Source organism: Ambystoma mexicanum, chromosome 5q (genome assembly GCF_040938575.1).
Source record: "Ambystoma mexicanum isolate Mex_15411 chromosome 5q, UKY_AmexF1_1, whole genome shotgun sequence".
Taxonomy (NCBI): Eukaryota; Metazoa; Chordata; class Amphibia; order Caudata; family Ambystomatidae; genus Ambystoma; species Ambystoma mexicanum.
In genome coordinates, this window is record NC_090933.1 from 997053732 (window position 1) to 997197910 (window position 144179).

A 144179-nucleotide genomic window follows, 5' to 3' on the forward strand; every position below is an offset into this window, starting at 1 on the left:
GTTGTGAAAGATAGACCCCCCACCCAGAATACTGAAGCAAGGAATAGGAGATTTAGTTTCATACAAAATGGCATTTTTTTCGAACTTCTTTAAATTTCAAGAACAGTACATACCATGTCCAATCAATACAGGTAGTCTTGTTGATCTAAACAATATTACGAGCACAACAACATATCCTCCAATGACATACACATGTATACAATCCTCCCTTCACCCACCCATTCCACAACCTCCGCCTCCCTCCTTTCCAAATGAACCCCTACAGTAGTCACATTCTGAATATCTCCCATCAATGGTTTATGTCCAAAATTACATTTTTAACACAAAATGTTATGTTTTTTTGCATTGTTGCAGCACATTTTAATTGAGTTGAGAGTGCAAGGGAGTGCTAGGGCTGTAAGTGCTGCATCAGGAGGCAGACAGTGCTGGTTGAGGGGTTTGTGGCCTCCTGGTATCGCTCCTGGTGGGGCATGCCCCTGTACATCATTGTCTGGTGCATGCTGTTTACGGTGGTCAGTCAAAAAACCGAAAACAAAATATCGAATCACAAAAATATTGAAACCAAAATCTCGAAAAAAAAAAATCTCGAATTATTTATTTATATGTATTTGTGGGTTCAGGTAAGTATAAAAAAAGGGTAAAATAAAAAAAGAAAAGAAAAAAGGGGGGTTGGGGGGGAACCCCCCCATTCCGAAATAAAAACGTATAAAAAAAAAAATTCGAGATTTTTGTTTTCGAGATTTTGGACTCGAGATTTTTTTTTTCGAGATTTTGTAATTCGGTTTTTTCACTATAAACCGCTGTTTACATACTGGTTAAAATATGCAGTTGTCCATGATGACTCTTTGATGTGTTTACTTTGATTTACTATTGAATGACACAATTGTGTTCAATAGATGTGACCTGGATATTTTCAAAGTTAGATGTGTGCGTGTGTCCTAATCCCTGTGCTGCCCATCTATTAAACCATGAGTGAGGATTTCTGGAATACCTTATTATGTGAACTGAATAACTTCTAGGGGCACCTAATTTTAACAGTTAAGGCATAGTGAAGTTAAAAAATATGACAGGCTCACACACTTTGGTCAAGTGGTAAAGCCATAATTTGAGCCTAGCCTGGAATGTATATACTGGACCACACATCTTACGAGCTCAAGTTGGTACAAGTATGTGTTGAAGTTTGGTCTTGTATACCTAAAATAATACTAAATTGTATACAGAATACTTTAAAAATGCACAAGTCACATGAGAAACCAATCTGACAAAGTATTCATCATTGTAGAAACATGTTGATGAAAACATTAAGAGGGGCATTTTGTTTTGAATCCTAAATTGCACAGATCGGAATTCTCCTGTTTGCACTTTTTTGCAAAAGGGGCCATTCATTAATTTTAATTTGTTTCCACCAAGTACCGGAAAAGTAAAGAGTAAAACACAGGTGAAAATCCCCTTTGCTCTTTACTTTACCACTATGTGTCTGGAAAAGTGTAAATCACTTCCATAACTAACGATTGTGGGAACCATCCACAATGGATTCCTTTGGACTCTGCCCGCTTTTTCCAGGTGTAAAAGTCAGGCAGGTCCCATAGGAATCTATTAGTTTTCCGCCAACATAAAAATACATGCTGGTGGAATACCAATCGGATTTAGCAGGGGGACCAACTTCACCTGTCAAATCATACAAAATCCTGCAGCTCATAAAAAGTGGATGTAAGTGCATTTAGTGCCACTTATTTCACTCTGCTTGACCTGGAAAATGAACCACTATGACATTAGCTTTATTTTCCCCATCCTGAATGGAAGCCTACAAGCTCCAGCAAAGCAATTAGAACTTACAAAAAATCTCATACAGACACAAAGATAAATGAAATGCATGAATATTGATTTTAATATTTTATTTGTATCACACCCGTACACAAGTGTTTCACAGCGTGACAAGGCAATGGAGGGGAACAAGGGAGAACAAAAACTATCTTACAAGGCCAAGTGACATTGAGAACGCGCAAGTGCATGATAAGTGCATGACAAGGTTTATTATTTTACGGGTGTTCATGTTTCATTTCCAGCACTGCCTAAACACCCAGCACCCAGGATTTACATCATACTTTCAACCAAATCCCACAACACACATGACATATTCTGTTTGCATGCAAACTCTGTAAAGTTACTCAAACAGAATGAGGTTATCAAGTCAGTACTCATCAGTTTGAATCATGAAACATTCTGTCAGTCGACGAGGCTTCCAAACAAAGATATTCTATTTAGGTCGGAGCCCCACTGGTAAGTAGGCATGACAAGATCTGAAACTGGTCAATACTTGCCAACCTAGACTTATCATTTTCAGCTAGGGCCTTGTTGGACCAGCTCAGTGAGGTGCAGCTTGATTCCCTAGGAGTAGCAAGCAAGATGCCCACATCTGGGCATATACACATTCACTTAGGGAGACAAATGGAGGCCAACATGCATTGGCAAAGCTAACAGCTTGGGCTTTTCATTAGGCGTGAATAGGCATTTGCCAGGCACTGCCATAAGGGTACCACCTGGTCATAAAATGGTAACAGCTGGAAAATGGTGCCAGTAACTGGGCATATGATGGCATTGCCTGGCAAATGTCTGTTAATACCTATACGCAAGCCAAAACTGCTGGCTTTGTGATTGCTTGTTTAAGACATGACTTCAGTGCAAGTCACAGAGGCATTGACAAATATGATATAATCAACTGGCTGAAGACACACATTAAGAGAAGTGAACTACACTAGGAGCTCATTTACAGAGGCAATTAAGTAATTAAACACTCACTGGTGTTACTTTGTGATAGAGCTTGCTCAAAGAATTATTGAAAGGTTAGGTTTTGGTGGTGAGGCATTGACATAGCCATGGCTAGTCATTAGGTGGGTAAATGACCAGACACACCCATTGGATGTGTGTTTCTCCTCACATTTTATTGCCATCCTATCTGTGTTCCACAGCATGCGTTTTGGTTGTACCTAATGGGTAAAAGGTCTCTGAATCAATTAGAACCACCGGCATTGCTCTGCCCAGCCTTCCATACCATTGTTTGCATATCAGCCTTGGCCCTGTCACTAAAGTCAGAATCCCTTCCCAAACTGCTAGACCCCAGGGCCTAAACATTCATATGGTTGCTTGTGTTCCAGTGCAGATGGAACACGGCATAGCAATTGAGAATGAACTGCACCTTTTGGTGGCAGCACCAAATGTCATTTGCTAATAGCTTGGCCCCTTCTCTAATCATTCAGACATACTACAGAATGATGACATGGAATGTTGCGCAGAGCAACGGTAGTGGTAATGTTTAATTCAAAGTCTTGCATTTATCACTTTTTGATTTTACTACACTCTCCCCTCCAGAATTTCATTTTTGTTGACACCAACCTTATCTTTTCACTTATACTCAAGTTGTTAATGCAGCACAATATATAATTTGAATGTAATTTGTAAGAGCCCCCAGTCAGTTGACGCACCTTCTGCAGAAATCTGTGTTCAAGCAACTTTACCTGTCATTTATTGTTTGAAATAGGTAACCATTTTATTAAACATTATTTATAACATAGTTTAAATTACAGAAACCAGAATTGTGATTTTAGGTTTGATAAAATAGTTGTAGGCAGCCTGCCTGAATAAGTGCTACCTCACAAGGAGGTGTGAATGGTCCTCCATTTCCCTGGTCATTTGTACTTTTATGGCTGTGTGGCATAAATCATTGTCTAGGGCACGAAAAGAAATCCTGGCCAGACCTCATGCAATTCAGCCTCTCAGAATGATGTCTCTGAGGTTGCTGCACAATGTTTACAGTGACATCCACCCCCACTCCCTCGGTTACCAGTGGTGTATAACAACACTGACATGGCCTCCTTTCTAGGGGGGCCCAGGGTCCATCTCTGGGGGGGGTCTGGCCTGCCTGACCCCCTGCTGGAGCCGGGCCTGCTCCAGACTCCAGAGCCAGGCCAGTGGTAGCTGATCCTATCCAGGCAGAACCTCCTATCCAGGCAGAACCTCCTATCCAGCCAGAAACACTATCCAGAATTAAACCCTACAAAACTCCCAATAATTCAGGGAGAAAGGGGGAAAGGCTGCTGACCCCTTTTTGGGATTATCCAGTGACCAGACCTGCCTTTGCCCAGCTGATGCACCCCGCTGTCCACCATGAGCCGACTCCAGTTGCCCCGCTGTTTCTCTAGAGGAGACGCCAGCTGCTGTGCAGCAACCAGATCTTTGTCCTGTTGTCCAGAGGCCAGGCTGGCTGTCCAAACTACCCAATTCAATTGCATTCTGTAAGTATCACCCTGCCAGTAACCAAAAAGCTGCATACACTGTTCAGATACCTTTCCTTTAGCCCAACCCTATAAAATCCCTATAAGTATCCTAGTAACTCTTAAATTGTCAGAATTATATGTATATCTTGTCCATAAAAGAACCCATGTTAGTCTCCATATGTTAGCGCAATTCTTTCCAAATCATTTCAATCCGTTGTTTAAGTCCTTAGTAATATTTGGAATAAATTAACTTCCCATAGAGATGAACGCTGTGTGAATAGGCTGATCTTGCAAATTAACCTCCTCGCGTAACGTGCCTTTCTTTAAATATCTAGTCACTAAAATATAGTTACAGTAGAACATACCATTTTGCTAACAAAACAGAGTTTGCCCGTTAAAGTGTTTCCATTTTAAAATCCGATTTTCCTTCCCTATCAAAAATCACATACTGTCATCCATCAAGAGTCACCCTTTCACTTTAGTATCATACCTGCTATGTACCTGGTACCTCTTCAGTAAAACCGATTTCCAATTTTGACTATTTAGCTCAATTCCTAAGTTGTTTGCTTATTTTAAACCTGTGAAAACTGAAAAAATTGCAATTCTGCCACGTGTGATTTGGCTGCACTGTTCTAATTCCCCAAGTCGATTTTCGAACCTGTATGCCAGTTGTTTAGTACCTTGCCTTGTAGCTTTTAAGTTTTCTTGCCTCTTTAGTTCAGCCACACAAATTCCTGTCTTATCCATTCAACTGCACATGCAAAATAGCCATTCAGTAATTACAAGTACCATTTTGCTCATTTTTCAAGGGTTCTCAATCCGATTTTGGCCTCACATTCAGGTATGGTAGGTCGGATTTTTAATCCGATTTTTCATATTATACCTGACTTCTTGCTACTCCTCTCCACCCACGCAAGACTTGGTTAACAGGGGTTTGAGGGAGTGGTGCAGATGGAATGCCTAACAGTTGGGCCATTTGAAAGGATTACCTAAAAGTAATCCTGCTTTCATTCATTTTTGCATTGATATGTCTGATGTTAGAAAGTTAAATTTAGGGTATCCTATCATTTTGCTGTGTAATTATCACCACACTGGTGATAGCTGCCCTATATTGAATCTGTTTGATTTCATTTGAATTTTTAAAATAAATAAATATTTCATAATTACACACCGGCCTGGTTCATGGTCCATTGCGACACGTGGTGTTTGATAAGGGGCGTGTGAGACGGGTTGGCTGCCTTCTCAAAATAGAATCAGGTTAATAAATTTAAAACCGTTTTTACTGTGCACCACATCCCTCACCAGTGGAATGAGTCCTTGTCTGAAGTGTACACTGCCTTTAAAACCATGACATAAAACTTACCTAAATCCGATTTTTAAAAATGGGGACACAACACAGTGAAATGCAGGAGGTTCACAGGTGGACTAAAACACAGCTAAATCCGATTTTTTGATAATGCGCGCACAACACAGTCAAATGCAGGAGGTGGTGCAGGAAAGAAGATACCACATCTAACAAATAATTAGGAATGAGGCAAACAGAGTATGATGAGACGAACAGTCGGAGGAGAGGCAAGAGAAAGCAACTGTTAGAGGAAAGGTAGACAATGGAAGTCCGGTCATCACTCAGATGAGGGATGAACGGAGTGTGATGATCAGGTCTGTGCTGCCTAGCATTATGGCTTGATGGGGGACAGGGGAACTTCAGAGCCCTAGCATGCCCAGTCAGGCACAGATAGGGGTCTTTGCCATGGTCCTTTGTTCAGGGGCTTGCTATCATCTACCGGCACCCTAGTGGCCTTGATGAGGACTGGGGGACCAATCATGGGGTGGCAGGATAGGCATTTCAGCACTTCAGTGCTCGTAGAAGAAGGAGACCATGTTGCAAGGTGCACACAGCAAAGCACCTCGTTGCCAGGTAGTGCAAAAAAGTACAATGAGCCATCAAACGTGGAGGGGTGGAGGCATTCCTGCTGAAAAGTGGGCCCAGTCAGTGCAGATGATGCAAAAAAGCAGCACTGTTCGCTGTGATTTACAAAATAATGAAACAATTGCTCCACAGCTCAACAGAGCTTACCTTATGTCTGCCATGCCTGCAGAGATGTAATTCAGCCTCCTGGTGCCCTGTGCAGGCAGCTGAGATGGTTCCATTGCTTTCAAGGAGGAAACAGTGTAGCTAAAATGAGCAGTGTATTATTGGTGGCCATGAGGGGTGGGCAGGGATATCAAAATAATCGTTCCCTTCTTGAAACTAGCACCAGGGTCATATAAGACAACAGTTTATTGAATCTGTAGATTCTATTTATCACAAATGCATGGAAATGCAGGACATCTGGGCACACATTACAGTGAACATGATGAGAAACCACAACATTACACCCCCTGGAAGGTTGCCAGAAGTTGAACACATGTAAAAAGTGGAGGATTGGCCTGCGGGTCACTCTGGAGAATGCCCTCTACACCATGTGCCTTTTTTGTGTCGGTACGCAGGGTTACTGCCACCACTCACCCAGTCATGTGACTTCTTTCCATCTCTTCTCATCCCCCACATCCCTTTCAAACATAATCTGTTAAAATGCTTTCAGGGTGTTATTCATCATTCTTAACAACATTTGTATGTCCGTTTTTTTTGCTATTTTGTTATGTTAAATACTTTTTTAATATCTACACAAGTACAAATGAGCTTTTAAATTCAGTATTTGGACTCATTTTTCAAAATGTTCCTGGGATGAGCTCCCCCGCCACCCCCAAACCATAGCGGGGTTCGGCTTGATCAAGACATTCATTCAGAACTTGCAATATGGGGCCACTTTGAAAACTTTCCCAGGGCCACTTTTGGTTCCGGCTCCACCCTTATTTGAGATTCTCAGTTATCTTCAAGTTCGACATTTAATAACATAGGCTCATGGTTTGACTCGTACAGTATGCGCTGGTTACTGCATTGCCAATAAGTTCTCAGTTTACAACATTCCAGTTTGTTGAAATACAAACAAAATCACAATCAGCTCCAAATATCACGGGGAGTGAGATGTCCTCGAATAACCTCTGCCTCAGAATGGAGGTAGTCAACACATCATTCATGCCCAATAACACACAACTGCATTCATTGAACAGGATTGTTAGCCATCACATTTAGACATTTTCCCAAACACTGAGCAAAGAAATGAAGCACCTGCGATCAATAAAAGTAGAATTTGTTTTCATTCTGAGTAAGCTCTCAGTTTCACGCTCCCAATAACCTCCCAGTATGGCACTCCCAGGAATGTCTAATTCTGATGTTTCCAGTAAACCTGACATGCCCAGTAAGATTACCTGTTGCAGTGAAGTAGCTATTCCAGTAAGCTCCCAATTTGACATTACCAGAAAATTTGACATTTCAAGTAAGCTGCCAGCTGTACCTTCTCTCAGTTTGACGTTCCCAGTAAGTTTGGCATTCCCAGTAACTCCTTTTTGGCATTTCCAGTGAAGTTAATCTTCACATTTTGTTTTTTCCAGTAAACGTCCAGTTTGATATTGACAATAAAACCGACCCTCCCAGTATGCTTCAGATTTAACATTCCCTGTAAACTCCCTATTTGACACTACTGACTGATATTATCAGCACCGTGAGTCCTAAACCTTTAACCACAAAGAGCACAGTTTCCAACTGCACGTATCAAACGGAGCCTCTATTTAGCATATTGTTTTATTTCCGTTGTTTCTGCATTGGAGTGTGTGTTGGACCACATGCGGATTCACCGCGTGGAAACAACCCAGCTCATAAATGCACGGCACTAGGATGTACAAGGGGGTGGGGCTGGAGGTTGCGAGCATGCCCGTCCCACCGAGGGCACTGCGGGGTGATTTCAATTAACAGGCGAGGGAGATCAGAAGTCATCCCCGGTCGGGCTGCTGAGGGCAGCGGGCGCCTGTGAACGATGTGCTCTCGTGGGAAGATGGCAGCTCTATTACAGGTGTCCTGCTCAGTAATAGGCGGGTGGCGAGAGGTGGGAGGGAGGGCTGTGAGTTGGCCTGCAGGCAGCAGGGATGCACGCTAGAGGTGTGATAAGAGCCCTGCGCTATCAGCTCCGCTCTCATTCGGATGCTGGGAGCTGGGCAGCGTGAGGCTTTGCGTGCAGTCTTCAGTGCTGGGCTGTGGCCGCTCCACAGACTTCTCACTTCGCGCAGGTGTAGCTCACGGGTGAAGAAACAGTGCTGGGTCGTGTGTACCCTGTCAGACACAACTAAACACGCTCTTGGCGGATAAGTCTTGGGCATTGATGGGTTGACTGCACGGCACGTATCGCCACTGGTTATTTGCTCCCGTGAAAACGCCTGGAGCCCGAGTTCTTTCCTCTGTTACAGAAGTTGGAGCATCGAGCGCTCGCTTTCCTTTCAACACCGCCGCGCTCCTCCTTTTCTCTGCATTCCTTTCTGGCACCAGCGAGTTCGCTCACCGTGGACGGGAAACCCCCTCTGAAGGCTAAGACCCCCAAAGGACAGGCCATGCACGCGGGATGAGTGTCCCCCGTCGCCCCGTGGGGACGAGGGAGGAGCAGGTGGAGACCTGCTCCCTCTACTCCCTGGACTCCAGCGTCTTCTGCAGCGAGCAGCCCCCGCGGTCCCGTCAAGACCTCCCGCCGGACTCCCTGCTCGTCAACGTGGGCGGGCGGCGGTTCGTGCTGTCCCAGCAGAGCCTGGCCGGGCACCCGGAGACTCGCCTCGGGCGGCTGCTGGCGGCGGCGGGCCGCGGCCCGGAGGCGGCGGAGCTCTGCGACGATGCCAGCCCGGGAGAGGGCGAGTTCTTCTTTGACCGCAGCGCGCAGATGTTCGAGTACATTGTGCACTACTACCGCACGGGCAGGCTGCACCTGATGGAGCAGCTGTGCGCCGCCTCCTTCCTGCAGGAGATTGAATACTGGGGACTGGGCGAGCTTTGCCTGGACGGCTGCTGCCGAGACAAGTACTTCAGGCGCAAGGAGTTGAGCGAGGCCCTGGACCTGGGTCCCGCTGCCCAGGAGGAGGACTCCCGGGATGAGGACTTCTCTGGGGCGCTCTGCGCCGCCGCCCGCCAGAGGCTCTGGGACATCATGGAGAAGCCAGGCTCGTCCGCCGCCGCCCGTGCCTTTGGCGCGCTTTCTATGGGGTTTGTTTTGCTCTCCATTGCCAACATGGCCCTCATCTCCCTGGAGTTGGGCTCCGTGGATGCGCCCCTCTCCAGCCTCCTGGAGTACGTGTGCATGGCCTGGTTCACGGCCGAGTTCCTGTTGCGGCTCCTGTGTGTGCGGGACAAGCTCCGCTTCCTGCGCTCCGTGGTCAATCTCATCGACGTGCTCTCCATCCTGCCCTTCTACATCACGCTGGTCGTGGAGCTGGCCTACGGCGGGAGCAGTGAGCTGGAGAACGTGGGCAAGATCGTGCAGATCCTGCGGCTCATGCGCGCCCTCAGGATGCTCAAGCTGGGCCGCCACTCAACAGGTACCGAAGGGGGTGAGCTGGGAACCAAAGCGGGCCCTGGAAGTAATCCTCAAAGTGCACACATTCTCAGCAGCATTTCCTATGAGAAAATGTGGATATTCAATAGTTTACCACACACACGAGGCCCACCAGGAAATCTTCAGAGTTCCCTGGGTACCAACGCAGCTGCTGAATTGTCCCTCCCAATCATGGGGGACATGAGGCCGGTCACATCAGCTGCGCATAGAGTGGTCAGCTTTGGTTATTATACAGCATAGAATCGGTCATGCAGGAGCCAGCGCGTTTTTGTAACTGGGTTGCTTTCTTTGCAAGTCAATGTAGTTTGGTTAAAACTTCTTTTATTGTATATGACATGCGAATTAAGATCACGTAGTATTTGAACAAGATCACAACAGTACCCTGCACTGCAATTGGTGCACCTGCTGCCATAGGTTTATATATTGCCGTCCAGGGATACGGTAAGGATAGAGTCGCATTCTGTGGGGTAGTGGACAGCAAAGAAGCAGAATCTCACGGTGCTCACGCACTTCTTGGACAGGCTCAGTCAGCACACTTCTTAACCCGTTTTGCCCAACCCGCTGTGTCCCACTTTGGGGACAGAGCTTAACGAATGCCCATAACAGGGTGGGGGGCGGGGCGCACATCCCCACTGCCCATGCCCGCTATTACACTAGCTCACGCGCATGGCATCTCCGGTCCTCCAAAGACAACTCATTACAGGCAGTGTTCTCATTTCAGGGAGTAACGCCATGTCAGTATTTGGTACATAACTCGAGGCCATTCCCCGCCTATCGATGCCCGGTAACCAGTCTCATCAGCAGCACTGCAGCTCACTGTTGTGCGACATCCAATAGGTATTTGGACAGAGACTACTATTGGGTTTGAATCATCTTCCAAGTGCTGACAATTAAGACTTAAGTGGTCAAATCACAGGGAGAGCGTCACAAAGTTACTGGTAGTAGGTCTGAGTTCACCTAATTTACAAAGAAAACAGGACGTCAGAGCAGCTACTCTTAACTTTCTTGTGTATCACACACCTTCTCTCTAGGAGTAACATAATGTTACTAGGAATTAGTGAGTGATGAAAGACACACGATTTGTGCCCTTCTGCTGAGCTAACCCCCCACACACCCCACAGCCCTCCATACCCCCCCACCCTCACACACACACCTTTCAAGGCGCCGAACATCGCATACTTAAGCATCATCCTGCATTCTGGGACAATTGGACTTTAGAAGAGGACGTGTGTTAGTGATCTTTTTCTAAAGGAGGGGATCTTGTTGCCAAGTCTTAATTCAGGTAAAAGTTATTCCAGAGGTGATTCCTGAACTCAAAACCCGCTGGCACTGTGGCCAGATCTTGGCCAATGGAGGGTGGCAGAGGGAGGGAAAGGAGCGCAACTGGGCACGTAAGATGTCTTTATTTATTTAAAACTGAATAGACGGGGCCTTTTTAGATACCCACATGTGCATCATACAGTCACAATTACATTTTATACTGACCTGTGTGGTGATCCAGTGCAGTGCCTTTTTAAGTACGCCCACGTGATCTATACTTCTGAGTCCAGCTATTAGTCTGAGTAATGCATTCTGAGCAATTCGTAACTAACGCGAAATACCCTCTCCCAAAGGCGGCATAGAGTGCATTACAGTGGTCCAATTATAAGTCAGCAAAAACATGCATTACCTGGGCGCAGCGGCCTCCAGGGATAAAGGACATCGTGTGTTTGAGTCCCCGCAGTTGGAAACAGCTCCCCTTCTAGTAATTTGAACCTCGGGGGCCAGGGTCCCCCTGCATTCATGATGGTAACTGGTAATTTCTTTGTAAATTGCCACCATAGTAATATGCCCATGATCACACAATGTTGTCACCGAGGAAGCCAGGTTTTAAAATCAGCAACTTACCCGATATGCCAAGTCTCCCTATTAAAGTGCACTGAAGGAACGTGATTTCCGAAATGTACTTTCTGAAAGCGGGCCTCGTGCAGTTCTGCACATGCCAGCGCGTGTGCCATCCCGTGCTTGTGTTCCTCTGTGATTAGGATAGTCAGCTTCCAACCACAGCCTGGTTTCCCTCATTCTGTATTGGGCATGTCTTTTCCACTGAAGAAGGCATGGGACTTTAACTCCCCGTAGGTCTCTCTTACAGTAGACGGCTAGTAATCCAAAAATGGTTCCAAAAGGAAATCAATCAATTCAATTCTCCTCTCTGTGGTTGTCAATTCTTCTTTTGTCACTCTGTCAGGCAAACCATACCAGTCAGTGATTGGTCATTGCTTGTCATAGCCCCTCCGTCTGCACACCTCCTGACAACACGTGCCACTTAACCAACACACACATGCTGCAAATGTAAACGTCTCATAACCGCACTGGACACATACATGGATAGGCATCAACACCTGTGTTGCATTAGAGTCTGTCCACGATCCGAGGTAGATGTTGTGCACAGTAACCATGGCTACACTGAGCGAGGGTGTGGGGGGGGGGGGCTACTTGTGTTTCACCTTTTACCACTCAGCTGCATTATATATATATATAGGACTGGGGAACTGTGAGCCTTGTACCATCTTTTTTATGATCTTTTGGAGGAAAGTTGTGTGTATTGTGGAGGATTGCAACTTGAACTGAATTATTGAAGGGTGTGGATTGGATGCCACAAGGATCGGGATTTTTGGTTTTGGAGCGAGTATGTTGTTGTGATTTGTCAACTTTATTGATTATGAAGCATATTTTTTGTGTTTTTTTTTTCTAATTGCTTGCTTTATTAAGATTGTGTTGGAAACGTGTCATTGTATAGCTGTGAACCGGGAAATATAGGACGCAGTTAACTTATTTCCTGCAGACGATTTTATGCATTGCTGCTTGGTTCCCCACGAACCTTCAGACTAAGGGCTCAGGGGGGCAGCATCAGGTCTCGGGCAACCCTACTGCTGCTTTCCATAAGTGGGTGCGCATTATGCAAGCATACACAATCGAGTTGGATTGGTGTGAAAACGCCCTTACATGTTGACGCTTTTATAAGCAGGGAGTTTGCCTAGTGCAGTTTTCTGAGGTCCGAGATGGCGATGTACAGCTCTTAAACATTTCACATGTGAAAGTTGACTCTTCCACCTTGGCTGTTACTTGTTAAGAATGAAGCTTCATCCCATCCACCATTATTGCAGATCATACTTCTTCTGAGTAAGGAAGGCAGTACGTATACATGTGCCTGACTTTTTAACCCTTTCCCTTTCATGGTGTTTGTGCAGGTAAAAGGGATCAATTACAAATACACCGTTTTTGGACATGAGGTAGGGTAGTTCCCTCATCTGATCATAATACATGCATGACATATATTGTAAGGTAAACCTAAATCACAAAAAGTCCTGTGACAGAAACCCATCTCTCTATAAGGGGTACTCTCTGCACTTTTTTTCAAATTGGTACGAACAGGCAAAGGTGATACGATAATGATATGATAGGTTATTTATAACGCGCTTAATACCCAGAGGTTTCTAAGCGCGGACGCGGGGATCGAACCTATGCTGTTCCGTGTCGTCTTGCTTCCAAGGCAAGCACATTGCCCGGGAGCTACCCTCCCGTGGGTTCCGCATGAATGTGTTTATTGCCAATCACTCGTTCTCCATATGCTATACCGTTAAATAAATTGGTGCGAGTTCTTACACATGGGTTGGATTCTGGTCAGATGAGCGAGTGACTTAATCAATGATATTCATCGAGTGGTCACATGTGTAATTAGGTTGTGCAAAGTGTACAGACACACCAGAAGCTGGGAGGTGAAATGGGCACCTCCTAGGAACAGTGACATACAACCTGAACATGTAATGAGTGTTAGGAAGAATTTTAATGTCTGTGCTAATTCCATTCAACCTTAGAGACCACAGCTCTTTTGCTTGACTTAGGACTTTTTAATTATTCTAACCCTGGAGTGAGTTAGACCCTTTTCTCACCACCTCATGTGTTTTTACCTGATTTGGATTTTGTGTTTTCACTATTTTTGCAGACTGACATACTCCATAGGCATCTGCTTTTTTATGCTGACACACAGCACATTCAGTGCAGTGTCACTGAGAAATCCTTCAGATTTCTCTTAAAGTTTGGATACCTTTACTTGGGTAAACTACAGTTGCCAAGAACAGTAAAGTGAAATTGACTTCACTTACCTTTTCTCTTTGTGAGTCCAACACACACTGTCTTATGTGGAGTGCTGTGGGGTTACTTAGTAGCCCTTATCCTAGATTCTCATGTAACATTTTTTGTTACCCCCATCACTTTAAATGGCTGGTCGCAGTGGTTTACTTTTTTTTACCATTGTGCTTTTCTGCCGCAGGCTGAACACTCAGCTGCAGTACAGAACCCATGGGTGACAATTTTATTAAATGGGCCCCTGTCTTCTTTTTTCGCCAATTTCCATTTGTGAGGTCTGTCTTGGGTTTTCCTCTGTGCGTTGAAACAGGATTGAGCCCTTTGTCTTGCCTTTGGTGGGCTTCAGGGCTCCAGTGTGTCTGTAATGATAGGATGTGAGGCAGGGTCCCGAAACTCCCCTGTCCTTTGTCTGTTGGAATGCCTGAATGCAACAAGTCCTGGTTTTTTCGCTGTTTATTACACAGTCACACTCAACTCAGGGAGTTCCTTTCCCCCCAATGAATGTGGTGCACAATAATCACTATGATTTTTATTCGGTTCAGTTTGGTAAGGCTTCCAACCCGTCTCGCATCCAACCCCAACAAATACCCGATGCCACAATGGACTAGGAACCAGGCCGGTATGTATTAAGAATATAGATATTTATTAATTTATTTAAACCAGATTTGATAAACAGACTAACATCAGCCACCAGTGCTGTGGCAACACAAGAACAAAAATGACTTCCGTAAAGACACACACACACAGATAATGCTGAGATATGCAGTCGCAATGTATTTTTAAAACACTGACCAATACAGAAAAAGAACAATTCAACACAAACAGTGATTGCTGATTTGGTTATAATACGTTTCTCCCAGAAACCCCCACCCTCCAAACATCAATAAGATTTGACCCCTCTGAATTGAAGGCCAGTGGCAGAGAGTGGGAACACAATGGGAACATTGTTTTAGGATTCTAATAAAATGCACTCTATGGAAAAAGGGATTCAAGGGGGGAAATCGTTTGTTCTATGTCTTGCCACAGATGCAATATGAGGGACAGAAAAAGCAATGGGAAAATTCGTTTTGCCACACCTAAAGGAACAGGCATGGCTTTGTGGTTTTGGTCAGAGTGCAATAGGAACAAAGGGGCAATTTTGTTTTGCACCCTGCACATGCAAAGGCACTACCAGGCTTCAAACTTCTGATTTAAAATGAAGGGGCTCAATGGAGAATTTTGTTTTGCACCCTGGACACTCGCGTGAAAATAGGGTTTGGGGATTCATTCTTTTGTCAAATCTTTGTCTATACCAGCTCAAAACAAACTGGGATGATCTTGTTTGTTTCAAATACCAATACAATTCATATTGTGATTTCTAGAGGGAAATTAATTGATTTACTTTAATTAAATACACTAAGTATCTACGCAGAAAAACAGGATATTTTTCTATGGGGATATAACTAAAACAGTACTTGAAAAATGCAAGGCCTACACAATCTATGGCTTTGGGGATAATTCCTGTCTATAGGCTACTGGTTCCTGTCTCCAATGCAAGATTTAGGCCTCTCTGCTGGGATGTTTCTTGCAAGAGTTCAGCAGCAGGTTACCTCCCGGAATCAGTGAAAAAGCCCAGTTCTAATGCAAACTGGTTTACTTATAGGGCAAATGATATCACAAATTTGTCATGATTCCCACAAAAGGGATTGGTTGGTTTTCTCTAACCACCTGCCACCTGTGTGCTAATAGGACAAGGAGATCAGGGTTGTGATTTCGGACATGTGTGGGAGGAGAAAGCTTCATCATCCCAAACTGACAGTGGACTCGGCATGTTTAAAACTAAAAATAATCTAATCAACACGGCAAGCACTCTAATTTTTTAAATCTTTACAGCATGAATATATTTTTAAGAACTACATTTAAAGGCAAATCAGATGATGTTAATCTGATGTTGGCACACCCTTCCTATGCAGAGATACAGTTTTTCTTCATTTACTCAGGAGATGTATCAGTGGAAAAAATGCCACTTCATAGTTCTCATGTTACTTATTTCCTTCACCCTCACACCAACTTTCAAATCTCTCGGAATCAAGGGGCGGCCCAAATAAAATTTTCATTAATAACTTTAGTTATGTTTATCACAAAAAAATCGATGGTTGTGACTTTCCTTTATTCTCTTAAGTTGCATTACCCTTAGCATGTGACCAAGCAGAGGCTGGCTCATGTTTATTTTCACCTCCCCCTTCCAGGCCTGTGAGGCCCTGATAGCAACTCTAATAGACATTATATGGGAATTGTGACCTCAAGGTCACTTCTGCTACAAGAACAGGCATGGCCTTATCAGTCCTTACCGTAGTTTATATCTAAGCAATGTATTTCATTCTATATTGTTAAGTGTTGACCTTGATTGATGGTTGACACCCATTCCCCTCTCCCCAGGATAACAGAGGAAAGGTCTTGGAGGTTAAGTTTCATATTTGGAGAAATGACCGGCTCATATACCCTGCAAGCAATGGCCTTTTAAACTCACACACAGTGCAATTATACATGACATCTTATAAGGCACCTGGACCTTGTCCATATGTATTATGTTTCTTTAATTTCACAGTATCAAAATACATGAGTATCGCTTCTGGATTGTCCATACGTATAGGGCAGTTGTATGAGAAAACCATGCTCAAACTTTGAAAGTCTAGCAAGCATGTTTCTCTGCATACTGTCATTTTGATGAGGGAAAAACAAAAAGGAAATTATTTTATTTCTTGTAAATGCAAGGAGCTTGATTTCACTTTAGATGGCTGGAGCACAATCTGGTATTAGATTGAAGATAATTTACGCACTGCTGTCTCTTTTTTAGTAAAAGTGCAGCTCACCATGGATGGAGTAAAATGGCATTATCAGCCACATGTCTCTTTCTTTTCCTTCCTGAAATGCATTGTGCATGTCTTTGCACTTTTGATTCAAACCCACTTTCTTTCTTTTAGATTTTAGGCCTGTTTTTGGTCCAATAGGCCTCATGTCTGACACCACCATTTCTGTGCTGGCCTTACATTTCAATGGGCATTTACAAATCACTCTGACCTCTTTATTTCTCACCCTCACAGGCTATTTTTCACCCAACAATTGGCTGGCTGGCTGTCCCTTCAGGACATCCACCCTGCTGTGTGATTGACAGCCTAGGTTGCGCATGAATGGGAGAACCCTGCTTAAAAGGTGAGGGCTTTGGTACTACAGGCAGAGTCCACGACTGGGAGTAACACCCGATGAAGAAACCATGAACTAAGCTTGCTGCAACCTCCTGGACCTTTGCATTTCCAAGTGAAGCCCTGCTGCTGTGCTGATTTCCCTTTTCACTTAGAGGAGCTCTGGATGGAATGACTTAACCTTGGGTTAGTGAGACCAACTAACCCTGAGACAAACTCCACTTCACCACCATCCCCAACTTGCTGTGCTTCTTCGTTGCTGCGAAATCCCAATCTCAGGGGCCGAGTGACCGTAGTTGAGTTCAATGCCTGCCGTGGAACGGATGTGGCTAGAAGCTCCAGTAGTCTCCTAAGAACCCTTCAGAAGCAGGACCTCCAGATCCGTGGTCCCCTCACCAGAGTGCAGGACCAAAGGAGTGATGGAAATCCAACTGGTGTCCAAGATCCGCATCAGTGCTGTTTGCTAAGCGCTGAAACCGTAACGTGCCGCTGAACCAAAAAAAATTTCTTAGCTGCCGATGACCTTCTGAGTACTGCTGCAGGAGCGCTCCAGACATCCTCCCTCTTGTCCCCATGGCTGAGGCTCAGGAACCAGGGTCGGCAATGCTGTAGCAAGACAGAATCCAGCTTTACCACTCTTCTTCTAACCAGAGGTACTCTTTAGGCTTGGGGTACATACCTTATTGCCTTTAGCCGCGCTTTCCACACTGGGGAATTGCCTTGGCCTACCTTTTTTGAGTTGATTTCAACTCTCTTCTCACAGGCTTAACAGCTTGTGACCCTACACGTGATTTTTCTGAACTCTCTAACTTTGTACAAGACTTTTTTCCAAGAAGTGCATCAGATCCATAGACTGTGTTAAATTACGTTGGCTGTCCTGGTTGCCCAAATGCACTCTTCTTAATCCACTGACTTTGATACTGTTTGTCCCTCATAGGTGGTAGCTTGTTGTATACTGGTAGTGCTAGGAAAGGCTTTCTAGTCTTTTGCCTCCCTAATCCTTTCCTTTCTGCACCTCAGAGTCTACAAAAGTGTATTGGTGTGATATATAAATGCAAATACTATCCTTGTGTTTGAAATCACCTCAGGGTGTAGGAGTAGTGTATGAAGTATATCCAAATATTATCCACTGGCTTTATTTGACTCTGAAAAGTAATTTTAAACAGTATTTGAATTGTTACAACAAATCGCATTTTTAAAGAAAGCTTATGTAAAACTGACATTATATAAATAAATAACTATTTATAAATGAAACCTTGAGTGTGTCACTTGGCTACTTGTATTAACGGATTTCATTTGCACAGATCTACAGCTCACAATTACCCCTCTTGAGATACACCTGGCTGCTCAGTCACACTACCAACTTGTGTAGTACAGATGTACACCAAAAGGTGGATTACCTAATATCTAGCAGATAAGTGTTGTGTAGTCTCACACAGTGTGACTGCACCAATTCTTACCTAACAATGAGCACTCAGGGAAATTGTGTAGCAGTTTCACAAGTTATCTTCCTTTAGCACACCACTGGCCTTAGGATATTTCATTATTATACAGAGGTCTGTTGGCACCTAGGACCTCAACAGTATGGAATGGTACTGGTCACAGAAAGTAAGATGCTAATCAGGAAAGACTTCCAGGCCAAAATCCACCTGACACAAGTCAGTTTATGTAATTGAAAGTGTGACAACACAACAGATCTTAAACACAAGTCAACTACATGAGTTCACCAGCTCATCAGTCAGGTTTTATTGCAATTAATACAGCCTCTTGTTAAAACTCATTGGTATTACTAATGTTCTATCATACCTGATTGGCTTGCCATAACATCCTATACTCTAGATGCCAGGTGCACTTCCATATAATGCAATATATTGACAAAGGAAAAGCTTGCGCTATTATCAGAAAACTAAGTTATAGCCATATATGCTTTAAGAGAAATAAATGTGCTAAATTTTCTTTTCACTGCTTGGTCCAAACATTAACGAGCAAAACGTGAGAAAATAGCCAGTTTTTCAGATCTGGCACAAGATAGCTTAGCCCATTGCAGAAAAGCCTCTTCTCACAGATGGCATTTTTACGCTTGATCTGTGTTGTAAGGGGGGGGGCTTTTTAAATACTGGTCTGAACCCAGAACAAAATTTGGAGCCTGAAAATAGTTGGGGAAAGGTATAGTTAATTTGTATCACGGCCTCTGTCCTACAGATGCTCTTGTTATGAAAATTACAAAGGGCAATTGCCCAACCATGTCACCAGGAAGATGCCCTCCAAAATATGTCACACTATATTTTATTTAATGTCTTTTATTTTTTATAGTGCAACCCTATCTTGAGAACAGTGGAATGCATTACAGCATGTGGAAACCAGTGCTGGCTATGGGATTTCTGGACAGTAGTACGGCACTGTTGGTACAAGGGTGGAAACATGTGGATTAAGTGATTCAGGCAGTATTGATGGAAGAGCCCCATTTTTAGTTTTTTTCTGCAAGTTTAGGATGGTGGCAGCATTCCAACTCTGGGGGATAAAGCTTCTGTGTGTCAGAGCAAAGCAAAAGATAAACAGTTGGCTGTTCTTCTATTTGCGGGCTAACTTTGATTCCAAACGTTTGATAGATTTGCTACATGAGGCAGGAGATCCTCGAGAGATGTCTAATTTAGATGACAGTTATGTTAGCGTGCCATTGAAGACTGCTTTATAGATGATACAAGAAGTTTTGAATAGGACCCTCGCAAGGAGGGGGAGCCAGTGAAGCCCACGCAGTGAGGGAGAGATATGGTTGAATTTTCCAGTGCCTGTAATGAAGCATGGGGGGGCCTGCAGTGTGATGGACCGGCTTCATGGGAGGCAGATGCTTGTCTGGGAGCCCACTAAAGAGGGTGTTTCCCCCTTTACTTTGGGAGATCATGATAGCTTAACCACAGTGTGTCAGATGTACGGGGGATGAAGGGTTTGATTTGCAGAGTGTGGAGTTTTGTAGCTCGACCATTTGGGCTTTCTTGGCCATTTGCCAAGGAGTGGCTGCTGTTGATAATGAAGCAAAGGCATTTGGCTGAGTCCAACTGCTGCAGGGAATCCCTTGAGTTGCAAATCATCAAGCCACTTTTGGAAGTGCTGTTGTTTGGCAGGGGTACCAATGAGGACAAATTCAATCCCGGTGGGGTTAAGCTGAAGGTAGGCATTCGACATCCAGGTTTGGAATGTGGGTAGACACTGAACGAGGCAGGTGCTATCCTAGGGGACTTCGGACATGAGGTACAGCTAGGTGTTGTCAGTTTACAGATAAATTACTATGTTGGGAGCTTTTTGTAAAATTCCCAAAAGTTCAATTTAGAGATTAAAAATTATTGGGGAGAGAATGATACCTTGGGGGACCCCACCTGTGACTGGGGTTTGTTTAGAGCGTATGTTGAGCGGACGACTGTATGTAGCGGATGAATGTATGTAGAGCAGACGAGAATATGTAGTGCGGAAGGGGGTGTAGAGCAGACGAAGGTGTGGAGCATACAAGTGTGTGGAGCGGATGCCTGTGTGAGTGGATGCCTGTGGGGAGCGGATTCGTGTGTGGAGCGGATGAGTGTATGTTGAGCGGTTGAGTGTGTGGACCGGATGAGTGTGTAGACCGGATGAGTATGTGGACCGGATGAGAGTGCGGACCGGATGAGTGTGTAGATCGGATGAGCGTACAGAGCAGATGAGCGAACACAACGGATGAGTATACAGAGCGGAAGAGTATACAGAGCGGATGAGTGCATAGGCAGACAGGAGTACATGCGCGGGGTAGACTGGAGTGCATGCACGGGGAGGGCGGGAGTGCATGAGTGTGGAATACATGAGAGCATGCGTGAAGCACACTGGAAAATGAGGGATAGACTAGAGCACGCAAGGTGAACTAGAATGCGCGAGTGTGTCGAGCAGGCAGGAGTGTGTAGGACAATCTTGAACGCCTGAAATGAATAAAATGCATAGAACGGACCTGATCGCATAAATTTCGTGACGTACATAATATGCATTGGTATGCGGGAACATTTGAAAGAACGTACATCATACCACACCCCACGCCTACTCTCTTCTTTACACCACCACTCAAATAGAACACAGGGATACTATGACACCATTCGGTATAACTGTTCTCATATCAACATCTCCCGCTCACTCCCCATCACTCTAAGTAAACACTGCTGGTTTAACACCCCCAGCCAGGCCTAACGCAGCCACACTCGAGCTGGATAAATTCTGCCAGAGCGAACACATTCTCCTGACCTCTCAACCACCACACCTACCGCTAAGAAGCAGCTACCACATGATCTCCGCACCAGCTGCACACATACCTGGTGCGCACACGCACCTTTTGACTCTCTTCACTCTCTATACTGACCCGAACTTCGGTTCCCAAGGGCGTTCAACCTACCAGCACCTTCAGACCATACCAATGGTATATAAGGCGCTATATAAATGCAAAATAACAATAACAATAACAAAGATCTGAACATTCACATCTGTACGGCTTGGTTTCTGCTGAATGGGTATGAATGTAACGTTTTTGGGATGGTACTTGAGGAGCCCTGATGGGCGACAGAGTTGAATGTAGCTGAGGGCTCTAAGAGGACTAGGAAGCATGAGTCACCCTTGTCAATGAACTACAATGCATCATCCACCACTTGAATGGTGGCAGTCTTGGTACTGCACCTGGGGCAGAAACCAGACTACTAGTCATGGAGGAGGCATATTTGTTCAGTTTTACAGTGTAGGCCAGCTCTGAACATACGATCCACGCACTGTGGCTGAGAAGTTAACCTTGAAGGGCTTCTCTGTCGTTGGAGTTTCAGGCAATTCGGGCAGGGCTTCAACAGTCGTCCAGGAGTTGCAGCAGCCCTCTTCTTTCAGCTCATCTTCGGTTCTTTCGTTCCAGTGGTCGACTCTGCTTTCTAAGTCCCAGAGACCTGCTTTTAAACAGTTTTCCCCCCATTCATTCAGCCTGGCTGTCACTCAGCCAGCAGGGAGGCCAGCATTCCTTGACGGACAGTCAGCCAGCCAATAACATCAGAGTGCATTGCGGTCTCCTAGGAGACTAAGCACAGGGAGTTTTGGGCACCTCCCTCACATCCTGTCCACCCCAGACACTCTGGCAACAGAGGAGGGCTTCAGCACAGAAGCCCGCCTAAGGGCACGAACAAAGGGACCAAACCTGGTTTGGTACGCAGAGTTACACACAAGAAGGACTTTTCCTAAAAGAAATGGCAAAAAGAGATGACGAAGTCTGTTTTTACAGATAGGTCTGGGGTGCCATATTGAAAAACATGGCTGCCCCTGATTTTCAGCTACCGTTGTCAGCGGTCGCGAGTTGATCTAAACCATTGCCACCAGCCATTTAAAATAGGAAAAGGTAACATTTTACTGTTTCGTGAGTGTTCTGACTCAGGGGAAGCTAAGCAACCCCTCCAGCACTCTGTAGTAAGATAGGGTGTGCCGGGTCAGTAACTTCAAAGAGACTAGTAAAGTCAATTTAACTTTACATTCCCTGGGAGACAGTAGTCAGTCTCAGGGAAGGTATTTTCACCTTGGGGAGTCTGAAAGACACGTCTATGCCACTGCACTGAAGGTGCTGTGTGACACATAGAAAAAGATGATGCCACTGGAGTTGCTTTAAAAACTCCATAACCAAAGAGCACAAAAGTAAAACATACTGAAAATGAAAAGTTCAAAGCCCCAAAATATAGCAAAAGAGCTGGAGGGCTCTAAGGTAGAGGGATTTTAGCACTTGTGTGAGAAATCTCCCTAACACAGGACAACATCACTGCTGGCCCCCTGGGACTCTCCCCCCTTCCGGGCTTCCACAAAAACTGTGGGAATCTTTAACCGTTTGGCTTTCTTAATCATTTTGCATTGAGGGAGTGCCCTCTTCTGACATAGCTCAGACAGATGGCTTGCTTTTAATCTTGCTGCAGCGATGATGTCCAGGTCATTGTAGCAAAAATGCCTGTCAGTGTTCAGCTGTTAACTGCACAAACATTTATTTTAGAAGATTATGCTGTAAGCACAGTCTCTGTGAAATCCTATTCAGCTGTCACCAGTGTGATGAAATGACTTCTACTTGGCAGTATAAGGATGAGTAGTGGCTAAACTGCTTTCTCAGCCACCACACTTCTATAAACCAATAGTCATTCCAATCATAAAGTTAAAAAAGCTAACACATATACCTTCTTGGCCTTTTGTGGTAACCTGGGCTGAAGGAAGGCTATACTTTCTGTAGGGGTGTGAATGAGAAACTGTAGCAACCCAAACATCAATAGTACACAGTTCCAATATAAAAGAATATCCAATCAAGTTTCTATAAAAATATATATTTTTATAACACAAATTAATTGTACACTAAACTTTCAAAATACTATAAAAACACTGCCCTTGTAAAAATAAGACAAAGACATGCAGAATGTAATGATGCAGCACCCTGGATACTTAACAGGGAGGAAAAACAGGCAAGAATTTCCAATCATGGTGCTGTAAAAATATATCTTTTAATTACCGTTCATTCTTTGGGGCCCCATGGGCAGGGACACTTTAATGAACATGAATCCAAGTTTAGAGTTCAAGCTGCATTAGATGGAGTTTGAACCGGGTTTGGGTGCTGCGAGCCCTATTGGTCCAAGTGACGAGCAGGCATCAAGTGTGCTCAAAGCTGGTGCTCGGTCATTTATTACAAATGTTAAACTTATCATCTTATATGATCTTGCACTTCTGGACGTAACTGAAATGTGGCTTAACAATCTCTCACAAGAGCCTATTTCTTTTTTCCCTCCAACTACTCGCTTCTTCCGATAAAGCAGAGTAACAGGAAGAGGGGTGTTACTGACGTACAATGCATTTGTATCTGTGTCAGAAACTTACAACCCCTTCAAAGTAACTGATGAGAATGACTTTCTGCCACTGAAATACAAGATTTGCTCATAAAATAGTTTACTTGCATTGTAGCCTATATACTATCCTTTAATAACATTGCCCACTATCTGCCTTTTCCTCTCCTCCGTCCACTTTTCTAAAATCAAAGGGAGAAGGGAAAGGGAGAAGGGACTACTTGTAGTCCCTTCTCCCTTTCATGGCATCTAATCGTGCAGTGGAGATGCCGGTTCCAGAAAGGGACAACGCTGCAGCAGGTAAGTGGGGAGGGGAGGCCTAAATATGTGGAAAAGTGGGGTGGGAGTGGGGGAAATGGGCGCAGGGAATGGGGAGTACACTTACCTGATTCCTGGTGAGAAAATATGGTGGCCTCCCACTCAAAGGAGGTTTTCGAGCAGTGTCTTAACCTGAGTGGTAAGGATGATGTTCCGAACCTCCTAATTGGCTGGGAGGCCAACACCACCCCCCGCCGGGTACAAATGGCAAATATCTTTGATACACTTGGCCTCGAACAAGGACCACAAAATGAAAATCTTCAATTTCCCCTGGTTCATGGATGAAGTCAAAAACACATATCTAGAAACAGATCTTTGGAATTTAAATGTGAAGCAAATACAATCAAGAAGATTGAGACCCCTTCAAAAACAGTCATACTCTATATCACAAATACGTTTCCACCAGACAAAAATGTTTTTTCCCAAAAACTCAACACCAAAACCTTTAACAAAAAATTCCTATTTAACCAGCAGAACACCTGATCACCTCACCTGTATCCAGAAGCAGCCCCCTGTAGGATGTTTTAATTGGGTGACAGGTAGTTCAGGGGAATTTTCTACCCACCCCAAATCAAAGGTGAACAATTTGTATTAATTGAATACAACTATTTTTATGAACCTGTGAGCCACAATTCAACAATATTGTTTCCCTTCAGGTTCCCTCCCCCATTGGGACAAGAAACATGCAGGGTTGCACAGCAAGTCTTTTTATTGATAAAATAGAAATAAATAAATCACTTTAAATATAAAAACATTATGCATCTATGAAATTCCAAGGTCAGTGGTGACTACAATGAAGAATGGTCAATAAACGGCTTGCATCACTTTTCTATGCTATATTTACATGAATGTGGACATTTGTAAACACACACATCACCATCTGCACCTTTAGTTTACCCTAAGAGCATCCATCATGAGTTGAAATATGTATGTGGATCTAGGATGACGTTTCATTTGACAACAATGAAATAAATGAGAGCATCCCTGTCTATCTAAATCTCTCTTATTATTATTCATTGAAAATAAACACATCTTCTCTACCCAAATAGACATGTGAGCATCTCAAACAGTATTGCAGTACATTAAATATAAAAGAAAAGCTTTCTTCTCAATTTCCCACAGCCATGGGGACATACTCTTAAGGACTGGTTCAATTCTCCCCCTCAAGGACTGAGTGGGCATCAGTCAGCAAGATCGGGTCAGCTATCAACCACAGCCTGGTTTCCCTCATTCTGTATTGGGCCTGTCTTCCGTCTTTTCCACTGAAGAATGCACCAGACTTTAACTCCCGGTAGGCCTCTCTTTCAGTATACTGCTAGCAATCCAAAAATGGTTCCAAAAGGAAATCATTCAATTCAATTCTCCTCTCTGTTTTTGTCAATTCTTCTTTTGTAGTCTGCCAGCCAAACCATACCAGTCAGTGAGAGAGCAAATGAGTTCCAGAACCTATGGGATTGGACTTGTCATACATTAGAAACTCCTCTCTTTAGAGATGGGTATAATTTATCTAGTCTAATTGGTCAGTGTATAGAATTGGATAATGTTCCAAAGTGACATCACACTCAACCATCCCCTTCATACTCATTGGGCATATTAATGAAGATGGCAGTCTAATAGGAGTAATTCAGCATGCAGTGTCCCTCCCACTTGATGCAATGTTATATTGGAGATTTCTACATTAAACAATTGTAGTTTTCTAAAACATCAAGTTCCACACATGTGATCATGTTACTATTCGGTTCATTACATTACTCCCAGGTGAATGCAATCATGCTCTTCTCATCTTGGCACAAACTGTGATTGGTATGTTATAGAATTTTACATTTTCCCCTCTGATACTTTTATACAAAAATAATGTTTCCATCTCAGAATAGCGTCCTATCCGGCACGGATGCTAGGATATATAAATCAATGATGCACATTGTTTCTGTGCAAAAATATCCACTTTAACAAAATCTTTATTATAACTTAATTTCCTGGCCCGGTGGTAATAGACAAGTGGTATCCATTCCTTTTGAAACTCAGTTCTGGGCCATTTATGACTCCTGATAATGTGGTTGCCAGAGAGCCAGTATCAAAAACTGTTTGAAGTCCAAAGCTCACCAGACCATTTATTGGCCCAGTCCTCCCTCTTGAGTGAGTCCAGCATTTGTCTGTCTTTTTTGTAAGACACTAGGCATCTGAAGGTGTGGATTGCATCCTTCTAGCAAAAACTGGCTGATTGGAAGATCAGATTAATTACAGCGCACCTCACTACAGGCCACTTCCCAGATCATATTGTATTTTTAAGGGTCTTCAGCCTAGGCCCAGATGGATGCTGTAAATGGGAAATATTTGTTTTTAGTGCCCAGGCCTGTTTGTGAGAACAAAGCAAACAAGTAGCATCATAGTATTTATGGTCGAGATTCAAAGCCTAGACTTTGCTGCTCCGAAGCAAGCCATCCCTCTTTTGTTGCTTTGTTGCTGTGGATGGGAGTGAAGGAATGCAATGTGTTTCCTTCTAGGCCCAACACTGCTGTGGTAGTCACAAATGCACTTAAAGGTAATTTGTTTTTTCCAATGTTGCAAAAGAGCAACATTTTATTTGCAAGCAAAATCCTGTCAAAGGTTTACCTTTTTAATATCTCTGTATGTTTCTCCATATAAAGCTGAATCTCAATCCTGTAAAGGAAAACATACACAGCGAGGCTTTAAATTAATTTTTTTACTTTTCCGTAATGTGCTGTGTTTCTTATTCCAGGTTGGACTGTTCTCCCTTTAATAAAAAGTTTGCTGGACATTTTCAAGTGACTGGACGGCTGTATTTTCTTGGCTTTGTCGGTTACTTTGCCCAAATAGTCTTGTTGTAGATGGGCTGCTAACACCAGACATTTCCTTGCATCTGTCTTTTTCAGATGTTGTGCACAGGGTTCAGCTCACATGTTTTTATTTTTTTTTAGTTGCATTCTTGTATATATTCTATCACACCCTGCTATTGCAGGAACTCTAGAATCCTACTTTTAGGACAATATCCTTACCATAAATACAGACACTTCTACTACTGATGAACAGGAGGACTCATCCATAATCCTCAATTTGCAACTCATATCAATCACCCTTTTTTTATTCACATCTCTTCACCTAGAACTTGTGCAAGCCATGAAGTCTATAACACCCTCAGCATTCCTGGCTGATCCTACTCCCTCTTCTGTAATTAGAACACATGCCAATCTTATTGCTGGCTATCCTCTGTACATCTTCAATATCTCCTTTAAAGAAGGCAATCTGGGGGGCGCTGTTGAGCAGCCATCAAGATGGCTGCCTAGCTTGTTAGCTCTGTGTATTGCCGCTGCATATCCGACGACATCTGCGGTCTGCTGCTTCCCTGTGTCCAGATTCTTGATCCCCTGTCCCCTCCACAACTGGGGCTACATGCCGCTGCAATTTGGGCACGAATCGGACCCCTGGAGCTGGAGATCGGCATGTGTGACACCCTCGGGGCTGCGGTGGCGCACGCCCCCGCCGCAACATTTTCCTCAGCCCGGCTGTCTCACTGCTGCCGCCTGAACACCCGCCCACTAAATCCGCCAGCTGGGCCCTCGGGCTCGCGGCCTCGGGTCCTGTGAGGCGCGGGACTCGCGCTGCCCATGACCCGCACTGGAGACGCTGTGGGTCGGGCCGCGCTCCCGCTGGCTTGACACTTGCGGTCTGGGCTGTGCCCTTCATTGCTCTGTTCTGGCCTGCCCCTGAGCACCGCCGCCCGTATCATACCCGGACCTGCCATCTGGAGCGCCTGGGGTTCCGTGCCCGCTCCGCTCGACAGCACCACCCAACCATCCACCGGAGGAGCTGCGCCTGCCCCCGAGACCGCCTCGCTGCACCACACACGGATCTGCCAGCGGGTGCGCCCAGGGCGGGCTGTCCCGGCGCCTGTGGCCTGGACGGCGCCCTGCACTGCTCCGCTCTGGCCTGCCACTGGCGCCGCGGCCGGGGCCGCCTCCAGCCCCATACCTGGACCTGCCTTGCTCGACTGTGAGCTTTCCGGAGAACTGCAGATTTGTCCCTTCGCTGACTGGGCTGCAGGTGAGGGGCTGCTTTGGCTGCTGCGCGCCGGAAACGGCATTATCCCCTCACCCAACTGCCATTTGCCACCCCCAGCTGGAGCCGCTCTCCGTACTGTTCACTGCTGACTCAGTCTCCAGCCTATATCCTCCACTGTTGCCCTGCATCCGGGCGGGCCTCCGTTTGTCTCCCTGGCGTTGATCACCCACTGCTCCCCCGCTGGCCCCTTGCACAGGACTGCATGTGCCCTTCCTCAAGAGGGCTTTGACCCACGCCCGGACATTGGATATAGAGGCTGCCCTCTTCCTGGCGCTACACCGCCTGCCAACTCGCCATAACTGCTCTGGTTCGGCTCTGGTTCGGCTCTGCAATCTTACTGAACATTGCCTCTACTGCATCGCGCTCTATTTGTCTGCACACCAGTACCCACGCTCTCGCCACCTGTCCTTCTTGCCGTACCTACTCGGATGCTGGCTCAGATACTGGCCTTGTCCATCAGGGTGACAGGATTGCATAATCATTGCAGCTGCTCCGCACCTCCCTGATGCTGTGGACCCCGCCGCCTTCACCCACGTACCATATGCGCAATTGTGGTCTGGCCTTCTGCTTTACTGACCCGTGCTTCCCCGATTGCGGGGCTTGAGGCGTGCCTTCTCAACACGCTCACCCTGGTCCCCACTCTGAGCACTCAGCGCCCTAATATCATTTGCTACGATGTCCAACAGATCTAGGAATACTAACAAAGCCGGGGCCATGGACAAATTCGCCAAACCCATCCCGAGGTCCGACTCGGCCCACACGTCAGGCGATCAGGTGAACGACACGCTCTCGGCCGAGGCACCCACCACAGACCTCACATCAATCATGGAATCCATGGCTAGAAACTTTGCAGCCTTTCATGAAAAGCTCGATGACATTAATGCCAATGTAGCATCGTTCAGAGCCAAATTGGACCAGCAGGAAACGAGAATCACGGAGGCGGAGAACAGAATCGGAACCAACGAAGACAACATAGCCACGCTCCAGGGCACTGTGTCCACCCTGGTCGCGGACATGAAGGCGGTCAGGGCCAAATGTGATGACCTCGAATCTAGTTCGCGCAGAAATAATATACGCATCGTTGGTGTCCCGGAGAATGCGCTGAAGGGCAGACTTGAACCGGCAGTCGAAAATCTTTTGAAGGAACTACTGGGTAATCCAGACATGTCGCCCTTCTTCACCATTGAAAGGGCCCACAGGGCGCTCTCACTGCGGCCTAAACCTGGCGACTTCCCGAGGCCCATCATTGCGAAGGTTTTGAGCTTCAAAGATCGCAACCTAATTCTCCACCTCGCACGGGAAAAGGGCGAGCTACGTATGGACTCGCAGGTGATCAGAATTTTCCCCGACTTTTCAACCGGAGTTCAACAAGAGCGCCGCCAGTTCCTCGGAGTGAAGAAGCTCCTTAGAGAAAGAAATGTCCCCTATGCCATACTTTTCCCTGTACGCTTGAAGTTCACGTTCAATAACAAATTATATTTCTTCACTGTGCCATCTGAAGCGGTGAAATTCATTGAGGCGCATGTTCCCCTGCAACCTCCTGAGGATGACTTTATGAACAATGTCTGAACTCCATGCTTGGTCTGTGCTGTTTCTTCGTTACGACCATATACTGTTCAATTCATACCACTGTTTGCTCGTACCCATGGTTGGTTGCACTTCTGTATCCACTCCGGTATAACGCTCTTCTACGCATGTCTAATTTTTGCTTCGCTCACACACTTGCCATGGAGCAAATGCTTTCCGCTTTGCTTAATTGATCGCATTTACTCTTGTTGCCATCTGAACCATCTCACTGTCAGACCTGGTTGCTAGGCTGCTGAACCACTATGCTCCTTGTGTTGACCCCTGCACCCGATTGAGCAAAACAGGGACATTCACAATATGACCGCTAACACTGTATGTTTTGTAACGGAACTAGCTGGTTCCTAGCGTGCTCCTACACGGCAATAGCGCACCCCACTGCGATTGCACTGTTCTTGGATACGCCCTTGTTGTGGGCTAGCCCCAGTTGGGCTTCTGGGCAGACTGTGCTAAGTTGGGGTCAGCCCAGCACTGCACTGTTGAGGGTGGGTTTTGTTCACACTGCTGATTTTGGGTTGGTGGTGAGGGTGGAGGGTGGGAATGGGGTGTTACATAAAAAAGGCAATCGAGGTCCCTCGGCACGCACGGAGGTAAACCACGTGCGCACTCCCGTCTTCAACCTTGGGAACACACACTACTGCTGGACCTGGGATGTTCACTGACATGTGTATTGTGAGATTGTGTATCTGCCATTGAAATGTCCACCATCATAATGTCCTGGAATGTCCGCGAATTAAGCAATCACACTAAGGCTCGTAAGATCATGGCCTTCGCTAGTAGGCATAGCTGCAAGGTACTACTTCTACAGAAGACACACTCCAACGCCCATACTCCGGGCACCATGGCTCCATCATGGGGCCCCGCTAGATTCTTCACTTCCTATTCCTCCCAATCCAGGGGCGTCCTCACAATGATTTATAAATCGATTAAATTTATACTGCATAAGAGCTACATAGACCCTGAGGTTCCCTACGTTATACTGCACTGCACCCTGGTGAACAAAGAATACTTACTTGTCAATACATATTGCCCCAATGTCGACTCTCCTGAGTTCTTTGATGTGGTGATCACTATACTGCTGGGCTATGTAGGAATCCAGACTATATGGGGGGGAGATTTGAACCTCATTCTGGACACTGTCCTGGACAGAACTGGCACGGCATCTTGTACCCTATCCAGTGCTGCACGTAGGCTCCACGGCCACATGCGGACACTTAATATCCGCGATGTCTGGAGGACACTACACCCTCAGGGCCAGGAGTACACTTATTATTCATCTGTGCACGACAGTTCGTCCAGAATAGACCTGTTCTTCGTGTCCTGTGAAACCATGGGCAGGGTGGAGGGGTCCCAGATCCTCCCCCGCACATTATCAGACCACGCTCCAGTTACTCTATCGGTGAGACTAGGTATGCCCGTCCCAACACTCAGTACCTGGCGATTCAAATCCGAGGCTCTCAGGGATATTGTGTTCAGAGCCGAAATCCTGGCTGACATTGAATCCTTCTTTGAGCACAACTCTCCTCAGGGCACTTCAGCTGCGGTTTGGTGGGATGCCTTTAAAGTGTATATTAGGGGAATGTCCATCTCACGGGAGGCTGGTGCACTAAAAGCAATTCGTGCGGCCCTCGGTCGCTCCGAAGCCAAATTGAAGCAACTGGAGCTGCAATGCTCCACAGGGGCTGACCCCGCCATACTTGCCCAAATTAGCAAGGAATTGCAAGCATTTAATGCACTCGCCACCAGCGAAATCCAATACTTCAGCCGGCCACAGGCCGCTAGGAAATACGGCAAGGGGGATAGACCGGGGAAAACACTAGCAATGTTGGTGAGAGGGGAATTTGGCTGAACCCAGATCACCTCCATCAAAGATCATTTCGACAATGTACAATGGGCGGATCAACAGATCTTGGGTGTATTCACCGAGTTTTATAGGTCCCTGTACTCCCAACCTGCCGAACACACCCAACAACACATACGTGAGTTGCTTGCCCAGATTCCCACCACTGAAATATCCTCTGCCACCCGCGACCAGCTGGACTCCCCGATCATACTTGATGAGATAGTGACGGCCATCTCAAATCTGCCCAAGGGCAAGGCGCCGGGGCCCGGCGGCCTTACTGCCGAGTTCTATCAAGAGCACGTGGCCATATTAGCCCCCAGACTACTCGGGGTCTGGGACGAAGCACTCTGTGTCTCTATCCTTCCTCCTTCCATGCGTGAAGCTGTCATCACGGTCTTGCTCAAGTCTGGCAAACCGGAAGACGAGTGCGGGTCCTATAGACCTCTTTCCCTTATGAACCTCGACACCAAAATCTTTGCAAAGATCATAGCGAACCGCTTTCTGCCTATCATGCCATACTTAGTCCATGAGGATCAGGCAGGCTTCGTTCCCGGTAGGTCCACCTCCCATAACATCAGGAGACTGTTCAATGTTATGTCCCGTATAGATCAAGATGTCCAGGCTGTGGCAGTCACCTTGGACGCTCAGAAGGCCTTTGACGTGGTCTCGTGGAACTACATGTGGTTGGTGCTGGAGACAATGGGCGTTGGCCCAAACATGATCGGGTTTATCAAATTACTATATGCCTCCCCTGTGGCACGGGTAAGGGCTAATTCTTTGACATCTGACCCTTTCACACTTTTTAGGGGCACCCGACAGGGCTGCCCCTTCTCCCCGATTCTCTTCGCACTCGCAATAGAGCCAATGGCGGACTATGTGCGTGCACGCCACGCCCACAAGGGAATAAGGCTGAAAGATGACCCCGAAATAATTTCCTTATATGCGGATGATGTGCTATTGTACATCAGAGAGCCCACAACCCACATGGATCCCATACTGAGGGATATCACACGCATCGGCACGTACTCCGGCTTCATGATCAATTATTCAAAGTCAGAGATCTTCCCGCTTTCTAAATCTACCCACCAACCCACCACCGAGTACCCCCTCTGCTGGTCCCCGAACGGCATGAGATATCTAGGTGTGCAGATATCCTTGACTAAACCCACTCTACTCGCCGACAATTATTCTGCCGTAGCACAGACGGTTGAGGCCAAAATGTTAAGGTGGCGCTCTCTTCCATTGTCCATGGCGGGTCGACTCACTCTCATTAAAATGATTTTGCTCCCCAAGCTTCTTTACACTTTCGGTAATGTTCCTATATGGCCTGGGAAGGGATACTTTACTAAACTACACACACTATGCGCGTAGTTCCTATGGCAATCCTGCGCAGTGCGCAAGAAGTGGACGGAAATGGCACTCCCATATAAACAGGGGTGTCTCACGGCTCCAGACTTGATACTCTACTGGTCCGCGGCCCAAGCCCAACATGCCACCCACTGGTACCCTGGCTCCCCGACACGGCCGCATGTCAAGTTGGAGCGACTTGCGACTATCGACACCAACATGATGTCCCTTATACTACATCATCATTATACACCTGACTCTCCTACTGACCCTGTCGGTGCGACCATTAATGCCTGGAAACGTCTGCTGTATCCAACATACGAATCCTCCCCTTACTATAAATGGCTCCCGGTGTGGGACTTCCCCGGCCTGGAACCCACACATGACACTGCCTTAGCCCAACACTGGGGGGCCTTGGGATATCAAGCATTTTCCGACTTCTACCCCGAAGGCAGGTTTATCGACCCCCAAACATGGAAACATGGTCACACCAGATCCGCCTTAGAGACCCTCCAATACTATAGACTACGGGCAGCGTTCCGTACTGCATGGCCCTCATTCCCAGATGAGCCCCCGGATAATCCGGCAATTGCTTACATTGCCAACTCTGGCGGCGCCTGCGGCGTCGTCTCCTCACTATATAAGATCCTTCAGGAGAATGCCTCTATCCCAGCTCTCCGAGCGTGGGACGATTGGGCAAACGAACTGGGCCTAGAGATATCCGATGTTGCCTGGGGTGAAATGTGTCTACACACCAAAAAAGTCTCCCTCAACTTCCGCTACCGCGCCATGCAGTACAAACTTCTCAACAGGCTCTACTAAACCCCATGTAGGACCACGAGGTTCATCCGCACCGCAGCTGCCTTGTGCCCTCGGTGTGGTGCGGAGGAAGCTGACCATTTGCATATGTTTGGGCCTGCAGGGAGCTGTCTGGGTTTTGGGAAAGCATATTGGAAACACTTTCTGCAATAACTGAAACCGTGGTTGACCCTGACCCTCTGGCGGTTCTGTTCGGGGCCTGGAAAACTGATGGCTCCAGACGTCTGGCCAAATTTCTAAACATAAGTTGTATGATCGCCAAAAAGTGTATACTCCAGAGTTGGAAATGCCCCTCTCGCCCGACCTTCCACAAGTGGCTCCGTTTACTCACCTGGTCACGGAATTGTGAGGAAAATTATCTGACTACGCTCCCCTCCCAATCTCGCCCCAAGAATATTTGGGGTGAATTCAACACTTATCTTAACAACCTAAGCGAGGACACTCCAGTGTCCGGTTTGTCCCCTGCCCCACCGGGCTCTGACCCCACTGTATGAAGCCCTACTGTTGCTCCTCCTCAGGTACTGCTATGATGTACATGCTGTGATTGCTGTATCTTAATTGTTGTGCTGCTCTACGATGTACCTGCTGTATACATTTGTTGCCCTGTGTGTGTGCCTTGTGTACCTCTGCCGTCAAAAATAAAAACTTAAAAAAAAAAAAGAAGGCAATTTTCACTGCCTGTTTTATGCATGTCATGGTTTGCCCCTTTATCACTGCAACCCAAATTCCTGGATAGTTACCACTCAATCACCACCCCGTTGCAAGCTTCCGAAACTCTTGAAACATTTGCTACACATCAACTACAAAAACATACCCTGACAAAGCCCGTCCATGACAAATTCCATTCCAGCTTTAGGCCTGGGTCTGGCACAGAAATAGTGCTCCTCTTAATTTGGAATTATATCCTTGGGGCTTCATACAAAGCACTGATATCTCATCTTTTTCTGTTAGACTTGCTTATGGCATTGCATACCATGGACTAGGAGTACAAATGTCAAGTTGCAAGCTACTAGCCAGGCATAAAAAGTAACTTGCCCAACATTTACACAAAGACAACACACCATTTCTTACTAGTCAGGAGTCAGTTACAGCTAGCCAATTGCAAGTGGCAAGTGCAAATGTTGAGATCTTCCTTGGATCATTATATTTTCTTTCCATTCTACTTCACCCCTTTCTATCAATCCTTGGAATTGGTTTTACTTTTTTCTTTAAGAAAGAAAGATATCACCAATTCCATCTGGGGTTGTTTTCCTCAGAACTCTCTAAAATCACCTGCAGAGTTCTACACGGATCCCTCCACTCACCCCCCCCACGATTTAATCTATCTCTTAGTGCCATCAAACATTTTGAAGTCTATTATGTATGCTGATGAATCCCAAATCTACCCACAGCGTTCAAAATGTCCACAACAATCCTTCATCCTCTAAAACTGTTTATTACTCTAAAAATCTGGATGGCAAACTAGTAGCACCAACTAAGTCACGACAAAACCATGATCTGCTTCTTTGGTCCATCTAAAATCCTCTGTGATATTTATACTTTCCAACCATTACATTCCTTTCTTCAGTTGATGCTCCAATTAGAAGACCCTATTGGACATCTTGTCTTCGGGATGAAGCCTAGTATATCACCTTTGGTCCCAGATTTTAAAAGCCATACAATCTTCCTTCTTCCAGATGAAAAAATTAAATAGCTCTCCCTTTCATCCTCCAATCTCTTAAACCAATAATCATGGGGCCATTATTAACTCTCACATGAACAATGCCAACTCACTCTCTGACAGCCTTTGAGCCATGTAAGGAAATGTGTGGAGCAGGCAGCACCATTGTTATTTAAACATGTGTTAATGCTGCTATCTTGTGCTTATTTAGATCATCACTGGTACTCCTTTACAGCTCTAGTAGTCCGTTGCACTTTCCGCCTCACTCTGCCCTGCACTTGCGTGTTCTCAATGTCACTGGGCCTAGTAAGATTGCTGTTTATGTCCCCCTTGTTCACCTCCCTTGCCTTGTCACACTCTGAAACACTTGTGTATGAGCGCGATACAAATAAAATATCATATCATAATACTGCCACAAACTGCTCTAGCAAATTTCTTGCCAAAACCAAGTTGATCCGATGTTTACAGGCCACTGAAAGTTTATGTTAAATCTTCTTAATAATTCCTATGAAACATCATGTCAAATCAACAAATCAGTCCATCCAAAGCTAAATGTATCATTAAGTCCTTTAATGGTGGACACGGGCATTAAGGATGCAATTCCAAAGCATTTCGGAGTCTTCTCCTTCATCAGGGAATTGCATCTGCAGTAAATCATATATTGAAATTAAAAATAGGGATGATTCACTAAATACTCAAACTCAGTATTTCCTACCTACCTGAAGTTCCTTTCTTCAACTAATCAAAATACTGGAAATAAAAAATGTTTTTAATCTCTGTAAATAACCCTGTTGATATCAAAGTATCATGTCAACATGTTACCTCATTAATACACATTGTGAAGACATTTCCAATTGTGTGATGTAGCTTGTATTTGGAGCGTTATTGCAAAGTAACTAACAAAAGGTTTATGTAAGAGTTTCTACACTGATAGATCATTACTACAATACTGTTGTGTACCAGAAAACTCTCAAAACGTATGACCAACTGCTAGTCACGAAACACCTTTACATGAAGAGGCTCATGGGTGTTGCTGTTTCTGAGAAGCAATGCCAATGCGTGCAATCAAAATCTTGAGAAAGTAAAATAGTGCTGAGATGTGTACTGGTGCGTGGTGTCATCACACGCAGTGACACCATCAATTGATGACGACATTACTATTAACCACTATAAATGTTACTAATATGCGGTAACGTATCAAAATGTCAAATAATGTCATTCTTCACCGTCATGCATTGCCCATGGAAAGAATATGCACTGGGATATATATCCTGTATATCAGTTAAACCAGAGGTAACATGATAGGGTTCCAACAATCCAAATGAAGCCAAATGCAATCATCCATAATCTACTTTAAACAATTAATTACTGCTGCGTGTTGCACATTTCTCATGCAAAACAAGAGAGGTGATGGCTGGAAGGTTTAGAATTAATCTTAACCTCTGGCATTGCTCTGGGAAACCCCAGCCCAAACTGCTTGGTCACATCCCTTGTGCACGAGACCACAAGCATCCCCAAACATGTTTTGGCCTTGTTGGGCATCATCAGTGTGGAGTAGCTTGGTCTCTAGGCCCAGCAGGCATGGGACCCATGTCTGGACATAGCCAACCCACTCGGGGTGGCTACAGCAAAAAATAAAAGGGGTGAAGGCTGGAAGGTTTCGAATAAATCCTAACCTCTGGCATTGCTCTGGGCAACCCTCCAGACCATTGTTCTTCATCTGCCAATTAATTACAAAAGGCGGAAGACCACATGCAAATTAGGCTTGGTCCCACCCCAAGAGGGGCAGTCCGGCCAAAACTGCTTGGTCACATCCTTTCTGCACGAGACCACATGCATCCCCTAATATGTTTTGGCCTCATTGGGCCTTATCAGTGAGGAGTGGCTTGGGTCTCTAGTCCCAGCAGGCACGGTGCCCACGTCTGGGAATGCCTTAACCACTCGGGGTGACTACAGCAAAACAAAAGAGTTGATGGGTGGAAGTTTTAGAATGAATCTTAAACTCTGGCATTGATCTGGGCAACCCCTCAGACCAACGTTCTTCACCTGCCAACCCATTACAAAAGGAGAATTACCATATGCAAATCAGGCTTGGTCCTACCCGAAACAGTGCAGTCCAGCACAAACTGCTTGGTCACATCCCTTCTGCACAAGGCCACAGTATCGACTAACATGCTTCAGCCTCGTTGGGCCTCATCAGTGAGGAGTAGCTTGGTTCTCTAGTCCCAGCAGGCATGGGACCCATATATAGCCAAAACATGTCTGTGGTTGTTTGTCATTTGGTGCAGAGTGGACCTGGCCTTACAGTTTGGGCTGAACTAATGCCATTGATGCCATTATCTGACTGATGGCTGGACCTCTTTTGCAATGACGCAGGCGTGCTAATAAACGGTGGTGTGGAAGGTTGCCCAGAGCCTTGCCAGTGGTTCAGCTTTATTCAAAACCTTCCACCCGTCACCTTTTTGGTTGTAGTTACACATTTCCCATGGCATAGTTTCTCCTTAAACTTAATATAGCAGGCAACAATGTTGATTTTATTTGAATCAATTTCTCTGAATTAAAAAATTAAAAAAAAAAATATTTAACTAAGAACATTCACAATTACTATAACTAAACTTTATGTTGACTCCTGAGCCCATGATTAGGTCGATCTGGCCTATTTTATCTGATGAATTATATGTTTAGTCAGACAGAGAGGCAAGTGGTGCGATTATACAGTTGGTATCCTTTGGACAAAATGTTGGGTCATCCCTCTGCGCTATCTTACGGATATATCTCTACTTTGGGTAGAAAGTATTTTTATCGTTGTATGTTTACATTTTATGCCTCGTATTCTCTTTGGATTACACACACAAACACATATGCTTGTTTCATTTCTAATTATCTAAAGAATTGGTACTATATGTCTGAAAAATAATTGTGATATAAATAACTTGCCATATGCAAGACAGAAAACTATGTTTTGCCTACTTCAATTTCATAAGCTAGCAATGTCCAAGGCTTTGATTGAAACTGCCAGGCACTAACACAATTCACCGAGCACTCTGTAACCACCTACATCTATGATTTATTAGAAATTTGCTTCCATTTAGAAATTATTTCCTGACAGGACACTTTCCTTTTGGTATACGATTATACTCCCGGTCCGGGACAGAGTAAGTGATTGTCCTTGAGTTTATAATTTACCCTTAGCTCATGCTGGTTTAGAGCCACACATATACATTCATCCCTATTCAGGGTGTCTGTATGCACAACTCCGAAGCACATTGATTGCTCGGTCTAGGGCACAGGGAGGGGTACTATCACGTATTTATCTTTTTCTTCCTTTCCCCTGCCTCAGGTTTCTCTGCTGAGTATGGCAGAAAATGGCACTTTAAGCTACAGCGAAGAGCACATTTTGGAAATCATTTGAGGCCTTTCACTTTTTGATCATTCGGGTGCCGGGTACACCAACCAGGCATCCTCCTCTATGGATGAACTGTGAAAACTGAAAAAGAATGGGTCCCACACAGAATGACATGGCCATTTCCTTCCAGAATATCTGAAATCACACATTTTCCCGGCTGATTTGGTGGTCCACAATGAAACAAGTCTCTTTTTAGATGACGAAATACATAAAACCAATTTCAGTTGCATAGCCACCAAATGTAGCTTAGATCTGATAGTACTCACAATCTCGACAGCACAAAGAATTGGGACTACAATACAGAGAGATATGGATGCAGAGGAACTCAAGTTCCACAATAATACAGCTATTACTAACGCTGAGGAAAAACCTAGAGACATAGTGAGCCAATATAAAGACTTCAAATCTACCACAATCATGAGGAAGACAAATTAACTGAATAGGGACATCCAGGAGTTCAAAGCAGAAAAGAGCTACCCTTACTTAGTGGCAAATGTTCTGGAATTATGGAACACAGAAAGGACACAATATACGTCTAACAATCAGAAAGCATCAACTCACCCGGGGAGGACCCATACGATTACGGCTACGAGTAATTTCAGCGATCAAGAGATCAGAGGCCTTTTTTAGGCAGAGGTTTCCCTTGAGTTCGTCCATGGGATTCCTAAAACCCAGACTTTCCCCAGTGGGGGAGGGCAGGAGATGACCGAGGTCATGCAGTAGAACATACAACAGATAGACATCAGTATTTGATACCAAATGAAAATGAGCGGGGCAGGGAGATACTAGTATTCAACCTTTCAGGCATAACCTTGTTGCCAGCTCAATTACAAGTTTTAGCCAAAGGGTTGTCATTTGTCCCGACGAATCAAACAGATTAGTTTATGTTGGAAATAGAATTAAAACAATTCTTTTGCAAACTGGGGCTTAAATCTTTCTCCCAAGGACAGGAACCTAGAGATGAAGTGGATGATACTGGTCTACAGACCACCATCTACTTTCACCCCACTGGACAACCAGATATGAAATGAACTAATTCTATTTCAAATTGTTTATTCAGTTACCTTAAATGACTGAGAACAAAAAAACAAAGTGTGAGGCATAGCGTATTGAACATCGAGTGAGAGGCCCTTCAGACACTCATGGCAGACCAAAGACTGAGTAGTGGTGTTTTAGCAATTTCCAATATAACAACATGGTCTTAGAACTTCTGTAGGGTGAGGATAGTTATGAGCCCCTTAGACGGGACCCCTCTTCTGAGAAAAAACAAGAAATACTAGAAACAACCCAATTTGGGGTAGACAGCTGATGGGTTATGAAAGAGGAATTCAAGTTCTTAAATCACTCTGAACAAAGACCTCCCACTTTCTATGCCCTGCCTAAAATGCATAAGGATGCCGTCACGCCTTCGGGCAGACCAATTGTGTCTGGATGTGGTTCCATTCCGAAACCGCTCTGCACATTTGTGGATATTTTTCTGCAACAAATTAGCAAGGAATCCCTGACATACATCAAAGACGCAGTGACTACAATCAAAGTCTTTGAAGGCCTGGTGTTTGACTCCAATTGCAGCCTCTTGGTCACCACCATGGTCCACATCCTGGTCAATGAACACAACTCAAAGATCAGGTGCAGAAACATGTCTGCCCCACTTGTGTCACACTTTATGGAACACCAGCACTCAGCAGTTGACCTGGTGTAGTTGGTGCTCGATATTGTGAAACACATGACAAATCCTCAAAGAATCCTTTAAAAAAAAGGAGTCTAGGTGGATATACCACCTCCATATGCTTAAAACACATTCCAACATATTGGTAAAGTCACAACAATTTGCTCTACATTTACTCTACATATGCCTCGGTCTACCACAGGTCGAGCAATCCATCTACCTGGCACACTTACAGTCATTAGCGGACCATACATACCACCCTTACTGATACAACGCTTTCCATCACACCATGGACATGTTGGACATTGCATAATTTAATGACTATCTGAGGTAAAAGGCCCCCATTTGGGCCTTGCACATTGAGGGCTTCTGCCATTTTTTCTCTCTCCTCTTCTATTTCCCTAGAGGTTTTCTCAGTACTTTACAGTACTATCAGGCATATAGCAGGCCAAGTATATATACATATACTTTTATATATCACAGATATATACACATAGGAGCACATGTGGCTAACTACTAGGTACATACATTACTTGCAAGCACTTCAGGATTTAATTAATGCCTTTACTAATGCATTAGTTTGTGTGGGGCTTAGATCCTTTCACATTTAAAGATGGCGCTCAGGTTCTCCAATATCATACCCTGCCTCTAAGTAGGGCAGCCACTCACTGCCTTTACCAAGCCACGCAAGACTGTAAAAATCACATGGATCTGATATCAGTCATTTTTTTTTTCATAGATTAGCTCGTACACATGCCGAGCAGACAGCCAGACACATGCAGCCGCTAATGATTTCCATGAGACACCAAGGCTGACATTTTGGATTCCCTTATGAAGTTCTTGAACTACTGGTGAAGCACGCCCCCTAACTAACAGTGAGTCAGAAACCCCTCAGTGCTCACTATTGCCACATTTCTCTAAGTTTCCAGTGGATATAATATTATTCAGCAGACCCTTTTGGTGTTAGGGAGAATTCTCAAAAATGTGCTAATTCCTCTCTACCTTAGAGACTCCCAGCTCTTTTGCTGAGCTTTGGGACTTTGTACTTTTAATTATATTTGTTTTGTGTGTTTGCTTCTTTTTGGTTATGGAGTCTGACCAACGCCATAGGCATCATCTTTTACAATTGTGTCACAAAGCACCTTCAGTGCAGTGCCACAGGAAAGTCTTCCAGATTTCCCAAGGTTTAAATACCTTCTCTTGGATCAACTGCTGTTCCCCAGAGCAGTGAAGTGAAATTGACTTTACATAGCCTTGTACTTGCTAGACCCAGCCCACCCTAACTTATAATAGAGTGCTGGTGGGGTTACTTAGTATACCCTGTGTCTAAATGCTCATGTAACATTTTTTATGTTACCCTTTCCTCATTGAAATTGCTGGTGGCAGTGGTTTCGTTTTGAACTACCAAGGTCTGCATTTACCGCAACCATTCACGAACCCGGTAACGTTAACCACGGGAGCCATCTTTTTCAAAATTGCGCCCAGCCATCCTTGCTAAAATGGTACCCGGTCTTTGTTTTTCACCATGTCTTTGTGGAAGGGTCCTTCTAGAGTTTCCTCTGCACGCCAAACCAGGTTTGTTCTCTTTGACCATTCGCCTTTGGCAGGCTTCAGGAGTGAAACCCACCTCTGGCTCCAGAGTGTCTGGTGTAGGCAGAAAGTGAGGGAGGTTATGTTATGTTATGTTATTTTGCATTTATATAGCGCCTTATATACCATTGGTATGGTCTGAAGGCGCTAGTAGGTTGAACGCCCTTGGGAACCGAAGTTCATATCAGTAGAGAGAGTAGAGAGAGTCAAAAGGTGCGTGTGAGCACCGGGTATGTGTACAGCTCGTGCGGTATCAGTGTAATAGCTGCTTTGTAGCGGTAGGTGTGGTGGTTGAGAGGTCAGGAGTATGTGTTCGTTCTGGCAGGATTTATCCAGATCGGATGTGGCTGCGTTAGGCCTGAGGAAAACGCCTCGCTGGGGGGTGTGTAACCAGCAGTGATTACTTAGAATGATGTGGAGTGAGTGGTGAATGTTCGTATGGGAACAGTTATACCGAATGGTGTCATAGTATCCCTGTGTTCTAGTTGAGTGGTGATGTAAGGAGAGAGTAAGCGTGTTGGTGAGATATGATGGGTTACATGCCCTTTCAGAGACTTCTAAATTCACAGAGAGGCTACTGGGCACACTTCTAAATTCAGCGGGGTTGTTGGGCACATTTCTAGAATCACAGAGAGGCTATTGTGCACATTTCTAAATTCAGCTTCTAAATGCACACTTCTAGAATCACAGAGAGGCTATTGGGCGCGCTTCGAAATTCAACTTTCTAAATGTACTTCTAATTTCAACTTTCCACAGAGAGGTTATTGGGCACACTTCTAATGCAACTTCTAAATGCACTTCTAAGTTTTTTAAATGTACTTCAAAATTCAACTTTTCCACAGAGTGGGTACACTTCTAAATTCAACTTTTCACAGAGAGGCTATTGGGCACACTTCTAAATTCAACTTTTTCACAGAGTGGGTACACTTCTAAATTCACTTTTCACAGAGAGGCTATTGGGTACACTTCTAAATTCAACTTTTCACAGAGAGGCTATTGGGTACACTTCTAAATTCAACTTTTCACAGAGAGGCTATTGGGTGCCCGAAACTCCCTGTGCTTAGTCTCCCAGGAGACCCAAATGCACTCTGTGGTGATTGGTTGGCTGACTATCCGCCAACGACAGCCACCCTGCTGGGTGAGTGACAGCTCGGCTGGAATGAATGGGATGGAAGTGAATAAAAGGTAAGTCTTTTGTCTTGGAAGGCAGAGTCGACCACTGGACGAAGGAATCAAAGAAGAGCTTGAAGAGGATGTCTGCTGCAACTCATGGACCATTGGTTTGCCCGGTGAAGCCCTGCTGCAGTGACTACTTGCCAAGTTTGCATCGACAGAGAAGCCCCTGCAAGGACGACTTCTCCCTTTGAGTTGGTGGGACCAATCACCTCCAAAGTAAGCCACCTGGACACCCATCTTGGAGCTGGTTGAATTTCCTCTGAGTTGCATACCGCCGGAGGATTTCCCGCCGGCGGTATGAGCGCTAATTCTCTGCGGATTTCACACCAGCTCAGACCTGGGTTGAAATCCGCCGAGGCCCTGATTCGGTGGACCCTTTAATCCGGCAGTAATAGCGCTACCGCCAGATTTAAGGGTTACTGCCGAGGTCGTGATGAGGCCCTGTGTGCGTTACTTTTAGGCTTGCCTAAAGGTTTTGGAAGATCCACCGGACTCCCACAAAGCAGGACTGCACAAGCCTGAGCCCCCTCAGCAGAGTGTGGAACCCCAGGAGTGAGGACATTCCACCTTGACAGCCAGGAACCACGCTTATTGCTATTTGCTGTACCGCCAGGAGCTGAAACGCGAAACAGCCACTGAAAGTAAAGTTTGCCGGCTGGCAGTTTTGACAGTGCTAGTACAGTTCAGAAGTCCCCCGACGTCCTCCCTCTTGTCCCCACAACTAAGGCCCAGGAACAGTGAGATCTGCAGAGCTGCACAGGAACAGAAGTCATCAGCTGCATCTTTTCTTCTTTACCAAGGTATTGTAAAACAAGTCTAAGAGAACTTACCTCTTACTGTAGAAGTACTTGTAACTTCCATAACTCTCAAGTCCTATCAGCTTGTGGCCCTACATTTGATTCTTATTTTTGTCAAAGACTTCTAAAAACTTGTGCAAAGACTTTTCCATTACTTACCAGAAGTGCTTTATCCTATACAAGACTTTTGCCCATTGACGTTGGCTTAGCCTATTGAATTGAATGACTCTTCTAGTGAACTCTAAAAGTATCCTCACTGCTTAAGAATATTTGTAGTCTCTTGTGTTCTAATAACCTTTGCCTTCTACCAACTTTTAAAAAGTATTCTGAATGCCAACAGTAAGGTATTAATGTCCCCAGTACCCTTGTTACTGAAGTCACCTGTGGGTGTAGATTGTGTCGGTGGGCCATCCCAAAAGGGCCTTGTCTAATTCAGAAACTCAAAGTGTCCAGTATTGAAGCATATTTGTGTGTTACTATTCTATTGCTCCCTTCTGAAGAAGGCTTTATAACTGACTGATAAATACATTATTAATTGTTTATGCAAGAAACCTTCAGTAAGAGTTTATTTCAATATCTGTAACTGTGAATCTTTGTTTAACTCCACTACACCTCACATTTCCCCTCTTGAGATAAGCCTGGCTGCTCAACACGCTACCAAAACTGTGCAGTGCAAGCTTATACCAAATGTTGGGTTGCCTATACCTGTAGTCATAGTTGTGTGTAGTGTTCCCAGAGGGTACTGCATTCAAACATTGCCTGACAGTTTGCTTTTGTCTTTTATATTTTTTCTCCATTAAATGGACCTAACCCAGTCAATGCTATATGGGATCTCATAACACAACAAAGGTTTCTGGTTATAAATGAAGGGATCCTCATCCCACTTATTTACTTTGGAGACATGAGTGGAGAGGTATACGCTGGACATTTTTGAATGTCACTCAGGATACCTGTTGTGTACTCATACATGCATTTGACTAACTGTTCGCATAATGTACTCTTTCCATTTTAGGAATTTAATTTTGTGTCACCCATATTGGGGTTATCCTCTCTGTACTTGAGAACATTAGGTGAAAGATTTCTGCTTTCTTTTTTCGAGTTTGCCCTGGAGGAATTTCTCATTTACAATTAAGGGTGAACCTATTAATCTGGGTAAATGCTCACTTACTTATTAGAGAAACTATTCATGAGAATGTGATTGGATTTGGGTTATGGTGTCCTTTCCTCTTTCACAGTGTAGGTGTCACTAAGGTGTTTCATTGATTTCATTTAGGTGTATTAACTATTGGATATCACTGTGCTTAAATGAGTTAAGCCAACTACATTGTTCTTACCATCTGATTTTATTCTTTGCTCCTCGGTGGTCCCCTATTTTTCATGTCCTGAGGAAGGGGAATATTACCATCTTTGCCACCGAAGCGTATAGCCCCCCGTAAAGTATGAACAGACACAGTGATTTGGCTGCACAGTCAAAATGACTATAACTGAGCTTTATGTTGACCCCGGAGTCCATGATTAGGTCGATGTGGCCTGTTTTATCTGTTTAATTATAAGTTTAGTCAATTAGAGAAGCAAGTGGTCTAATTATACAGTTTGTAATATTTGGACAAATTGTTGGGTCCTCCCTCTGCGCTATCTGACAGAACTATCTCTACTCTGTGTAGAAAGTATTTGTATCATTATATGTTTATATTTTATGCCTAGTGTTCTCTTTAGATTATACACCCAAAGAATACATGTGTTTCTTTTCTAATTAGCTAAAGAGTTGGGGTATTAATTATATATGTCTGCAAAATAAATAGTAACTTTATAGGAAACATTGTAAATTACATTCCTCATCCATACCCACTGGGGCTACAGCATTTAATGTTTCGCTCCAAAATGGCTGTGTCTGTAAAAGTTGGCGCATATGTTGATTTACCACTCCTTTTTACTTCCAAGATCTGAAATTTCAATTGTGTTATTTGATTTCCTTTGTCTACAAATTGTTGTGTAGCCAAAGATTTCATGTTCTTGGTTCGTAAATTAGATCGATGTTCATTCGAATGCAATTTTTCTTTTCTGCTAGACTTTCCTAGGATTCCACAAGGGAACAGTATACTGTAAATTATGTTCTATATATCACATGTTGCAAAATCCAGTAAATCAATCTTTTCTCCAGTGTTTGGATGCTATACAATATTCCCTTGGGTAATATATCCATAGTTAGTACAATTGTTACATGGAAATGTTCCTGGTTTGTTGAGGGTAGCTGTGGAGTCTTGCTCATGAGTTTTTGCGAAAAGCTTTTACGTGCCCGGTAAGCAAAAAAACTGATAAGAAATCCAATACATTTACAAATCTGTCATTAAAATACCTTAATGTTTCCCAATAATTCTTTTGGCCTTCATACTCTGTGTGGAAAATTTTGAGATATGTACATATGAAGATTGGATTTCTTGTTTTAGTGTGTACACATTCTTGTCTTCTTCTCTCTTTAATCCTGTTTCTTGCTAACTGCATTTCACTGTTGATATAACCTTGTTATAAGCCTATGTTCATCATTAATTCTAATTGTCTAGTACACTCCTCATCATCTCATACAATGCTCTTTACCTATATACATTTATTACAGGTAAACCACTGATTGTACTCAGAGGGTGAACACTTAAATAAAGTAACAGATTATTTGAAAAATGTTGGTTGCGCATGTATGCTCTTTGGGTCCTAAGAGTCCAGAAAGCTTATACCTGTACTATCTACTGTGGGCACACATCGTATATGGTGATCTATCATATTTAGGTAGTGTAAAAATGATAATACAAATTGAATAATTATTTGTTGTCAATTGGTCTTGACAGTCAAACACGAAAGCCGACAAGAAACACTAGGGACAAGTTGCCTGCCTTTAGGGATATACTATGTTACACAGCTGCTGTGTATGGAGAATTTCATCATAAAAGAACAATTATAAGTGAGTAGAGTAAACCAGAGCTGAGAAGCCCACTTCTTAATAAAACCTGAGTTCAAAGCCAGACCTTACAGCCCACTCATAAACTCAACATTGCTTTGACAAATACATTTTGTCGAAACACGTGTTGGCTGAAGGATTGTAATGTTTGACTGTCAAGACCAGTTGACAACAAATAATGATTACATTTGTATAATCCTCTAAATCACCTATGTTCACTTATTTGACAATTACTCAGGCTAGCGCAACAATGCAGACCCACCATCACTCTCACTGCTTATCTTTGGGGTTAGGAGTAGAGCCTCAGGGGTCTGGATGTGCAGCAAGCCAGATTATAAATTAGGACATGAAGTGCACCGCCAGTTGTATCTACTACAGTAATTAAAACATAAAAATTATAATAGATCACTTTGTCCTCCCTGTGAAATTCCAAAGATGTTTCAAATGTAACGGCCCCAGAATTTGATGTATTTATGCCAAATTATATGATAAAATACATGATCAGTTTCAAATTTGTAAATGAAAGTATTGGCATACATTATTGCCATGATGGCACTCATTCCTTGCCTGACATCTGTAAGTAACATTGTTTTTCATACTGAAAATATTAATTCTCAGCAATAAATTGTAACAGACATCAAAAATACTTTTGAAGCTCCCAAGACCTCTTTTTTCAACATCAACTGTCTGACCGCCTCCTGCCCTGCATGATAGGGAGTACATGTGTAAAGACTTTTTTTTATATCCAACCAGAAATCACTGGGAGAGCGAGCAAACAATCAAACCTTGGCAAGTAAAAACAAGGATGAGAAGGCTGACTCCCCGCAATGTATACCTGGGCATGATGGTGAAGAGGACTTACTTAGTACACATATGGTACTCAGCAGCCCGGAAGCATCAAAACGGGATGGACACATTCAGCCTAGAACCCCTCTGAATGCTTAAGCCACACCTCCCAGCAGTATTACATGTGGTATTACATGTGGTTTAAAATATGTACTGCTTAACACAAGATCTCTTCCCAAACATGCTTTGGATGTTGCTAGAACACCATGACATAGACATATGTGCGCTGACCGAGACATGGAGTCATGCTGCAGCATGTCCATCACTTACGCTGGCCATGCCTGAGGGTTATAAAATCCTCTTGCAGGACAGGCTAGAAGGGAAAGGAGGAGGAGTTGCGTTTATCTTAAAAAAAAAACACTGGACATATGGAGAGTTGTCACAGTTAATGTGGATGGATGTGATATACTTCATTTAAAAGTTAGGACAGATCCTGAAAATACTACTAATGTGATCCTCATATGTAGACACTCAACACTGAGCCTGATTTTATTAATCAATTATGTAACTCACTTCTTGCTACTGTAAAGCTTAATACGAGAGCTCTCTTTTTAGGAGATTTTAACTATTGGCTGACTGATGGGGAAAAGGCCTGTGCTAAATCTTTGGATGTGGCTCTAGCAGACCTATGATTCAAACAATTTGTGAAGACCCCCACATATAAGGGTAATATGTTGGATTGGCTGGCGGGCTATAATACATCCCTAGCTAATAAAAACATTTGCCCATGCACATGGTCTGATCACTTCTTCATACATTTTGTTATCGTAGGTGAGAAACAGTCTGTGAATAAGAAATTGGCCAGAACTACGGTATTGTGTAGAATACTAAGAAACTCACACTGGAGGCTCTCTATCCATGGCCTGCACCATTGCAGCAGGATTTGAACAACTCCCCCTCTGTGGATGAAATTGTAGATGTATACTCGTGTACGCTACTGAAAGCTGTCAATATTCTAGCCCCCTGGAGAACTAAGAACATCATCCAGAGGGAGAATAACATGTGGTTCACCCCAGAGTTACAAGCACTTAAGAGTGAAAAAATCAAAACACTCTATAAGTTGAAATATTCTCTTATGGAGTCTGATAAAGAAGTCTATAAAGCTGCAGCAAAGAGATTCAAGGCAGCCATTATCCTGGCAAAAGAATTTAGCCTTGATGACCAAATTTGTAAAGCACACTCTCAACCCAGGTAATTATTTAAAATCTCAAAGGAATTAGAACATCCTAGTCAGGATAACACAGAAGAAGTCACTAAAGACACTGAATGGTGCTCCCTAATTCAAGATGCCATGTTTAATAAGTGATAGACCATTAAAGACAAGATTGAAATTACTAAGAAAGCAATTACCCCTAAAGATATTGAAACTATGATAACCATCCAAAGAATATGGAAGCCAGAAGACCAGTTTACATTCAAACATGTGAGCGAATGGGGGCGTGGCCAGCTGGCGACCGATGAAGACGTGAGCCCGTAGAGCTCCCGAAGCCGCCAGCTACATCCTGAAATATCCTACGAATCCGGGCAAATATAGCCCTAAAAAGGTTCCTCAAGGTGGCGGAAACCCAGTAGGAACAATATCTTCAACTGGTGCTAATTCCGAAGCGTCAATCCCGAGATATCGGCAGTTGGAGAGAGAGAGGCGGTCGGCGCCAAGACGAAATCAAAATGGCCGACGGCGACACATTATAGACCCACGGGCGCTGCCTCCCGCGGAAGCCGAAGAGCAGTGGTGCCAATCTCCGCTGGGGGAAGTCAGCAGCCCTGACTATCGTTGCTGACCGAAAAGAGCAACCACCTCCTCGCTCCCCGGGGCCCTCGCTGGGCTAGCTATCCTCCGGGAAGACATCCCGGCTACGCCGAGGCCTACGACACCAGCGTATCTTGGGAGACCAGCACTACAGGCCTAAGCTGAGCGGGCGCTCCAATCTCTTGTAGAGCACCTGCTGCCAACAGCAGCGACCGCTGCGACGACGAAAGGAACCGGAGAGCGGCACGCGGCAAAACCGGTAAGGAGAGAGGGAAGGAAGGGAGGCGACCTCCTGAGACACCGAAGCACAGCAGACGGCACCCCGGACTGTCCGTCCGCCAGCCCGTCTCCACCCCCCCACCCCTACTATGAAGAACAGCCAGGGGGAACGCACGCGCATTATTCTCCCCACACACGAGAAATGGGCAAAGAAAGGCTTAGAAGAACTGGAACCCAGAACACAATGGAGCAATATACAACGCCTGCCCCGACACCTGTGGCTCAGAATAGAACTGTCGAAGCACCAGAGCCCGAGGACGACATATCCCTTAGAGACGTGATGAACGCTATCTCCAATTCTCGATCAGCCATGGAAGTCAAAATGGATAGCATTTGCACAGAGGTCTCCCTGCTGCGCCATGATCTGCAGAAACTATCATCCCGTACAGGGGAGGCGGAAACGCGCATATCAGTGACGGAGGACACTATAAGAAGCATGGGTCAACAAGTGAATGCCGCATTAGACCGCATTAAGACACTGGAAGAGAGGGTGGAAGAAGGAGAAGGCCGATCGAGAAGGAATAATATCCGAATCCTCGGCCTGCCGGAGAAAGAAGAAGGACCCAGCATGGAGCTGTTCCTCGAACAATGGTTCGCCGATCTATTCGCTCCCAAATCCCTCTCAAACTTTTTCTCAATCGAACGGGCACACCGGATACCGACTGGCAGACCAATTCCCGGAGCACCACCACGAGCAGTGATAGCCAAGATCCTAAATTACAGGGACCGAGATGCGATTCTCCACATGGCAAGGACGAAAGGGGCCATGACATATAACGGCTCCAGGATAGCCCCCTTCCCTGACTTTACCAAAGAAGTACAAAGAGCAAGGCAATCCTTTGACACTCTCAAAAAGCGACTTCAAGGGCTGAATGTGAAATACGGCTTACTATTCCCAGCTCAGCTGAAAATCTACCACAAAGGCACTACTGTGCACTTCACGGATCCAAAAGAGGCATGGAGCTGGGCGGAACGCAACCTAGAAGGCGAATGGGGCCCATGGAGACGGCAGGAAAACCGAAGAAACAGACCTCGACCAAACAGGCCGCCAAATGAGCCGCCACAGCAACAAATGGAAGAATTACCACAAAATGCCGATGAGTAAATACGACCGACAGATCATTGCATGTAACGCTCTCCGCAACTGAACAATCGGAGGCACAAGCTGGAACAGATACTACACAGAATGGCTGGCGGCTGCGATAAATCACACCACGCAAGCCACCCCCCCGATTGCAACCGCAACAGAACGAAACTTGCAATCAACCGCTGTGGTATCTCCAACCCACGGCGTCCAATACAATACCCAGACTCTCCACGACGGCGCCTCCAACGCCACAGTGACTAGAGTCACCCCAAGTTCAACGGTTTGATTAAGTTTGGTTGTGTGGGCGACAGATGCTTCAGTTGGGGAAGGAGTATGGGGAGGGGGGAGAGTTGGGACTTGTTCGCGTTATTTGTTGGCAACAAGGAAAGCACGGCTCAGACAAGCACTTTGAGATGGGAAGAAAACAGGGCAGTCCAAACACCCATAGCGCAGGATTCCCCTCGCCTAAACTGCTATCACTGACACGGACATTCAAACAGGACAAGAAATGAGTGCGAAAGAGCCAAATACCAAAAAACTTAATATCATGACATGGAATGTCAATGGCCTGGGAAACTGCATCAAAAGAAGACTGGTAACACAATACCTGAATCGTCACAACCCAGACATAGCACTGCTAACCGAGACGCATTTAGCTGGCACACGGTGCCAATTCTTCAAAAGAACCAAATACCGTACAGCAATACATGCAGGTTTTTCAATGGGCTCGAGAGGTGTGCTAATACTAATAAACAAGAGAATCCCTATTGAGATATCCAACATAACCCTGGATACCGGAGGAAGATTTGTCTTCATAAAAGGATCGCTATGGAATCAAACCATTGCCATACTGGCGATCTATGCTCCCCCGGCGCTTATAACTGCCTTTCTCGACGTCATCACACCGATCATAGCCAACAACACTGCAGATATACTAGTAGTAGGTGGAGATTTCAATGACGTAATGGACGTCAACTTAGACCGCACACATATAAGAGGGAGAAACCCAGCGATACCAACTAAAATAGCCACCTTCGCTACAGCAATGGGACTGAAGGATGCATGGAGAGATCTGCATCCGACGGAGAAACAATACTCTTTCCATTCAGGAGCACATGCATCGTTGTCTAGACTAGACTACTTCTTCCTCCCTGGCGAAGACATACACAAGGTAACGGAGGCAACGCTACACCCCAGAGGGATCTCAGACCACTCGCCGCTGATGATCCTACTTGAAACAGAAAGACCCATGCCCCCACTGACTTGGCGCCTGAACTCATATTATCTAGGATTCACAGAGTTAGTGGAAAAAATTCAGGAAGCCACTGCCTCATATTTTGAATTAAATCAGGACTCGATAGACGACCAAGGAACCATATGGGAGGCGTACAAGGCAACGCTGAGAGGTGAAATACTGAGTTGGACTGCTGCTCTCAAAAAAGCGCACAGGAAGGAGGTTGAAGACGCTGAAACAGAGGTCAGAAATGCCGAAATGCAATATATAAATACAGGCGCTCCAGACGACAACAGAACCCTGCAAGCGGCACAAAAGAAGCTGCATAATATCACACTCACCTGTGCGAAACAAGCACATAGAGCTATGCGCACTAGACTATACGAGACGGGAGACAAAGCCGGCAAGATGCTGGCGTGGTTGGAGAAAAGAGAAGAGGGGCAACGCCAGATAAGATGTATAACCACCATGAAAGCTGAACGGACCTGGACTGATTCGGCCATTGCTGAAACCTTCGCAGAGTACTATGAGACACTATACGCCTCCCCGACGACTGCAGTGGATCCCAGCATCCTAGATACACACACCATACCACACCTAAGTGATACGCAAAGGATGAGCTTAGAAACAGAAATCACAGAGGAAGAACTATCAACAGCCCTATCCCAACTCCAAAATGGTAAAACCCCAGGGCCTAACGGCTTCCCAGTGGAGGCTTGGAAAAAGATTGGCAATGAACAAATTGTACCATATATGCATAAAATGTTCCTATATGCCAAAGAAAGAGGAACCCTACCCCCGGACCTGAGAAAGGCCACCATAGTGGTGATTCATAAGGAAGGCAAACCAGCAGACATATGCAGCTCTTACAGGCCGATTTCACTTATAAATATAGAAACCAAAATACTAGCCAAGATATTGGCTAACAGACTCCAGACAGTCATACACACTCTTATCCACCCAGACCAATGTGGCTTCATGCCGCAGAGATCCACACGCATGAATATCCATAGACTGCACGCCGCCATTGAAAAGTCCCCAACGTTACGGGAGTCACTAGCACTCCTCACGATTGACTTCGAAAAAGCCTTCGATTCAGTCCACTGGGAGGCCTTGTGGTGCATCATGGGTAGGATGGGGTTGGGTGAGCAATTCATAGGCTGGGTCAAGTTGCTCTACAATACACCGACAGCTGAGATAAGGGTGAACGGATGGACCTCACGCACCATTAATCTGGGTAAAGGGACCAGGCAGGGGTGTCCCCTCTCGGCGATGCTATTTGCACTGGCAATTGAGCCCCTGGCAATAATGCTGAGAGACTCACAGTTGTGGAGGGGGTTCCAATGGACCCGGGACTGGGAAGATAGAGTTTCCCTCTATGCCGATGACCTACTGATCTATATGAGCGACCCACCAGTGTCATACCCCATCGTCACCCAAATATTAAACAGCTATGGAGCATTTAGTGGTCTACGAGTAAACTATAGCAAATCCATTCTATTTACGATCCAAGGAACTGATGCGACAGCTCTATGCAATTGTCCATACAGAATAGAAACCGAGCAGTTTAAATACCTTGGGGTACAGGTTACGACGGACCTCAAGCAATATGTATCCCAAAACCTACACCCAATCAGAGATAGATTCGCTAACGACGTGAAACACTGGATGACCCTCCCTCTCACCCTATTAGGAAGGGCAGCAATGTTTAAAATGCTCGCTCTACCCCGATTCGTATATATTCTCCAAAACGCTCCACTGTATGTACCCAAAATAGAATTCCACAAAACAGACGAGATTCTCAGAAAGCTCCTCTGGGGTGGAGGACACCCCCGGATCGCACTAAAAACCCTGCAACGCTCCGTATGGGAGGGAGGTATAGGACTCCTCCACCTACAAACATACTATTGGGCAGCCCAGATGCCAATAATAAATGACATCCTGCATAACAACCCTGAATTACCACACATTAAAGCGGATAGCCAGATGGTTATGGGGCTCTCCCCACTAGAGACCCTCTACCATAGCAAGGTACGCATGATCCCCAACACAATTAGAGCACACAGAACGCAAATATGGCGAGACGCACACAAGCATCTAGGATGGGATGGGAAGCTCACGTTGGCACAGCCCATATGGCGTAATAGGCGATTACCAGAGCTGGGTAAACTGCCGAAATGGGCGGCCTGGGAGGCAGCTGGGATAACGAGACTAGCAGACATAATTCAAAACGGAGTGATAATGTCATTCCAGACCCTGAGGGACAAATTCAACCTATCCCCCACAGAACACTTTCATTACAGACAAATGCATCATGCACTTACCACATGTGCGATAGACCTACCGAATATTCCAGATTGCACACCAATTGAGAGGAACATTGTGGTAGAACGTATCGACAGTAAAATAACCTCCATAATGTACAATGCAATAGCCTCTTTCGCCACAACGGAACTTACAGATCTGAAAGCAAAATGGGAAAGAGATGTGGGGCCAATACAACCGGAAGAATGGACCAAAGCACTCATGTACCCAAGGGAAGTCGCCATGTCGGCTAGAATCAGATTGATCCAACTTAAAATCCTACATAGGGTATACTATCCAAGAGAAGCCCTACACCAATGGGGGAGAGCAACTGACCCCAACTGTCTAAGATGCCAACAGGCGAGGGGGTCCTTTTTTCACATCTTGTGGGAGTGCCCACGAATCCAGATCTTCTGGCAGAAATGTTGTGACAGATTGTCAGCGGTCATGGGCCAACGAATACCCATGGACCCCAAACTGCTGTTGCTTGGGATGGATGACGACTTAGATATTTCCCGATTTGAGAGACTCATGTTGGCAACTACCACAGGACTCGTAAAGAGGAATCTGGCCCAACTGTGGGGCTCATCCTTATCCCCACAATACGACCAATGGATAACGGACGTGGACATCTGTGTGCAAATGGAAATGAGAATATACACCACCAGAGGATGCCCAGGGAAAGCACGCAAGATCTGGCAAAAATGGGAAGACACATAGTATGTTGTGAGTTCATGAATAGATTTCATAGGCGTTTGGACTCCCGTGGAGACCCATCTGCATCATGTATAAATTGGATGACCTGCAACTTATTATACGAGGGACTTGATAATTTGACACTTGCAATGTGTATGAAGAGCCGTGCTTAGAGAATGCTTGTATACCCGATCGATTTGAGCGGGTTCTTTGTTCTTGATTTGTATGTTTATGTTTATAAAATGAATAAAACTTGTTATCAAAAAAAAAAAAAAAAACATGTGAGCGAATCTGAACTCTAACTAATAATAGAAACGCTAAAACCCACCAATTGTAAAGGAGATATTTGTCCCGTTATGGCCATTAAGGCATGCTCTCCGATATTAATCCACTCTGCAAATTTGTAAATGTATCATTCAGTGAAGGGTGTGTTCCCAAAATTATTGAAAACACCTGGATCGCACCCCTTCTGAAAAAACTGGCCTGTGCCCTATGAACCCACTAAACTATTGACCTATATCTAACTCTCCTTTTTTGCTCAAATTCGGGATTGAATTGCCTACATGCAAGTTCTAGCTCATCTAAGATCCAGCAATATCTTGAGCAAATGGCAGTCGGGGTTCAGAGAGGATCACAGCAACGAGACAGCTTTACTGGACCTTAAGTCCAGGCTGCTGTGCTACATGGATAATGAACAGACAGTGATGCTCATGCTGCTTGATCTCTCCACTGCCTTCAATCTGGTGGACCACGCACTGTTGGTCTCCAGGTTGGAGGAGGTTGCAGTCTTCTCCAGTTCGGCAGCCTGCTGGGCTGAATCATTTCTTAGCAAGCGTCAGTGTAGGGTAAGCAGCACAATGGCGGATGCAAAACTGATTTAGCTCTTGCAAGGTGTACCACAAGAGGCCGGCCTCCCCCCTGTATTTCATAATATTTTTACTATTCCTTTCTTTCAATTTTATGGAAAATAATAAAATTGAGTTTACAAAATATGCCGACGACACACAATGTATCAACCTCCTCTCTGGTGTTGGGTGTCATGACACACGTTTGGACTATTATGCTGCAACAATTGGTGCTGTGGGCTTAGGAAATCCAAGAGGGCGGAAAAGCCCACATTTGCGCCAGAATCCTGGAGAACCGTGCAGTTTTGCGCACAGCAAAATGGTCCCCTGACCTGCCATAGATGCAATACTGGTGCTCACCACTACCAGAAAGCCGGCGTTTTAAAACCACCAGACACTTGTGTAAAATAACAAATGAACCAAACCAGGCCAAAGAAAGACTTACTAAGAGGTGGATACAATGTAAAACTATATTCTGAAATGACTTGAAGGAAGTAATTGTCTAATGTATGTATTGAAAATAGCTGGGGATGTCAGCAGCTTAAGTGAATTTGGGTTTAAAGCCACTAAAATCGAAATGTTTAGAATAAATGAGTGACCTACTTTTGAGTGTCACATAGATTGAAATTGTTTAAATGTCATAGTTTTGAACTTAGAATCAGTTTTCTAGCTGCATGTGTAAAAATTGCAAGTTTGGTTTGAATGTAGAAAACTGGGAACCAAAGTGACATTTGGCTGAAGCCTGTCTTGAAGAGAGTGAATTCTGCCCAGCAACTACCCCCGACAGGAGTTGAAACTTGATCAGCAGCTGTGTTCCCAGGCCTGGCTGCATTCTGCTGCCCCTGCCAAAAGGAGATGACACCTCTCTAATTGTATTAGGGGAGAGGCACCTGGGGACTGCAGGAAACTAAACAATGAGCCTTCCTTGGCCCAGGCAAATGTTAAATTAGGGGGTTCGTAAATGGCTTCCTCTTGGAAGGAAACGGGGAGGGGCACTGCATCTGTGAGCAAGCTGAGCTTGGGGGAAGTGGACAAACCAGAAATTCCACCATGTGCTTTGGAAAACCACACCCCTTTGGGGCCAGAGCATAATTTTAAAAAAATGGATAATTCATAGTGCGGACTTGTAAAAATTATATAAATAATATCATCATTCTTGTGATTTTTCTGTGCACATTTTAAGAGGTGTCTGGACTCTGTGGTATGTTCTGGGGAGTAGTAGCAGAAAATAAGGTTGTTACTCCAAATGTATGCATGTTAAAAATCTGACACCTTATCATCTGATACCCATATTCCTTGTGCATGTTTGTGTAAAATCTGGAAAAGTTTAGAGGTCGTTATCTGGATGAAAAGGGCAGAATTCTGTCAAAAGTTGACACAACATCTTACAAAGACAGGGATCGGATGGTTTGGTGCTACAGAAAATATGTTAACTGGACAGATAATATTAGAAAAATGGTACATAGATAAATGGGTATTTGGATAAGAAATAGATTTGTGTGCAATTTGACAAGAGGAGGATCCTCTGACCATAAACCTACCTCATCACTCTGACTCATTGTTCCCTTCTCAAATCAAGTCAAAGAGAAATCCTTGACCTATCAAATCGTGAGTGGGTTGGGCAAAGAAAGTTAGCATCCACATTCATTTTCAAAAGACATAAAAAGAGCCACTGGAACCCAGGTAGGGACATTCACTTTCCACTTTCTTGCGGGACGCTTTGCCGGGAGCCTCCAGACTTCAAATCCATCAATCTCCAGAGACCAGAGATCCAAAGAGACCAGAGATCCAGAGAGACCAGAACTGTGCAGTGCTGAGAGCTGACCCAGATCGCTGTGCGCAGAACCATTACCAAGTGGCAAGTGAACCGCAGCCAATCCTGACCCGATCCGTGACGAAGTCGCATTCCTGTCCAAATATAGTGTGAGTACTCAGCCAGAACTGTGCAAAACCAATCTCTTAGTTTAAAGTAATCTAATTCAAACTATTTTAACCTATTGAGAACTGCATGATAGAAATCGTGTCCCTTCTTTTGATTCAAAGCTGCAAAACTGTCATCTGTCATTCTGAAACTTTAAAATTTCATTTCTGAAAAACCACCTTCACAAAATCGTCGGTATCTCTTGAACCGTTTGTGATAGAAGCGAGTTTTTAAGCTTTCTAACAAGCTCTAAACCGACTTGCTACTCCTTATACTTCCTCCGTAATTGCGCTCGACGCACGCGACTAAATTGCCGCGATTTGACATTTTGCTTCATTTTAGCCACGTGTAAAAAAATGTGTCTTTTGCTTCCATTACGGAATTCCGTTTTCAACCTGGTAACCATCCCTGAATCATTGATAGGGCTGGCCTGAACTGATTTAAAGTATCTCTCACTCACCCTGAACCTCCAGAGGGAATTGAAATCATTTTTAGCCTATTTTTCCCCTCTTTGCTTACCACATTTAAAGTACTTTGCCTGTGTTTAAAATCATCCTTGTGATCTAAGCTTGCTAGGGGGGAACTGAATTCGTATTGTACTGTGATTGTATTCCTGAAGACTGTGTGTGTTACTTCCACCTCCTTACATTACATGGGGGGGGGGGGGTGAATTGTCAGAGAAAAAGTGATTCTATTATCTTTTGCTGAAATCATATCAAGTTTATCCCTGTGTTGCTTCTTTTCCACCTTGCATTTCCTTGTACCATATAAAGCATTCTCAGCTACCTTATCCTCTATACTACTCCTAAGTAATTAAACCAGTGTGCTAGTATAACATCATTCATTGTTGATCACTCACTGTCATATGTCTAAGTGTGATATCAAATATTAATTTATTATAAAAGTGTGATATATATCTATTGTTTAATTTTTCAAATAAACCTTTTCAATTTGCAAAACAAACCTACTTCTTGGCTCAGCAGGGTCAGGGGGATTCTGAGAGAGGGGCGTGATACAAGGGTTCATCATCCAGAGTATAACGTGTCATAAAAATATATAAATAAGGGCTTCCCTTGAGCAATCCCAGACAAGGCACTGACCTAGTGGGAATGCTTGATTGGAGTCTTTAACACTGGCAACTTTGTAGAGTATGAGGGCACAATTAACAGGATCGATGGACTGATCCAGAGATGGATGTGCAGTAATGGGCTTGCACTCAACACAAGCAAAACGGAGCTGATGCTGGTGGGGAGAGAAACTAAAGATGGAGAAGGAATATGCACACTTTCTGATAGATGGTTGTGAGAGCAAAACAAAAAATAAAGACCCATGGGGGTTTCTTCGATAATAATCTCAATATGAAGGCGCAGGTGAGCAGCCAAGTCTCTTCAGCCTCATTCTACATCAAGCTACTTGCGCATCCACGCCCTTTCATCTCCAGAGAAAACCCGAGAAATACTTGCTAGGACTCTGATGGGAGCCAGACTTTATTACTGTAGCAGCGTGTTGGTTGGGTTACCTGCGTCTTAGATTAATCGGCTTCAAGCTGTGCAGAGCGATGGTGTCAGAATTAAAATGGATCTTAACAGGAAAGACTATGGCCCTCATTACGACCCTGGCGGAGAGGGGTTTATGCCAGCGTAATGCATGGCGTACCTCTCCGCCAGACTACGACATTCCGTAGCGCCATGGTGATTTTTACGCCTGCTTTTTGCAGGCGGAAAAATCCATGGCGCTATGGGACTTGTTGTTAATTACGCCACCGTAATTTACGGTGGCGTAATTAACGCCTTCCCCACTCCCATTATACCCTATGGTGCAAAAATGGGAATGGGGAAGGGTAAATGGGGATTGGGGACTTACCGCCCCGCCAACCTCGGAATGGGGCGGTAAGTCCGCCAACCCCCATGGCGGTGTTGGCAGCACTGCGCCATGGTCCATGGTGCAAATTGCACCATGGACCTCCGCCAGGGTCGTAATGAGGGCCTACGTCTCTGAGGCAAGGAGGAGTCTACACTGGCTCTCTATGAAAGCTAGAATCACGTTCCGACTCCTGCTTATCACTCATAAATGTCTCAAAAGTAGAGCACCAGCATATGTGAAAGAAGTCCTGGAAGATAAATCTAGCTCTCACAATCTAAGATCAAACAACACTACCCAACTTAAAATTCCAGCCTGTGGATTGTCGCAAGCTAAAAAAGGAGCATTCATTGCAGTAGCCCCTCATGTATGGAATACAAGACCTGTGAACCTTATAGAGAAAGCTTCCACACCTGCCTTCAGGAACAAATTTAAGACACACCTGTTTAGCTAGGTCCCTAACCCCTAACCTGCATATGCTCCTCTGATCTTTTGTGCTCTGTTGTTTTGTCTCATTTTCAACATTGTCTGTCTGCATTTTATGTCGGCGCCCTTAAGCCCCCAAGTGAGTGGTGTGCAATACAAATCCTCTAAAGTAAAGTAAAGTAAAGTAAAGTAAAGGTTGCAGAAGATAATCAATGTAGGTACCTAAAAGTTGCATAAACTGTTTCTGGATGTTAATCTAGATCCGCCTGGTGCGTTCACTGGATCTTTGTGAATTTTAGATAATAGATAAAATAGTGGAATCATAGGTTATGATATGATATTTACAATGCGCTTAATACCCAGAGGTTTCTAAGCGCAGACCTGGGGATCGAACCTGTGTTGCTCTGTGTCGTCTTGCTTCCAATGTGAGCACATTGCCCTTGAGCTATCCTTCCAAGAGGTTCAGGTACTGTTATGGTCCCTTGGGTTGTACAGGCAGTTAATAACTCCTGCTCTACGGAATTATTCCTGATGAGTTAAAGCATGCTTTGGTAATCCCTTTAATAAATAAACCCTTGCTGGATCCTTCCATTCTTTCTAATTTGCATCACTTTTGCCTTTTCTTGTGAAGTTGTTCGAGTTTTTGAATTCTCCTTTACTCTTTTCATGAATCGACCAATTTTCGTCTTGACTCCTTCCAATCTGATGTTTGCCCTGGCTGTGTTATGGAAAGTGTTCTGGTCTCTGTGATCGATGACCTAGCATGTTTTGTGTCTCAGGGCAGAGTTGGGGGTGCTGATATTGTTAGGTCTTTCTGCAGCCTTTGATACGGTTGACCACTTCACCCTGCTTGGCCGAATCATCAGTGCAGGCCTGTCTGGACAGGTGCTTTTGTGGTTTAAATCTTTCTTATCTGGCCACACCCAATCTCTTTTTCGATCCCCTGTCTGCTCTGAATCAGTGTCTCTGTCTTTCAGAGTCCCTCAAGTCTCCGCTTTGTCCCCTATTCTATTTAACATATATATTCAGCCCGTGGTCGGGCTCATCCACTCCCACGGCTCCTGTTGCTACTCCAATGCTGATGACACTCAAATCATCATACGGCTGGACCTGTGCCAGCCAGACACTGCGTCTCAGCTACGGGGCTGCTTGGAGGCCATGGGGTGCTGGATGAGCTACAACTGGCTTACGTTAAATGGGGACAAGACAGAGGTACCAGTAATGGCCTCTACCTTTTCTTCCTCTCTGTGGACTTCTGACTTCTGGCCATCAGGCTTTTTGCTGCCCCCATTCCAGTACTGGTGATAAATTACCTAGGCATCAAACTATCGGCGTCATTGCCTACGAAGGATAAGATAGCCTTGTCTGTCAAATTGGACATTTTAAATTGAGGGCACTGTGTAAGGTTTTGACTAACATCCCCTCTCAATTTCATGCTATGGTTGCTACTTCTTAGTCATGAGTGAGGTTGACTACTGCAACACGCTCTATCTATGCCAACCTGCATATTTGATTTGCCAGCTTGAACTCTGCAGCAAGAGTTGTGGCACATACTCCCTTTGTGGCACACATCTATTCTACTCTGTGTCAGCTGCAGTGGCTCCCGGGTGATAAACAGATCCAGCTTAAATCTTTTTGCGTTGTGCACCATGCTTTTGATAAGACTGTGGCCGAGTATCTGCGACTTAAGATCTGTCCGTATGTACTATCTCAGCCTTTGTGCTCGCAGACTTCTTAAACCCTTCAATTACGTTGTATCCGACAGTCACATCTGTGCGGCCACACCCTTCTTTGTTGTGGCTGCAGAGCTATGAAACTCTATTTCTGTGGCTTTTCCGTGCTACCGAAAACCACCTTCTATTTCGCCGTTCTCTGAAGTCCTTTCTTTTCTAGTTTTTCAGTTTTCCTGAGTTCCCTTTCTGTGGGTTAGCACCAAGATGCCTTTTTGGCAAATGCTGCGCTTAATAAATTGTATTAACAAAACATCATTTACATACATTTAAGAAGAATGCTTCAGTCAAGCTATTCCATAGATTCTGCTTCATTTAGTAGTAGGGAGAGGCAGGATTTAATTTCAGGTAATTGGTCGTAATCAATTGGAACATAAATCGATCTATCAGCAAGTTGATGTTGACACTCTATATCATTGAACTGTGTATTAAATTAAACAAATCCTGCTCCTTTATCAGCAGTTTTTATAGTTATACTGTCATCTGAGTAAAGGGACTTTATTAACATACTTATTCATTGTTAAAGGACTGTGCCAAGGTTTCTTATATGAATGTTTGCATAGATTTGTGAGAGCTAAATTGTGAAAGTGATCAGTTGTAGGGTATTGTACAGAAGGAGTAAAAGTACTTTTAGTTTAAACTCAATAAACCGGTCTCCCTGTGATGATCTCATTCTACGATCAACATTTATGAAAAGAAAGCTTTCAATTTTAATGTACTTATGCATTTGAAGAAATCAATCTTATTTTCAAACAGTGTTAAACTATACCTTGGTATACATATTAACCTTTCTCTAATGTTGTTATCTCTATATTAGTAAGGATATGGTCTGATAAATTAACTATTAAGGTCTCTTGTTCTGTAAATGTGTCAATGGGTGGGATGGATTTTTTCTTTCCTCCACCCCTTGCAGGCCAACGCCCCCTGCACCCTAAAAAATTAATGGATGAGGAAGATCGCAGTATTTCACTGAAGTCAAAGTCCTCTCTAGCTCTCTCTTCCTCTACTTTGTTTCCTTGATTGCTATCTGAATCTGGGCTAGAAATATAAGAAATATTTTTCTTTGTTCCAGTTCTTGTTTGTTTGATGATAATTTAAAAATGATCTCTTTTAGTGTCTCATCTAACTTGGCTTGACTAAAAGTTTTTAAAAGGTCAGTTTGAATGAACTCTATGGGCCTCATTGCGAGTCTGCCGGTCCGGAAATAAGGGTGCCGGTAGCAACGTTCCAGCACCCTTTCCAAACTGATAGACTACAACTCTGCAATGGCCCCGGAAAGCAGTGTTGTCACGGAAGCACCTGCACTGTTAGCAACGTGGCAGTGCTTACGTTTCTCCACTCCCATGGAGTCCTATAGGGCTCCATGGGAATGGGGACTAACATTTTTCGGCGCCTGATATCCCGGGCTGCAGGGACATGATGTCCTGGTGGCACGTGGATATCAGGCGGCAGTAACAGTGTTTGCATCGGCAGCAACCCACTGGTTACATCCAGCGGCTTACTGCAGGACTTGTAATGAGGCCCTATATCTTTTTTATACTCTCGATGTGTTTAGCTAGTTCTTGTATAGTTAATAAAATCAGAATCAAGTAACATTTATTAAAGATCTGTTCCCATTTCTTTATGAATTCTTTACTCTTTTTACAGAATGTTGGTGTAAGAGGTATCCGTAAACCTCTTAGAGTACCTTGTGCTTTATAGTATCTGCCAAGTGCTAGTGAATGGAGTTTTCTGTGTATCTCTTTACGGATTAACCTTTCCAATTGCTTGATTTTCTTAGAGGATTTCATATCAAATGAAGAATGTTCAGTTTCTCTATTAAATTGAGAACACCTTCCGCTTCTAAAGATGAGAAGCCCAATGTTTCAGCTCTTTTGTCTCTGATGCTGTAGACATCTACATAAGACATTGTGGGGTGTGCCTGTGAGGGTGCGGTCCTAGCCATGGCGATGAAGACTGACATTAATTGATATTTAGATATATTACTGCATATTCGTGACATATTTGTAGCGATTCATAATAGCGTGTGCCTCACGGGTATATGACGTCATCACGTCATAGTGTTGCTGCACGTGTTGACACTGCACAACACTATGCATCTCAGCCCAATTTTATTTTTTCAAGATTCTTATCACACACACTGGCATGGCATTAACGAGAGTTCTACTCATGAGAGCCTCTTCATATAAAGGTTTCCCTTGACTAGAAGTTGGCCATAAGTATTGAGAGTTTTCTGATACACAACAGCATTGTAGTAATGACCTATAAGTGTGGAAACTCTTACATATACTTTTTGTTAGTTACCCTGCAGTAACACTCCAACTACAAGTTACATTACAGAGTATTAAGGAAGCAACATGTTGACATGATGCTTTGCAATGAAACGGTTATTTACAGAAATTCAAAACAAATCTTTTTGGTTTATTTTCAGTTGTCCGATTATTTGAAGAGAATTATTTCAGGCTGGTAGTTAGGAAATAATAGAATGTTTTACTGAGCTTGAGTATTTTTACTAACAAGTGGATCATCCCTATTTTTAATTTCATTATATGATCAATTTCAGAGGCGTTCCTTCCCTGATGACGTAGAACAATCCGAAAATGCATTGGAATTGCATCCTGCATGCTCATGTCCACCATTTAAGGACTAGATGATACATTTAACTTTTGATAGACTGAATTGTTAATTTTACATAAAGTTTGATAGGAATTAGTACGAGCATTTAACACAAACTTGCCGTGGCTTGCCCACACGGGAACAGCCTGGTTCTGGCAAAAGATGTGCTAGAGCAGTTTTTTTGCAGCATTTGAACCATGTAAATCTCAAAGCTCTAACTCACTTAAAACTTAGCAGTGTGTCTTATTTTCCTCCTCATCAAAAGGCCTCCCATCGCTTCTACATGTGCCTTTCTACATTGGCCCTTTTTGAAAGAGACTACAATCTTCATAAATATGTCTATCATACTGTCCCTCTCTACATCTCTTTCATAATTCAGACATGCATCCACTTACAACTCCTTAGAATGAGCAACCCCTTCATCCCTGCAGTCCCTAGATTCAACTGTATCTGTATGGGAGGGAGAAGCTTCAGTTCAGAATGTGGGGTCCACAACAGTGGTACAAACTCTGTCAGACAATGTGCTCTGAGCCTAACCATTGCCACGCCTGCGCCCTCCTAACAACGCGTCCCAACCTAATCAAATGCTGTTTGCTTTGCGAGAGAACAACAGTGCCAAGAGGCATTTTTCTGTGCTATCTACAGAGTCACAGATATGACATTTGGTCCTTTATTAGCTATGACAACTTGGTGGGATCCCACCTGAGACAAGTTACCTTTCCTCTCACAAGACCACCTAACCACAGGTAGTGGATTATTGGGGTCTGTTATGCTCTCCTGTCCTTGTCAGTACCTCAGTAAGACTGGACAGGGTGCACATCATCCTCTGTTTTAAATACACCCGGGTTGGTAGAACTGATCTGACAAACTGTTGTCTCAGTCACATCTAAGTGTAGAGCAAATGTATAGTGACAGAAGTCCATTTGGAAACCCCCAGGTAGGCTGGGGACTGGGTGAAAAACCAACTCCTGTCTGTGCCCTACCACAGAATTCTTGGACTCAATATATTTACACTGGTCAGTGTTTTCCCATTAATTCATCTTTTATTATGTACCTAATGCTGGAGAATAGTCTCTAAGCGTGGGTCTGGGATTCAAACGTGTGTTGCTGTGCATTGTCTTGCTTCAAAGACAAATGCCTTGCCCCTGAGCTATCCTCCCAGTCCAAACCCTTGCACTGGTTCCTTGTTTTGGAATAGGCCATCGATTTTGCCGTGCGCCTGTTCCTCTTGTTGTAGTGGATCAGGACCTTCTCGCTGCCCCTGCTCCCTTGTCTGCTTCCACAGACCTGTCAGAGTGAGACACTCTCTCTGTACCTGGCAAAGGTGAACCTGGTCATGCTCACACAATTTATCTTTTACAGCTGATCTGGCAAACAGTGAGTAGTTATTTTTACCCCGCCACCTGTTTCTGTATGGCTAGTCTGGTTGGAAACAGTTAATCGGCGGAATGGAGTGTGAATATAAAGGGCCATGTGGACCGAGTTATTGGTATTCATGGCCAGTTGCAATATTAGAACTGGCAGGACACATTTATCTGCCTCTCTAGCACTTCGATAAGTATGATGTGTTAAAAGGGTCAGTAAATTCTGCCAATGAGAATGTATTTCACTCTGAAAGTCAGGCCTGCCGACCCCGCAGCTGAAACAATCCACCATGCCCACTAGAGTTTCTACTGCCACCACATGATGATTGTTCAGTTTGTGGCCGCTGGTTATGTTATTTATTTATTTAAAGACCAGCTCGGCAATGGAACCATTGCTGAGCTGTTTCGGGTTTTCTTATTTAGGCTAGTTGGTGGTAATTGTGCAGAGATATTACTTTTTAGCAGGATTTTTCCCTTCTCTGATGGGATTGCCTTTCAGTGGCTCTCAGGGTGTGTATTTGTATGGCTATTGCACTGAACAAGCTCAATCGTCCCCTTCTTCCCATATGTTGCAATGAATATCTACCAAAAACGAAGGTTGTCTTTTGGGGAGAGGTTTGGGAATTGGGGAGGGTTTGACTGCTGGGTATTTTCCAGTGCTTTCTTCTGGTTGTCCCGTAATACCTGGCCCAATACCATGAGTTGTGCATTGGGGATGCAGCTCCTTTGCCTCATAGGTTTTGCAGTTACTTGTACCTTCTCCATCACCTGGAACACAGCGACCACTGATCCAACCTCCATCCATGTTGGAGGACCTAAGGCTCTTTCCTTGGCTTTCTACTATTCTTCCTCTATCCTTCCTCCCTCGGCCATCTCATCTCCTCCCTTGAGTTCATCCTTACTCTCAAAACTGATCACTCTGCTTGTATTGCCCACTGCCTCCCAGATATCCACCACCAGATCTAATTTTGATGTGTCATGCTGAACTTGTCCAAGAACAAGTCATCTTACCTCTCAACCACCCATGTTACCTTCTCCTTTCCTTAACTCTGAAATGCTCTCCCCATCCCACAAGGCATGCAACCATGGGAGTTTATTTGACAGCAACCGTAATATCCAGTACTTTATCAGTGCTACTTCTAGGGCCGGTTGAATATTCTGCATAATAACAGGAACATCTTCTCTCTTGTCACCTGCCAGCACTCTCATATTAACTTTGCAATCTCACTTGCTTTGACTACTGTGCTAGCCTTTTCCTTGTTCTCAGTATGGCGCGCAAAACCCCAGAGGTAATAGGGCGCAGCAGAGAGCAGGAAAATAGGTTTACATAAAAGCTTGGTTACAGAATAAGGTACAGGTGAGTAAGAGCATAGAATTACATTTCGTAAGAACTGGTGAGAGGACATATTTACATATATATACAGTTAATTATATTACAGTGGGTCAATTAAGGAATGTACATATATACAGTCAGGTTGGTATGGTTCAGTCAAGGGGGTCATTGGATCGTAGCCAGGAGAGAGCGTTTCTCCTAAAGCTGTAGTAGGATTGGTCTTTTCTGATGTTGAGTGGTAGAGCATTCCAATGTTGAGCAGCCATGACCGGGAAGCTACTGCCACCCGTTCTTTTCTGTCTGAATTTGGGTACTTGAAGGCAGTGAGAGTTAATTATTCTGGTGGGGTGGGTGGAAGTTATTTTTACTATTCTGGCTGTGAAGTAGGGGGGTGCTGCATTGTTTAAGCATTTGAAAGTGAGTGATGCTGTTTTTGTGTGAGATGCGGTCACAGATTTTGAGCCATTTGTGTTCTCTTCTTTTATTGGAGATGTGTTCCTTGGATGGTAGGTTAAGGGCTGTTCTGAGTGCGTTGTTTTGCAGGGTTTGAAGTTTGTCGGTTATGTATTTGTTGGCTCGTAGGCACATGGCATTGTAATAGTCGAGTCTGGATAGTAGGAGGGCATTGGCAATGATGATGCAGCTAGCTTGGGAGAGAAATGCTCTACTTGCCCTGATAAGCTTGCACGTGTAAGCGGTAGAGGATGCAAATGACTTCACTTGTTTCTTTAGTGAGAAGGTGGAATCAAGGTGAAAGCCTAGAGTTTTTACTGTTTTGGCGACTGTGATAGTGTTGACATCGATGTTGAATGCCTCGTAGTTGGAGCTGAGTTTTTTTAGATTGCCGTTGGAACCAAGGAGCAGAATTTCGGTTTTATCATCATTCAGGCATAGGCCATGTGTGGCCATCCATGCCTGAATGATGAGGTATATTTTGTTTACCAAGGCCGTATCTGAATTGAAGTTGCCCGAAAGGGGTATCAGGATCTGGGTGTCATATGCGTAATTAGTGTATGTGGCACCCAATCTGTCCAACTTGTCAAATAAGGGCTTGGTAAAAATGTTGTAGAGGGTGGGGGAGACACAGGAGTCTTGAGGTACACCACAGGTTATTTTAATAGGGTCTGCTGAGGCTAGTGAAGAGAAGACTCTCGTGGTTCGATTGTCCAGGAATGATCCAGGTTATGGCGTCATTCGAGAAGTGGGCGGCCGAGGCCAGGTGTTCGCACAGGACTGTGTGATCTACAAGGTCGAAGGCCGCTGATAGGTCGAGGAGGAGTAGCATGGCAGTGTTTCCTTTGTCATTGATCTTATTAATTTGGGTTTTAAGATTGATTAAGGCCGTCTCAGTGCCGTGTTGCTGTCTGAATCCAGATTGTCGGTCGCCTGGTAGTTTGTTAGTTTCTAGATGTTGCTGGATTTGCAGGTATGCTACTCTGTCTTTAATAGGAAAGGTACTGTGGTGATGGGCCTGTAATTGGTAGGGATCGTGGGATCTAGGGTTTGATTCTTGAGGAGAGGCAGAACCCATGATTCTTTGAGATTACTTGCAATGGTGTTAGAGAAGAAGGATGCATTGATCAGTTTGGTTATAAAGGGGGCTAAGTCTCTGGCAGCATCCTTGATTATCTGGGGTGGACAGTTGTCCCCTTTGCAATTAGATGGTTTAAGTGAGGCGATGACTTTTTCTGTTTCTGGGATGGAGATTTTAGCGAATCTGAAAGGGTTCGGGTCAGAAGGATTGGTTGTTTTGGCTTGATTGCTAGGAGATGAGTCATTAGTGGTTAGGGAGTCTTTTTTCAGTGCGACTTTAGATTGGAGAGTTTTGATTTTGTTGGTTAGAGCATGTTGGACGCTGGTACACCATTGTTTGTCTTTAGTTATGTTATCTGGTGGGGGTATCGGGGATTCTAGTTCCCTTAGTATAGTAAATGGTTCCCTGGTATTGGAGCTGGATTTTTTTATTCTTTCATTGAATAGGTTCTTTTTTGTGAGCAAGATTTCTTATTTATAATTATTAGCAATGAGTTTGAGTTGTAGTTAGTTCTCTTCAGTGGGGGTGTTACGCCATAGGGTTTCTAGTTTCCTTTTGCTCATTCTTAGTTCTTTCAGATGGGGGGTGAACCAGGTGTTCAGGTGAGCTTGTTGTTTCCTTTTTTGCATTTTTAGAGGGGCAATGATGTCTAGTCTTTTTTTCATAGTTTTGTTGTAGCTTTCTACTAGGTATTCTGGATTTAGGTTGTCGGGGAGAGCATTGAGGGTTCGCAGTAGAGGTGGTAGGAGGTTTTCGGGAGTTATATATTTTTTTGCTCTAGTGGGTAGTGGGTGTGCCATGATCTTTTCTTTGTTGACTTCTTTGTTGAGAGATAGTGTGAAGTCAATGAGGTATGGTCTGTCCAGTGTTGAGGAGTGGTTTTGGTGATGGTGGTATCGCAGTTCAAGGCAGCGATCCAGTCCAAGGTCCTACCTTTATTATGGGTAGGGGTGAAGACTTTTTGGGATAGGCCGTGTTCAGCTAGCATGTTAGCTATGGCTTGTGCTGGTTTGTCATAAGGGTCGTTCAATCCAAGATTTAGGTTGTCTAATAATAATATTTGAGAGGTGTCTTTTGTGTTGTTGGCTAAGAGGCTGGATAGCTCTGCCTCGAATGAGCCAATGGTGCCGGGTGGCCTATATATTAGGTAGATGGTTAAGGTGCGGCAGCTGGAAATGGGTATTTTGGCTGAGAGGAGCTCGCAAGATTTGAGAGGTGATTGAGTGAAAGGTCCTAGCTCGAGAATGGTCTTTGCTATGATGGCCAGACCGCCTCCTCTGTTATTGGGTCTGTCCATTCTGATTATTTGATAGTTTTCAGGGATGGCTATTGATAGTGCTGGGCCTGAAGCTTTGTGTAACCAGGATTCAGTGATTGCTAGTATGTCAAGGTTGTTGGTGGATAAGGTATCTGCTATTTCCGTGGCGTGGGCTACTAGTGATCTAGCATTGATCAAGGCTCCGGATAGAGTGGTTGTGTTGGGTGAGTCCTGGATAGTTATAGGGATAGGTTTAGGTTTAGTGCAGGGCGTGGTAAGGTTAGGACATACTTCAAGGTGTCGTGAGGTGGATCTTGTCATTATGTCATTGCAGGGGGGCTCGTAAAGACGGGGTTATCTAGTGCGAAGCCTGATTTTTCTTTCTGTGGTCGGACATGGTGCATTTTTGTCTGGGTGCATGGTTACTGGAGCAATGGAGGTGGAAAGGTGTAATAATGGCATGAGGAGGTACAGTAGAGTGGTTGTGCCTTGATGCCTCTTGCTAGTGCACATTGTATAGAGAGTGGTAGTCATTTGGTGGTACATTTGGTGGAGACAGTAGAGATATAGCACCTCGACTAGCATCCGGTGGGGTGCAACAGTTGGTATGAGGTGGTTGGGGTGAATAACACAATGGCTGAGTGAGTGCAGCGCAGTGGCTAGCATGGGGTCATGTTTATCTAGATTCGAGTTTCACACAGGTAGCATAAATCACAGCTAGCACGGCTATTTGGGTTTGGGATAGCAATGCAGTCTAGATGCAAGTATCAGGTGGCGAGCACAAAACAGTCTAGATGCAAGTATCAGGTGGTGAGCACAAAACAGTCTAGATGCAAGTATCAGGTGGCGAGCGCGAAGCAGTCTAGATGCAAGTATGGGATAGTGTTTGATCAATTTGCAGCTGTCAGATGGCAGAGCAGGTAGCAGGGAGGGCTACATATAGCAATCCCTCACGCTTCTCTCATTCCCCATGAACCCTGCCATTCTGGCTGGCACTCTGAGAAATCAATTCCTATTCAAATCCCTACTGCTTGTTTCCAAGTCCTTTCATTACCTTGCCCCTTCTTACCCAGCCAATATATATCTTTGGCTAATCTCCTCCGCACACCCTCCTCTTGAACGCCCCCTTGATCTCTGTTTCGCATTCTCACCTGCCCTCCTCTTCATCTTTGCACTGCACCACTGGAATGCACTACAGCTCTGCATTAAAAACACCACTGCCATCACTCCCAAATCGCACTGATGATCCACCTCCTAAACCTGGAAGAGAAACTCTTAGATCAATGCCCCATTACTCCACTTCATGAATGTCCTTTCCCTTAATCCCTCTGTAATGTTGGCTTTGTGCATTTGTAGTCCCAAATGACTAATGTATGGGATTTGTGTTGCCCTGTCTTGGTTTACATATCTAGTTTTCCTTAATATCACCTGCTCAGTCTCTCTTTATCAATTGCTCTTTTGTATGGCACCTATTACAGAATTGCCACCTATAATGTTGGTCCTAGTGTAGATATCACAGTCACACTTCATCAGTGTTTCTTTTCATTTCTACTCTTTCCTGGTTGGATCAATGTAAGGAACTCTTTCCCCAACATTTCATTATTGTGCAACAACTATGATGAGAAAATGTGGTAATGGATTGATTCCATATTCATCATCTTGATTTCTTCGACTCCTCTTCATTGCATTTGTTTGCACTTGTTTTATGCTCATCTGCAGTGGTACAATAGAGGAAGTCATGAGCACAGTCCTACATAGAAGTGCATTCTGGAGGGCGAGGGAACCAAAACATTTTGGTAGTCTGAGTTTCTCTGGAATACGGCCACACCTCATTGTTTAAGGGTTGTGTTAAACTGCTGTCACAAGGAAGGGAGGACCTCAGATGTGATTTACCTGGTAGAACTAATGTCTTTGACAATGTGTGGTGGAAAGATCTGTCACAAACTAGAGTTGCAGCAATAAAGTATCACATTTTGGAGGAATGCATTGAAGATCTTTTGGGGCATGTATAATGGTGAGATTGGTGTTAGTGACAGTCTGTAATGTGTGGTAATAGCCTGCCATTCCACGGAAATGGGCCAAGTGAAATGAGCGCATTACTGGGGTTGGTGGATTATTGCTACTTGGTGCCGCCCACCTCTGGGGCCAACATCATTAGAACCTCTGCTGCAAGTGAGGAATGGCTGGGGAAGCCCCCAAAAAGAGACATGATGTGGGTGGGAACACAAGGGGCACCAACATTGTCTGCGGATACACAAAAAGGGGTACACATGGGCTGTGCAGAGAGGCTGCCATCACAGAAAGTGGAGGTGACCCAGGAAGAGAGTGACATTTTATCAACATGGCCACAATATCTGGTTCCCCTGCAAAATACAAGTCGCCTGTGCCAAGAAGCCACTCTTGTTAGCCCGTTTGTCAATGCAAAAAGTAGCATACAGCATGGCATGACCACTCAGGGAGGAACAGATGACTTCATACCTTGAGACCAAAGTCTCTAAGCCACAAGTGACAAACATACTGTCCAGGCAGGTCGAGCTTTCTCTGCTCTGCCGGGTAATAACATTACACAATGTTTCACAGTCACTTGGGAGGACTGGTTCAAATCAAAGTTCAACAACAGCTCTGTCCACCTACTGCCTGTGTTTATCAAGCGAAGACCATAGTTGTTCCCTGTGGCCATAGAGCACTTTATGATGTTCTCCCTAGACTCAAGCAACCACTCATCTGCGACACCTATGCAATGAGCATTGAAATCGCTTGCCAACAAAGTTGGGCCCCTCATTGTAGAATTTAGGGGGCACTCACATCTCATGGCAAACTTTGGGATATGTATGTCAAAATCCATATTCGTAAAAGATTTGTTAGAGGAATACATTTCTCTAACAAGTAAAATATTCTTGACCATCACGTGATGTCCACTCTTCCGTCAGATTCTGATCAAAGTGTGAATAGCAAGACCAACTCTGCTTTGATAGAGCCATGGCCCTTCTCATTATACCAGACACTGTGGCATGCACAAACAGCTCCCTAATCTTGTAGTTGCATGTATTGGCATTGTCTCTGCTCCTCCAATCGCAAATCATGGTACAGCCCTAGCATGTCTCCCCCCCCATATCTCTCTGGGAACCCAGGTGCCCATGAATGACGTGATCACCACTATTATATCTGAATTTTGTGCATTCATTTATCCCTAGATTGTGGCACCTGCAGTTCAAATAGGATAAACTCTCTTTGGGTGAGGGCAGTAGTACTCTAAATATTCACCAATCCTCTTGGCAATAAAGAACCCCATGCCCTGCGCACATGAATTTAACCTTCAAAAGGTGCACCCCTACCCTCCCTCCCTGGACCCAACATTACCTTCCTAGCCCCACCGAGCTCTGCAGCTTGACTCAATTAACTGTTATCGACACAGTGCAGATGCCTGTGACCTTGACATTATAACTTCTCTCTGGAGGGGGAGGAGGACTTGTCTGCGGATTAACTGGACAGGGCCACAGTTCCATGTTGAGCCTGTTTCTCATATTTTCAAAAATGCATCCTGTAACATGCCCTAAAATCCAATATGGCAGAACTCAAGCTACCTTGGCCCGTGGAACTCGCCTTTACAGCACTTCTCTGACTCTATCCAAACGCCTACATATGTCAGCTGCCTACTTGCACATCCTTTAAAACATGACACCATACACTACTGATAAATGCAACATACATCATCTTATCTTTAACATCTGCATATGCAACATGAAAACATTGTTGCTCTTTCTGTATGGCTATATGGTGTTTCTAATATGTGCGGCGCGCAAAGGGCGATTTACTCTTTGAGAAGGAGCTGCTGTTTGGCTGTGCTGCGAGAGACGGGGAGAACTGCCAGTGAAATAAAGACGCGAGGCTAAGCCCGCGCCCCCTTTTCCTTGCTCCGCCCCAACCAGGAAGTGGGCCAGGAAGTGAGGGAATTAAACACTGCCCCATCGACCCTTGCGGCGCTAAGCTCGGCGCGCAAAGGGCAATTTACTCTTTGAGAAGGAGCTGCTATTTGGCTGTTTGCTATGAGCGGAGAGCGAGAGAACGCTGCTGCCCACCCTCCCGATTACGCCGACTATTGAAGAGCCACGTGAGCCAGTGTGGAGATGTCGACGGCGCGACCAAATAATCTGAGGCGTCGACAATCAGAGCCTGGAACAAAGGAACATGTGATGAACGGCCAATTAAATCAAGTAAGTGCGAGTGTGAGTGCAGAAAATTTTCCCTACCAAATTTCCACAGCAAAATGTTTGACAACTGTGAACATCGAAAATGGCATGCTCGAAACGCCGGACTATGATGAAGATAAAATAACAAGGCACCAAAATTCTAGCACAAGAACTAAGAGCCTCCCAGAAATTATGGGAGGAATAAATGCTCCGTATCACACCGAACTAGGGATAGAAAAAACTGAGATTGAGCAAGGGTCTTTGAGCTCACATAACAAAGCAGAGTCTCAGGCAACATTTTGCCTCCAAAAAATACCAAACAGGAACAAAATAGCAAACAGCCCCTTACCGGTGGCAGTAATGGAGGCGAGCCCCAGATCATTACTCAAACTGGATGATGGTATTAATACAGCAACAAGTGTCGAACGTGACCTTACAGACGTCGATGAAAGGGTAGGAGAAAAAGTAAACAAAGGAGACAAATGGACGTCACCACAAAAGGATTCTAACGAAGACAAGATAATAATAAACACCAACGAGGATGTATTCACATCCGAGGCCATATACAAACAAAATACACCGAAGAGAACAGAGGATGGAAATGGACATCCTACAGAGACCTTACAAACAAATGGAGACGCCTCACACAGGAGAGACTCAAATGCAATCGCAAATAAATTGCCAAACGATTCGAAAATTATAAACCAAAGCCTGACCACAAACTAGGTAGTGGATATTCATACAACTAGTCCACAGGGAAGACTATTGATGACAAAAGCTAAATTGAAACCGAGCCAAAATATAACACATAAACGGCCAGATGACAAAACATATGAAACTTACAAGGCCCAGCCACTAAAGAGACGTAAAACAGATTGCAGTCCTACTGAGCCTATCCTGTGTTCGCAAAAAAGAAATGGCACTAAATTGAGTGGGAATGATAGACAATCAAACCAATTGAAATGCAACAGAAGAAGTCGAATTAATTATATGTCATCGTCTGAACCTGACGACTCGAATATCACCGACACAGATTCCACCACTGACTCCTCGCTAATGGAAAGACAATTCCCGAAAATACGAAGAGGCCCGGGAGATCAGCGGAAACAGAGAAAAACTCCAAATGATGAGGAACAACGTAAATGGTGCACAAACCTAATAGGCCAAATTATAAATGAACTTCGACCAAACCTCACCTCTGTGCTGACAATCATGGTGGCTCCATTGATAAAGTTATACGAACAACTGAACGAAACAAGTAAGGATCAAAACACGCTTATGGCTTTGCTGAACTCCAAAACAGTAAATCTAGAAATGGAAATTGCTGACATGAAACAACAGGCAAAAAATAATGTCAAGTCATATGAGCTAATGACAATATTGCTTAAAGAACAAATGAAAACAAATGCGGAAGACAAAAGACTTCTAGCAGAACTGGCGAGGGAAGCGATCCATATATTGAAAAACCAAGCGCACCCAACAACAAAGCAGAAAACGATTGACAGCGAGCAGGAAACAATTGAAAATGTCAATACAAATCTGTGTCAAGAGGAAAGGCAAGGCTCGCTGGACCAACAAGACAGGATGGGGATCAACACTGTTGCAGACCGGAAAATAAAACAAATCTTCAAATAAAACAACGCATGCTAGTACAATAATAGAAGTACTTGATCTGGATGATACAGAAAGTTGCGGACAGAAGAAATCAGAATGTATACATAAAGCCACAGAAATGGTAACAATAAGCTTCGGAACAGAAAAGGAAATTGAAAACCAACCCTCTACCTCTGCAAATGCAGATGGTATACCACCAACAGCTATGAATGCAGCTGATTGGGATGATTCCCCAGAAGCTTCAGTAAATATAGAAGCAGTGGAGGAAGTGCCTGCAAACGCCGAGGATTCATCAAACGTGCCTCCCACGCCAGTAAACAAAGTGAGAAGCAAAGTTCCTCCAAGTGCATATTTTCCAATATTTAACATAAAAACCAAGGTCCCAAGTCCAGCGAAAGATGGCGAGGAGAAAAAGAATCCAAAGAAACAAACAAGAAAGACAAAAAATATGCCGAAATGGAAAAATAACCAAACAAGAAGCTCGAGCAAATTCTTGAGAAATATAAAAAATCTAAATGCACTACTTAAGACAAATATAGATAAAGAAGATCAGATAGCTACTAAAGAAAAAAAAAAACGTGGAGGATAAACCGCTGGACTCAGCACTAAATGGCAACTTACAAAATGCAGTTAATCGAGATCAGCAAAAAAGCGACGAAGCAGACATGATTGATCTGCTCGCTAATTTGTCAACTCATGACTCCGAGGTTAACTTTGAAGAAGAGATGAATTCTAACTCCCTTGATACCAACGTCGAAGCCCCGGAAGACTCCAAACACCTTGAAGTAGATAGAAGTAAGCAGATTGAGAAACTTCACAACGGAGTACAGGAAAAACGGATCTGTAGAATAATCCCTCCGGAGAACAGAGGTAGTGCTGAAGTTATAAGCGCTAGCCAATCAGAACCTACTATAAACCTACTATTGGTGAACGCTGGACTTATGAGGCCAAAACAACGCAAGTATTTGCCCTTGGCTCAGAAGATAAAACAAAAGTTACAGAGGTCGTAATAAATAAAGAGAAAGAAGTTGACCACCCACAAACTCAAGTAAACGAGCAATGGGAATGGAACTACGAACTTAACCAACAAGAACTGAGAGAGCAACAAAGAAGAGAACAACCTCGCCATCAACCATTAAAAACAAATCAACCAATAAAGAGACCGAACAGAAATGCAAATTATTGCCTGATGATTGAAAGAGTGATTTGTGGGACAGACAACTTGATACTAAATAGACACAATGTCCTTCAGTTGTTTAAACACATTCCACAACTGAGACCAATCGACACGGAGGATATCAAAACAGGCGAGTTCTTGAATGAAAGAAAAATGGATCAGGTGTTACTACATATACACTCTAGAATAGTGAGAGATTTGATCTTGAACAACAAATTGGACCTAAACTCCTTGGGTTTTGATGTCTGTGAGATTCTTGAGGAAAACTTACCAAGAAGCCGAAATGAAAAGCTGGCAATTAAACCCAAGGAACAGATCAAAAGCAACACACAAATATACACGAGGAGTGAAGAACACCAAACCAAGAAAAAGTTGTGTACAGAACAACGCGAGACAAATAGCTCCCAAATTAACCTAACTAGTGAGCGATACCTCAGAGAAAAACCACCAAAAGATGATATAAAAATAACTATCATACAATCTACAAAACAAAGAGATGAGGTCGGAGAAGCCCAACACAAAGAAACCAGAGAATGGGAACAGGATTGGTGGAGCTGGCTGGCCGCAACTTTAAATAGCGAGAGAAAAAGCTAATGCCAAACGAGAAAAAGCTAATGCCAAACGATTCAGGAGGACAAGGAGATATCCTGCGGCTCCTGGAATAGCTGAGGGTTCTTCCATCTATATAATACGGAACTGAAAGAACTAGAAGTCCTAGACATTATTTGTTTAGAAAAAACGTGGGTTCAAAAGGCGCCAGTGGCCGTAAACTATGAAATTGCACTCAATCCTGCAATAAAACAAACCAAAGGAAGGCCTAAGGCAGGACTAATAACTTTGATAAAGACGGGCGGCCATCTAAAATTAATTTCATCTGCAAACCCATCCCCGTATGTTCAGGTGCCACAAGTACTTGTGGAAGCAGTGCCAAAAAAGAAAGAGAAGATTTTGCACATAATCAACATATATTTGCAACATAAGGACCTGGATGATAGTGATTTCCTAGACCTGATCTGTGAAATCATTGATAAAATGTATGAACTGGAAAGGAATGCAAATATTATTCTTTGCGGAGATCTAAACATGGACTGCTTACCTAGAAACAATCACAAAAAAATAAAACCAATCAGAACAGCGACCAGTTTATGCCAAATTTCCGAAGCTTGGTCAGAAGAGATGGATGCCCGGAACATACATCTACTGAACGGTAACGTCAGAGGAGACATCCCTGCAAAACACACCTGGGAGAGAGAGGAAAGTAAATCCATATTGGACTACTTCTATATGTCAGAAAACATATTTAAGGAAGTAATTACATTAAAAGTGACAACTATGCATCAAAGCGATCACAATCTGCTGATGACATCAATAAAAGCAGATCAAGGAGGAGAGATCGACATCTGGAACCAGCCATTAACAGTTGCACCAAGTAGACAGAGGGTGCGTCTAGATGAACAGAAAATCAACAACCTGACAAGTGCACTGGCTGAGACCCCAAGGCTTCAGTTTAACGAAGAGATTGAATACAGCAACCTGCTCGAAAAATACACTGAAGCGCAAAGAATAAACCAAAAGTCGATTTATAAACACCAACATGTTTATAATACAGAAATAGTCCAAACAAAAAGAGAACTACGCAAAGATATTCGAGCCTTAAAGACACTTGATGAAGAACAGAAGAGACTAAAAACTAAAACGCTCAAGAGGAGATATAGAGCATGGCTATCAATGCACAAACACAAAATCATGCAACAAGATGCTGAAGCAATGCTAGCGCTGATATCTACAAGAGCAGTAAAAGGCTTCTGGTCCGTAATCAACAACTTAGAAGCACCACAAGGAGCCTTGATAATAAACACGGTGACCGAACAAAAGTGGATCGAAGATTACACTGAACTGTTTTTGAAACAAAACATAAGAGGAGTGAGGCTGATAGATGATCTAACAGAGTGGGCACGTAACATCACAGAGGAGGACATTTTAATAAACATAAAAAAGCTGAGCTCCTCGAGAGCGCCTGGGCCTGATGGCCTAACAAATGCTCATTTGAAGAATCATCCGGAGGCTTGGGCAAATTTTTGCTACACTCTTTTCCAAATCATCCAACGTGAAAAGAGAGTTCCAAAATCGTGGAAAACAACAATAATTGTCCCAATATTCAAAAAAGGGGACCGCTCTGAACCGAAAAACTATAGGCCCATCGCGTTGCTCGACGTGATTGGGAAAGTCTTCGCTAATCAAATTTTGAAACAACTAGTAGCTTGGATCAAGGAGACAGAGCAATTCCACATCCGACAAACCGGCTTCGTAAAAGGAGTAGGTTGCTCATTGAACTTGCTGATGAACAACATGCTAAAAATGGAAGCCTTGAAAAACAAAACAAAGGTATATATAGCGTTCGTAGACATTGCATATGCATTTGACAGTGTTGATCGGCAACTGTTATGGTCAAAGATGAAGAAAATGAACTGTCCTCCACACTTACTAAAACCAATACAAGAACTGTATTCAGAGACATTGATTAAAATCAGGCTGAACGTGAAAGGCTCTCTATCATCATCAATAAGAACGGAAAGAGGTATAAAACAGGGCTGTCCTTTAGGAGCAACCCTATTTAATTTACTGACTGCAGATGTCAGAAAAGACCTAAACCAAATTAGAGCTTTTCCCCCAAAAATAAATGGACAAAATCTAGTTCACATGGTATATGCTTACGACATGGTACTATTAGATCAAACACTGATCGGACTACAAAGAAAGCTAACGGCTCTGAAAAGATACACAGACACAAATGGCTTGGTAATAAATACTAACAAAACCGAGATAGTAATGTTGTAAAATCTAAGAGGAGCGCCAAGCAAAAAAAGTATAAAGTACACATGGTCAGTAGGTGAAGTACAGCTTGCCCGTGTAACCCAACCACAATATCTCGGTGTCACAATAAATTCTAACTTAACTGACGAACCAATGATAATGAACATCCGGAGAAAGTGCACGATGTTGGGAGCGCAAGCTGCTACAATAAACAAAAAATACGTACAATTCAGTCTAAAACCGGTGACGGAATTTTACAGAGCAAAGGCCATCCCGACACTAATTTTTTGTGCCGAAAAAATGTTGGGCTGCTCTTTTAACACCTGGACGTGGTGCAAAAACACATTCTGGTCAAGAGCACTACAACTGCCCAAAGGTGCGCCTGTCGCTTGCCTGCGATACGAATTAGGCCTTACAACAATCAACGCGAGAGTGCAATGGAATACTCTAGCTTTACATAGAAAGATTGTGGGAGCGGACGAACTCCCGCAATTTAAGATTCTAAACTGCCCAAATAAGTCAGCAACTGATACCATCTTTACGCAGTGGAAAGCAAATTGTGAAAAAATGTTGGAGACCTTTGGAACAAATGTGGAAACCTTAAAACAAAATCCCAACAAAGTAAAGAAAAAACGATGGGAATGTGACTGGTGCGAAACATTAGCATTGAGGGCATCCTATAGACGCATGGAAGATGCCCCCTCGGAAGCAAGAATGCTCAACAAGATACCGAAATACTTGGAACGCTTCCCTTGTCCAATAAGAAGGAAACGATTTATTATGTTCTGTCTGAATCTGTTCAAGACCAAACAAGTACTAAATCTCTGGAATAAAAATAAAGAGAATGATGACTTGTGTCGATTTTGCCGATTGCAAAAAGAATCTCTAAAACATCTGGTCTTGAAATGTGCGTACTTCCAACAGGAGAGAGAAACTCACTTAAAAAAGGTAACCATAGGGAGTAAATACCAAACGAATGATGACATATGGGCGCTACTACATGAAGGCCTAAACAGGCAACTGATGTTCGCATTAACGACATACCTGGGAGAACTAGAAAAAAAATTGGAACAACAAAACACAAATGACGAAGACTCCAAAGAGGGTGTTAGGCGGAAACCTGTGCAGTTCCCTCTGGGACCACTGCAAAAGATTTAGGACTACAGGTGTTGCGATGAACCCACTTGGTAGCAGTCTGCACCACACAGATTCAATTGGTAGCTGTGGCTGAGCAGTCAGACTTCTCTCAAGAAAAGTTGGTCAGTATAGGGAGCATACAAGATAGGGTAATTCTCTGCAGCAAAACGAGTAAACACGCAACCAGGCTTTAGTATAAAGATAGTAAGTTATTTATTGATAACAGCACGTCTATGAAAAATACTAAAGCAAACCACGGCAAATAATTCAAAATACAATTACTCTGCAGAATGGAATAAGCTCAATCCCCTGAACCACACTATCGACAACTCTAGGTTCTACGGCACCACTTATTTTCAGACAGAGGTGTATACCTCAACCCAGATGGCACTCGAATATTTAGTGAGGAAGGGAGAGAAGAGAAAGGCAGGTAACGAAGTCAACACGGTTCGCACTGAAGCGGGTAAAAATGCACGGCAAGAAAGCATTAATCACACTAGATCATACAGTTCGGCGGCCAGGCCCACTCGGTGAGAGGCAAGGCACGATGTCCTGGAAAGTCTCTACGGGTGATGCATTCAAGTCTCGTTTAGCAAATTGGTTAGCGACAGGTGGAACCAGTTCAGAACAAAGAGTGAATAAAGCTTGGCGGCAACCCAACGGAACGGAGAGGAATCAGATACCTCACACGAACCGATCGAAAAAGGGAAGCCAGGCGGTTACGGTACCTTGTTGTGGAAGACAGCTCCGACGGGGGCAGTTGTTCCTGGTGGTGGATGCACGACGGGTCTTGGCCAAGAGAAGAGATGCTCTCGTCGTCGAAGAGAAGATGTCCGGTGCACCACCAGGGAAGAAACCAGCCGCGGAGTGCTTCGTCACAAGGCACCACCTTTCGATCACGGTGCAGGAGTAGTGGCTATCCGGTTGCCGGGTGCTCTGCACGGGCAATTCGACCACTGCGTCCTGGGCGACCAAAAAGCACAAAGAAGAAGAAGACTGGTTGTTCCCACCAGCCAGGGAAAGAGCCTCTCTGGCAGGGAGATCTCTTCTGTCGTCGGGAGATTGTGAGACGATTCCGCAGGGCTCCACCGGAGGTGTCGTCGTGCAGGTCGAGTCAACGTTACCCTCGTCGGATTCTTTAGGTCCAGTGGCGACTTCCTGAAGATCCAGTCCCAAAGGCCCTGCTTTTATGCAGACGTCCCCCATTCATTCAGCCTAGCTTGTCAATCAACACATGCTAAGTGGTGAGCGGGAAGGCTCACCACCTGGGCCAATCACTTCAGAGTGCGACCTGAGTTGGCAAGGCAACTCGGTCCAGGGTGTCTAAACCCCCTCCCACACCCCTGAGGTAACCCAGACAGAATGGCGCCACCTTCGCGGGTCTCTGTCCAGAGGCCCGCCAAAAGTGGAACAAAGGGCTCAACCTTTGGTTTAGGAGTCACAGAGAAAAACACAGACGCCATTTTACAACCCGAGTTCTGGCAGAAAATACCACTCGATAAACCTATTTAAGATAAGTGGTCTGGTGGTACGTTGGAGATTAACGAAAAACAGTATCAATCTTCAACAATGGGACGAATCCCATAGGGTTATGCTCGGGGTCGAACATAACAAGTAGTTTCCACTGCCACCAGCCAAAACTCGACGAGGAGGGACGGGACAGTGCCCCCTCGAGTAACAGATCCAGGAGTAATCGTATTACCCCTACTAGCACGTCCACAATAAGATGGTTGGTACTAGTTCTGTTAGTAAATTTAGGTCTAGTAAAGCCAATGGTGACTTTACATGCCCGGGGAGACAGTAGTCAGTCCCCGGGTATGGAGTCTATGGTGGGGGGACCTGCTAGGGCGCCCCCGTGTCACGACACGTAGGGTGCAGAGTGACACACATAGAAAAACTTATGAGACCCTATGGAGTAAAAGACCCCATAGCCCATCGAACACATTGACATCTCAAAGGAATTACACACATACATGTCCAAGAGTGAGAGGAAAAGGGTCACACTCTTGGCAGGATGGGAAAAACAAACTCCAGAAATCCAGCAAAGCTGCTGGGGGACTCACTAGGTTAGGAAATTCAGCCTAAACAGAGAATTCTCCCTAACAGAGGGTTTAAAGAACTATGGTAGAAAGTGGGAACAGAATAGAACTGGAGAAACTGGAAGCCTGAGAGACAAATGTTGCCTGTTAACCATCGCAATTGTAAAGAAGGAAGTTCTGCTTTGTTTTTATTATTTTAAAAGTTCATAATGAGCTGAAATAAAATAAAAATAAAAATTAAAAAAAAAAATATGTGTCAAAGCTACCTACAAAGGAATACATGCACATTCTGCCGCACCCAACGAGAACAGCTGGAACTAGGATGCTTGCTTATATATTTTTCACAGTCTAAATCTCTCCGCCTGTCTTGGACGCTGCACTTGCATCCCAACAAACAAAAACATCCAGCGATTTCACCAAGGCAAGCCCAGTCTTAACTAAATGAAGAGCACTGTCGACATGCAATAAGAGCCGTGTAGGCATACTCAGATTTTAGGCACATCCAGGGTGGCTTGATGCATTACATTGTACATCCTGCTCAAATAGATAAAAAAAATACAGAAGAAGAGGCAGCCCACCCCCTGTCGAATCTCATGGGTCGAAAGGAATTCATTGGTGTGCTGGCTTAACACGGCAAATCTGACAGAGAGAAACATTTCGTTATTCAGGGGCCATAATGTAACCCCACCAAAACGTCAAGGTATAGCAAGATAGACCAGAGTTCCGTATGAATTAATTATCAAATACAGTGCTTAGATTAGCAAAAGCCACTGGGTTTATTTTGTAAGCAAGCTGCATCTGGGCGTAATCAGTTGGTGAGTAGGGCATTGGATAGTGGTAAACCTTCATTTCCTAAATCGAAGTTGTCATGGAGAGACAAGGCACCTTTTGATAGCCATTCTCACATACCCGCCAAACAGACTTTCCCAGATATTTTTCCACCCAAGTCTAGTAGGGATATTGGTTGATAGCCCTTATCACTAGCCTCGTTCTTAGAAATAGAGGTGCTATCCTCGCTCCCTGTGTGTCCATTGCATTAAAGCCTTCAACAACACTTCACCACAGATGTGAAGGTGCAGTTCATTTAAATTTGGGAACACCCTATCCGATCCTTGATAGTCCCCTTCTTCTGGCTGTTATGGAATTAGTTACTTCCTAATAAAGGAAAAGACACCACCAATATCCACTCTCCCAAACCCAGGTCAACCTTGACAATAATTGTCTCGGCTTCCACAAATCCACATTACACAATGGGCCTCATTACAAGAGTGGCGTAATGGGTTAACGGGTGCCGTAAAAGGATGCGGACCCGTTAACACCATTCCGCCACATTACGATGTCCCCTCGCCTGACCCACTCTGCACGTCTGGTTAAACCAGGCGTGCAGAGCAGGTCCCGCGAGGGGAAGAGGGAGCTAACAACGGGCCGGTCGTAATCGGCCCGTTGTTAGCTCCCTCCCCCATTCCCATTCAGCCCCACGGGGGCTGAAATGGGAATGGGGAAGTTCCGGGCCTGGGTTCCTGGAGGGAGGAATTACCGGGCCCTCTGAACTCAGAATGGAACAGTAATTCCCCATTCTGGGAACCCGGACCTGATTTTGGCGGCAGCCATGCCGCCAATAGCGGCATGGCTACCGCCAAAATCGTAATGAGGCCCAATGTCGATTCCATTGGATGATTGGATTTGACATAATAATCACTTTGAGATAATTGACCTAAATTGCCTTTGGCCTTTCAGAGGCTGCGCCTCTTCTAGGGTGTCTCAGAGTCTTTGCTGTTGCACTCTCTTCTTCTCCCATAATGCTAAATTGAATTACTTCCTAATTAATCTTGTATGGTTAGAATTATGCCCCTTTTTTGAGAACTTCAAGAAGCTTGTTTTTGGCTTCCCTGCATTCAATGTTGGACTAATCGCCTCCTAAATTTAGATCAGCTTTACAATTTGCTTTCAACGGTTCAACCAACTGTAAATCCATGCGACCGGCCAATGCTACTGCATGATTGTAATAGTGCTGCGATTACCACCTGGCAGAGCAGCAGTCAGCGTGCAGCAGTGGCTTACCTTCAGCAGTATTAGTATGCACGCCAGCCCTATGTGAGGAACTAGTTTGATTGTTGCTTTCTGTCAAGGCATTTGAATAATGTCAAAATCTTCCATCCATTGCGCGGGCAACTAATGTTAACATTGCAAACATGTGTCTTTATGTAAAGTGCATTATCTTCAATTGTCCTGCATTCTAGAGTCCACATAATGTTGTTTTCAAACTGGAAGAACCATCTTCTTAGTAATGATGTGTTATTTGCTCCTGAGTTAAGTGTATTTTATGTTCACCTTGAAACATGTTCTCAACTTGAATTTTCATTATGTATAGTTTTTCATTCTTTAATTGTTCTGGCACAACGTAATCGACGGCTGCTGCTAGGTTTGCAAGATTTTTGGAATAAAAACAGAAAACATGAATTGCTAATTCTCTTTCTTTGGTTTCAGGATTGAAGTCCCTGGGAATGACTATTGCACAATGCTATGAAGAGGTTGGCTTGCTTCTCCTCTTTCTATCTGTGGGGATCTCCATATTTTCTGCTTTGGAATACGCCGTTGAACACCACGTCCCCGACACAACCTTCACCAGTGTGCCAAGTGCATGGTGGTGGGCCACAACATCCATGACCACTGTGGGTTATGGAGATGTAAGACCAGACACTACCATTGGGAAACTTGTGGCCTTCATGTGCATTTTATCAGGGATATTAGCCTTGGCCTTACCTATTGCTATAATAAATGATCGTTTCGCCGCCTGCTATTTTACTCTTAAAATAAAGGAAGCAGCTCTTCGCCAGCGAGAAGCTCTAAAGAAGCTTACGAAAAATGCAACAAATGATTCTGTTGCCAATGTAAATTTGAGAGACATATATGCTAGAAGTATCATGGAGATTTTACGGTTGAAAAGCAGGGAAAGAGTGAGCACTAGGAGCAGTGCTGGGGATGACCTCTGGTGAAATATGGTTTGGTATATTCCACTGCATACAATTGTCCTTGAGCTTATACGCACAAAGGCACGCTTTTATTATAGGAGCCATTGACTTCAGTGGTAGAGATATGTATCCACCTGAGGATGGCCCTCACACATGGGTAATATATTTGATAATGTTAATGTTCTAAATGGAGGAGACACCAAGGCCCTCTTCGACCCAACTGCATCTGCTTCTACGTAACCACATTGTCTGCGATGGCCACATGAAATCTGAAAGGCATATGGATGTGACTTTGTCCTTTATAAAAAAAAGAGGTGGCAAAGAGATATTGTTCAATTACCCAGTTTTGTTTCCTTATATTTATGTTTTTAAAAACCTCTGTTTTCAGTCTTACTGGAATTATTTGACCCATGAGAGGGATTGTTGTAATATTATCCTGACAGCGTCCTCCACTCGTACTTGTTCTTGAAAAACCTATGATATGCTACCACATTTTTCAGATGGTTTTTGCCACTTAAGTTCAAAAATATAAGTAGGACCTAATTCTGCCTTCAGTCCTTGTGCCTAAAATATATTCTACTCAAACTGAGCTAAGAGGAAAACAAATTTGCAAACATGAGGAATTGTTTAGTGCCTCATTATGAGTTTGGTGGTAATTCGGAACAAAATCTGCTGAATTACCACCAGAAATATTTACTGTTGTAGCCACTCAGTCCAGTGGCTTTACCATGGGATTACGAGCGGTGGTAGGGTTCTGTGATTCCCCATTTCTGGAGTACGGCTCCATGGGGATTTTGGTGGATTTATAGCCAGCGGTAATTCTGCTGCTGTAAATCTACTGTTTTTTGGAGGAACAGTAAAGGATTTACCTGGAGGTGAATCCTCCACTATTCATCCAAACTCAGAATTCAGTAGTGCGATAGAAACAGCAGTAATTTTCTGACCGCCCAAAAAAAGTGGTGGGAATGTAATTACCACCACCTTTTTACCACACATCTGAACACTTAATCTCTATAAAAACATTCATAAAAAGTTCACAAACACAGGGCCGCTTCACAGAACATGTTTCTTGAACAAGTGAAGGATGTGCCAGAAAAAGTTGTTCACACATTCACAGGGAATTGCAACTTCAAGGTGAGCACATACAAATCCAGTGACAAAAAAAGAGTAAAGCATCCCAGAAGTGAAAAAGGTGAGGGGGAAATGGCACAATGCAGCAGAATGAGGCATTTGAAGAACACCCACGCGGCCTCATTACAGCCCCTTTACCCTGGTCTGAGTGCAATTTTGCATAGAATTATTACTTCGTAAATAGTTAGCCTTGTGACAATTCATGTTTTTTCAAACCAGCATTTGCAATGGGCAAATGTTTTCCACCCATGCGTAAACCTTGCAAAATAGCACTGCATCGGTGCAAGGTTTCTGCAGTAAGTTCCGAAGATATTGGACGGGAAGAAAAAAATATATTTACAGAAAGTGGGCAACTGAGTCCCTCATAAATTTGACACAGTGGAAGGGTGCCTGACTACACTGGCCCTGCAAGTGCATGCTATACCATTTGTGAAGCTGGTCACATCTGTGCAATACTTTGTGACTGAATTCCATGAGCGAGCAGGTGGCATTGCAGACATCACAGTTCTGTGTTTTTCCTAAGGTGCTCTGCCTGAACTTTGTGGGAGGTGGTTGAGTGAGTGATCAACAGTAGGATGCCAGCGTGGTCAGACTAGTCGAGTGGCATAGAGTCTGTGCAAGTGATGAGAGGGTTCATGTAAAGATGAGGTCCAGAGTGTTGCTTTTGTGGGGTGTTGGACAGACCAAATTTGCAAAAGGTCCATGGATCCGGTCAGTGCTAATAGCACACTTTGGCCCTTATTACAACACTGGCGGTAACTAATGGCGTTATTAGCACCATGGTTGCTGCCGGTATTGTAACGCGTACGCCATGGTGCAATGGGGAATTACCACCCCATTCCAAGGTTGGCGGGGCGGTAATTCCCCATGCACCATTGGCCCTTCCCCATTCCCATTTTTGCACCATACGGCTCAATGGGAATGGGGAAGGCGGTAATTAAAGTACCGCAAATTGCGGTACTGTAATTACCTTCAAGGTCCATTTGCGGGTCCCTACTTTAACGGCTCGTCCAGACCAGCCGTTAAGGTCGAAACCGCAAAGGGACCTCGTAATTAGGCGCTAAGGGTTTAACGGTGCCGCAGCCTTTTACGGCGCCGTTAACCCCTTAGCGCCAGGGTCGTAATGAGGCCCTTTGAGTGTGGTTTTTGGCATGAGACGCTCTGGGAAAGATATCATTAGTGTGTGCTGATTTGGCTGAGGAGAGTATGTTGCAGCTGTTAATGACAGAGTCACTTCTGTGAGGTGTTTCTGTGATGATGAGGGCATCAAGGTCATTGTACAAGATTAGGTCGGCCATTTTGGTGGAGTGAGTGACTGCTGAGCAGCATTGGTCAGCATGAGGGGGCTTGTGTATGACATAGCACCCTGACATATCACTTCTATCCTCAAAAGTCGACAGTGGGTACCTGCTGAAGAGACATCTTTTCACCCATTACAGGAACCCACTAAGCACATTTGGTGGTGGTGGTACAATGCAGCACACACCTGGATCCACATTCTGTTGATGAATGACTGTGTCAAAGTATATTATATCAGAGTGGCAAGTAAGGTCTTGGACTATACGCCAGTATAATATTGGCTGGAAAAACAACCTCTGAAATATGAACTGCAGCCAGAACCACCAATTGAAACGCTACCATTGATGGACTGAGGCAAAATAGATTGGATATCATTATGAAATGGCATTGATGTACCTGAGCTTAGCTGAACACGTCTAATTGCACAACTATGTAGTGGAACTGTCACTGCACATGAATGTGCTCATTCCCTGGCAGTGTGCGTTGGCAATATCACAGTCCTAGGATGCATGGCAAGGCACCTTATTGTCCAACTGTGCGATTGCCATGGGTCGTTGGCAGAGTAGAATGTAGCAGTACATGAGACAGGACAGGATCTGTTTGTAGCTGTTTTTTTGTGGCTTGAATTGGTGTTTCTAGCAGCTATATAGACCTCCAGTCTGGAAGCCACTCGTATACCTTCAACAAATTCACACATGGTGCAGCAACTCCATAGAGCATGTCCGCTTGACATATGCGGCAGTTCATGTCTTGTCTCAGGAATCCATGTTATAAGGGCTGGATGTGATAACCCACCTAGGGTCAGATTACTGGAACTCTGCCTGGGCGCAAGAGCAATTGTGCATGGTATTAGCACTGGAGCATTAATGCCAAAGACCTATGCTTTCAATGTAAGCTCTGCCCTGCTGCAAACATGCATTACATGAATAGGTTTTTGCTGTGGGAAACCATTGCCCTAGTTCTGGTACCATGCAGAATTGCAATTGCACCATTGAAAAGTGTCCATAATCTATCCTCATGTGTTTTAAACTAGGACAATGTTTGCACTGGAGCAAAATTACACTTGCACATTCACTGGTGCAAGGTTTATGTGATCTGGCCCCAGGTTTAAAGTAATTCACCTTCAAGGTCTTGTCATGAACTAATAATAGCTGTACACTTATGCAGTCTTTTAAATGTGTTTTTCTTCTCCAGTGAATGGTCTCATATTTTTGGGTTCTGCCAGAGAAGCATACTATGATGAAGCTCCATTGAGACTTTAGCAGGAGGAAATGGCCCGTTGTCTTAGAAACACGAGGGTAGCTGCTGGGCTGGAGACACAAAGTCATCTTGTCTACTCTTTGGTGGACTTTGCCCATGCAAAGTGCCAACACAATCATCACCTCCCTATGGCACAGCTTCATCCCCTACACTGTGGCCAACCTCCTCATATCAAGAGGTGGCATTTCCTTGGAAGGGAATTTGCATTGGAGCAATATGTGAAAGGTTATCTGTGCCACAGTTTAACTCATAGGTGTAGACAAAGCTAGAAGTTCCACTGATGGGCATCTTCTAACCCTCCTACAGCTCCACTTTCATTCCTCCCCACTTTCTTTGCTCCTCAACTCTATTCTTCCCCTTTAACCCTTCCCCACTTCCATTCCTTCCTATTTCACACTAACACCACTATTGTTCTTGCCAGGTGCTTTCGCAGCAATCTCCACGTGTCTGATCAGTGTCTCTGCCGTGATTGGGACTTGTGTAGTCACGATGTCCTCCAATTGTTTGATATTGGCCTATACTTGCCTACCATGGCCAACGGTTGCTGCAGCATGTGCCCTTCTTTGAGCCATGTTCTATATCCACCACTTGATATCAGCCCACCACCTTTTGACATTGATCATACAGCAGATTCAAATATCAAGTGGATTGGTGTGTATTGTGACCGCCTGCCATTGGGCATTCTGCTCCCATATGGTTGTGCACTGCCATTGAAGTTGAACAAGTAATGTCTGTGTAGCTCCTGACATTTGATGAGGACCTCCCATTCTGGCTGAGTGAAGTGTTTTTCGTGACAGACGTCTTCTGTTCCATTTCAACCTGTTTCCATTTACATGTCATCACTGCAAACTTATAGGTACACACATGTGTACATCTGCTCACACCTCTGGGCTCCTTCTGCAATTCCAAGTGAGTTTATGATTTGCATGCATATGATATCGCAGATGGATATATTTTTCATGCATCCGTATGCAAGGCATGATGCGCACACATTCATTTTGGTGAGAAGCTTATACATTTCAGGCGCATACTCATGAAGCATGCAAATAAATACGCATCTCGCAGGCACATGTATGTTTCAACGGATGCACATGATATATGATATGACGCTTAATACACAGGGGTTTCTAAGCGCGGACCCGGGGATCGAACCTGTGTTGCTCCGTGTCATCTTGCTTCCAAGGTGAGCACGTTGCCCCTGAGCTATCCTCCCGAGACTATCAACATTAATTGAGCTAGGATGCATCTGTTTTTTCTCGAAATGTATGCACAGTGGACTCATTGCAGTTTCTATGCACACAGATCAACAAGCCATCCCACAACATTGTGTGATGTAGATTTCCTCCCTGTATCTTTGTGAACTGAAACCTTGCAATTGTTGCGTGGTCGCACAAGCGCATCTTTTTTTTGGGCAAACAGCCTGAATCACGTGTGGTTGCGAGTGGGAGCCATTGTTTCAAGTATAAAGAGGATTTGCAGAAGGCACGTCAAAGACGCATCACAAGAATTATCAAGGTCATCTTTTCAAGGATCCAAGCTGCACAGGACATGTTGCCAAGAACTAGGGAGAACTGCATGACCACTGCCCCAAACCTGCCTCCAGGAATGCTAGGCGTGTTCAGCATATGTATCCGTCTATCATTCATTTAAAACAAAGCGCATATCATTAGTTTTGTTGACAGTATGTGAAATCGCTCAATAACTTGTTTTAGATATTTTACCTGAATGTCTAGGCTGAGTCATGAGTTTAAATGTGAACTTGTTAACACACGCGTTTGCAAGCTATAATTGTGGTTACACTTAAAACTATAAAGGTGCATTGTTGGCTTACTTTCACTATTTCACTCAAGTTCTTGGAGTTTTGTTTATTCCTGTCTTAATTCAATCATAGAATAATGCAGAACTTAAAAACCACATTTTATGAAGTGTTAGAGATCTTCATGAACAACCGGGCTCATCACCAACTCTTTATACGTTTTGCGGTGCAGGGAAAGTGGCGGGAAAAGTGGCAGTTATTCCATGACAGCTGGTGGTAAATGAGACCCCCACAGTAAAAAACTGCGGGTATTTCCGGCACTGTTATTAACAGAAATGCTGGCAAATCCCTTCCATGGAGGCCTGTGGGACTCCATGGATGGGGATTTACTGCTGTTGCTTGCACCTGCAATATCCCTTTAATACCGAGTTATTAGGAGCTGGTAATGGTAGGTCCATTTCCCGGTATTCTAACGCTATTACCGGTGGGATACCAGGAAACTTATAATGAGGTCAGAATCCAGAATGATGCCTTAATACTGATCATTATCACACATTGTACACTTAACGTGTCTCAACATTTGAATTGTATTTGTCGTCTTCAAATTCATTCATGTGCCTGTGCATGACTTCAAATTGGCAGATAAAAAAGAAAGAAACATGGACTGTGCATCAAACCAAACAGATTCTGAAATATTAGGCAGGTCCAGAATGTCACTGGTTCGTACTCCACCCCTAGATTCCCAAGAGATGTGGCTGAGACTCTTCAAGACAAAAAACTATTTTGAATGTCTACAGTTTTGGCGATTAGTTTTGTCGGATCAAATTCGACTTTTTTATGGTTGAGGTCACCTCCACAACCCCCCATGCCCCACGGTCTGAACCCTAATCCCATCTCCCTACTGCACTTCCCCCACATACAGATGTACATATGCATGCATGTGTCTATGTGCTTGGTCAAATCTACCAAATATGTCCCACCAAATTGCAGACTTTCAAAAGCAAGTTTATGTAACAACAACAGCATGTAATCTCAGATAGAGACCATATCAAATGATATTTGTGAAGAGAACATTTAGGAAGAACTGTGCTTCTCAAACAAGACAAGCTTCTTCAAAGATATTCTTGAAAATAGGTTATTGAGAATGCATGTGCATCTTTGCAAGCGTGTATATAATATCACTGTTTGCAATAACAACCACAGTTTGAATATGTTTGTCTAAATGACACTCTTCTTCTTTTGACGTGCTTTTGTCCCCTCCCCCCCCCCCCCGCCCCAACTCATTAAATCATAAGACTTTCACGGCGTTCTGTAATGAAACCATTTTTATTCACAAAAGCACAGGCTAATAGTGCTGCAGACTAAATTAAATGTATGATACCAAGTGCATCTTCACATTTGCGAATACCAGGCTTTGTTCTTTTTATCTCCCATTGCAGGACATGCACAACGTGGGGCACTGTGAACTGGGGGAATTCCTCCTGATAACATACATGGAGCTGCTGTGTTTACGATGTTTGGTCGTGCTCTGCTTGGCTGTAAAACCATTGGGTCCCTTACCCCGTGTGCTCACCAACTGCACCACAACATCTAGAAGCAGTGGTGGGGGCACATTATTTTGTTCTTTGGGATGGTGGGGTGGAGGACCTGTAGCAGTGGTTTAACATTGCTTCATTCCCCAGAGCTCTTCTCCATTTATTTTTTCCACAGTGGTTCCTTCCAGTTGCTCACCCCATCACCAACCCGATTCTACATGCTTGTATCCTTCCCTTTACAAGATTGCAAACACCGGAGAAGCCACAGGGCAAAACACATTGGGCCTCATTCTGACGTTGCCGGTATCCTGGCGGTATTACTGTTTCCGGCACTCGGTCTGGTGGCACTGCTGCTGGATTCTGAGTACCGGAGTGACGTGTTCATCTACATTCATGGAGTCTCATAGAACTCCATGAGAGGAATTGCCGTTGTTAATGGCACTAGCAATACTGGTGCCGGTAATTATGGCTTTTCTTGCTGGTGGGGCACCTGCCTTATCTCCAGCTTTTAGCTGGAGTTAGCCCAGGTGCCCCACTGGCAAATCTGTAGTCGGCCGGTCTGATAAAATGCTGGTACACATCAATACCGGCACTTTTTTACCGGACCGGCCAACCTGGAATGAGACCCATTGTGCTCAATCTGGAAAAAGGGTAATTTGTCTCGGGCACAACTCTGCACTGCACATTGCACAAGTTAGTAACAGAAGCACGATTTTGCTGGACAAAAGTCAAAGAATTATCGCCTGAAAATAAGGTATTTCTTTTTAGGTATGAAATGTTTTTCAAAATCTAAAACAACATATCACCAAAACAGACTTGGGAAGAGACTGACTCCATCTTTGATTGTCATTGGTGGTTATGGTCATTTCTATGATCAGATATAAGATTTTTAGGTATAACAAGTGGTGTTTGAAAATACCGATATCCTTTACACCTTTATAACTTTCATATTTTTATAGTTAGTGTTTGTGTGTCTCACTGCCGTTAAGAACCTTAATGCCAACGTCAATGTTGAGAGCTGAGTACATGTGTGAATACATGATATTTATAGCGAATTTCTGAATCTAAATTTGAAGTGGATCTTTTTGTTGCTATAAATATAAGGCACACTTTCAACTATTGTATATGTTTTAATGAACGCATTTTCTGCTAAAAATGTTAACCTCTGTGTTTGTATCTCTCTTCATGTTGGCCTCCTATCCTATTGTAAAGTATTCTAACATTTTTGCTGGCATTTTATTGACTTAATTTTCGACCCAGTACCTTCAACGGGATTATAATTAACACATACATAGAGCGATTTATTGCTAAATTGAAACATTTAACTATCAACAGACTGAGACGGCTAAACGAGAATATGTTTACCTGTTTAATTCTCTTCCCTGTTTATTGATTATCACCTTGGAATCACACCGTCCTGTTAAACAGTTTTTATTTTTTGCAATCTTGGCATACAATTTACAAATAAAGTACGCAATTTTCTTGACTTCAGCTAGATGTTTACGTTGGTTGTATTAATGCATTGTTTTCTGAACTGCACCTTGAATTGATGACACCTCAACAGACTGTACACTGCTTTGCTACCCTGGCTGCACAGAAAGAACAACTATTTAAAGCAGCAAATGCCATTTGTTGTGTCAGTCTGCTTTTAAGCAATGTTTGTTTGCACTGTGAATCGACACAGACATGTTAACTAAAGCACATTAAACCTAATGCTGAGAATCTCAGTTAGTTATATCAAATCCTTGCTTCTTATAGGGTGCGTTTTTGAGCAACTCATAGAAATTCGAGCTTTGGGCATCGTGGTTCTGAGTCCCACTTTCTGCTGCCGGGGTCTTCCAGTCCCTTCCTGGGGAAACAGTCAGCATGTGGAGCCTATCCCTTGTCACAGTGATTATATGGCCATATCTGCAGTTGATATCTTACCAACATGTTATTAGGAGAAAGGCATTCAACCCATGTGCTGCAGAGGTTGCATCATTCCCTAGGCCCGTGCCATGCAGCAATGCGACCTTCATTATTAGGGGAGCTGCTATTTCAAAAGTGTAAAGCAGATGGGAGACTTTTTTATATTATGCTAAACGAGCACTACATACAGAAGAATGTGATTCTGAAATATGTCTCGGCAAGATTCCAAAAAAATGTAGTTTATTTAGCATACTTTAGTCCAAAATAGATTAAAATAATCTCAAGGTGAACGAACTCATTTTCACGTTTTGGAAAGATGTAAATCTGTGAAAATGTTTAATTAAAGGAATAGTGCAGTTAAGCACCATGGGGCCGATTCATGGAATTTATTGTGCCGAAAATAGGCTACTTGTGCCCAATCTGCACGCGTAACTCTATCAGGCCAGCGCAAAATCCAAGTCCTGGAAAAGTGCCACGCATTCGATTCCATGAATCGACAAATTCATGGAATCAAATGCCCCACACTTTTCCTGGACTTGCGTGGATTTCGCCATGTACTGGCATGCCTCTGATAGCCGTCAAGGGCCTTACGCAAGACTCCGAGCAGAGGGTGGCCGTGGCCTGCGCCGAGGGTTGGGAAGGGAATAATTTGCGAATAAGTGGGCAGTCCTTCGCACACCCACTATTGCACGGCAAGAGATGGATTCATGAAATCCATCGTGCGACGTCTCGGCTGGAAAAATGCCCACACTAGACCTTCATAGGATCTGCCACCCGAAGGCTGGCGTAAGTAGACTTGCACGTAGGATTTGCAACACGCAGGTGGGATTGCATGTCGAATTTCAGGTTGCATGTACTCATGTAACGTAGAAGTGCGCATAAGCTGTGTAGCGGGGTGCAGGAACGTTTTGCGTGGTGTCAACACACACACATTTCCCAAGTTATTGGAAAGTTATGAATTTTCATATGCATGTTGTCCCGGTGCCGGATACAGTTACGAGGACCCCGGCGCAGGATCCCCACGTCTCAGGCCTGCTTACGGGGGACACCACGCACTGCTGAAGGGTGCGTGTATTCACACCCAGTGGAGTGCACAAAGGTAGCTGATCTGGAAGTTTCTTGCATTGCGTGTGGGCGTGTCAGGGGCGTTAGAGACGTGACTCGCAAATACAGTTACTTTGCGCAAATAATTCCATGAATACGCTTTGTGTCCAGTTTCTCTTTCGCAGGCTCGCTCAGTGGCCTTTTCGGAGCGCGTCCCTTGCGCGATTTGCAATTCCATGAATAGGACTCCATATATCTATTTTGTGAGCTGGTTTCGGCTTTGTTAACTCATAGCATTACATCAAGCTCTTTATGTGGTAGATAAACAGTTCGGAATTGTTTATATTTGTTCTTGTACTGCCTACTTCCTGGTACACATATTAAAAGAACATTCAACAATTTCCACGGCATTACTGAAGATAATAATAATTGACAAAGTGTTTGAGCCTAATTCATAGAAAATGCACTAATTCCCCCAAACTACTTAGCACCATAAACTGTTTTGCGCCTATTTAGGCGTTAGAAAATGTTTGCTTGTTCCATGTATTCATGGACTCAAAAGCGCAAAGTAACCTATGGCGCAAAGAACAACAAGTTGCGCCTGGAACGCCCACAACACACCCCCATGCAAACAAAAGCCAGCACCAACAAGCAACCTTTGCACCACCATCGAGCACCCCGGTGATGCCGCCTACTGTCCTCATAACCTACTGTCCCCATAACTCAAGGCAGCATCCCCACAAAACTGCAGACCATGAGCCCTAACTCCAAACCAAAACTGCATTACGGTCCCCCCCGCAACTCAAGGCAGCACCCCAGTGAAACTGCAGACCATCACCCTTAACTCTAAGCGGAACCCTGGCGAAATTGTGACCGTCACGTAGTTTTAAGGCACCTAAACTGTGGGCCTGTGCCCCTATGTCATAGCAGCCCCCGCAAGTCCTGGCACCATCCACACTCATCTCACCCTGAACTCCCTTATTCCCCCTTCAAGTCCGGACACCATACCCCTCTTACCTCCTCTACAACCCCCAGGCAGCCACCTCAAGACCTGACACCACCCCCAATCACCTCTGCCACAACCCCCATGCAGCCCCCTCAAGACCTGACACCACCCCCACTCACCTCCACCACAACCCCCAGGCAGCCCCCTCAAGTCCTGACACCACCCCCACACACCTCTGCCACAACCCCCAGGAAGCCCCCTCAAGACCTGATGCCACTGAAACTCAACTCCGCGACAACCCCCAGTAAGCCCTCTCAAGTTCTGACACCACCCACACTCACCTCTGCAACAACCCCCAGTAAGCCCCATCAAGTCCTGACACCACCCACACTCACCTCCTCCTGAACCCCCTTGTAACCCCTCAAGTCCTGACACCACCCCCACTTACCTCCTCTACAACCCCCAGGCAGCCGCCTCAAGTCCTGCCACAGCCCTCAGTCACCTCTGCCACAACTCCAGGCAGCCCCCTCAAGTCCTGACACCACCCCCACTCACCTCCATCACAACCCCCAGGCAGCCCCCTCAAGTCCTGACACCACCCCCATTCACTGTTGCCACAACCCCCAGGAAGCCCCCTCAAGACCTGATGCCACCGAAACTCAACTCCGTGACAACCCCCAGTAAGCCCCCTCAAGTTCTGACACCACCCACACTCACCTCTGCGACAACCCCCAGTAAGCCCCATCAAGTCCTGACACCACCCACACTCACCTCCTCCCGAACCTCTTGTAATCCCTCAAGTCCTGACACCACCCCACTTACCTCCTCTACAACCCCCAGGCAGCCGCCTCAAGTCCTACCACAGCCCTCAGTCACCTCCGCCACAACTCCAGGCAGCCCCCTCAAGTCCTGACACCACCCCACTCACTTCTGCCACAACCCCCATGTAGCCCCCTCAAGACCTGACACCAGCCCCACTCACCTCCGCCACAACCCCCAGACAGCCCCCTCAAGTCCTTACACCACCCCCAAACACCTCTGCCACGACCCCCAGGAATCCCCCTCGTCTTGAAACCACCGGCACTCACCTCTGCGACAACCCCCAGTAAGCCCATTCAAATACTGACACCCCCCACACTCTCATCCGCAACAACCCCCAGTAATCCCCTTCAAGTCCTGACACCACTCCCACTCACCTCTGCCACAACCCCCAGGCCGGCCCCTCAAGTCCTGACACCACCCCCTCACCTCTGCCACAACCCTCAGGCAGCCCCCTCAAGTCCTGACACCACCCACACTCACATCCGCCACAACCCCCAGGAATCACCCTCAAGTCCTGTTACCACCCCACTCACCTCCGCCACAATCCCTAGGCAGCCCCCTCCAGTCCTGACACCACCCCCACTCACCTCCTTGACAAACCCTTAGTAAGCCCTTTAATGTCCTGACAACTCTGCCACAACCCCCAGGCAGGCCCCTCAAGTCCTGACACCACACCCTCACCTCTGCCACAACCCTCAGGCAGTCCCCTCAAGTCCTGACACCACCCCACTCACCTCTGCCACAACCCACATGCAGCCCCGTCAAAACCTGACACCACCCCACTCACCTCGACCCCAGCCCCCAAGGAGCCCTCTCAAGTCCTGACACCACCCCCACTCACCGTTGCCACAACCCCCAGGAAGCCCCCTCAAGTCCTGACACCACCAATACCAACCTCTGTGACAACCTCCAGTAAGCCCCCTCAAGCCTTGACACCACCCACACTCACCTCCCCAACAACGACCAGTAAGCCCCACCAAGTCCTGACACCACCAACACTCACCTCCTCCTGAACCCCCTTGTACCCCCTCAAGTCCTGACACCACCCCCACTTACCTTCTCTACAACCCCCAGGCAGCCACCTCAAGTCCTGCCACAACCCACCATCAATCGCCTCTGCCACAAGTCCAGGCAGCCCCCTCAAGTCCTGACACCATCCCCACTCACTTCTGCCACAATCCCCATGCAGCCCCCACAAGACCTTACACCACCCCCACTTACCTCCGCGGTAGCCCCCTCAAGTCCTGACACCACCCCCACACACCTCTGCCACGAGCCCCAGGAAGCTCCCTCAAGTCTGGACACCACCGACACTCACCTCCGCGACAATCCCCAGTAAACCCCTTCAATTACTGATACCACCCACACTCACCTCTGAGACAACCCCCAGTAAGCCCCTTAAAGTCCTGACACCTCTGCCATAACCCCCAGGCAGGCCCCTCGAGCACTGACACCACCCCCTCACCTCTCCCATAACCCTCAGGCAGTCCTATCAAGTCCTGACACCACCCCACTCACCTCTGCCACAACCCAATGCAGCCCCCTCAAGACCTGACACCACCCCACTCACCTCCACCACAGCCCCCAGGCAGCCCCCTCAAGTCCTGACACCACCCCCACTCACCGTTGCCACAACCCCCAGGAAGCCCCTTCAAGTCGTGATGCCACCAACACTAATCTCTGTGACAACCCCCAGTAAGCCCACTCAAGTCATGACACCACCCACACTCACCTCCGTGACAACCCCCAGTAAGCCCCTTCAAGTTCTGACACCACCCACACTCACCTCCTCCTGAACCCCCTTGTGCCCCCCTCATGTCCTGCCACAACCCTCAATCACCTCTGCCACAACTCCAGGCAGCCCCTTCAAGTCCTGACACCTCCACCACTCACTTCTGCCACAACCCCCATGCAGCCCCCTCAAGACCTGACACCACCCCCACTCACCTCCGTGGCAGTCCCCTCAAGTCCTGACACCACCCCCACACACCTCTGCCACAACCCCCAGGAAGCCCCCTCAAGTCTGGACACCACCAACACTCACCTCTGTGACAACCCCCAGTAAGCCCCTTCAAGTTCTGACACCACTCCCACTCACCTCTGCCACAACCCTCAGGCAGCCCCCTCAAGTCCTGACACCACTGCACTAACCTCGGCCACAACCCCTAGGCAGCCCCCTCCAGTCCTGACAACACCCCCACTCACCTCCACCACAACCCCCAGGCAGCCCCCACAAGTCCTGAAACCACCCGCACTCCCCTCTGCTACAACCCCCATGAAGCCCCCTCAAGTCCTGACACCACCTCTGTCACAACCCCCAGGCACACCCCTCAAGTCATGACACCACCTCCACTCACCTCTGCCACAACCCCCAGGCAGCTCTGTTAGATTTATTTTAGGATTATATATATTACTTTGTGGTACTTTTTTAAGGCACTGTTTGGTAACCCCCACTTACCTCCTCTATAACCCCCAGGCACCCACCTCAAGTCCTGCCACAACCCTCAATCACCTCTGCTACAACTCCGGGCAGCCCCTTCAAGTCCTGACACCATCACCACTCACTTCTGCCACAACCCCCATGCAGCCTCCTCAAGACCTGACACCACTTCCACTCACCTCCGTGGCAGCCCCCTCAAGTCCTGACACCACCCCCACACACCTCTGCCATGACCCCCAGGAAGCCCCCTCAGGTCTGGACACCACCAACACTCACCTTCGCGACAACCCCCAGTAAGCCCCTTCAATTACTGACACCGCCCACACTCACCTCTGCGACAACCCCCATGCACACCCCTCAATTCATGACACCACCTCCACTCACCTCTGCCACAACCCCCAGGCAGCTCTGTTAGATATATTTTAGGATTATATATATCACTTCGTGGTACTTTTTTAAGGAACTGTTTTATAATGTTTGGTAATATATTGTGGTAACTCGTTGGGGTATTTTTATAGTGGTGAGACTAAATTCAGAATATTACCTAATATTAATTTTTTTTTTATTAGTTTAAAGTGCATTTGGTTACATTGTAACCTTTTCACACTATCCAAAATAACCAAAACATATAAAATTACACTTTACATTAACATTACACTTATAAAAATCATTAAAATACACGGCTTGATGCACACAATTGTGCTCACACCTTACAGATGAAGTGCCTTTTAACATTTACACGGCCAACCTTTCCAGCAGGAGCTACATTAACATAAATTTACAGGCAACCATTTCTCATACATGCCATGCAGCTGCTGCGATAACCAGGGATTCTGCCCCGAACAGAGAGCTCCAAAATTGATTAGAAGAAAGGGTCTGATATTTGGCAAAAGCACTCTTATAAAGACTTTCAAGTGCCTCGCATTGTGTTGAAATGTGTTGAGCAGTTTCAATTTCATTTCCACATATTCTGCATAGTCTATCTTCATTCAAAATCCCAACCCAGGCCCCTGTATTTCCAAATACAAGGATTATTTGAAGCAAGAGAATAAACCTGGTCAAGGCCGGATGCCACCCATTTGTTAAATAAGCTTTACGGGCACCCAGCACAAATGACTGTTGGGATTAAGCCACAAATTTTCTTAGCAAACTAAGATGAAGCATCATAGGCCCTCCCTTTAGCTGGAATCCAGGCCAGGTTTTATCTCAGCCAGGTATCCAGCAATGTGGTTACTCCAATGGCCTCCAGGTACCGCCAAACCCTCGAGTCCAGGTTGATGAACCATTCACTCTTCGTAAACCTGGCAGCATGTTGGGATGCGATTGCCAGTAGAGAATCCTGCCCTCCCAGGTTGAATTCTATCTTGGCCCAAAAGTTACAGGAGGCCAGTGAAAACAAGGGGAAGGCCAAGTTCAAGTCTTGGTGTACCTTATGGTAAATTCAGAAGTGACCGGAGGATCTTTCTCTCCAGTTTACCTAGAGATACCACCCCTTTCCAAGGGAAAACCTATAGAGCGTACAGCATAGTGGGCACGATTGAAGTCTGCATACCAAGATCGTGGCTTCAATACATCTCCCACCTTGGGAATCAATCATTTTTTTTAGTATGAGCCACTTGGTAATTCCTAAGTATCCATATTCATTGGTCCATTCTACTTTTTCACCCCCTAGCCACCAGTTATGGGTTTTGCTAGAACATGGCCCTTTGCCAAAGACCATGAAGTTTGTCTTGTTAATATTTGGTCTCAGGCCAAGACTGATGGCATAGTCATACAGTGCCAGAAGTGAATGCAGCAACACCATTTTAGTTCTGTCTAAAATGACAACATCATCAGCGTATGACAGACAGGCCAGACCCTTGTCCCCATACTGCGGTGGAACATTACTCACTTCCCCTAAACTTTGGGCAAGTTCTCAATTTCCGACAAGCATAGATTAAAAAGCAGGAGTGCCAAAGCACATCCCTGTTTCAATCCCTTCCTAGTTTGGATGGGGCTGGATAGTTCCCCATCCTAGGAAAGTCGGATTCTGACCTCTGTCCCACTGTTTAGTGCTTTAATAAAATACAGTAAAGAAGTGTCAAATTGCCAACCTTCTAGCAATCTCCACAACTTGTCTCTATCCATGCTATCAAAGGGGGCTGAAAAGTCCACAAAACAGGCATAGAGTGGTGTGCCAGGTTTAAGTTGGGTATCAGAAATTAAGGTCAGCAATGTCCAGATAGAGCGTGATGTTGCACATCCTTTTCTGAAACCAGTTTGATGGTAGGTTAATAATCCCTTTTCAGCGACCCATGATGACAGTAATTCCAATAAAATGGCAGTAAAGATTTTTGCACTACAGTTTAGCACAGCTAAGAGTCTGTAGTTACCAGGTATGTCACGCTAGCACTTCTTAAAGACTGGAATTAAGATAGCTGTTTTCCAGGTCTTTGGAATAACACCAGTTTCACAGACATAGGTGAATAAGGGGTCCATTCATGGAACAAACGTGCGCCAAAAATCCCAGCGCAAGCAGGCGCAAGGAGGCGCAAGCGTGAGAAATCAAGCGCACGTGCACGCGTGCGATACAAGGAAGGCGCTGCGCTAGTTTCCCGCTGGCCGTGCGCCAAATCCATGCCTGTCGCACACGGGCACACACGTCATCAAACGGCGTGCGCTATGCGCACAGCAAAAGCGCACATAGCGCGGCGCACACAACAAAAGTGGGCGGAACAGTGGGCATAACACGCGGAATGGGGAACAACGCGTGAAAAAGAAGGCGTAATTGGGGAAGTACTGGAGGGAACTACACGGAACGCCCACACGCACGCGAACAACCCGTATTCATGGATTCGAATACGGGAAACCCGCGTACGGCAAAAGACGCGCACAGGCGTCAACGCGTCTGCCACACGAAGGCAGGCGGAAGCGTCCCCGTGCACAGTACAAAAGTGCGCGCAAACAACAAACACGCATATACAGCTACGATGAATGCCCCATTTGTCGCAGCACTGATCGTGGGACACCGCAGGAGGAGGAGACTAGCCAGGGCACACATTTTCTCACCACGGACAAGCCTTTTTGGGATGCCTGACGACTAGGTCAACGGCAGGTATAGGTTTCCACCCCACATCATCCTAGACCTGGTCAGGGAGTGGGAAGATGACCTCACATCACCCACCCTTTGCTCCCAAGCATTGAGCCCCTTGGAGAAGGTGCTCAATGTCCTGCATTTTTTGGCCACTGGGTCATTTCAGCAGACCACTGCCATAGTGGGGGGGTCTCACAGGCCACGCAGTCACGCTGCCTACGCCAGGTCTTGGCAATCATGACAGCGCGCCCCTCAGTCCGCAGGCACATATACATGCCCAGAACACCCGCAGAAAGGCAGGCCGTGGGCCTGGATTTTTACAGGGTGGCTTACTTCCCCAAAGTGCTCAGTGCCATACATTGCACCCATGTGGCCCTACGTCCACCTAGGGCCACTGAGCACATCTACCGAAACCGCAAGCACTGGAATTCCATCAATGTACAGGTGGTATGTGATGCAAATGGAATCATCACCTCTGTCTATGCAAACTACCCTGGCTCCACCCATGACAGTTTCATATACAGAATGTCCGCCCTGAGCCGGGCCCTGGAAGCTGGGCAGCATGGTGACACATGGCTCCTAGGTGAGTACAAATGCCTGTGCACATGCATGCAAGTCACACACAGACAAATACCCAAACCCTAATAATCTCAACTATTATCACCTCCCCAGGGGACAGTGCCTACCCTCTGAGCAACCACATGATGACGCCAATCCGGAACCCCACCACACCACCCCAGGTAAGATACAACGCGGCCCATATTGCAACCAGGGCCATAGTGGAGCGCACATTCGGAGTGCTCAAGTCACGCTTCCGCTCCCTTGACCGCTCTGGTGGGCAGCTACTCTATGCACCCCCAGTAGTGTGCAGGATCATTGTGGCAGCATGTGTCCTGCACAATGTTGCAACACGGCAGGGCGTACCGGTGGACATGGTGGTGCCCCCACATCTCCAACCACAGGCACAGGCGCTGCCCATGGGAGGGGATAGGGCACGTGGCGAGGAAGCCCGGACCAAGTTTGTGGCCACATTTTTCACCTAAACCCCCACCCCTGCGGAGTGCACAGAGGCCTGGCACATACCAGGTGACAATCGATGATGACAAAGAGACAGTCAACTGTCACAACCTGACCACCCTGAGATTGTTGCCATGGAAGTGCCACATTGTGTGCATCCCTAGCTATCTAAACACAAGCTATCCTGTGTGACCAAAAGGCACACATATGATATATGATATGATATGATATGGCATTTGTAACATGCCTATACACAAGTGTTGCAAGGCGCAACGAGGCAGGGAGGGGGGAACAAGGGAAGACAGACAGCGATCCTACTAGGCCAGGTGTCATTTAGATTGCACAAGTGCAGGGGTAGGTGGAAGGGAAAAGTGCAAGGGGAAGGGGTGGGGGGGAGTGCAGTACAGGGTAAGTAGAATAAAAAATAAATAGGCCAGCTGGTGGCAAGTGCAAAGGTAAGTGCAGACAAGTGCTGTGAAGGGTGGGCTGTAGGGATACAGAGACAGTCCCGCAGTGCAGGGGTTGCCAGGGAGGCAGTGCAAGTGGAGAGGGGCTGGGCCAGGGACCGAGGTCGGTGAGAGTGGCCCAGTTGCAGATTCAGTGCAGTTTCAGTGAAGAAATTAGCAAGGGAGAGGGAGAGAGAAAGCAGAAGCAAAGAGGAAGGTGTTGAGGTGCTTCCTGAAGTGGAGATGGTTCTCTTCAAATTACAGGGAGGCAGGAAGGCCGTTCCAGAGGGAGGCCCCTGCCGCGGAGAGAGATCTACCCCCAGCTTGTAGCTTCGAAAAGCGGCTGACCCTGACATGCAAGGTGTGAATCACACACACCTGCAAAACAGGCCATGACCATCACTGTTATGTCACTCAAACCCTCCCAAACCACAACATGACATGGCAAGCAATAGCCATACACCAACACAGTACCGATAAGGTACACATTGCCATGTGAAAAATGTAAATTGGCATGTGAAAAATGTAAATTGGCATCAGACAATGATGCCTGACATGGAATCAGATGAAATGACTGACCAACAACCTCCCACCCAAAATAAGTCATTCCCAAATGCATCACAAAAGTAGTAGCTCCAACATAACAAAGAATGCCTGTCTACATGCACATTGTGCATTGCAAAATCAACACTGCAGCTTCTGTGTGCTGTGTCCAGCTCCTGCAACACACTGCTCAGCACACAGCACAGTGAACAGCCATTGTGTATGATGCACACCCTGAGCATCACATCTAAGCGACAAACCACATCAAAAAGCAAAATAGGCATGTACAGGATCCATAATTGGTCACAGAACATGTGCTACAGGGACACAGTGGGCAGCAGAAGGCAAACAGAGTGTACATGTGGATATCGAATGGTGGTTGTACATGTAGTGCATCATAGTGCGAGGGTGCGGGTCAGCAAGGCCACGCACTCAACATATGCATGTGCAATCAATTGACCATCAGTGTCCTCTACACATCACATGTGAACATTCACCATGTGTACACCCCAGCATGTCAAACCACAACTATCCCCTCACACCTGAAAGGTAAATACAACACATGAACATGCATTGATCAGTAGAACACATCATGTACATAGGATACCACAATTACAATGTCAGGGTTCCCATCACACTGTGGGCAAGGCAACTATCAACAACAAAACACCCCCCCCCTCACAAATGACCATGACCCACTGAACAACTGCACCTGGGTCATGGAGCCTTCAACCCTCAATTTCACCTGGCCACAGGATCACCATTCCCCTTCGTCACCATCTCCCATCTTGTGTGTCAAAAGTTGCCTGCACCCTCAGAGTCCACCTTCATTTGCAAAGACACAAAATCCAAGGCAGAAAAACGAACCTGAACAGCCTCCAGTGGATGACTTGAAGTAGCAGTACCTCACAAAGTCCAAGTACTACCACAATGATGTAACAACCAAGGTAGCACAGTAAAACAATGTCACAACAGGATGTGAGCCATGTGTGGTACATAACATACAATGATGCACCACGAATAGATGTGTACTGTCACAGCTCCCATGTACAGGCGCAGGAGTGGCACGAAACAACCAACCCCACCGTGGCCTGGGTGCCTGCAAGGTCAAACTCACACAGGCCTCTGAGACCCTGGTGGGGAAGGAGGGTCAGGGATATGCAGTTGGGACAGCCCTTGGCATACTGGATAACTGGAATGAGGGGCAGGAGGGGGGAGTATGAATGACACGTGAAAGTAGGGAATACACTAAAATGGAGTACTTGCATTAACACATACACAATCATAACAAACTTGTACATCATTGTCAGGGCCTTCCGGAGTCCAGGCGCAGGAGTGGAACGAACCAACCACCCCCTCTAGGGTTTTGGCGCCTGCAAGCTTGGGGCTTACACAGGCATCCGCAACCCCAGTGGGGAAAGAGGGTTAGGGAACGTTGGTTGGATAGGTACGGGAAGCAGGAACAACAGGTATATGGTACAGGGTTTAGAATTGGATAGGACTCGGGGTGATTATGGAAAAAGAAAATACCAAATTGAATTACACATTCATCCATGCAACAGTGCACCCCCCAGCAAGCCTATGTAGAGCAGTTTGAAAGAAAAACAACAAGACACTCAGCTCTGGTTTTGAGTGCTGGCCTCCTGCCTGCGCACTCTCAGGTCCGGTTACAGGAGCACTTCAATGCTGCAAAGAGAGCCACAGTTAATAATCTGTGCGTGCCCATAACACACAAACACACCACCAAATATGCCCCATAGCAACAAACTACTCTACAAACAGACAATCTGGTGTGGATGCTTCGTACCCATATGTAACATTCCCTCTGTGATGGTTCATACACAGTCAATGCAGTAAGTCAGGCGACGGTGGGTGCGTGGCAAATGGAACACCAATGTGTCACGATTCACACAACATACAATGTTACCTGGGTAAGCAGACAGACGCATATAGCAAGGTATGACTTCTGAAAAATCTTGTCCCACCATGACCATAAAAAAATAGGCAGTGCATGTTTCAAAATGTACATGGAAATGAAATGCACTGCACCCGAGTCTGTCCCTTGCTGTATGTGCCTCTGAGCTGCTCCTTTCCATGTCTCGGAAGGCAGCATGGGTGATACAAGTGCCTCAATGGCCCATGGTGGACCGGAGGGTATGTGCCACTGCCCCTGCAGGTGCCCCAGACAACCTTACAATCAACTAGCCATCAGTCCACCAACACATCTGAGCTGTATTGTGTGCTTTAACACCAATATTCATCCAAGCTCACCCTCAGTGCTGCTACTAAGCCTGCATGTGCAACTGGCCTGGTGGAAACTTTGCTGTGTTGTGGCCCCCCTGTACTGCTCACCTTGCCTGGAGTTCCTTGGAACACGTCAGCAGTTCTAGGATGTATGTCTGCAATCCCTGTGCCTCTGCTTGCGCACACATGTGCATGTGGGCACAAACAAACGTGTCCAGAATCCAGAAGTCCAATGGGCCATGTCTGCTGGCAAAGGTGGTCTGGAGGCTCATCCCCCTGCAGAAAGGGCATGAAACACATGATTAATGCTTTAGAGTCATCTGTGTGTGTCTCTTCAGGCATCTCATTACTGGACCATGTCAGAGACGTACACCAGAAATCACACCATCAGTCTGTCTTTCACATCCAAAGTGTGGAACACACTATCTATGGCACTGTGTACATGTGCATGTGTGTCTATTTGACAAGGGTGCAACAGTGATGCAACATGGATGCATGTGACCCTGATATGTGGAAAACTGATTTGCAGATGTGACATGGATGCCGATCTCAACACTGCGACAGTTGGCGGAGGTGTACACATGCATGTAAGTGTGGTGGCGTGTGTGCATGTGTAGAGCACTCCCTGTGTTTCATGTGATGTCTGGCTCACCTTTGGATGCTCATGCTGTTGTATGTGTATGGATGGTGCTGGCTGTTGCAATATGGCTGTGGATTAGCTCATGTGTGTGAGTCAAAATGACATGTGTGTTGGGGATTGTGATGCCATGTCTGAAGTTTGGCAATGCCACTCATGTGGAACTGTCATTTGTGTATGAGTCCATTGTACAGTGCCCTGATGCCTGTGTTTTATTTCTCCCTGTCTGCAGCGTCAACTGATGAAGAGGGCGGAGAAGGTGCTGTGGAGCACAGCGGCAGGGATCGCACCGCCAGCCGGAGACGCAAGGCCCGGCTCCCCTCCCAGGTTGTCATCTCGTCGGGGAGTGAGGAGTCGGGTGCCGCGTCCCAGGCCGCAGCGGCCGAGGGGAGGTCCAAGAGGCAGAGGTCGGAGTTGGACTCTTCGGCAGCAGAAGGGGCAGCTGAGACCCCACAGGGCCCAACGGAGGAAGATGGCATGGAGTCATCCAAGTTGGTGGGGGGTTTGGTGGAGGAGGAGGCCGTGCAAGGGACAGAGACGGGGTCTGGAGGTGGGGATTCCACTGGTGCTAGTGGTGCAGTGCAGAACCAGGGACAGGAGGCACTACAGGCCGCCGCGGAGGTGCCTGTGTGCAATCCTGTCCCTGATCCTGTCACTGCATCATCTTGCACCAGCAGGGATGCCTACGTCCAGACCCGTTTTCAGGGAGGGGATTGGCTTACACCAACTGGCCTTCCTCTCCCTGCGGATGTGGCTATCCGGCACCAGGTTGAGCCTGTCCTGGGTGGGGTGGCGTTGCGTCAACGTGCCATGCGAGGTGACCTGCGGTCTTTTCATGAGCAGACTGCACGTCTTCTCGCATGGCTCGTTGACCGCGGTGACCCACTGGGACAGCTCACCAGGGCCGGATTCCTCTGTTTCCTGGACTTTGTTCCGACCCCCTCCTCAACTGAACCCCCTATGCCCCAGTCGTCCTCCATGCCATCTTCCCACCCATGTATCACCTGGGTGCCCTGTGGAGCTGCCTCTGACCCTGCGGCCAGGCTGGTGGACAACAGATCCCTGCCACAGTCGGGAGTCGGACGTCCAGCAGGGGTGGCCACCTCCACAACTGCACCCCAGCTGGAGGAGGATGTGCAGGCAGCAGGAGCCAGGGCACAGGCAGCAGCACAGCAGCAGCAGCAACAAGGTGGGAGCCATGATGGCTCGGGGCCTTCATCATCGGAGGGGCATGCATCGGCCAGAGGGCAGGAGGACCCTGGACGGGAAGTGTCTTCCGTGTGGCAGCGGTTGGGCCATGCGATAGATGCGGAAGCGGCAGTGGGCGGAAGAGGCACGGCTCACGATGGTCAGGGCAGAGAACTCCATGCGTAGGGCCCTGAGGCGGGCCGAGTGCCTCGAGGTCATTCGCAGGGACCTGGAGTTCCAGATGTCATCGTCCCTGCAAACCCTCGGGGCCATGGAAGAGGACCGCCTCCGGGACATTGAGCAGGAGTTCGATGATGCCCTGGCCCGGGACATCCAAAAGTGAGCCGTCAGATTAGCCCGCTGCCCTTGTAAATAGTTAGATAGTGTTAGGTTTCCTTTGGTTTTTTCTTTATTTTGGACCTTTAGGACAATGGACCACATTTTTGTATATAGTTTTTTTTATTAGGTAGGAGTTTTTGATAGGTTTAATTAATTCAGTTGGGATCATGGACCCTGGATTGTTCATCTGTATATAGTTTACTGTTGGATTCTACTTTTTTCTTTGGATTTCCCCATGGAGCAATGGTTTTCACTTTTGTTTTGCCATTGGATTTCATTTTTGGAACTGTGACTTTGGACACCTTTCCTTTGGATTATGTTTTGTTGTTTTTTATTATTTTACAGACATGCAGCTTTTCTTTTTTAATTTCCATTGACGTTTGTTTGATTTTAATTCCATTCATGTTGCTTTTAATACATTTTTTTCATCAAACTTCGATGTGTGGTATCATCTCATTGGATTCATGCATGTCATGATATGGGTTTTGACATTCACTTGCACCCATTGTGTCTATGTGACGGACATGTGTTCATTTAGATACTTGCCATTGGGGTTGTATCATGTAATTGGCATTTCTAAGTGGGTGGATGCAATACTTGGATGGGTGTTTGGCATGTGGAGGCTGCCCATAAGGGCCAGGGATCTAGATTGTGATGACGTGTTGGCTGGGGGACATGTGTCGGGGCCTACTGGCAGGTGCCCCGCCCTGCTGGGGGGTGGGGTTGCAGGGGGACATGAGTGGGGGCCTGCTGGCAGGTACCCCGCACTGCTGGGGGGTGGGTGTGCAAGGGGACATGAGTGGGGGCCTGCTGGCAGGTTCCCCGCCCTGCTTGGGGGTGGGTGTGCAAGGGGACATGAGTGGGGGCCTGCTGGCAGGTGCCCTGCACTGCTTGTGGGGTGGGGGTGCAAGGGGACATGAGTGGGACATGAGTGGGGGCCTGCTGGCAGGTGCCCTGCCCTGCTGGGGGGTGGGGGTGCAAGGGGACATGAGTGGGACATGAGTGGGGGCCTGCTGGCAGGTGCCCTGCATTGCTGGGGGGTGGGGGCGCAGGGGGACATGAATGGAACATGAGTGGAGGCCTGCTGGCAGGTGCCCCGCACTGCTGGGGGGTAGGTGTGCAGGGGGACATGAGCGGGACATGAGTGGGGGCCTGCTGGCAGGTACCCTGCACTGCTGGGGGGTGGGTGTAGAAGGGGACATGAGTGGGGGCCTGCTGGCAGGTGCCCCGCACTGCTGGGGGGTGGGTGTGCAGGGGGACATGAGTGGGACATGGGTGGGGGCCTGCTGGCAGGTACCCAGCACTGCTGGGGGGTGGGTGTGCAAGGGGACATGATTGGGGGCCTGCTGGCAGGTGCCCCGCACTGCTGGGGGGTGGGTGTGCAAGGGGACATGAGTGGGACATGAGTAGGGGCCTGCTGGCAGGTGCCCCACACTGCTGGGGGGTGGGGGTGCAAGGGGACATGAGTGGGGGCCTGCTGGCAGGTGCCCCGCACTGCTGGGGGGTGGGGGTGCAAGGGGACATGAGTGGGACATGAGTGGGGGCCTGCTGGCAAGTGCCCTGCACTGCTGGGGGGTGGGGGTGCAAGGGGACATGAGTGGGACATGAGTGGGGGCCTGCTGGCAGGTGCCCCACACTGCTGGGGGGTGGGGTGCAAGGGGACATGAGTGGGGGCCTGCTGGCAGGTGCCCCACACTGCTGGGGGGTGGGGGTGCCAGGGGACATGAGTGGGACATGAGTGGGGGCCTGCTGGCAGGTGCCCCGTACTGCTGGGGGGTGGGGGTGCAAGGGGACATGAGTGGGGCCTGCTGGCAGGTGCCCTGCACTGCTGGGGGGTGGGTGTGCAAGGGGACATGAGTGGGGGCCTGCTGGCAGGTGCCCTACACTGCGGGGGGGTGGGGGTGCAAGGGGACATGAGTGGGGGCCTGCTGGCAGGTGCCCCGCACTGCTGGGGGTGGGGGTACAAGGGGACATGAGTGGGACATGAGTGGGGGCCTGCTGGCAGGTGCCCTGCACTGCTGGGGGGTGGGGGTTCAAGGGGACATGAGTTGGTGATCAGTAGTGCAAGGAGAGATGTGCCTTTGCTGGGGGCATGCCCATGTTGGGTGGGCTGCCTGTGGGACATGACCAGGGGTGCAGGGTAGTCCCCTGTGGCGTTGGCTGCCTGCAGGGGCCGTGGAGGGTGTACAGGGAACACCTGGGAGGACCCACACTGCCAAATCACGTGTAGGACTCCCCGGCACCCCCGAAATACACGTACCCTGCTGAAATCGCATGTGAAACTTCCCACGCACCCCTGAAATACACGTACCCTGCTGAAATCGCATGTGAAACTTCCCGCGCACCCCTGAAATACACATACCCTGCTGAAATCGCGTGTGAAACTTCCCGCGCACCCCTGAAATACACATACCCTGCTGGAATCGCGTGTGAGACTTCCCACGCACCCCTGACATACACGTACCCTGCTGAAATCGCGTGTGAAACTTCCCGCGCACCCCTGAAATACACATACCCTGCTGGAATCGCGTGTGAGACTTCCCACGCACCCCTGACATACACGTACCCTGCTGAAATCGCGTGTGAATCTTCACGCGCACCCCTGAAATACACGTACCCTGCTGAAATCGCGTGTGAAACTTCCCATGCACCCCTGTAATACACGTACCCTGCTGAAATCGCGTGTGAAACTTCCCGTGCACCCCTGATATACACGTACCCCGCTCGCACAGGGCCAATCGCGCGTGAAACTTCCCGCGAACCCCAGTAATACACGTACCCCGCTTGTCGTGCTGGTACAGGGTTAGCGCAGCCCTTTGCGCTGGATTGGGGATTTTGATGGCTTTTCCCTGCGCGAGGGGCGTTCTTGGGGGCGTGACTGCCGCTGCTGCAGGGTCGCTGCACCACTGTGCACCACGGCTAGTTTTGGTAGCTGAAATCCATGAATACGCTGTGCACGGAAATTGATTTTAGCGCACGCGACTGGTGCAGAGATTCGCACGCGCACACTGTGCGCCAGCCGCGTGCGCCACTTGTTCGCTAAATTCTATGAATTACCCCCTAAATGTTTTAGGAAATGTGCCCATAATGGGACATCTGTCTTAAGAATCAGGTTAGAAAGCCCATCAGGGCCAACTGCTCTGGACACCTTTAGTTGATTCATTTTTGCATCCAGGTCAATGCTTTTTATGTGGCCACAAACCATAGAATTTACCAGTGGCCTGGCTTCCAAAGGGACATTAACACCACCATCTAACGCTTTCTTGATATACTTGACCCATTTTTCTTCTGATATCACCACCGGTTCCCTTGGCTGACTGGGGCTTCAGTGTGAACACCCCACCTAATACCAGAACTTCCTTGAATCATTCTTCCTGATTAGCCTGTTTAGGTATTTCCACCCTTCATCATTTTGGAAAAACCGATGGTTCCTTAACCAATTTTTATAGTTAGTTTTCAAGATTGCTATCGTCCTTCTTTTTCCAGGAAGCAGATAGGAATGCACTTTACCAATACTTCGTAAGGCTGAGTTTGAAGCCCCCTTCCTTCTTGCGATCTCCTGATTGTACCGATGGGACGGCCCAAATGGACTTATTTGTTTAACCCTTTGTCTAGATGACCTAGGGGCGGCAGAGACCAGCCGCTCAGTTAGGGCTAGAATGTCCTGAGAAGACAGACCAGTACCCAGCAAGCCATTATTTCTAAGGATGACATTGAATTTTTCGATCCTTCTTGATGAGCAGTGGAGATGATTGCCCCGAGTTGACCTCCAAATTACCATTCAATCTTTCTATGGCTACTTGTCTTAACTCCTCAATAGCCATTATCAACTTCAAGTGATCGCTTGCCTTGGTAGGTCTGATCTCAAGGATTGGTTTTAATCTCCCCATGGTTTTTTGCAAATATAAGGGCTATTCGACTGCTAACACTACTGTTTGACCAGGTACTCTTCCCCCTTCCCGTCTCGCTGCCTTAAGGGAGAGAGGTATAACTCAGCCATTACTCTCTGCCATTCCCTGGCCCTTACCTGCCCGAAGTATCCAAAGCCCCTGCCCACCCCCTCCCTTCCATTCCCTCTTGTCCCTGTCCACAGTCAACATTGAAATCCTCTGTTACAATGATACAGGACCCTGGGAATTTAGCTACCCGGGATCTGAGGATCTCAGTCATGACATCCATAATTTTCAACACCAGTGCCCCACCTGGTGGGTCATAAAGCAATGCCACCAAAATTGGTGATGACCTGTGACCAGGATTAATTATGGAGAATGCCAGGAAGTTTTAATGCGGGGGACTGGAGCCAAACTCAACAAGATTAGATGTGTCTCTAGCCCCGATGCACAAACTACCCTTGGGTCTGCCCTTGAGAGGGGAATTTGATGGACGAAAAATCAAGGAAAACCTGTCCAAAACAAACATATGACATAACCAAGTCTCCTGTAGACAGAAGTAGGTCATAGATTGCAGAACCGTCCTTATTTCCCCATTACATAAAAAGGAATTATGGCCTCTAGAGTTCCAAGACAGGATAGAGTCGCCATTACACCTTGGCCCTTCCTCCTGTCACTGCACTTGTATAGGAATATCCGCCCATCTTCCCCTTTGTCTCCTGGCATCCAACAGGAGATCTGTACCCTTAGGGCGGGACTGACAGTCCGAAAAGAGCCATCCTTCATTCACACAAGTTTGATGAAGAGCTGGCACAAAAACCTCAATGTCAAAACCCAGCTGGCTCAAAGCCCGGGCCTTTTTTGCAAATAATTTCCAGTACCATGGGCGACACAAAAGTAGACACCACCCAGTTATCCATGCTGTTGTATTTGGGCAATTCCAGTTTGGTAACGTCTTTTGTGTTCATCAGTCCCAAATCGGGTACCATGTGGAGGAGCTCAAGCAACCAAGATCGATTTAAGAAAGGACTGTTCATGGACATATTCTTCTCCATAAACTTGATGTGTATAAAGTCCGCACATCAGGTAAGTTTGTCCATTTGTGCTTCCATAACCCTGATCCGGGGTCTCAATTGATCAACCCGAGGTTAACTGTGTGAGCTCCATCGGGTCCTCAGGATCTCGATTTAGGACAGCGTTTACATTTTTCTTGTTTTTCTCAACTGGAAGCTCTCCTTCCATTTGCTTGGGTTGCGGTAATTCCACTTGAGTGTCAGTCCCTCTATTTGTCTGATTAGCTTCTTCCCAGACGATACACGAAAACAGCTCACTCTCTGGAATTTTATATGGGTTTGCTTTATTCATTATTGCCTAATAATTGTTTTTACCAGGGTCACTAACAACAAGCAAAATATTGGACTTGATACACTCTGGATAAATGGTTCATGCCCCCTCGTGTTACCTTATGTACAATACCACACTACGCCCTTTGGCATGCAATTGAAATACCGCCCATTCATTCAATCTCTCTAGCTAAACAGCTCATGGCAGCTATTTTATTTTGAGATATCTCTTATCACACTTGTGTCTTTTTATGCAAATCACATAAAAGGGACTAAATGCAGCAAAGATGCAATAAGACTACAAGCTACTTTGAAATTTGTTTTTATTGTAAAATAGAATTATGCAAGTTACACAGAGTGACAGTTATGCCTGCTTTATATTTCACAGTGGGAATACATTGCAATACCTTTATGTTTTTATCTGTGTCAAGTCTTGCCATCTGTCCTTGGCAACATGGCACTTGGCAAGAGAAATACACTTTGGAGAAAAAAGGAACACAGAAAAACTGTTCAACACATAAATGCAGGATTACATGCACACTAGAAATAGACAGTACATGCAAATCACATAAAAGGGACTAAATGCAGCAAAGATGCAATAAGACTACAAGCTACTTTGAAATTTGTTTTTATTGTAAAATAGAATTATGCAAGTTACACAGAGTGACAGTTATGCCTGCTTTATATTTCACAGTGGGAATACATTGCAATACCTTTATGTTTTTATCTGTGTCAAGTCTTGCCATCTGTCCTTGGCAACATGGCACTTGGCAAGAGAAATACACTTTGGAGAAAAAAGGAACACAGAAAAACTGTTCCACACATAAATGCAGGATTACATGCACACTAGAAATAGACAGTACCTAATATGAAGTGAATCTAGACCACCTGACCTCATTCAAAACAGCAGCCCTCACTTAACCTGATATTTACCTAGATATGTTGGCAATGGTTCTGATTCAGTTTAGCATGGAAATCTTCATCAATCTTTCTGCATGCCTCACCGAGGGTCACTCAGATAAGAACTGCTTCAGCATCAGACAGCCTGCCAGCACTGAATTTTGTCTGCCTAGTCAGCCTCTGTGACTTCTTCTCCCAGTGCCTGAAGATGAATGAAAGCTACTCCCTCTCAAACACCTTTTTATTAAATCCCCTGAAACTCAAGGGAAAAACCTCCCCTTGAGCAGACCATTCCACTGAAATGGCAAATGATTTCATTGCTGGAGAGCAAGAGATACGTCTCTCCATGAGCTTCCTGCTCAATACAATGCCCTGTTTTCAGTGGATCGGATCTTCACATTTATCATCCAGTGCAAATTCAGCCTGCATGTTTAATTTCCAATTTAAAGAGCACCATGCATTTCCAAATCTACCTCCAGCCTATTTCAATGTAGACTAATTTGCACTAAATCTTATTAAGGGATTCAGTTACATGTTAACTGGGGTTGGGTTAGTATGTTAATTTATATTAGTATTATGTTAGTAGAGCTCAGTCCATTGAAATATATTCCTGAAGCAACGTGAAATTTCAGTCATGTGCTCTGTGCATTGGCATCTATTTAATTCTGCCTGAGACTCACACTCTTGAGTCCAGAACTGAGTTTCACCCCTAAGCCCCTATTGCTGTGTAAATCCACGCTAACATGTGCATGCTAAAATGATGAACCGTTGAAGTGTAGAGTCTCACTGCTAAAATTCAGAGCCCCTACTCCTGTAATCCCTCCTTTTCTACTGCTGGGATACACCCGAAATCACTGCAGGAAAAAGAAACACAGATGTTCTAAAACATATGTGCTTCTCCCAACTTAATCTTCTCTTGTCAGTTGAAAACAAATAACACACAAATTAAAATATTCCTACATGAAAAACATTATCTACACTTTTCTAGTCTTGAGAAAAAGAATTATGAATCTTCATCAACAACAAAAAAACATCTTTAAGGAAGAATAAAACAATCTTTTTTTTATTTGTGTTTTCTCTTCATCACCTTTATCTTTTTATCTTTTTTAATTGGTTATCTGTTTTTTAATGTCTTCTTTTGAATTATTTATTCATCATCTTTGTTTTGAATTATCATTTTCAGAAAAAACACACATCTAACCAAATGGTGTCATTGGCTTCAGTCAAATGCAAAAAGCAGCAAAAATAATAAAGAAAAAACAAATCAGTGTGTGATAAGAATCAATTTGTAATAAACATTGTCTGTTATAAAAAATAGTCTTTGTAACTACAGTCTGTAGTAAAATAGTTTGTGATAAGAATTGTAAAAATAGTCTGTAATATAAATAGACTTTATAAATAATAGTTTGTGATATAAAAAAAACACACACTGGAAACTGTTCTTGGTGGAACTCCTCCATTCCGGACTCCATGGGATTTCTTTCAGGTTCATTATCTCCACATCTTTTGGAGTCGTCATCTCCACATATTTTGGGGTCATCATCTTCACCCCCTTATTCGGCCCAGGGGGCTTTTCAAGGGACTCCAATCCAGTGGTATCCTCCAGGGATCCAGCGCTCCAAGGATCTGGTGCTGATGGGGAAAACAATTATTTTTCTAGAGTAAAAAGAAAAAGACAACTTAAGTATCAAGCACATCAAACCTTTGACTTTCCTTTTTCACTAGAGCATCTAAAACCAAATTTAGTTATGCACACAAATACAAATTATAGAAATAACATGCCATACAGCCAAGACACCTTCTCACTAACTATTGAAAAAATAACATAAAGTAATCACACTATTATCACATGGTGTTTTCAGATAACAGCCTCAAACATAACACTCCTTTCCCTTATTTGTCTATTTGTACTTTTGTGCAGTAGCTTGATATATATTTTCTTTTTACCACTTTCAACCTCCTTATGATATGATATGATATGGCATTTATAACGCGCCTATACACACGTGTTTCGAGGCGCGATGAGGCAAGGGAGGGGGAACAGAGGGAAGACGGACAACAATCCTACTAGGCCAGGTGTCATTCAGATCATGCAAGTGCATGGGAAGGGGGAAAGGGAAAAGTGCGTGAGAGAAGGGACAGGGGGCATTGCAGTCCAGAGATTGTAGAATATATAAGATAAATAAAAAAGGCCAGATGGTGGCAAGTCCAAGGTAAGAGCAACATAAGTGCTGGTGGGGGACTGTAGGGAAACAGAGTAAAGGTCCCCAGGTGCAGGGGTAGATCAAGGAGGCAGTGCAGGTGTGCCTGGGCCCGAGATCAGAAAGAGTTTCAGACAGGAATTCATCAGGGGAGAGGGGGAGAGAATGCAGAAGCAAAGAGGAAGGTTTTGAGGTGCTTCCAGAACCAGAGATGGTTCTCCTCAAGTTTTCAGGGAGGCAGAAGGCTGTTCCAGAGGGAGGCCCCTGTTGAAGAGAGGGATCTACCACCAACTCATTGCTTGGAGAAGCGACTGACAGTGAGGCAGTTGGAGGTGGATGAGCAAAGAGCTCGAGAAGGAAGATATTTGGGAAGAGAGAGTTGAAGGTAATGCGGCCCCAGGCCCCAGTAGGCCTTGTGGACAATGCAGAGGGTTTTGTACTTAATCCTCGCAGCCACTTGGAGCCAGTGCAGAGATTTCAGTCCTGGAGAGATACGAGGCCTGAGCTTGAGGCCAAGGACAGGTCTTGCAGTCCTGTTCTGGATAAGTTGCAGAGGGCGGAGAGTAGAGGCAGAAAGATTTAGATAGAGGCTGGTACAATAGTCCAGTTTAGAGAGAACCAGGGCTCTGGAGACGGGGAGCTTCTGGGGGAAGGAGAGGAAAGGAAGAATACCTCTGAAGAGGTGTAGGCGGTAGTGTAACTTCTTAGAGACGTCAGAGATGTGAGGAGAGAAGGAGAGTGTGGAGACGAAGATGACCTCGAGGTTTTAAGCCATGCAGGTGGGAGCAGGAAGAGGGCCAAGAGAGACGGGCTAGAGAGCTGCAGGGAAGGAGGGAGTGGGTGTGCCAATGAGTAAAATCTCATTCTTACTGGCATTAAGGCAGAGGTAATTGCGGCACCACTCCTGGATAGCAGACGGACATTCAGAGATGAGGGAAGGAGAGGAGACGGCTGAGGGTAGCCTCAAAATGAGCTGGGTATCATCTGCATAGCACTGAAAATTGGGGCAGAGAGCGGCGATGCAGTGGGTAAAGAATGCCAGGTATTGGTTGAACAGCAAGGAAGAGAGGTTAGACCCCTGGGGGACACCACAAGTAGAGAAAAAGATATCGGAGAGGAAGGACCCAAGTTGGACCTTGGAGGGTCGGTCGGAGAGGAAAGAGGTCAGCCACACCAGAGCCTGACCAGTGATACCCAGGTTATCACGGAGACGGTTGAGCAGGATGGCATGGTTGACAGTATCAAAGGCAGAAGAGAGATCAAGCAAGATGAGGACACACAGGGTGCTGGAGTCAGGTTTGGAGAGCAGGTCTTCACGTATGTTCAGGAGAGCAGTTTCCGTTCTTCTGGCAGCTCTGAAGCCAGTCTGATGGTCATGGAGACAACCAACAGATTTTGTATGGAGATTAAGCTGGGAGATGGCTAGGTTCTCCAGGAGCTTGCCCAGGAAGGGAGTGATGGAGATAGGGCAATAGTAAGCTGGGCAGAGGGTTTCTTAAGAAGAGGGTACACAAGGGAGTGCTTCAGGGGGGATGGGAAGACTCCAGTGGCGAAGGAGTGATTGCAGAAATCAGCCAGGTAGGAGCCAGGGAGTCGATGTGATCCTTGATAGTTTTGGAGGAACAGGGGTGAACCTGTTTCAATGAGACTTTCATAGATCGGGCTTGTCTAGAAACCTCGTCTGCAGAGAAAAGGGGAAAGGCAGAGAAGGAGGGAGGGGGGTGGCTGAGGAAGGGCCAGAGGAAGAGCAGGGAATGGAGGGAGGCTGGTGATAAGAGGAGAGTGAGGACAAGATGTCCTGTGTTTTTGAAATGAAGTGAGAAGCCAGTGCCATGCAGAGGGCCTGGGAAGGTTCAGGAGAGGTAGCAACTGCAGCAGGATTGACTAGTTCCGTGCAGATTTTAAAGGGTTGAGCCGAGTTGTTAAATGCCGCAGAGACGCGGGCTTGGGTATGAGCTCTCCTCTTGGTGAGGACAGAGAACCGGTATTGCCTTTGCAGCAGGCGGCAGGCCAGTTTGTCAGAGGAGGAACATGAAGCACATCATTTCCTCTCGGCCACCCTGCACTCGCATTTTAGGGTAACGAGATCTGAGTCATACCAGGAGTTACACATGACTTTGGGCTTCAGGCAGATTCTCATGACAGGGGCAAGGATATCAAGAGTATCAGATATAGAAGAGTGGAGCATGGAGAGGGCTGTGTCAGGTTGAGAGTCAGCCAAAGGGGGAGGCGGGGTGAGAAGGTGGTGGCGAAAGCCTCAACTAACGCGCTTCATGGGTCGATGACTGAGAAGGTGGGTGGCAGTGATGGAGGTGGCTTGGCCTGGGGGGTAGGGAGGGTGAGGTGGGAGGATAGGAGAAAGTGATCACTCCAGGAGAGAGGAGGTGAGAGAGGGACTGAGAAGGGGAGGTCAGAACATCGAGAGTGTGCCCTGCGGAATGAGCCGGGCCAGAGGGGAGAATGGTGAGTGAGAGAGAGTCACAGAGGTCGCAAAAAATCCAGAGGGGGGACAGGAGGCATCCAGGTAGATGTTGAAGTCTCCAAGAAGGAGGAGTTGAGTGGTTGAGGCCAGGAGTGAGGAAGAGAGGTCCTCCCACTCAGAGAGGAAGGAAGAAATCTGACCAGGTGGTCGATAGATAGTAGCCACAGTAAGGGAATGGCTAGGGGAGAGAGAGAGACAGCAGACGAGGCATTCAAAAGAGGAATAGGTCTGCGTAGGAGTGACAGAAGCAGGAATTTTGATAGCTTTGCACTATTTACACCTAAACACTTGCTATGGCAATTCCATTTTATTTTTACTCTCTGTTAGTTTCAACTCGCTCAAGTCTTTTCACTTCATGTTTCAGGTGAAAGAGTTCTATTTGACTAACATGGACAAACGGTTCCACTGTTAATTCTCCTTCCTTCTTAGCATTTCTGTAGACCACAGGTAAAACCTTATCTACAATTCTATATGGCCCTTGCCATGCTGCAAGAAATTTAGAATTTTTGTATGTGTCCCCCTCCCCAAGTTAAATTTGTAAATCTGTTCTCAAATTTCATATTCTCTCACAGATGCCTTCCTATCATATAACATGTTTTTGCACTTTTCCAAATTTCGCTCTGCAGATGCAAATGCATATTACAAGTGCTTTCTCACTTCTTCCACATATTTATGAATTGTGGACACATTTACAAGCACCTGTTCATTCATACTGTAAAGTAAGTGTTTTCCTTCCTGTAAATATTTCACAGCGGGCTGAGATTTGTTGATTTAGAGGCCATTGACCTGATAGCCATCAGTACCAATGGAAGCTGCAAATCCCAACTAGATCTTGCTTCAGCTACAAACTTTTTCAACATATTTATTGATCTGGTACACAGTTCCAATCCCCCTGAAAGGGGGGGGAGGTGGAAAGAAATGTGTAGCTTTCTCTTCACACGCAATATTTGCCATGTTTCTGTGATCAATGCACTAGTGAAATGACTTTCATGGTCTGACTCTATTTTTTTAAATAAACCAAATCTTGAAAAAAATGGTTTACAAGTAAAGTGGCCGCCGTTTGCGCACTGCAGTCTGGAGCTGGAATGCACTCCACCCATTTGGACATTAGACAAGTTACTGTCAGCATGTACCTGTTTCACCTTGCTGATCTTTTCACGGGCCAAACATAGTTGACTTGTAAATCAGATCATGGGAGTGTCAAGCCCATTTTCATCAACAGTGCTCTATGAGCCAGTGACGCAGATTGAAACTGTACACACACCAAACTCACTCTGGTGTAGAGCTCAACATCTTGGGACATGTGTGACAATAGGTGAAATCTGTGAACCTCTGTGTCCTGCAGTTGCGGCATTGTGGGCATGATTTAACATCAACCCCGCAATGACAAAGGTACTACCCATTGTATTTGGCCTGTCACAGTTTCTCTAATCAGTCCATCTTGTAATCTAATTTTATTTTTGTTTTTAATAACACTCTCAATTCCTCTTTCCCTTTGCAGTCCTCTTCAGTCAGAGGATCTTGTTCTGCATCTAGCAAATGCTTGTACATTAGGCCTAGAAGAAGGTCTTCCTTTTGCTCTTTGATCAGGCCTGATCTGGAGTATCAAAACTCCATTGTGCCACAGGCTGATCAACTGCTTTTGGAGTATGGAGTGTATTATCGCATCTGCCTGTATTTCACCAAGCAGGTGTTCAATAGGAAATAACTCCCCCATTACAGCTCCAATTTTGGGTAACTGATCCGCCTTATCCTCACCTGTTTTTTTCAAATGACCACATATTTTCCTCCAATGGATTATCACATCCTTTTTTGTCACAGGCTTTTCTATAGCTTGAATCAACTTGCCAGGTTTAAGTAGCTCCTTGTTATGGGTGAGCATGCCTTTCACTTTCCAGCCAGGTCAATACTTCACATAACTATTTTGCGAATAATCAGAATCAGTTACTAGAACAATTTATTTGAGTTTATTTTCTACTGCTGTAGATATTGCGTTGTAAATAGCAGCCAATTCTGTCACTTGACTGCTTCTGGGACCTATCCTCATGCTTACTCTTGGAATGTTGTCACATTTAATACCATATGTTTCCTATTCTTGCTACTAGCTCTTTTTCTGTATCATTTTCTACATGCTATGCACATCCATCTACATACACAGTTGGCAAATCCTTACATGTTTCTTCATTGAATGCTTTGTGTAGGGATTGCTCAAATTCATTCAAACTTGTTTCTAGCTCTGTGTCACCAGGTGCACATACAGCTGCACAATCATGCAACTCTGTTAGTCCTTGAGCAACTGGCTCTTTTTATTTTGTCCATATTTCACTTCTAAAGGAAATCCCTGAAATGCTAATGTTCAGGAATACATCCTTGACTGGGAAAATTCCCATATCTGATTCCCTTACTTTGCAGAAACTTCAGAGGCTGGTGATTTTTTTCAATAATCACCTGCACCCCTGAATTATGGTGCCAAAATGTTGTAACGCCCAGACAGTGGTCAGAAGTGCTTTTTCGCAGTCACTAAATTTGGTCTCTACCTGTGACAATGCTTTGCTAGCACATTCAATTGTTTTGTTATTTGCGTCATGTTTTTGATATAACACTGCTGACATGCATTGATCTGTAAATCCTATTTCTACAAAGAAATCCTGTATTTTCTTTGAATATGCCAAACATGGTGTGCTCATTAGACACTCTTTTAGCCTGGCTACTGCCTCATTTCTTTTTCCCATTTCCAGGGTACACCTTGCTTCAGTAATCTCGTTAAAGGTTGTGTAATCTCTGCATAATTCTCAATACATTCCCTGTTGTAACTTGTCATTCCTAACAAAGTCTTTACACTTTTCATATTAGTGGGATCTTTTAGATTATGAATCGCCTTCACCTTTTTCCTTTGTGGGTTTAATCTATATTCTGTCTCTTCATGACCTATGAGGTTTACCCTTTTTTTTACACCACTGTGCTTTCTGTAAATATTCATTTGCCCCAGCCTTCTGTAGCTGACTAAGCACATGTCTAATCTCATTGACAGGGCTTTTCAGATCTTCATTTTTGATTAGCACATCATCCACATAAACTACTGTCCCCCTTTCAGCTGCATCCGGGAGTGCCTTGCTCAGGAATATCCCAAACTCACTCCCACTATTGATATACCCAAAAAGTGTCCGGGACCACGCATATTTTGATCTGTCAAATGAATATGCAAACAAATTCTGAATATCTTCAGTTAGTGGCACACATCAGTATCCAGCTGTAAGGTCCAATGTGGTAAACACCTTTGACCCATGAACCTGTGCAAGACACTGATCAATAAATGGAAGGGGCCACCTTGAAACAGGTACCTTTTTGTTTAATTGCCATAGATCTGCACACAAGCGCCATTGGCCATTAGGTTTTAACACACCTAATATAGGTGTATTTGATATACTAAGAATAGGCCTAATGATTCCTCTAGATTCAACATTTTTGATTATCTCAGCTAGTGATTCCAAACATGCCAGGGGTAACCTATATATTGTCACGCAAATACTGGCTACCATTTCCTTCTGGTAGTGTGGCAGCACGTAAATCAGTTAACCCACATTCACATGCATCTTTGGCAAAAACCTGTTTGAATTCCATAAATATTTTTCTCAATTGGTCTTTTTCTTCTTCACTTGTGCAAGCATCTACAGCTTCAATGTGCTCCTCTATCATGTTAGAGAACTATGGGAAGCCCTCCAAAGGAGGAACTTCTGTACTTTCCTCTAATCGTGTGGCAGTATCTCTTTGGAGGGTCGCTACACTTAAATATTTTTGAATATTGACCTCCATTTCAATATGCAGCTTTTGTCTTTTAGATTCACTTAATTCGAATAGAATACAATCATCTTGATGACAGCACACTATTTCACTTGGCTCATAAGCGTACACAAACTAAAGTTTAAAGATTCCTTAAGGCTTGGAATCCAAGGATTCTGGCAACTCACCCTGTGCAGTCACATAGCTTTCAGGAATGTTCCCAATCACTAAGTTACTGAAATTGGCAGCATAGTAAAACTTCTTTATTGCCATTCCTATTGCTGAATTCTCTTCCAAATGAATGTCTTGACACCCTTTATTGTCACCAGGATTTGAATGGGTCCATCCCCAATATCTATCTGTGGTGTATTTTCGCATTCTAACCCTTGCTGCCTCATGAATTCATTTAGGTATACAAATGCATCAGAACCTTTTATCTGTTGTCCTTTTCTGTATTTTAATTCTGCTGTAACTTGTCTGCAATGCGGGAATGGTAACATCCCTTTTCACCTGCAGTTCAACTGCATATGGTGTCATTTGGGTGCAATGGTAAGTTTGTCTTTTGTCTTCAAATTTAGGTGCAACTCCACCCAACCTGGACCAAACCTTTTGATTTAGAAAGTTGAATACCATACACATCCTGTGCATGATGACATTTCCCAAATAAAATGTATTTTGTGTCCCGCTCATGACTCACACATTGTGATTAATACTCTTAGGACCCAATGTAATCTTTAACATGCATCGCCCTACAATTCTTCGTCCCGACTCTGGGTCATGTAGGCCAAAAATGTGTTGATTCTTTATTGTGAATTTTGTGATCTTCTCCCTGTTAATTATTTGCTGGAGAATCTTTTCATTAATGAAACTTCTTTCATGTTCAAGTGCTAAAGTGGTTTCAATCATTTTAGGATGCCCATTCACATGGATAGGAATCCATGGCTGCCCATCTCCCATGTGTATTTATGAGAGATGGTTGAAATGTGCTTTTCTTTATTCATCTCTGGAGTGACATTTGGTTTGCATTTTTCTTCATTTAGATAAAAACACAATGTGTTTTCATCGATTTCTGTTTGCCATTTATTCTTGGGGTCGAAATAAATCTCCAAAGACTGCTTCTCCTTTTCTTCTCGCATTTCATCCTGACACATGAGAATGACAGTGACGTTGGAACACAGCCATTCTGAAGATATACTTCAACTGCACTTTCTGATTTAGAAATGGTATGGCATTATTTTACACTGCTGCTTTGTGTCATTATTGTCTTGGGTCTCAATGGCTTTTTAGCTAAGAACCACAATACTCCATTTACCCCTTCAATAGGGGGCAACAACCTCTTCAGGCAATTAGTTGCTATGAGAAAAGTTATTTCATTAATAGGTGTGATCAACACTTGCTGTCTCATCCGATGCTTCCCTATCATTATGTCAACCTCAGTGACATCTTTGATAGGTATTTCTTCTCCATTGAAGTTGTGTACAAGGCCTTCATTTCGCCTCACCTCTATGTGATTTTGAGGGGATCTCCCTTCGTTGATGCTTCTCACTATTACTTTTGACATTATTGTTGCTTGGGCACCTGTATCATTCATTGCATAGGCATTACATTTCTCTTCAATAGTAATAGGAGCATAGCACCTATCTTCAATCTCTTCTAGTACACATAAAAAGTATGAATGTGTGCTTATTTCAGGACTTACTTTCCTTAGCTCTTTTTTACTCTTTGCTAGGCAAATGGGCATATGAAATTACATCTTTCCCTCCTTTTTGCCCACTTCATTTGAAATATATTTGTCTATTCTCTTGGGCTGAGAACCCATTTGCGGTGTAGCCACTGACTGCCCCTCTGACTTGGGACCACTAGTGTTCACACCACAATTTCTTATTGTACTTTTTTCATTGTCTGGATTCTCTACACTGCAACCTTTGACTGGATATTTTTACAAGTGTCACGTGACAGCCTGTCAACTTCTGGCGCATGACACTTATCTGTGTTTTGCACGGAGCCTGTCGTTTCTCTCCCTTGGAATATCAATGGTTCAAAATACTCCTCAGGTGACTGACTTTCACCCTCCTTTTGAGCTACTGTTTCCTCCCTATGGGTATCAACAGTATTCTGACTATAAAGTGAGGATAACTAGCTGTTGATCCTAACTCTTCCGCTTGTGTTTTATTTTCACATTAGATGCTCTTTTTAAATCTGTTTCTCTGTTCTTTGGGTTTTTCTTGTTCATTTTGTCCCTTTTGTTCTACATTTTCACACACCTCAATAGTCTGGTTCACCTCTAAATTGAACCACACTCCCTTTTTGAGTGTGTTGAAATTCCCTGTCTCACTTTCATTCATTTGTTTTCTTATTTTTAAATCAGTAAGCAATTCAGAACCATTATTCAAAGGTAATTCACAGGCATCTGTGTTTTCATTAGTGCAGAGATTATTAACTAGTCAGTTATTGTCAGAACGCACAAGATCACTCCTATGACATTCTGCACCTTCACTTGGATATTGCTTTTGAACTGCACATAACTTTCCTATCTGTTCAGACAACATTTTAACTTTGGTCTGTAAGCCATGAAACCTGTCCATATCTCTGAATTCTTCTCTTTGTGACCTGGGCCGGTAGTGATTAAACTCACCCTGATTAGGCCTACTCTGGTACCTCTCAGGAGATTGTTTTCTATTTGGGTTACCTCTGAATTTATGTGACACAGGAGGTAGAGAACGTGGAGTGACAGTCCTTTGACCATGGTCGACTGGGGGTGGCGATTGGTTATATTGGCGAGGGACATAATTCATATTTTTTCTTTCGTTTGGTGGGAATTGTCCCCTATTCTGGTTTCCATTTTCAATGAATCTACCCACATATCTTGGCCTTTCTTGGTGGCCATACACATTGTATTAGGGTCAAATATACCCTAGTGTCTGGTATGGGCCATTGTACATTTGGTTTTGATTGTTATTTTGGCCTGACATATCGTGGCAAAATCCTACCCTTGGAGAATTACCCAAATATCTCGGGCTAATCTAATGTAGTTTTAAGGCACCTACACTGTGGGCCTACACACCTACGTCCTGATACCAAGCACACTCACCTCCACCTGAACCCCCAGGTACCCGCTCAAGTTCTGACACCACTCCCACTCACCTCCTCTACAAACCCCAGGAAGCCCCCTTATGTCCTGAAATCACCACCAGTCACCTCCACCACAACCCCCAGTGAGCCCCCTCAAGTCCTGACACTACTCCCACTCACCTTTGCCACAACCCCAGACAGCCCCCTCAAGTCCTGACACCACCCCCTTAACTCTCCCACAACCCTCAGACAGCACCCTCAAGTCCTGACACCACCTCCACCACAACCCCCAGGCAGCCTCCACAAGACCCATGTCAGCCAGACATGCATACCTGTCCACAAAAGGATAGTGAAATATCATTCTAAGATCAGGTGCAAAACACTTACAGCATCCATGGTCACTCACTTCATCAGACACCAGCACTCCCATGAGGACATTCAATGGTGAATCCTAGAAGTGATTAACAACACACCCAACATACATTCCTCACTGGACTGGAAAGAAGGCTGATGGATTCACACTTTGAACACTGAAAAAGAGGGTCTGAATGAGGTGCATTTTGTACTGTAACTTTGTTACCTCTGCCCTGTTTTGGGCATGCCCCCTGAGCTCTTCGGACCTCTCCGTACCAGCTTTGTGATTATCTGGTCACACATCGCCTCGGAGGCGCCCCTTACACTAGATCCCCTGTACAGACCGCATATCGCACCGTCTCTCCCCTGTGCTTTAGCCAATCACCAGCCCGTGCCCCTGCACTCAGGATGCAGCATGACCTGTTCTCCCCCATGGTACCTCTCTCTAACCGCTCCTTCAAAGTCTGCCATTATCCATATTGTGCATTTGAGTCATTCCCACCAGACATGGGTCACCCGTCCCTTCTCGACTACAGTCCGCAGGGACCCACGGCCGCGCCCAGCAGACAACTACGTCAGGACGCATTTTTCGAAATCCATCCAATCATTGCGGCATGCCCATCTCGGTCCCCTGTCACCATGACAATGGCCTATACACATAAACAGTCTGTGTGCACCAAGACGGTTTTCACTTGCATGGCGACATTTCCCTTTTCGCAACAACTAGCACTGTCCTGGACACAGCCTACACAGCCAGGGACACACGGTAAGAGGCACTCAGCACCTTCCATGACAGAACGCTCCAATAGGCAATCTAACATTGTGCATAGAAGCGTCCCTTGACGGCGTGATCATTTTTTCAATTTTTTTCCTGCAAAATTTGTTTTTTCTTCTGTTTCTGTTTTCCACAACCTCCTTTGCCCTATGACAGTTTTCCTTGTGTTTATAGCCACCACTAGGCCTGCCGACACCCGGCGGGCCCACATGTGATTTGATCCCAGTTCCACCGTTTGCGGTGACGCCCTGCTCTGCCCAGTCAGGCATTCCGACAACCTGCCTTCAATCACAGCCACTCAGGACAGGAAGAAACAACTCCTCCTCTGCCACTCCAGTGCTTCCTTTTCGCTAAACCCTCTTCCATCTGGCATGGGGAAGCAGGTCTCCAAACAGTATCATTATTATTACTTTTTTATACACCTCGCAGCTACCCATATAATGTCTGCCACTTAGGGCATTGGGACAGTTGCTTGAATAGTGTCTCCTGCCACACCCAGACGGTCTCTCTTTTCTTGCACTTCCTCACAGTCACAAGACCTACTGCAACAAAAGGTTCCACATCATTCAGACTGATAGATCTCCCCAGGCTCTCCTAGCTGCACCAGCTGCATCCTTTGCAGAGGTTAGTAATGCCCTTCATCCACTCTTAATCCCTATGCTCCTGCACCCCTGGTTTGCTTTAGCCCCTCCTTTGCTTTTCTATTGCGTTCTTTTTATCACAGCATACATACTCATTTTTGTCTATGTCTGCACGCAGGGTCCCCACCAAAGCAATTGTTCTGGACCCTGAAGAAGGCAACAGTCAAACTACAAGAGCCATTTGCCAAAATGTCCAACTGGCCCGACAGATTGGCAGCACGGTGCTAGTGACATGGATTAGATATTACTATGCCATAAACTATGAAGCTAAAGTAACTAATGTTTTTGATGTAGACCCGCAATTCGATTGATTCTATTGTTGAGCTAGACAGTCCCCACTCTCTGCATAGTCTCAATATAACTGAAGATTTGCACCAGTATTCCGTACACAGTGTGCACATTATTACACCTTGTTTGATGTGTTCAAATATTTATTAGTTTCATGTTTTAATTGTGATGTCCTTTACCTTCTTGTTACATGTTTTACATTATGTTTTACACCAATGGGAAAAATGCTTTGCATAAACATAAATATATATTATTTGATCCATATCGGAGTACTGAAGGTCATATATCTTCTTAGCTACAACGCACTTAGGATAATTTGACATTCCATGGTAGTCGTTTTCACCAGACATCATTTTAGGTTCTTTTCACATAAGCGTTGATGTCCTTTTTCCTCTCCACTTTGTGTGTTTTTTCTATGCATATTCCTATTTGGAACATGCCAATACATGTTGGGAGCCCACTTTTGTAGAGCCCCCCCAAGTCCTGACACCACCCCCACTCACCTCTGCCACAACCCCCTGGAATCTCCCTCAAGCCCTGACACCACTCACCTCTGCCACAACCCTCAAGCAGCCCCTTCTAGTCCTGTCACCACCTCACTCACCTCCGCCACAACCCCCAGACAGCCTCCTCAAGTCCTGACACCATGCCCACACACCTCCTCCACAACCCCCAGGCGTCCTCCTTAAGTCTTGAAACCACCCACACTCACCTCCACCACAACCCCAGAAAGCCCCTCGAGGACTAACATCACCCCTACTCACCTTTGCCAAAACCCCAGGCAGTGCCCACAAGTCCTAACACCACCCCCACTCACCTCTACCTCAATGCTCAGGCAGCCCCCTCAATTCCTGACACCACCCCCACTAACCTCTGCCACAATCCCCAGGCAGGCCCTTCTATCCTAACACCACCCACACTCACCTTGGTCCATCACCCCTGGGAGCCCCCTGCCAGTGTGGCCCCCCTAACAGTACAATGTGGAGCTTCAACTTACCTCAACTCCTCTGGTGTGCCATCACCATGAAGTATACCTGCCACATATCCTCCTCCAACACGATCAACGGGGAGCACTGCTGTTGAATCCAGCCCTGGAACATCTTCTATTACTCCCTGGTAGACCACGCTCAGCTGCACCTCAATAGGACAGCACACTGTGGCACCACCTACACTGCTGCCACCCATGTACATGTGACATGGTAAGGCAATGCACTGTGGCATATGTACAGTGCCTTTGTGCCATTGCAATGGCCCCAAGCACTATATGTGAATGCAGTGGCGGCTGGTGACTTTGAAAGGTGGTGGGGTGGAAATTTAGTGGGTCGAATTAGTAAGCGAGTGAGCTCTGCGAGCTACCACCAGCCACGTCAATGGTGGTACGGCGGGTTTTCCCCACAAAATGTCGTGAAAAATTGCTTCCAAAATGTGCAATTTACCACAAAACCCACACAAACATGACCTAAAAAGCATTAGGTTTTGTCTACAATAGATAAGCATTTCAAAACATTACATGATTATTTGCTAGTTGTTCGTGTATTACTAGCATTAGCTTACTAAAGGGCAGGAGTCATGACGAGTCGGCGACTTTTATCGTGTCACGTCAGCCTGTCTTTTTCTACACTCCCATATATGCTGATCAGGGGTGTACTGAGACTAATATTTTGGTTGAGGGGGCTAACCATTCAAATGCTGGCAGAGGGGCTAACTTCAGAGACGGTGTTGGAGGGCATCTAACTTCTTTGCCCATTCCATTGAGAGTATTCTAGTGTGCAGTTTCAATGTTACAAGCAGTTAGCTCTCTCCTGCACAACAGAAACCAGACACTTAAGGGCTGATGTGAGAATGAGCTGTCTCCAGATCCTCCCCCACCCTTCCAATTACTCCCCTGATATGCAAGTACTAACCCCCATTACGATTTCAGGTGCTAATAATAAAAGTTTTACATTAGTACTTGCCTGCCATTTGTTAACTGTGCAGCCTAAGACAATGTTTGTTGTCTATGTCCTCCTCTGTCCGTCTAGGGGTTGGTTGGTCAGTCAAGTCAACATAGCCGAACATTTCTGTGGGGGAAAAGGGAGGGCTAAAGCCTACTCTGCCCAATACTCATTGCATCACTGGGTGTGTATATTTATTACCAACTGGACTGAAAATATACCACAAATGACATATCATGTCCATCGGAACACCAATACCACTTCTTCCCCCATCCAACCCTTAAAGTCCACTTCTGTTTTTATCTGGCAGCAAATGGTGCTACTCCCCTTTGATCCCAAGGTGTCATGGCCTGAAGTAAAATTGCTTACAAATCAAAGATGCGACCGATACAATTTGGCCTGCTGTGTTGATTCTCTGACCACTCTTATTAGTTGATTTTCATCGCATACATTTAGTGAGTAGTTTATGCAATATATGGTAAAAACATTGTCGCTTTCAGACTCTGTTAACATACGGACGGCAACAAATGATAGCAGAGAAAACAACCAGTCATCGGGTGAGCTATTCCTGGACCATCACATTGTTTCACACTGGTGGGTAACCCTTCACTTTCTCGACTTTTAATTAATTTCTCCCACCTATCAAACATTAATTGTATCTGGGCGTTTTCTCACGCTACTCCGTTAAACCCAAGACATGCTGCATAAAGCTGTAGGTCATGCACACAAATTATGAGAGAGTGGGCCTTGGTGCTGCCGCATCTGTTTAAATGGTTTAGAACAACCGCAAAAGCGCTATTCTCATCACCATAGCTGAAGAAATGCCTGCACACCACAGAGGACTAGTATCATCGCATCACTGGGGCGGGAAGTATCTCTCACCAACCACCGATGATCAATGCAGTTCCAAGGGCACTGCTTCTGTTCAGAATTCATGCAGGGATCTTCTAGCAACTGTGAAGCTGCCTGGGGTGTCCAACTCGCCTGGAATTGGACACCACAAGCGAGGAACAGGCAGATTCGCCACCACCTAAGCTCTAAATATACACTTCAGACGGAGGGAGTCTTGCACCTCTGCCCCCGCCCTATCCTGCCCCGTTTAGTAATACACTATGAATTAAAACGATGGCTCCTTGTCTACTGGTTTCATTATAACTTTATACTTGTTTTGAATTTGCAGTAGAAACAATCTGTACGGTAAGTACATATATTTGCAACGTGTGTTCACTTCATTTCATTCTGTATTTCTCTCCTTTGACATTAGTGCAGACTGTACCAGCAGGCCCCTTACCAAGCACCCGCTGGCCTTACTTACTGTGGGGGTCATTCTGAGTTGGGCGGTAAGGGTTACCGGGCACCAGTAAGGAGACCGGTGCTGGTAAACCCTTACCGCCCAATTCTGAGGTCCCTTAGCGGGAACCGCAAAGAATGTGTGTTCTGACCACATGTCCTTTATGGGTCCCGCTAAGGGACCAGGGCGCTAATAACAGGCCTGCTATACGCGGGCTCGTAATTAGCGTCTTCCCCATTCCCATTGAGCCCTATGGTCGGAATGTCCTGGTAAGTCCCCATTCAACCAGACCGGTGCCGGACCCGGTTTTGGAGGCAGCCATGGCGCAAATAGCGCCATGGCTACCTCCAAACTCGGAATGAGGCCCTGTGTCTTTATGTAACTTCTAGGGCTATATTTGATGGGACCACTTTTGAAGTATAATCTAGTCAAAGGTGCTTACATATTGCGCAGCCATAATCTCAAAGGGATCTATTTGGTTCCATTCACATTAATTGTTGGCAGAAGGTAATGATTTGTAATGCGTACTCAAGTTTTTGTGGGAGATTTTTCTCTAACCACAATACGTCATCAGTCCTGTGTGGGAGGTATAGCTCAGCTGCAGACTCCTGTACAGAATTTGGAATACAGTCTCCCAGTTTGGGGAGCGGATTTGTTTTCTCACTTATCTAGTGAATCACTTCCTATGCTTGGGTGTTATAAATAGCATTTCTATGGAGAGTGTCAGATTCAGCACTCTTATCAGCAGGCAAGCTAAGCTAACGGTGCCCATCCACACACGTGCTTTTCACGGTAGAGCCACGGATAGCAGCTCTACTCTATGCACACTGCCAGAAACATGCATGAAACCTGCCATGAAGAGGGAGATTGGCGTAAAGCCCAAGTGGCAGTGCCAGTGTAATTTTCATTCTCTACAGAGACTGGTCTTCCTGTCTGTCACACAGCGCCCCAGCCCCCGCAGCAGCCCACATAACCCACTGTAATTGCATAATAATGTGTATATGATTAGACTGCCCATTATGACCTTGTCTCCGACAAGGAATCACTTTATACAGTCACAGCCTGCAAACAGACATTGTGGCATTGCATAGGTGCGGTCTCAACAGGGCCTCGATTAAGTAGTGTCTCAGGGCTAGACAATGGTGCTTCCCAGATTTTCAGCAACAGATTTTCTTAGGGTGATTATCTCATGTACAGTGTACCCATTGTCATTGCTTTCTTTATTAATTTCTAGGAGGACCCGGTCGGTACATGGGGCACAAAGCTTCAGTTCGCTAATCTCCGTCTCCTCTTCTCCATGACCATGTTGTTACAGGAGGGACTGGGAGACAGAGAACATCGAAAACTGCAGACAAAGGTTCAGGCTGTCAGGAATGGACTGGAGACCTGTGCCACGGCTGGTCTAAAGCTCTAGTGTCGCTCTGTCAGTTGCAAAGAAGGGCATGCAGACTAGTGGTCCGCTGAATGGAACAGTGGTCCAGCTGCGGTACAGGCGTAGGGGCACACAGATTGTCTATCTACTACTAACTAATTTACCGGTTCAGAAGGCAAGGCCGGCCTGCACGCACATGGCTCTGCTGCTGCACTACTCTTATGGGCTCTGCAAGTGAGGCTCATGCACCCACCGGACCCCGCCCACACAGTCACTCACATGCAAATGTCACTGGCTGACAAACAGCCAATGAAAAGTAAATTCTGTTACTAGGCAGAGGTCAAGATGAGATTGTGTACTGCTGCTCTGTTTGCACATAAATGAATACTGGTGGAGCCACAGCTCTAGCGCCCCGCCAGCATCCTACATAAATGGATTACGTTAAATGTGTGGAGCACAAGCTCTGTGCAGTATTACTACAATACGAAATCTTTGTGAAATGGGATGCACCCCTCCGTGGCAGGCCCAGCCACACAACAAAATTATTGATTTATTTATTATTATTCAATAAACATTGGAGCTAGTGCTACCGCGCAGCACACACAAGCTGGTACCCCAGGTGTTGCTGGGTTGGGCTTGACAATGCCTACCCACCCAATTAGCCCAACATCTATCATTACTCTTACTTTCTGTTATTCAATTAGCCTTTGAACATGGCCTTGCAAGCCTCACAAATCCTGGGAATAAAAAGGGAGTGTAAGCATGCTCTCATCTTCTCGTCTCAGTGTCCTCTGCCCAAGTCTATTTGCATCTAGGTCACGTGACAGTAGAACACGTTTTGAGTTTTTTCTCTGTATTTAATGGTTTTAAAACAAATAAAACATGGCACTCATTGACTTTTTGATGTACCTGGACAGGGGCTTGGCACGTCTCTTGCATTCATTGTATCTCTTGAAGCTAGACAACTAGTTCTTGGGTGCACTGGCCTTTTGACACTGAGCCAGTCAAGCCCTCTTGAATTCTTTCTTGCTCGTCAGCTAATTTTATTAACTGCGCCACACTTTCAGCTTCCCTGCTGATGGGGTCCCAGTTTGCTAAAACACAATGTGGAACATCCAGATTTCTTATGCATATATACCATGCAGCATCGACGCAATCTATTCACTATGTATAGCCAGCCTTTATGAATACTTAGTCTACTTGAGTTACAGCGTCTGTATAATTATAAAATGGTTTGCATTTTCTTCTTTGCTCTTCCACACGTGTAATCTTCATTTTACATGTGAACATTTACTCGATTTTTACTTCCTCACCAGATTCTATATGTTCTCTTTACTTTCTCTTCTGTCATCTCTTCTCGGTGTGTCACCTTAAGTCATGTGACGTCACCAGTCTGATCTTTCGTCCACCTTCTCTCGCTCTTCAGGGATCTTCTCCAAGAGGCTGTCAGCTCTTTTCCTACATAAAAAACGGTTTTCTCAATGGGTAATTTGCTTCAAAGGCTCCTTGTGTTAGTGGCATCATTACAGGTGTCTTGCTTGTCACTATTTACGGTTCCCAACATATAGGTAATTTAGGGGTTGGACTTCTGGTAGAGGCTTTTGTCTCCTCCTCTACACAGTAAGGCCACATCTCACTACAACACACACAATGCCATATCAGTGAATGAAGCGTGGAAAAATACACATTGACAAGCAAGTGCCAAAGGAATATCCAAACATCAGTAGTGCAAGAAGGAACGTAACACACAATAAACACAACCCCCAGTAGCAAGTGACCAGAGGTGACTGAGCTGTCATCACATAAAAGCTAGTACAACATGATGAACAACTTGAAATACACATGAATGAGTGAGTACACATCCACAATGAGAGACATCAAACACCACAATCACACATCTCACACATAACCACTACCATCCATGTATGCACACTATTAGACACACACACTGAACATTTCACTCCACCAAAAACAACAAACTGACAACAAACATGCAGTGTCCCTGCACAAGTCATGGCATCAGAGAAACAGCCATAGTCCATTCCAACTGTCTGTTGGCCCCAATCCCACATGTGAAACACATGTGTACATGTCAAAGTCAATACAAATAATGGCACCATGTCAAAGAACAACAACACAGAACATCAACAAACATACAAGAACACATCCAGCAATGGAGTATAGACTCAACCACAGCAAACAACTCTCACCCACACATCCGCACCATGTACACAATTCAATAACATGTCTGTATTGCAAAGCACATATGTAGGCAACAAACACATGTGCATGACTTAGCATAAAAAAATGTGGATCGAAAAGCACATCACTTCCCCACACTTACAAGTCCCCACCCTTGGCCATCGCGCAGGGATGCAACAACTACCACACACATGTAGCAGGAGCACATATCCATCATCAAACATAACAGTAGCAACAGGACATTCACAGTGAGGCCCCAATCCACAAGACTGACAAAAAACATATGCACTGAGAGAACATGACAAAAGGAAATGTGAACACAAAGAGACTGCAAGAAGCTTCACATTAACAGAATGAAAACTTGTATTGAAAATCAACTATGTACAAGAAAATGAAGGGAATGGTAACACTGTCCAGGGATAAACCATAAAAATGCAAAAAGTGAAACCTAATCCTAAAGAACTAAATACATTGGCAATACGATACTCAAACTCAGACAATGCCTAAACCAGGGCTGAATCCCAATCTCTGTCCTATGCCTCTATGAGGGCCTCAGTTGTTGCCTGCAGGGCTTGCAGGGTGGCCCATCTGCCTCTGCAAATCCTCTACCAACCTTCAAGTATCCTCCAGGATGGCAGCCCGCCTCCTCTCCCACCCCAGAGCCACTCCACCCCTGTTCACCATCACAGCCGCTTCCCTCTACTGCTGCCTCTCTGCCACCAGCTGCCTCTGGTTGCACCTGAACACAGAGCAAATGGCATGTTGTGATCCCCAGTGTTCCTCCTGCCTCACCTGTGACAAATGCCTCCTCCTCGTGGAATCGCCTGCAGTAATCTGCCTCCTAATAATTAGCATCTGCTGTTGGGCATAGTGCAAGCTCCAGATGTACGCCCTGCGACCAGACACCATTTGTTAGGGGCATAAAGCACCTGCAGTGCCAGCTGTCTCTTCACTGCTGTTTGTGTATCGGTGCCTGGGCAGGCACAGTGACCACATGACATGGGATTCTTAGTACTTCCACCTTGGGCAGGGACAGAGGCACAACCAGACTGGGGGGTAGCAGAGGGACTGGTGCACAGGGGGCCGTGGTGATATGTGGCACAGAAGGCCCCCAGAAGGATAACTGGGGCACCGAGGAGGAAGTGGATGAGAGGGCCATTGCACCAGACAGCCCAGAGTGCCCATCCAAAAGGAGTGCTGTTGTCCGCTGGGCCAGGAAGCAGCACATCTCATTGTGATGCTCTACAAGCTCCTGGTGAGAAGCTAGTACATCATCATGAATGGGTGCGGTCCACCTTGTGACCCCAGCCAGCAGGGGCAGCACCCTATCTCAGACAGACACATCGTTCGTAAGCAGGTCAACGGTCTGGGAGGCGGCATCCAGGAAGGTGGTCCCTGCCACAGCAGATGGTGCAGGGGACAGGAGATTGTTCAGAATCCTCCACGGTGGACTGCACTGTGCAGTAGCACCTTCGAGCACCTCATGTGCTCAATGGAATTACCAATAATGATTTCAGACCCAAATAACTGGACAGACTCAAATAATATGGCAAAAGTACTACTTTATCATCAGCTCATTAAAGTAGGGCAACCTGGTGAACAACAAATCGTAGTCCACACACTTACAATTAAGTTTCAATTATACAAAGGTTTTATACCTCAATGTGCGCCAGCTATGATCTCATCCTATGTGGCAAACTGTAAAACCTATTGAAGGGAGGGATTATTTAATGGAACATATGTACCTATATGTCATATACGTATTAGTAACTTTACTGGATGCCCCTTATCTTGTAGGCATGCTTTGAACCACCTCTAAATATGTATAATGCAGATTATAGCAGAATAACAGCAGTGGATTGGTCTTTACAACACTGCATAGTATGTTACTACATAGACCCCTATGATTGGTTGGCATTCATCTCCCAATTTTGGACTTTCGGCTCGTTAGCAGCACGTAAGCAAAAAACGAAACTCACGTCTAAAGAACAACATCAAAGCACTACCCACTTGCCCAATTAGTCCATCATCTCTCACCGGTCAGGCCCTAAGCCAATGCATCTTCTTTGTAGTTGACCTTGTAGCCTGTTCTCGTCTCTAGGACTTTCAAGGGAGTGTAGGGACATCATTATCTTTGTCCAGAGCTGAATGAACAGCCCTTGTTTTCCACTTCACGTGTGAGGAGACCATGATTTTATCAATTTTGACCTTTTATTTACTGCTATTTGATTTAATTATGCTGGTAGCTATTACTCCTCTTGGCCTCTGGATACTTAGTTGCTCTACCTCACTCAAGCTTTCTGCATACTTAACTGTCCAGTACTTGCCACTTGCAGGTGTTGTTTCTTTGCTTAATCTAAGAGAAATATGTCTTACATACATGGCTTATCCTCATGACTCCCTTTGTGCCTTTCAATTATTCCTTGCTGTGGCATCCCATTAGGTCCCCAAGAAGGGGTCTGAGCCTTTGATTTTTGCTCTCCCCCGGAGCAGGCAGCCCCAGGCCAGAGACTTGAGAGGTGTTACAGCTCCAGTGGGTCGAACACCGGAGCAAAATAGCCCGGGAGAAAGTGTGAATCGGGTCCGCGGCAGTGGATAAGAAAACAAAAGTGCTCCTGCATTCCAGGAGGCTGGGCTGGGGTTGCAATAGGCAGCCTTCCCTGCCCACCCCGAGGCCCCTGCCACACATCCCACCTCAGAGTTCAGAGTGTTGGGCATCAGAGTGACCAGATGGAGGTCAGTGGCCCCATCCTGAATGCTCCCCGATTGCCCCACAGAAACAGAGAATACTGCAAGGTTCACGGCTCACAGGGCAGCACCTGCCCCCCGACCCACACAGAGTGGTAGGGACAGAGAGCCCAGGAGCAGAAGAGAGCCCCCAGTCCTACCTGGGCCAGTGCACCCAGAGGCAGCAGTGTGCTCCGGCCCAATCAGAGAGGCGGAGAGAGGTAGACAACCCCTGTGGGCCCCCCAGTGGGATCCCCTGACAAAGCTATGGCAGTGGGGAATCCGGCCACTGCGGCAAACTACCACTTACCAGCATGAGCACAGCGTAGGGGGAAATTGACCCCCCACCCGTTGGGTTTGAGAGGCCCAGGTAAGGCCCTCTTGGCGGTCCTGGAGTGCCAGGAGTAGGATGAGATACTGCAGGGGCCTGAAGTGGGCCAGGCCAAGCGAGCAGTCCAGAGTTCTCCATAGGCCATGCAGGGGACAGGGACAGCTGTCGAAGGACCTTGGCCTTGCGATCGCGAACCGAGGCGGCTACACCCAGTGTGGCACAGACCCCCGAAAACAATAAACAACAGAAAAGGAGTCCATTCACTAAAAACTGTGCCATCGGGACAGTGCCCCGAGGGCCCCCGGATGACCCATGGCAGAGGAAAGCAGTGCCACTACCAGTGCTCATTGTGGGCAGTGGGGTGCACCCCCCACCACACAAGGAAGAAGAAAGGCTGCTTGCAGGGCACCAGGACAGGGAGGTGAGGGCCCCCAATCTTGGGGTGTGTGCCCACCTCCCAGCCCCGTGGAATGAAGAGGCTGCCCATCAACAGTGAGACGAGCGGACAGCCAAGAGTGACAGTCCCCAGCACTCTGCTCCTGCACTGAGGTGTATCTCGCAACTACCGTTTCCCATTTGCCAGAAATCGAGGCTCCCACACAACAGGAGGCTGTCCCCTGGGTATCCACTGTGGGATATATTGACCCACTCAGATGTGCCTTACCAAATCACTTGCTGCATTGGTGCAAGAAACAACAAAATGGCCGTGCTGAAACTGCGCGCGCCAGGATCTCTAAACTGCGTTCTTTCAACAACCAGAAAATGGCTGCAGCACCCTGCCACAAACATTTCAGGTGGGGCGGAACAGAATACTCACTGCAGGAATGTACCAGTGTGCTCTGCAACATTTAACATGGAGGGAAGTGAAAGAGGCAGCATTACTTTGCTGAAAACCCAAAATGCCTCTTTAAAATGACACCTTTTTCAACCTTTAAAAATGCTGCTTGGCGCTAAACTCATCCAGTCCTTACGAATCACTGCGATTAAAAAGGCCCTGCAATGTGTGTTTGATTGGGCAACAGGGCGCAAGGCATAAGAATATGTTAAGCTTGGTTACACAGGTAAATACAATATATCAAGAGTCATAGGGGAGGGGAGATTTACATGAGGCAGTAAGTAAACAGTCATAAAAATAAAATAAACAGAGTAATGTCCAAAGGGACTAAAGCATAGTAGATGAAGCAATGTATAGAGGAATGTGCAATACAGAGGCATGTTGACAGTCAGGTACATAATTATCATAATACTAGGATTGGCCTGTGTGTTTTGGATGCAGCTCAGGTGAAGCTATAGCATCGCATATTACTTGTCATTGTCTTTCAGCCATTTAGTCATTTTCAGTCTAAATTTGGCAAGGGTTTGGTGTTCTCTTAGGTGGGTGGGCAAAGAGTTCCACAATTGAGCTGGCTGCCTTAACTGGGAAACTGTGTCCTCCAATGGTGGCCAGTTTAAAACGTGGTACTAAGAGGCAGTTGGAATTAGCTGATCTAGTCAGTCTGAGGGAAGTTTTTCTAGTAATCCTATCAGTTAGGCAAGGCAGTGCTTTATTATTCAGACATTTGTAGGTGAGGGTAGCCATTTTGAGATGAACTTCGTCAAAGGTGGAGAGCCATTTGTATTTTCTCCTGGTAGAGGAGATGTGTTCCTTTCTGTTTATTGAAAGTGCTGCTCTCAGAGCATTATTCTGGAGTACTTGGATGTTTTGAATGATGTGTTTACTTGCACCAGCATATAAGGCATTACAATAATCCAGTTTAGAGAGTATGAGGGCTCTAGAGAGAATTAGGCAACTGTCTATAGATAGAAATAGTTTGCTTGCTCTGATTAGTCTGCACGTATTTGCAGTAGCAGATGCCATAGAGTTAACTTGTTTAGTGAAGTTGAGGGAAGCATCAAGGTAAAAGCCTAGGGTCTTCACTTCCTTGGCTACTTTGATGTCATTGCCATCGATGGTGAAGTGGGCATAATCCACGCTAAGTTTGGATAGGTGAGCTGTAGTGCCTAGAATAATAAGCTCTGTTTTATCATCATTCAGGCATAGTCCATGGGTGGCCATCCATGCCTGAACGATGCTGTAGATTCTATTCACCAGGGCCAGGTCCATAGTGTAGTCTCCAGTGAGAGGAAGGAGGATTTGGGTATCGTCTGGATAATTTGTGTAGGCGATACCCAAATTGTCCATTTTATCAAAAAGTGGTTAAGTAAATACATTATAGAGAGTCGGTGACACGCAGGATCTCTGTGGTAACCCGCAGGTAATAGGGATAGGGTCTGCTGAAGAAGAGGGTGAGAAGACTCTCATAGTCCTGTTACTTAAGAATGACTCTATCCATATTATGGCTTCCTTTGAGAAATGTGCTGCAGACTCTGGGTGACTACATAAGACTTTATTATCAACCAAGTCAAATGCAGCTGAGAGATCTAGTTGGAGGAGTAATGCAGTATGGCCCTTGTCTCTAAGTTTGTCTATTTGGGCCTTGAGATCAATTAGAGCTGTTTCCGTGCCATGTTGGGGGCGGAAACCAGATTGGCGTGATCCTGATAGGAGATTAAATTCCAGGAAATTCTGGATTTGAATGTAAGCCACTTTATCTAGGATTTTTAGGAGGAATGGCACAGTAGTTATAGGTCTATAATTAGTCAGTATAGCTGGGTCAAGGGTTTGTTTTTTAAGAAGTGGTAGTACCCAGGATGCTTTCAAATTCTTGGGAACGGTACCAGATGTGAATGAGGAATGAATACGTTTGGATATGAATGGCGCAAGTTCTCTGGGCGCGTCCTTGATCAGTTGTGCTGGGCATTGGTTACCCTTGCAGTTGGAAGGTTTGAGTCCAAGTATAACCTTCTCTACCTCAATAATGGAGACTTTAGTGAAGCTAAATCGTGTTTCTTGTTTGAGGTGTGGCAGCAATACTTGGTTGGAGGTCGTTTGAGGAGCTAGTGAGGCTTTTTTGTGGGTGATTTTAGTTTCTAAATTGGAGACTTTATTGGTGAGTCCGTGCTGGATACTGGAGCACCACAATTTATCTTTGGTGCAAACTTCTTCCGGTAGGATATGGGTTTCTAGCTCTTTTAGAATTGTGAACAGTTCTTTGGTACTGGATTTAGATTGTGCTATTCTGTTGTTGTAGGTCTCTTTTTTAGCTAGGAGGATGTCTTTTTTGTATTGGCATGATATGTTAGTAAGGTTAAGTTTATTTTCTGCTGAGGGTGAAAGTCACCAGGCAGTTTCATATTTTTTTTTAAGTAGTCTTAGGTTCTTTAAGTGGGGTGTGAACCAAGTTTTGAGATGTTTTTTAGGTTTGCTCTTCCTTAATTTAAGAGGTGCAATATCGTCAAGGGCGAGGGTCATAACTTTATTATATTGGTCAACTAGCAAGTTAGGGTCCATGTTGTCCAGGCCCAATGCCCAGGATCATCCATTGTGGTTCCGCAGAACCAGGCCTAATTCTTGAATGACAGCTCCTGTCAAAAGTATCTTTGAAAAATCAACCAGGGGCTTTGTTTTCATTTTACATGGGAAACGCTTCTATTTGCTTTACCAAAGTATCTAAAAATCAGCTGTTCATAGAAAGACTCTAAATAGATGCCTGTCTAAATGTATCCATGCTGCAAAACAACTCCAGCACTCAAGAAAAGAACTATAGCTGCATAAAGTGTGTATTTGCGGAGATGAAAAACGAATTTAAAGAAACAGTAAAATGTGCTTTTTCTGACTGAAGAGAGAAAATCGCCAATTTAAAAGTAAATTGTTGTGTGAAGGCCTATTTACTTAGCAATGTAAAATGATTTGTTTCTGGTAAAGGTACACCTATAAACTGTTTTGATTCCACAGGTTTAAGTCAAGATGTAACATGAAAAAATAAAAGTTAAAACTCATAGGTTAAGTTGGCAAGCCATAAAAGAACTTGCTCTGACAGTTACTAACCTTGAGAAAGGGTGACAACTCATAAACTTCAGGCACAGGAAAGCACTAATTGCCAGCTTGAAAGACTTTGAATGCACCAGGACAAAGAAACTTCACAAGCTCATCAGACATTTGTCTTTGCTCCAGGCTGGGACAAAAGCAGGCTGAGATTCTCACCTGTCAAGTGTGAGGGGCAATAAAACCTTCAATCAAGAGAGAGGCCCCTCATCCTGCTTCAAAGAAACTGACAATTGACAGCAGTTGCGGGAAAGAAGTTTAACTTTGCAGCAACAATTAGGAAAAATATGAAACGTTTGTAGTTCTAAATCTAATTTTATGCTCTTTCTTTGAAAACTTGATAGAACTCATTACTGCATAAGGAACAGAAGTTATAAAAAATGACACATTACGGGGAAAGTATTGATGTTGCGAACATAGCATGTTGCACATACATCCCTGGGGATAATGCACATCTGTGTACAAAATTGGGGAATTTTAGGCCAAATTTGTTTAAAATTACCAAATATGTCAGCAAGGCGAAACCAGGTCCCACAGACTTGGGGTTTGGATTGGAATATGATGCACAAAATATGTAACCTGTGTATCTGATTTTCTCAGAGGTTGCAACTGCATAAATATGTGTTTGTGGCAAAATTAGATTTTGGTTCCAGTAGCTAGGGGAGGTTTCTAAACATTGTAAAGATCACCCCATAAACATGACATCCTTTTTCTGTGATCCAATCAGCAAAGAGCTAGGACGAGACTTCTACCTTGCCTAATCCTGTTATTAGAGGCAGGAGTAGTAAGCCTGTCCTGGTCATATACTTTAGTGATGTCATCTGGCATGATAAATAAGGACCCTTGACAGCACTACAGGACACACTGATTGC

General features: G+C 45.4%; 1 protein-coding gene across 1 annotated transcript; it reads left to right on the forward strand.

The window, feature by feature from the left end:
• The first annotated feature begins 8202 nt into the window (after positions 1 to 8202).
• KCNV1 (potassium voltage-gated channel modifier subfamily V member 1) lies at positions 8203 to 94870 on the forward strand. Its single transcript, XM_069621525.1, has 2 exons — positions 8203 to 9731; positions 85687 to 94870. The coding sequence occupies exons 1-2, from the start codon at positions 8771 to 8773 to the stop codon at positions 86193 to 86195; spliced, it is 1470 nt and encodes a 489-aa protein (XP_069477626.1). The 5' UTR covers positions 8203 to 8770; the 3' UTR covers positions 86196 to 94870.
• The last annotated feature ends 49309 nt before the right edge of the window (positions 94871 to 144179 follow it).

Excerpts from the sequence above, each read along its gene's own strand:
- KCNV1 (XM_069621525.1), top strand. The coding sequence starts at position 8,771 with ATGAGTGTCCCCCGTCGCCCCGTGGGGACGAGGGAGGAGCAGGTGGAG. Across the intron at positions 9,732-85,686 it reads GCTGGGCCGCCACTCAACAG|GATTGAAGTCCCTGGGAATG; the intron begins GTACCGAAGGGG and ends CTTTGGTTTCAG.